Source organism: Pinus tabuliformis, chromosome 7 (genome assembly GCF_031772625.1).
Source record: "Pinus tabuliformis cultivar Carrire ecotype Pingquan chromosome 7, CPIR1, whole genome shotgun sequence".
Classification (NCBI taxonomy): domain Eukaryota; kingdom Viridiplantae; phylum Streptophyta; class Pinopsida; order Pinales; family Pinaceae; genus Pinus; species Pinus tabuliformis.
Window position 1 is genome coordinate 1,882,680,462 of NC_142293.1, and position 144,179 is coordinate 1,882,824,640.

Here is a 144,179-nt window from a genome sequence, read left to right on the forward strand (position 1 = left end):
TGTCTGGTCTCTTCTACAGTCCAGCTGCCCATAACCTGTTGAAGACCAGCCTTAGAAAGCTGATCAGCTTCCTCATTCTTGTCCCTGTAAATATGGCAGATAGAGAAACTATTAAAAGATGCCTTTAATAATGAAATTTCTTCAACAAGAATCATCAAAATCTGATTTTGACAGGTTGCCTTCCCAGTGACCCAATTTATGACATTTAGTGAATCCCCAAATATCTGAATTGTGTTGATATTTCTGTGAAGAAGCCAACATAAGAGGTAGCGCAGAGCAGATAATTCAGCATAATTATTGGTGCCTGTACCCAGTCCAACAGAAGCTTTTATAGAGTGATTCGGATTGATATGAATGCACAGGCCAGCTCCCGCCCTGTTGTTTTGGGAAGCCCCATCAAAGAAACCAACGGGAATGCCTTCCTGTATGTTGATTTGATTTTGGTTTGGTTTTGGGTTCTTAACCTCAGGGGGCGGTAAGGCAGAGTAGATAGCAACTATATTAATAGCAATGACTGAAGGAGGGGTGTCCTTATCTTGGAAGAGACTTTTGTTTCTTGCAAGCCATATACCCCAGCAGAAAATAAGAGGCAAATTTCTTAAGTTTCCCTCCGGATAGGCATGCCACCATCTCCTCCAGGCTGTCTCCAAGGGTTCAATCCCCCACTGAGCTTGTATCTTTAGCATACCAGTGGCCTCCTCCCATACCTTTCTTGAAACAGCACAGTTTATGAAAAGATGACTAATGGTTTCATCTTCAGACTTGCAAAGGGGGCATCTACCAGGCCCAACCAAGAACCTAGCTTGTAAGATTTCCCATGTTGGGATCTTCCTTTTTAAGATGCACCAAAGAAGAAGCCTGGCCTTAGCTGGACTTTTGAGTTTCCAGATGTTTTTGGCCCACCAATCCGGAACCCCCCAACCTTTCTTTCCCATTAAGAAAAGGTAACCATCTTTTGGGGAAAAATTCCCTGATTTGCTTTGTGCCCACATCAAACAATCAGGTTCATCTTTTATCCTGACATTTGAACGTTTTAATTCTTTGATGAAACCCTCCCACTCAAACTTCCATCTGACATTTAACCCCAATTCTACATCATCCTTCCAAGCCTGGCCCCATATAGTAGACTGCCCAACCTTCTCCACCTGATTTAATGCTGAAATACCTTTACTTTCCAAGTGTCTGAGAAGCCCTGGTGATAAGGCATAAGATTCGTTGCATCCGACCCATGGATCTCTGCCAATCCTTACCTTTCTTCCATCTCCAACTTTCCAAGCTAATCCTTGCTCGATCACTGAAAAGGCTTCCACCGTGGCTTTCCAAATGGCAGATATATTTTTTGTCTTCTTATTTCGACTCCGAATCCAGTCTTCCATAGGGATAGGATCGATGTATTTTCTTTTCACCACCCGTGTCCATAAATTTTCCATAGTTATCAGCCTCCATCCAGATTTCGCTGCTAATGAGAGGCAGAAATCAGGAAATCTTTTAATGCCCCACCCTCCCCATTCTTTTGGTCTGGCCACTTTGTCCCATGCTACCCAGGGTAGCACAGAGGACTCCTTTGATCCCGCCCATAAAAATCTGCAGCAAATTCTTCTGATTTTTTCCATTACGCCTTTGGGGATCCAAGTTAGTGCAGCCCAATAAACCGGAATGGCTATCAGAACTGATTTAATAAGGGTCAGCCTACCAGCTCTGGAAAGCCATCTGAAGCTCCAATGTGAGATTCTGGATTCAATCTTAGCGATAAGCCAATTCCAATCCTCTTTTTTGTAACCTGCTGGCTTTAACCAAAAGCCCAAATATTTGAAGGGAGAGTCCAGTGGCTGAATGGGGAAAGGGAATAGATTAGCCATTCTATCCCTTTCTCTTCTTTCTAAATCCGCCACACAAGCATGGGATTTTCTTGAATTTATCTGCATACCAGTTGCTTTAAGAAAAAGGTCAAAGATGCATTTTAGCTCCTTTAGTTCATTAGAGGAACCATTGGTGAAAATCAATATGTCATCTACAAAAAGAAGGTGTGTGATGAAAAGATTAATTGCTACCTCAATACCCTTTACCTTATCTTCTCTTCTGGCTTTGTGGATCAATCTACTTAGCCCTTCAGCCACAAGAAGAAACAGAAGAGGGGATAATGGGCAGCCTTGTCTGAGTCCTCTCTGGCTGTTGAAAAAAGAAGAAGCTGCACCATTAACCAGAACTGCAAAGCTAACATTTGTGATGCAACCCATGATCCAGCTAATAAAGGGATAGCTGAATCCCACTTGAGTTAGCAACATTCGCAGATAGAGCCAACTGATCCGATCATATGCTTTAGATAGATCAATTTTTAGAACAGCCCCCTTCTTTTTCTTCAATCTGACACTATGAATGACCTCCTGAGCTACCCCAATAGCTTCATGGATTTGTCTTCCTTCCAGGAAACCAAATTGCTCCATTGATATATTTTGTGCCAGGAATGGGGCTAGTCTGAGGGCAATTACCTTTGCTATAATCTTGTAGATGCAATTACACAATGATATTGGTCTGAAGTCTTCAAAACTTTCCGGGTCATCCTTTTTAGGAATAAGAGCTATAAAAGTTGAGTTGAAAGGTCTATAAACTTCTCCTTTCTGTCTAGACTCCTCAACTACTTCAGTAATTTCGGATCCTAGTTGGTCATAAAAATGGAGAAACAGTTCTATAGTCCAGCCATCTGGGCCTGGACTCTTATCCTTGCCCATGATTTTCATAGCAGCTTCAACCTCCTCCTTTGAAACCGGGATTGATAAATCTTCTGCTTCATCTTCCTCAATGAATCTAGGGAAGCTTTGCACAGTTCTAAAGACTTCTGCAATAGTAGCCTCCCCAGAGTCTGTAAAAATATTCTGGAAGTGTCTTTTCCCTAACCCGGAAAGCTCTGGAAAGGAACTGAATTCCCTCCCTTCTTCGTCTTTAAGGCGCCAAATAGTATTTGCAGCTTTCCTACCTTTTGCAAAGTTATGGAAAAACCTGGTGTTCTCATCCCCAGATTTTAACCAAATTGCCCTACTCTTGATTCTCCATTCTTCTTCCTTATCCAAGAGGATTTTATTTTGCTGCTTCTCCAAAAGAAGAATTCTGTCTTTTGAGGCCTGTGATGAGTATCCATCTATCTCCACACTTTCCATCTGTTTCAGCTCCTCCCTAATTTTAACCAGCTCCTCATTTTGTTTCAGTTTTCTTTCCTTTGCCCAGGAAATTGTGGCTTTCTTCAATCTTTTAAGGTTCTCCATAAACAAAAAACATTTATCCTCATCTGAATTGTGAGCAGGGTGAACCCATGTTTCATTAAACAGCTTGCAGAAAGAGAGATCCTGGAGCCAAGCTGGATTGAACTTAAAAGGGGCAGGAGGCTTGGGAGGAGGGAAAGAAAGATCCAGAAAAACAGGGAAATGATCCGAATTCCCTCTTTCCTCAACCCACTGTCTGAGCATGGGGGTTTTGGCGAACAAAGACTCAGCCACCAAAAAGCGGTCTAGTCTTTTAGCTATCCGATCTTCACCTGCCCTTCGGTTCCTCCAAGTAGGCTTTAGTTTGATCGGTGAAGGATCTGTAAAGTTATTATCCAGAATGAGGTTAAAGAAAAAATCTGTTAGAGGATCTTCTCTAGCTGATGGTCCCCATGTTTCTGCTCTACCTATGGAAAAATTTAAATCACCTCCCACCACCATCAAAGGGGATTTCATCACAGATTTTGACATCAAATCTTCCCAAAAAGATTCCCTGCTCTGACATGGCCCATATACATTTACTAAGGAGACAGGAAAAGAGAAATCTGGCGATAAAACCTCCATGCCCATGACTTGTTTCATCCCCCATTGGTTTAAAACCTTTACCCGTCCTTCTTTGAAACCAATAGCAATGCCCCCCGAGTGACCAGAAGAGTCTATGGCAGAAAAGATCCACCCAGGCAGAAGGGAATGAAGCATGGCTTCTATCTCACAAGCCCTCCCCAGGGTTTCTTGCAGAAAAATAACATCTAAATTTGAATTAATTATCCACTCTTTCAATGCCAGTTTTTTCGGTTTGCTGGCCAAACCTCTGCAATTCCAAGTTGTCAAGATCATTTTATAACACTCTCAGGGGGTTGGGCTGCTCTAAGAACCCCCGTAATAGAGTACTGTTTACCATCTGCAACATCCAGTTTAGCTTTAAGTTTTGCCTTGGATATATCCGATTTCCTACCTCTCTTATTTTTGGGGTAACTCTGAGAGGGGGTTAATCCCAATCCACCTAAAGTCCCCTGCTCACTGTGAATCCCTCCCATAGATCTCAGGTTATAAGGGCAATGGGAACGAGAAGCTGGATGTGAAAGAGGGGGCCACTGGTCTTCACAACTTATATCCAGTGACAGAATAGCATCAGCAGTAATGTCTACATTCAGAGGACTGGAAATATGTTTCATATTTTCAACAGTATTAATATGACTATTAGGATATGAGACATACGAAGGAGAAGTACCATGCTCAGGAGATTTTAAAGATATGATAGGGACATCAGCATTAATGTCTGCATTCAGGGGACTAGATATGTGTTTCATATTTTCAACAGTATTAGTTTCTTGCACATAGTTATTAGGATATGAAACATGCGAAGGAGAAGGAACATGCTCAGGAGATTTTAGAGTAGGGATCCCTGAGCGCATACCCGTTTCTTCGGCTTCTGACGGAATTTGACTTGCTACATCCTCCTTTACGAGCTCTTTCGCGGCTGCCTCTTCTTTATCATGTTCCTCCACAGCAACCGCCGGATGATTGTCGGTTTCCTGAGCATCCTCTTGACTTGGTACAGCTTCATCCACCGGATCCTTGACAGTCCCCTCTGTCTCCATATCCTCTGTTCCTAGCGGCTCAGTAAATTCATGCTCCACGGATATCTGAACATTATTATGATCATTTCCTCTGTTAGCTGAAGTCCTCCTAAAATGTCGCCTTCTCCTCAGCTGTGAGCAGTTTTTTGCCAAATGCCCGTACTCGTGGCAGAAATGGCATCTGAACGGTAAGTATTCATAGTCTAGAGTCTGTTCAAACACGAGTTCTTTGTACTGAAGATTTATTTTTTGCGCCAGGCCTCTACTCGGGTTAAGGAGAGTCAAAATACGCGCCATCGTTCTATCCTTCGTCTTCAAAAAAGACAAATCTGCCTCCAAAAAAACCCCCAGCCTATTCCCAATGGATTTTAAAACTTCTTCTGTCCACAAGAAAGATGGTAAGCCCGGAGCTCGCACCCACACAGGGAACTCCGCCGTTCGCTCCTTGAAAGCATCAAACATGGGGTTCCATTTCTTTAACAGTACAGGAATGTTTCCTATGTGCCAATTACGATGGAAGACCCATTCTGCCGCGTCTTTATCAACAAAACAGAGCTTGAACCACCCCTTCCCTAAAATTTGAGCTTCAAACTGTATAGGTCTGGCTGATACAAAACATGTCTCACCCCATTCTTGAAGAAATTCAGAGGAGAATTTCTTACCTCTAACTCTGCCGACCAATGTACAATCTGCCACCGCTAGAGTTTCTTCTATTGAAACCTCCATCCCCAGGACCAGGTTGCCCTCAATCTCCTGAGATCCAATGGGTCTTTGCTGTTTTCTTTTTGCACCTTTGATTCTTAATTCTTGCACCGAAGATCCGAGACCCCTTCGGTCATCATTTCTTTCTGGGATAGTCTTCGCTATGCCCCCAATAGTTCCTATCTCCGGCAATGGCGGGGATTGACCCGCAGCTCCTGCTTCAATATTCCCTGAAGGCAGGGGACCCATTACCAGTCCATCAGAGGCTGTCCGTTCCCCCACTGGATGTTCTCCGATACCATTTACATTAGACCCATTTAGGGAAAAGGATTCTCTTGGCAGAGAAACCCTTGAAAACGAAGGAAGGCCCCCTCGGATCCTTGACCTACTATATCCAGCCGAAATCCCTAAATTAGTAAAGTCTTCAAAACCCTTAGAGGGCGTGTCTCGAATCAATGTTGCTTTGCCCTTTGAATCTGATGGCAGCCCTTCCTCATCTGGCCCCCTGTATACTATTTCGCTTCCCACCTGTTTGGAAGCTGCCGGAGTGAATCTATTGTGAGCCGTTCTGCCCGCTTCCTTGTCTTTTTGCCTAAACAATGGCGGATCCACCGGGGTTAATTCCTCCAACCTAGACCGTTCAAAAGCCCCAAAGTAGTGTTCCATATTCTGAACGGTGATATCCTTCCCCCACATTGAGAGGATGTCCTCCACTGCTGGGTCCAGATCTACAAAGTCGGTGGGGCTACCCATGATTACAAACCGTTTCAATGTGTTTGCTACCGCCGATAATCAACAGTGGTTAAAACTTTACGGCTTCTTGTGTAGGAAGAACGGAATGAAGGCGGGTATCAACCTGTAATCGTCTGTATTATGGTAATAAACAAACCGACAAAAACCTGTCCCGATCCAGAACTTCCGTCTCCACATGCCAGGCGCCTTGAAAACCTGTGCCGGCAGCTGTTCACTGACTCCTAACCCGCTCTACCTACCCGTGGCCCGAGCGTGGTTTCAGTTTGAGTTCTGGCTTCAAAACCCTAAACAGCGCCATCGCAGCTCCGCCCCAGGATCTCCAGATATTTCACCGTCCTTTTCCAATCTTGTTGACCCCATTACTCCAAGTTATGTATTCAATAAATTTCAATTAGCTAACTTCCATTTCCCTTGTTTATGCTCAAATCAAAATTAAAAATAAATAAATAAAATGTACATCATTGTAATAAAAGGATTTTTTTTTTCAACTTATTATGAAATATCAATGAATTAGAACCAAAAAGAAAAGGGAAAGACATACAATGGGTGCAAGATAAATAGAGAATCATAAAGGCCTTGAAACAACCATATAATGGTACCCAACAAATTAACAAAATATGTGAAAGGCATATGTTGCATTTTTAATGGTTAACCATTGATTAAATTGAGAAGAATGATCCTATGACTAGATGGTATCATGCATTCATCCATAAAAGGAATGAATTCATATATATATTCTTTCCTTCTTTTAATGTGGACAATATGGACATTATTGTAGTCATACTTAGTGTTAATTTTTTTTACTATATATAGAATACTCATTGATCTCAAATAATTGTTGGAAACTCTTCATCCATAAACTATCATGGATATTCCACTTGGATAGCTTTTCACAATAGATTAAATTATATTTGAAAATTTGAAAATCTACACTATTAGAGTTTGTTCCTCTTTAGATTTATGGATATGTAGATTATTGTAGTCATACTCAATGTTAATTTTTTTTTACTATATATAGAATACTCATTGATCTCAAATAATCGTTGGAAACTTTTCATCCATAAACTATCATGGATATTCCACTTGGATAGTTTTTCACAATATATTAAATTATATTTGAAAATCTGAAAATCTACACTATTAGGGTTTATTCCTTTTTAGATTTATGGATATGTAGATTATTGTTTATTGTGTATACATGCAAATTAAAATTTATGTAGGAAATAAAGATGATCCAAATAAAATATTACAAACCACGATTGAGACAAGATTTATTCTGGGAAAATCTTTTGGGAGAAAAACCCAGTTGGAAGGTGACACAACTCAACTCTCTTTCTCTGAATAGAAAATGGATGTGAATACAAAGAAGTATGGCATGTGGCCTATGGGCTCTTACTGTGCACAAATCCTCTATGTTTCCCCTTTCCCTATCCCTCTTAGCTACTCCGCTAATATATGGAACAAATGGACTCGAAAAGAATGGAACCCCTTTTCCTCCTAGTGGCCCAATTATAACACATCTCAATAGCCCATTGGTGGTTAAATTTGACTCCATCAACTCTTAACCAAAGTTACAACATGGACTCTTCTAGAGTCTTATTCATCATGATTAGAGGGTTGACCCATTTTCCATTAATAATGGGGGTTGACATGGCATCCTCTTGAATTATGGGGGGCAAAATAGGAAGGTCAATTTCCGAATGGTATAAATTTACATATAGACACCGATTGAGGAGTTCCTTGTGTTGTTGGAAAGGTTTTTGTGTGTAGAATATGAAACAAAGGTGTAGTGCTAAAGCAACAAAATTTTACCATCAAAAAACTCTGTTTGATGCCTCTAGATTCTCTTGAAAGGTTTCACATCCCATTTTTCCAAATTGGGTCTCATTGATAAAAAATAGCCCTATGAGTTGATTCCTCCACTTTTTTCACTCTAAAAGCATCAAGATGGATGAAAAAATATAATGTTCCAATCCAGATCATGCCTCCCCTTTTTTGGAAGCTTTTGGAACCCAAAAATTGTATTGAATGTGGTGAAGAAAATTTTCCTCCACCTTTTCTCAAGTGTACCTTTTAGCCTTTCTTGGAAGTTGTCCTTTCAACTGAATTTGCTAAAGGTCATGCTGCATTTTTCTTGTAGTTTTGGACCTCTTCTGTAAACTACATCTTCAATCAACTCTTGAACATTTGGTGTGAAATCCTCCATAGAAGGTATGACTTGTTCCTCTTTCTAATATAGCATGGAAGACTCATACAGACTCAATTTTCTAAATCCACAATTGAGTAAATGCATATGTATGGGGTTAGACAAACTCTGTAGATGTTATCTTTCAACTTTTCCAGTATCTCAAAGGGACCATATTACAAAGCCTTTATTTTCTTACTAGGATATTATAGTCTCTCCTTGTTCAAATATAACCATACTTTGTCTCCCACCTTGAATGACTTCTCTGTTTTGTGCTAATCATGCCTAGCCTTGTATTTTTCCTGTGACTTATGCAGTGTTTCCTGTAGCTATATATACATTTTCCTAATATTTTCTACAATTTTTTTTCCCTCAAGGAATCCCTTGTAATATTGATCCGGATTTAAACAGGAACGCAACAAATCACAGAGATAACCATATACACAAAGATGCAGCGGAAATAATACTTCATTTCATTAATGGAAAATATTGAAATATGCTTACAACCAGAAATGGAAATAAACCAGCTAGGGCGATGGTAGCTTATCTCTGAGAAGAGATGTGATGGCTACATGCCTCTGAACTGTGTTACAATGAAGCTCGAAGGCCTATTTATTGTTGAGAAACAATGGAAAACCCTTAACATTCCAAAACCTAACCCTAGGAGATGAAACGCAAAAACTGTGGGCCCCGTTTGGGGTAAGTTGGTACATCAACTTCCCGGGATCGTAACTTTGGCATATGATCTCCGTTTGACGCGTACAATAGCTCATTAGAAAGATCTGTCCGAGAACTATCATTGTTGGAACAAGCAACATCGGTCCATTGCATGGACCCATGTTGCCCCTGGATTCCCCAAAAAACGTCGTTTAGGGCCTCAAAACGACTCCAGAAGTTCAGGACCCGAAAAAATGCTAAAATTAATAAGTTGTGCTACAATTAAGGAAACTGAAAATGCTGAGAAAGACAATGGTGGGGGTCCAGGTGGACTTGGCAGGTGGCCACCAATATCCACTTGGATCATTCCTCCCCCCTTAGGAAGCAATGGTCCCCATTGCGTTGAGCTCCTCCATGAGATGAGGAAACTTCTGCTGAACTTGTTCCCTGGTGAGCCACTTGCCCTGCTGAAGGAGTTGGCCTGCTTTGACAACTCGATACAGTTGGATATTCTGTTGGCGAGTGTTCTTGATCTGTGTGTCCATGATCTGATCAGTTGCAGCTTGTTCCATGCAATCTGGATTTAATTCTGTGGGTTTGAGTTGTTCTGCAATGTCGGATGTGTCTAGCAATGGTGGAAAGTATGGCCGAAGGCGGTCCACATTGAACACTGGGTGCAGGCCAAGGAATGGGGGAATGTTGAGCTCAAATGCATTGTCTCCCATAGCCTTAGTAATGGTGTAAGGACCATATCAGAGTGGTCTCAATTTCCGATAGGCTCCAGTAAGGCGTTCCTTTTGCAAATGCAACCAGACTTTGTCGCCTACCTGAAACTTGTGTGGCACCCGATGTTGATCATGTCGCTGCTTGTACTTGGCATTTTATTTCTCAAGAATGTCGTGGACCTGCTGGCGAATATGTTGGATGCGCTCAATGAAGCTGGTGGCCTTATCTGTTTCGGACTGGACATGAGTTGAATTCATGTGAGTAGCTGCAAGTGGCATGGCCACATCAATGGGGCACAGTGGCTGGAATCCCAAACCCACCTGAAAAGGGCTATGGCCAGTGGAGCTGTGAAGAGCTCGGTTGTAGCTGTGTTGAACATAGGGGAGGCTCTCGTCCCATGTGCGTGGATGCTTTGAGTTATACATGCGCAGAATGTGCACAATCATCTGATTGACGACCTCTGTCTGGCCATCAGTTTGAGGATGGAAGGCTGTGGACTTCGTGAGTTTGGTGTCCAGCATTGACCAGAGACTGGACCAAAATGTGCTGAGAAATCGACTGTCCCGATCTGAGATGATAGACTGTGGGATCCCAAAGTGCACCCACACTCGTTCAAAGAAGAGTTTAGCAGTGGCTTCTGCTATGATATTCTTCTTGCAGGCCATCATAATGGCCATCTTCGAGAACCTATCGATGACCATAAAAACACAGTCATTTCCATGCTTAGTGGAAGGAAGGCCTGACATGTAATCCATGGAGATGGATTCCCAAGGTCGACTAGGGGTAGGCAACGGGGTATAGAGGCCGTGCTTCTTAATGGTCGGTTTGGCAATGGCACAGGCAGTACATGATCTGATGTACTTCCCGACATCCTGTCGAAGATTCGGCCAATAGAAATAATTTTGCAGTACTGCCACGGTTTTCTCGACCCCGAAATGCCCAGCAACCCGACTGTAGTGTGCTTCCCAAATCATCTTGGCACGCTCGCTTGAAGGAACACAAAGGTGACCGAGGTGGCATAATAGGGCATCCTGGAGGTGAAAATCTGCAACATGTCGGCCCTCCAAGAGTGTCTGGTATGTGTGGCCGAATTCTGGGTCGCTTTTGTAGAGAAGTGGCCAATCAGAAGTCTTGTGCCCACAAGAGTTGAGCACGGTGGTTAACGCCATGATCGGTGGTCGACTGAGGCAATCTGCAACATTATTGGTGATGCCCTTCTTATACTTGATATTCAAATGGAACTTTTGCAGGTATGTATACCACTTCTGATGGCGATCATTCTGCAATTTCCCTTGGGTCTGTATGAACTGCAGGGGTCGGTGGTCTGTGTGGATGACTGTTTCCTTCCCCAAAATGTAATGCTTCCATTGTCGGCAGGCCTGTACAATGGAATACATCTCTTTATCATAAGTGGGGTACTTCCGGACTTTGTCTGAAAGTGTTTCACTGTGATATGGCACTGGATGTCCATGTTGAGTAAGGACTGCCCCAATAGCATAGTTAGAGGCATCTGTCTCGACCTCAAATGGTTGTTGTAAATCTGGTAACGCGAGCACTGGTGCCGTGCAGAGGCGATCCTTCAACTCCATGAATGCCTTCTGTTGAGATTCATACCAAAATAACTTTGCTTTAGCCCCTCCCTTGGTGACTTGACTCAAGGGCCAAGAAATATGAGAAAACCCCAACACAAACCTGCGGTAGAAGTTGGCAAGACCTAGAAAGTTGCGGAGCTCTGTTAGAGTCGTTGGAGAGGGCCAATCCCGAATGGCTTGGATCTTGGCTAGATCGACATGCACCCCCTGTTCATCAATGATGTATCCCAGATACTAAACCTGGGTCATGCCAAAAGTGCATTTCTCCAAATTGGCACATAGCTTGTGTTGCCACAGTGTTTGGAGAACCTGTCGGATGTGGTGGAGGTGCTCTTCCCAACTCTAGCTGAAGATCAGAATGTCATCCAAGTATACTACTACAAAGGAGTTGGTGAATGGCCGCAAGATGTCATCCATTAGCCTCATAAAGGTTGCAGGAGCATTCTTCAATCCGAAAGGCACGACCAACCATTCGAAGAGGCCCTCCTTGGATTTGAAGGCAGTCTTCCACACATCAGAGGGTTCGATTGGTACCTGGTGATATCCTGACTTCAGATTGATCTTGCTGAAATATTTTGCCCCCTTTAGTTGGTCTAGGAGGTCATCAATCCGCGGGATCAGGTACCTATTACGGACAATGATCTTGTTCAGCGCCCGATAGTCAATACAGAGTCTCCACGTCCCATCCTTCTTCTGTACCAACACGATCGGGCTCCCACAGGGCAATGAACTCGGAGGGATGTGACCTTTCTGCAGGCGCTCTTGATTCTGCCTCTTGATTTCATTGTTCTCCAGAACGGAGCGCCGATAAATTGGTCCATTAGGTAGCGGCGCACCTGGGGTCAGATCGATGGAGTGCTTGACTTGACAGTGCAGAGGAACCCCTGCCGGGGAGGTGAAGATGTTCTTGTACTCCTCCACAATCTTGTCCATCTGTAGTTGTCGTGCAGAGGGACCCCGTCTGGAGGCCGCGGCCACTGTCTTCTTCTTCCCTTGAGGGCGTATCATCAGGAAAACAAATTTCCTGGTTTTGGAAATGATCTTACTACATTGCTTTGCAGTAATCAAAGAGATGGCGGCCGGTGGTGCTACCTCTGGTATCCTGAACAACTTATTTCCCAATCTAATAATAACAGCACGGGGCCTTGATTCATACACAACATGTCGCTTCCACAAGTATGGTTGTCCTAGTAATACATCACAAACTTCAAGGGGAGCAATGTCACACAATACCTCATCCGTGAAGGGCTTGATGTTGTATGGAAGGCGACACTGCTGGCTCACGCGAAGATCTCGTCCTTGGTGAAGCCACCCAATGGTGTATGGTTGTGGATGTGTTGTGGTCGGTAAGCCCAACCACTTCACGACCTCTGCCGAAATGAGGTTCTTTTGACTCCCGCTATCAACAATGAACTGTATCGGGGAGCCCTTTACCCACATCTGGGAGTGGAAGAGACGCTCCTCCTCCTCTGGATCTTCGGGTTCATTTTTCTGGATCTTTGCGGTAGCAACAGTGGCGCTGGGATCCGCATCAATGATTTGCTTCCCTTTTTCATACCCCTTATCGGGTTCTGACTCAGAGTCAGAACATGCATCTGACTCTGAAACCTTTAGCTCAGCCACCAGTGACTGCTTGGCCCAACACTCACTTGTGTTGTGAGTGGATCTCTTATGGAACTCGCACCATTTTCCAGTGTCCTTTCTCGGCTTCGCGGCGCTGTTCTTTGCTTGCAGCTTCGGCTGGTTGTATTGGGATGTCCCGCCTTGGCTTTGTCCTTTTTTCTGTGGTTTAGGGGCACCTTTCCCCTGCTTTGGATTCGTAGATCCAAAGTCTCGCTTCTTTTTTTTAAACTTCTGCTCGACCTTGACGACATATCGGTATGCTGCGCCGAGCGAGGGGATGTTTAGGAATTGTATTTCTTCCTGGATGTACTTGTGCAGGTAGCCACGATATTTGAGTATCAAATGTTGCTCCGAATCCTTGATACCCAACTTTGTGCGAAGGGTATGGAAAAGATTGGTGAACTCCGGCACGTCTTGGTCGCTTCCCTGCCGCAGCGTGGTCCACTTTATGTATTCATCCTCATAGCTTCCAACAGGGTATTACTGCTCCTTGATGGCATCCCGGAACGAATCCTAGGTGGGTGCGGCTGAAAATAGTGAGCCAGTACTTTCATCCTTCTGCTCGCAGTAGGTTTCCCACCAGTCCTTGACGTGGGGGGCTGCTTTGAGAAGAGAAAAAACAATCTTTTCCCGACTCGAAAATTCATGAACAGAAAAATAACCCTCTAGCAGATTTAACCATTTATCTACGGCATCTGCGTCTATCTGACCCTCGAATATGGGGATTTCAAAATTAACTTGTACCTTAAAGGGTGTGGCGTTTCCAGAGTAGCTGCTGGAAGCCGATGCGCCGCTTCTGGGTAGCCGCTGAAGGATCTGGGCAAAGTTGTCCATCATCGCGTTCCGTTGTCGCTCGAGGGCTTCTTTGAGCAAGATTTTGATGGGATCTCCTGCCCCCTCATCTTTCTTCTCGTCCACCATGGGAGGCCGTCGGGATTTGCGAGGCTGGTCTTGCAAAGGTTCAACCAGTTCAAGCCCTAACTCCTTATATCTCGACCTTGTTGGGGACATGCAAAGAAAAACAGAGAAAAAGCAGACCGCTCTGATACCACTGATCCGTATTTAAACAGGAACGCAACAAATCACAGAGATAACCATATACACAAAGATGCAGCAGAAATAATACTTCATTTCATTAATGGAAAATACTGAAATATGCTTACAACCAGAAATGGAAATAAACCAGCTAGGGCGATGGTAGCTTATCTCTGAGAAGAGATGTGATGGCTACATGCCTCTGAACTGTGTTACAATGAGGCTCGAAGGCCTATTTATTGTTGATAAACAATGGAAAACCCTTAACATTCCAAAACCTAACCCTAGGAGATGAAACGCCAAAACTGTGGGCCCCGTTTGGGGTAAGTTGGTACATCAACTTCCCGGGGTTGTAACTTTGGCATATGATCTCCGTTTGATGTGTACAATAGCTCATTAGAAATATCTGTCTGAGCACTATCATTTTTGGAACGGGAAACATCAGTCCATTCCATGGACCCATGTTGCCCCAGGATTCCCCAAAAAAACGTCGTTTAGGGCCTCAAAACGGCTCCAGAAGTTCAGGACCCGAAAAACTGCTAAAAATAGTAAGTTGTCCTACAATTAAGGAAACTGAAAATGCTGAGAAAGACAATGGTGGGGGTCCAGGTGGACTTGGCAGGTGGCCACCAATATCCACCTGGATCAAAGATCCTCCCTTAGTCCTCCTTGCTACCCATATGTAATATCCAAAGGTGAATGTAGCAAATATCCGAAACAAGTTTCAAATGGGGACTTACCAGTAGAAGTTTGGACTACTCTATTATAAGAGTGTTGTATATATATAGGATTTTCATCCTAGGTCTTTGGATGCTTCTAATTGAAACCCCTCAAAAGTTGCACCAAAGTCCTATTGACTACTTTTGTTTACCCATCTATTTGAGGATGGAATGATGCAGAACTATTTAACTTCATTTCCACATTCTCTCACAATGTAGTCCAAAAATAACTGATAAATAGTGTGCCCTATTTGAAACAGTGCTACTTGGTATCCCAAAGTGCACCCAACTTGTCCAAAAAACAAGTTTTCTACTTCTTACCTACTTATGGTATTTTTATAGGGAATCAAAACATACAACTTGTTGAAACTGTCAACTACCATGAATAGATAATTATGTCCCTTCCTATTTGTTGGTAAACCTCCCAGAAAGTTCATGGAAATTCTTTCCCATGGATGAGTGGGTATAGGTAAAGGATGACATAGACCATGTTTCCCGTCACTAGGATTTTTGGTGCAACAAAGTACACATCCTCTTATGAACCTAGATACATGTTCTTGCACCTTGGGCTAATAAACATACCTATGTAAGTTTGCCTCTATCTTCCCCACAATAAATTTCCTTGCCACATTGAAGGAGTGAGCCTGTCTAATCAGTTGCAATTGCTAACCTTTGGGAAAAAATAACTTATCCAAATTGTAGAGTAACCCATCCTGGAGATGCTAGTGAATGATGTTTTTACCATCATGCACATGACCATGAATCTGTAATTGTTGAAGCACTTCCATGGATCCCTCATCCTCTGAATATTCCTCTTTGTATGTATCATGGGTGAATGGATCCATGTGCATTAGATTCACCAAATCTATGATATTTGATGTGGGTGGCCTTGAAACATGTTGGCTAACTTTTTTGTGGATCCCTTCTTATACTTGATCACTAAATGAAATTGTTGTAGAAACCCCATCCACTTGTAATGTTTGGTCTGTTGTAGCTTACATTTGGCCTATAGGTACTATAGTGAATAGTGATTTATGCGAATTACTCTCTCCTTCCCCATCAGATAGTGCTTCCACTTCTTCACAACTTGCACTAGTGCATAGAGTTCCTTATTGTAGATAGGGTAGTTAAGAATTTCCCCAGGAATACTTTAAAATGGTAGCATACAGACCTTACTCCCTGCATCAAGACCACTCCCATAGTATGCCCACTCACATTTTTCTCCACTTCAAAGGCTTGTTATAAGTTCGGTAATGCCATAATTGGTTCTTAACTGATCTTCTTCTTTATCTCTTCAAAGTCCCTCAGCTGACCCTTTCCCCACTAAAAAATCTTGTGACTTGCTGTTATGGCATGGAGTGGTGTTGCTACCACTAAAAGAAAGTCTATGAATTTCCTTAGATACTACGCTACCCCAAAGAAACTCCTAACCTCATAAACATTAGTACGCATCGAGCATTTCATGATGGCCTCCATCTTGGCAGGATCTATTTCCATCGCTTCTCCACCTATCACATACCCCAAATATAACAAAGACTTGAAGTAGAGAGTGTGTCTGGAATATGATCCATAGTTTCATTTTTAAGTTGATGTTTTAGGTCCAAAAAAAGACCCATCATAAGGACAAAATGTTTGGAGGAGGAGAGAGTAAGAGATATTAATATACAAAATAAAAGGAGAGAAGGTTAGAATCATATTAAGTCGGCGGTTGACAACCTAAACGAACAAGCTAAAAGCCTAAAAATATATAATAATTTAAAGTGAATTACTGATATTATAATGACCATAGTTTAATAATTTAATAATATTGAATAGTCCTAATAATGGTTAGACCTATAATAACAATAAGGATAATTAAATTATTTCTTATGTATACTATTAATATGAAACATATAAAATTATTAATATTAGAGCATATTAAATATACATAGTGAATAATATTATAGTATTAATTTATATTAATATTATACTAATATCTTACTTTCTTAAGATCTGATAGGCCATATTGGTCTTAGTGCACTTTAAACATCATCATCATAATACTATGATAATGAATATTAAAGCTAGACCTATAATAACCGAGTGATTAAAATGTGACTTATAATTAAAGAATTGATATTTAATATAAGGAATTATTAATATTAGAAGGGTAATAGCTAGTAGTATTAAGACTATAATGCTAATAGTGTGATCACTGTTATTCAAAATCACACTTCTTAAGATGTGCTAGCAGTTGGTGCTTCTTTAATGTCTCCAACACATATGTAAAATGTTAGATGTGCTCCTCCCAAGTAGCATTGTATATCAATATTCATCCAAAGAAACAATAATAAATAAATCTACAAAAGAGCGCAATATATCATTCATTAACCTCATAATTATAGCTAATGCATTGCATAGGTCAAATGGCATGAATAACCACTCATACAAACCTTTCCTAGTTTCCAAGGAAGTCTTCTATGTATCTTCTTCTCTAATGTGTACTTGGTGATATCATGAATTTAAGTCCAACTTCATGAAGTGTTTTTCTTAATGCAATTTATCCAACAAATCATCTATTTTGTGAAGGGGGTACTTATTTTTTAGTATAATTTTGCTTAAATCCCTATAATATATACACATTTTCCAAGTCCCATCCTTCTTTGGAACAATGAAAATGGTGATCTACTTGGTTGAATGAAACCCTATTCTAGCAACTATTGCAATTCTTTCTTCACCTCACTATCTTCTATAAAAAAACTACCCATACAACCCAATGTTTGGTAATGGGGAGTTTGAAAATAGTTGGATCTCATGATCCACTTCCCTCTTGGGTGATATCCCTTTAGGCTTCTAGAACAAATCCCTGTATGTTTGTAGCAGCTCTTCCCGTGGTTGTTTATGTTTCTTAGTACACCCCTCCAAGGATTCCTTTCCTCTCACTAACTCTTCTACAGACTGATTTTCTCTTTCAAAAATGAATACATACTTCTTGCTAGAACTAATCAGTTTCTTGGCTTGGTTGGCACTTACCAGCAAAATTTTGACTTGCCTTTGTGCACATTGTTGGTGAACGATTTTCCATGCTTGATAAGATATTACTGGTTGGATCTCTACATGAACATTACATCTCACATGTACATGTACATGTATCGAATTCCAAACACCGATCCACATACATCAAGGGGACCTACATCTAGTTTTACTTCATCAAAAAAATCAGCACTCATAACAAATCTATTTTTTCACTATTTTGTTACCTTTAACTTTGCATCCTTGTTTTCCCATCCCAATGGATATGGGTTTGGATGACCATGAATTTCCAATCCCATTTTTTTTACTAGCTTTGTTGTAATAATATTTGCTTGTGATGTTGAGTCAAATAGAGCATCAATCTTTGTATTTTTTACTTGTATCCTTATGTGGAATATTTTGGGCATTTCCTTCTCTTCTTATTGTTGAATACTCATATTCACCTCCTTCTACATTGATGTAAAGTTGGTCTTCTCATATACATTCGAGATTCTTTTAGCTTGGTTGGTCGAATTAGTGGCCATGATATTGTTCTTCTTATTGCATTTATGTTTGTTCATCGGGTTAAGCTTCGAACGCAACTTCCATCACTTCTCCTCTCTTTCAATGTCACACTAGTTGCTATTATCTTTGCATTGGTGTGATATGGATGCCGTATTTTTATCTTTCCCCCTTTCCACTTCTTCTTCCCCTCCTTAGAAGTGCCATGTTGTTCCTTTTGCTTTGATCCACTTGATTTCCTTTTTTTTAGGCATATGTTCTCCAAGTACTTTGCTTGTATAAAAGCCTCCTCCACTGATATGGGCTTGAATGCCATCACTTGTTCCCTAATATGGATTTGTAGACTCCCCAAATACTTTAGGAGTACATATCGGTTCTTTAGGGAGATACCCAACATTATGGCCATCTTTCTAAATTCTATAGTGTGATTTTGTGCACTTTTCCCCAACTTTTGCGGGAAGTAGTGTTGTCGTATCCATTGGTCATATACATACATGATAGGGTAAAATTATGATGAGATGATGATTTTAAAATCATCCCGCTTAGTCATTGAAGTATCTTGATCCAAACTTAAGGTCTCCATGTGCTTTTCCCACTAGTTCAGGGCATTGCCCTCTAATTTTGGTCATGAAAATGAAATATTCTAATGTTCTTGTATATGATGAACATTGAAATAAAATTATAATTTCTACAACCAATGATTTAAATTCAAAGCTTTGATCTCACCTTGATATGGCTTGATATCAACCTTCGCTTTCATTTTGAATAGAGAGTGTGAATGGTTCATGGCACTCAAACCGGGTTGATTTTTTTTGAGTCCTTTCTTTAGTTTATTCTTTGTTTCTTCTCGAGGTCCTAATCTCCTACTTGATTAGAACTCTATGTTTGAACCCCCATAGTTTCAAAAAATCCTAAGTTTATTGTTCATAGCCATCATGAGGAGATTCACATTATGACTTATATATGCAACTTGTGCTTCCAACCGTGAAAACCTCCCCTATGCATGATCCGAGGGTTATTCACATATTCTTCAGCCATGACTAGGGTTTTATGACTTTTTGCTTCACTGATCTAGATCCTCTGCAAATCTCCACAATATGCCAAAATAAACATGCTCTAATACCAATATGATTTGTAAATTATCATAGATATTCCATTGGATAGTTTGACACAACAAATCTGATAAAACTATACTTAAAATTTTGAAAATCTACACTATTAGGGTTTATTCCTCTTTAAATTTTTGGATATGTATATTGCTATTTATTATGTATGCATGCAATTCAAATTTTATATAGAAAATAGACAAAAACGGAATAAAATCTCACAAACTATGATTGACAGAAAATATATCATGGAAAGTACAAAGAAGTATAACATATCACCTACGGGCTATTACAATGCACAAATACTCTCTATGTGCTCTCTTCCTATTTCTCTAGGCTACTTTAATCATCTATGGAACAAATGAACTCGAAAAGAGCATAACCCATTTTCCTCCTAGTGGCCTAATTACAACACAACATAATATCCTATTAGTGGTTAAATTTGAGTCTATCAACTCTTAACCAAAGTTGCAATATGAAATCTTCTAAAATATTCTTCATCATGATCATGTGGGTAGCCCTTGTTCCATGATTAATGGGGGATGATGTGGTTATCCTCTTGAATTATTGTGGCTAAAATGGGAAGGTCAAATTGTAAGTGGTATAACTTTTGCATACAAACTCTAATTGAGGCGATTATTGCACTGTTGGAAAGATATATATGTGTACGATATGAGAGAAGGGCGTGTAAATAAACTAGTAGAGCTTTACCCACAAAAACTATCAGTTTATTCCTCAAAATTTTCCACGATGTTTTCAAACCCTAATTTTCCAAACTGGGTCTTATTGGTAAAAATAGTCCTGTGCAATGATTCCTCCACTTTTTCCACTTTGAAAGCATCAAGATATATGAAAAACGATATAATGGTCCAATCTAGATTAACTTCACAAGATAACTCGTTAGATTACATAACTTGATGGCTAAGCTATGACAAGTTTCTAGATGAATAATTGAATATTACTACTAATATCTCGAGAAGTCTTGTCACACCGGGTTAACTAGTGGTAAGTGCTTAAGGAATATAATTCGACCTATGTCATTATACAAATCTAAGTATTAGTCAATGATCAAATTGTGGTTTTTCTCGAAGGTTGTAATTAAATCTAATGACATGATTGTTGGCAAGTGTGGTGCTTGTGAAATTGCCTCACAGATCACTGTTGATAACTTAATATCACATAATTGGTTTCAAAAATTCAATAAAAAATTCCACTGAATCCCATGATATATCGATCAAGCTAAGGCCATTCAATTAAAGTCTCGTTTCATAGTTATATTGAAAATATTCCACGAGTGGTAAGATCACCAAATTAAAGATAATAAAGTTTTGAAACACAAGTTTTAAATGGTGAATTTGATCCAACCATAACGACTACAACATGAGAGATCTCGATGCTAGTATATTAAGTGTTACATACTAGCTTGTCCCTGTCGCTTCGTAAAAAAAAATAGTGAAACTATGTGATTACTATCCTTTGTAATTATAGTTCAAAAATGTATTTTGGGGGTAGTGATTGAAACTGTAAGTTTCAATCCATTTCAGAGTCTCGAAAATTATAATTTAAAATGTAAATTAATTTTTGCACAATTTTTGAAAGAAATGTGATTGGTTAACCACTTGTTTGATGGATCCGCTAGTTGTTTGAAAAAATTGCATCTTAACTTAAAAAATTAAGAAAATAAAACAATGTATTATTTATAAATAACCACTTGTAGTATATAGTTTGTTTTGGATGAGGAAAGAATATTAAATAAGCTTTGAAATGTTATATTTTTTGAGATAATTTTGTTTAAATTTTAGTTTAAAAATGAGATAGAATAATAATTTTGAATTGTTAAATTTGTATATTAAATATATTTTGTTGTTAATAATAATAATATCAGTTAAACATATATGTTAAAAGAATATGTAATAAGATATTGGAAATAGAAATACCTTATGAATACTTATAAATAAAATTAACTATATTTAAAAAAAATAGATAAGAATAGACTTTTAAAATGAGAGATAACTATATTATATTAGTTTGGTCAATGTGTCATGAATAACTGAAATATTCTCATTTTCATAGTTTCACTCATTTCTAACAAACCAACCAAGTTAGTATACTTCAATTAATTATTTTAATTATTTATTTTTTTAAATGTTATAATGTTTATGATGTCTATAAGATTTGCCTAAGCAAAAAATTATTTACATTATTTTATTTTTAAACATATATTTTAATAATTATATTATAAAATTTAGAAATAATTTAATATTATTTTATTTAAATATTATATCACATATGCTTTTATTTTTTAAATAAATACTTTTTTTTTTTTTTTAAATATTACAATAAATATTCAAAGTATTCTTCTAAAAAAATCTATAGTATTCCTCTCAAAAAATCATTATGGATATTGTTCATATTTAATAATTGAAAAACAATGGCCTGCCACACTCATGGATGTACATCCATGGCTACCTGATCTCATAGAGATCTTCCATGGAGGATCTGGCATGTTATATGTTGTTACCATCGCAATGACTGAGAGAGAACTCTTGCCACCATCGCAAAGACCGTATAATAAGAGAATGAGATTATAACCAATCAACTGTCAAAAAAATAAAATAAAATATTTTAAAAAATAAATATTTTTTTATTTTATAATGTCAACCTTAATTAATATGAATTAATTTTTAATCAAAAGGAAAACTAAGCGTTATAAGATCACATAGTTGTGTTAAGAGATATTATTTTTTTTAATCTTAACCCTACCATATATAACCTTAAAATATATATTAAAAAGATAGCAAAATAAAATCACTAATAAGAAATGTTATTAGTGTTAAAGTGTATAGAAAAACTACACTAGGAATCACTTGATGAACTCACGAAAAGTTTCTAATACCTTTGTTGTAGATAATTAAAATTTTAGAATAATCATAGGAACTCAAATTTTAATTCTGCAATATGAGCTATATTAAGAATAGGTATTGTCAATGAATGATGATTATTTAATATTTTAAGTGAGCGAATATCAATTGTAATATTTTCATTGTGGATAATTAAAATTTTAGAATAATCATAGGAACTCAAATTTTGATTCTGCAGTATGAACTATATTAAGAATAAGTATTCTCAATGAACGATGATTATTTAATATTTTAAGAGAGCGAATATCAGTTGTCTAACTACTAATTCATTCTTAACCTAAGGAATTATCCAAAATTTTGTATACATGTATCTATGTGATTATGACAATCGAATTATTTCTAGAGTTGTCATGTTGGTTTTAGGTAAATTATTAGTATGCGAAAGTCATAGGTATTTGATATATAGTAAGGTGAGGTTAAGGTTTACTTAAAATTAATTCTATGTAAGGAAGTACATTCAAAAAATATATATAAGTAATACACTTTTTATAAATAACTGAAATTATATAACCTAGTTGTACATCAAGTTAAGAAGATAGGAAGTTATATAGGTATTATAATGATATAAGAACTATTTCTTTTGTGCATGTATTAATTAGAAAAATACAGGGATGTTACAAACCTTACTATATCATGAAATTTTGAGTATAATTAATTCTAATTTAAGTTGGCATCATGACATTTCTTATTAGTGGGGGTGGGACTTTAGGTTTCTTCACTATATCCAAAGTTTAAAAAAAAAATTCTTTTTCTTTCCAAGGTATTACAATTAATCATGACATTTCTTATTAGTGGTGGTGGGACTTTAGGTTTCTTCACTATATCCAAAGTTAAAAAAAAATTAATTCTTTTTCTTTCCAAGGTACTACAATTAATTATTAGTTGTCGAAGGATATCAATTTTTTTTTGAGCCAATAAGATTTTATCTACTTTATTTTATTCTTGGAGTGGAGATTATGTCATTTTCTTTTGTACTCATCCATGTCTAATACTTTATCTACAAATGTACTAAATGCATTTTTATAGAAATATTCATCATTTTCCAAATATTTTTGAAGATACTTAATAAGAGGAAACTCTATTTGTCAATTACTTGAATTAACAATGATTTCCTAGGCTCCCAAAATTATGTTAAGCCATTTATTTATGTTCTTAGAAACAAATGTCATAATCCCAAATAACAACTCAACAATCTTTTAACATTAGAAGATAATCAAGATATTATTCGAGCAATATGGTCCAGGTTGATGATAGACAATGTCTCTATAAACAAAGTTCAAGGATTCAAAGTATCCTCAAGCTCATTTATCCTTTTCTTTAGTCTGACATCATCTAATTCTAGCTTTGTTATCAAGTGAGCCAATGCGTCACCAATAGCTTGGTGGCATTTGAGAATTCTAGAGGATGTCAAATATTTGACCTAAATCTATGGCTTCCATTTTCTTGTAACTTTCTTATTCTTGACATTGAATTTCTTAATTTGCAATTTTCTAGTCTCATTGTACATAGTATGTTGCAATGTAAGCGATTCTTCTTCAAAAGTTATGAGTCCTTCAACAGTTGCTCCTTTGTTATTTTTTGTATTTCCACAATTTCTATTTCTACCAAAGCAGGCACTTGATTGATAATATCAACTTCCATTTCTACCACATTAACTACTAGGCACTCAGATTCTTGAGCACTCTTTGCTCCTTTAGTTTTTATAAGGAGTGACAATATGTGTTTTATCCATATGATAACAAGGAGGGTCCCAACCATTTCCATATATGACACATTCTTCATTACTCTCTCTTCTTTACACCTATACTCATGATACTTGTGAGTAGACGATCCAAGTGGATATCAGTGGCCATCCACCTATTCCATTGTCTCACAACACAATTTTTATATTTTCACAGTTTTTAAGACCTAAACTTCCGAAACCATTTTGAGGCCACAAATGATGTTTTTTGGGGAAATAAGTCGTCAACAATTGTATACTCCCATTAGTGGTTAAAAAATGTACTTCTTGGATAGACATTTTCAACATGCTATCATGCACACCAAATGAAGATTGTATGCAAAAATTATGACCTCGATAATTTGACATTCCAACTTACCCCATCAGTGACCAAAAGCCTTTGGCACTTCATCTTGTAGGGTTAGGTTTTTGAATGTTTAGGGTTTCTCATTAATTATTTATGATAAAAGGCCTTTGAGCCTCATTGGAACATAGCTCAAGAAAGGCGTGTAGTTGTCACATCTCTTCTCATAGATAAGATACCACCATTTGAGCTGGCTTTTTTTTCATTATTCATGTATACAATTTCAACATTTTCCATTTATTAATAAAATTCAAGTTTCACTGTATCTCTCGCTTTTGGTAATAAATCTATATATCATTTTGCTCCTTTCATAAATTTGGATAAGTGGTATCAAAGTGGCTTGTTCTTTATCTGGTTTTTTGTGCATCCCCTTAATGAGGGTGAGGCATAAATATTTGGGACTCAAACTGCTTGAGCCCTTCTAGGACCGTCCTTGCCAACCCCAACATCCTCCAATGGTGGAAGAAAAGAAATATAAAGGAATAGGAGATCCTAGTAAAATGTTGCTTGCAGAATCCCTCAAGTACACAAGAATGGGATGATGAAAAAATTTTAATAGATCCTTCGAAGGATGTCAATAAGTGACACATATTAATTCAATGGCCACTTTGGAGGTGCCTCCCACTTTAAGGTACAAGTAATTTTGATATTCCTATATTTGAAGGCCAGATAGATGCAAATTCTCTAGATAAATGGTTAAATATGCTTGAAGGGTATTTTTTGGTCCACAATTTTTTTGATAGATTTTTTTTTATCTTTGCACTCCTTAAGGTTTCCCCCCATAGCAAGGATTGGTGTGAAACTTACTGTAAGGGGAGGTACATAGAGGAATCCACATTGTTTTTAGTTTCACCCACTTGGGATTCCTTTAGGGATGTTATTAAGGAACAATATTACCCTATTGGAAGTTACATAGACCAATACATGAGATGGACCACACTACAACAGGAAAGGCACCAAGCAATGCCAGAGTTCACAAATATATTTCATACATTACACACCAAGCCACATATCAAATAATCTGAGTGACATCTCGTGCTCAAGTACCGGGTTGTATGCATAGATACATCTAGGAAAAAATGGAGTTCCTGGACATCTCCTCACTTGGCGCAACATACTGGTATGTTATCCAAATAGAGCGAAAATTTAAACCAAGGAAGCGAGAATTTGGATTTGCAAATTCTTCATAACAGAAGAAAGGCGAGGGCATCCCCAAATTGTAAAACAAAGGGTATATATAGAGTGGGTCACCCCAAGGAAACCTACCTAAGCCGTAAATAAAGAATGGTAATGTGAAGACGAAGGAAGACATAGGAAAGTGGTGTGAGTTCCATAAGAGCCCCTCTCATAACACCAATGAATGTTGTGCAAGGAACTAAACCAAAACTAGAAAAGGGAAAACATATCATTAATGTAGAACCTAGTGCCACCATTTCCACCACCAAGGTCTAGCAAAGTGAGCCTGGAGATTCAAAAGAAGATGAGAACATATTTCACTCACAAATGTGGGTGAAGGGTGCTCCACTACATTTCATTGTCGACGGTGGGAGTATAAAAAACATGACCTCGTATGAGGTTGTTAAGCGGTTGGTCCTACTGAAAAAACCACACCTACAATTATACACCATCAAGTGGCTCCACCAAGGGAGATATCTTCGCGTCAACCAATAGTGTTGGATTCCCTACAACATAAAGCCTTTCAAGGATGAGGTATTGTGTGATGTTGCTTTCCTTGAAGTTTGTGATGTTCTATTAGGCCAACCATACTTGTGGAAGTATCATGTTGTATATGAGTCTATACCTCCTATATTACGTTGGGCAGAAAACTATGCAATGTACTAGAGGTAATCCCACCTACTGTCATTTCTTTGATCACTGCTAAGAAATGCAATACAGTCATCTCGTAGACTGGAAATTTTTTCTTCTTCTTGATTCTCTCTCAAAGTAAGGAGAATATTATGGACACATCCATGGCCTCCACATAGGGCTCCTCCATGTAGCAAAGTCAAGTGGATAAGGTCGTGGAATAATACATAGACATTTTATCCTCACCCACTAGGGTACCCCTATATTTTTAGGTCGAGCATTCAATCGATCTGACCATGGCACACCTCTACCCAATGGGCGATTCTATCACTTATTTGTTTTGGAAAATGAGAAAATTGAGCGATACATCCAAAATTTTCTACAAAAAGGGAATACCTAACCAAGTTCCCCACCTTGTGGAAGCATAATTGTACTCGTGCAAAAGAAATATGAGACTTAGAGACTCTACATTGATTATCATGCCATGAAAAAAAATCATAGTTAGGAACCAATACCTGATTCCCTAGATTGATGACCTTCTTGACCAGATCAAGGGGGATAAGTATTTACTAAGATTGATTTGAAGTTCAACTACTTCCAATTCCCAATAGAACCAATTGATGTGAGGAAGATTGATTTCAAGTCAAAAGAGGGTCTTCTTGAATGGTTGGTAACTCCCTTTGGTTTGATGAATGCCCCAAAAAAATTCATGAGGCTAATGGATGATATCTTGGAGCCTTTCACAACTCTTTTGTGCTTTTATAACTGGGATGATATCCTCATCTTTAGTAAGAGTTGGGTAGAACACTTGTAGCACATTCAACAAGTCCTTCAGACTCTGTGGTAGTGCAAGCTATGTGCTAACTTGGAAAAATACTCCTTTGACATGGACAAGGTCTAATATCTAAGCTACATTATTGATGAAAAAGGTTTGCATGTGAATCTAACCAAGATCCAAGTCATTTAGGATTGGCTAGGGACAACAACTCTAATAGAGCTTCATAGCCTTTTGGGCCTTTCTAACTTAAACCAAAGGTTTGTGTTGGGGTTCTCTTAAGTCGAGTGACCAAGGGCAGAGAAAAATAAAAAAAAAATTGGTCTGATTCACAACAAAAGGCATTCGATGAATTGAAACACCGCCTTTGTTCTACACCATTCCTCACCCTGCTAAACCCACAACAATTACTTAAGATTGAGATAGATGCCTCTGACCATGCTATTGGTGCAATCCTTATTTAGTGAGTACATCCAATGGTTTATCATAGTGAAACACTCTTTGACACTATCCGGAGGTATCCCACCTATGATAAGGAGATGTGTTTCATCACGCAGGCCTGCCAACAATGGAAACATTATGTAATGGATAAGGAGATGATTATCCACATGGATCACATGCCTCTTTGATTTATGAGAACATGTTAAACTCACATGGACAGCAAGAGAGATATGAAAGATAAAACATGCAATTCATTTTTTTATTAACATGAGATATATATTTATAGTACAATACGTGACTCTTGGGTTTCAGATCCTAAGGTCTCTTGGACTGCTTTGGTCCATTCGAATTCCACACTAACCCATTGAGGATTAGGTGTCCAACATTCCCCCCCTTAATCCGAAGGGTTATGTATGAGTCCAAGAAGAGAGCTGTAATACAAAATGTGCAAAAAAATGCATGGCAGCACTAGGCTGAATGTGCTCTATGAAATGTTGGTATAAAGGGCAGTGGTTTAAGGATGACCACCAACATTGGAACGCTTAGTGCAGTTCCCGGAAATCTTCCAAAGCTGGCAAGAAACTGAAGTTTTCTGCTAGAGGAAGTGATCCTATTGTTTTAAAGAGGGAAACCTTCAACCATAAAAGGGAGGTCTCACCCCGCATAAAAGGTAAAACTTCAACCTGAAAAGGGAAGTCTCAACCTGTGATGGTTTAAGGATAACCAACAACTGTGGAATGCTTAATGCAATTCCTGGAACTCTTCCAAAACTGGCAAGAAGCTGGTGTCTTCTGCTAGAGGAAGTGTTCTCAATTGTGTTCCTGGAATTCTTCCAAAGCTGGCAAGAAGCTGAAGTCTTCTGCTAGAGGAAGTGTCCCAGATTGCCAACTGAAGGCATGTTCAGGCATATTTGTCTCTGGCTACAACTCTGAAACTGGTGTGGCAGGTTGTGGGTCAGGCTTGCTTGATGTGGCTTTGAAGCTTGTAGATGACCATCATTTTCCCCCCTGTCAGATACAAGGTGAGAAGATGGAGAAAACTCAACTGCAAGACTGTTCAATACTCTGGAACAAGTTCTGACATGTGTTTGGAATATATTCTTGGTTGTTGATGCCCATTGCCAAGAAGCGATCCATCCAAGATGAATCTTTGTTCTTGCAGGATGTTTGTTTTTGAAGCATCTGTGTGAAGAATGGCTGGTTTTATGACAATGCTTACATGGATGAAGATCAAAACAGTGATCTTTCAGATGGCCAACTCGATCACAGTGTTGGCATTTCACGATCTGTTGTTGTTGTTGTTGTTGTTGTTGTTGTTGTTGTTGTTGTTGTTGTTGTTGTTGTGGAAGAGGGGCAGAATCTGGAACAGCTGGAGGTGAACTGTCATGATGAGCAAGTGAACTATCATGAATGAATCCAGCACTCTGAAGCTAAATGGGCTTGGCATAGTCTGGAATATGAAAGCACAAGTCCTTGTCATATCCAAGACCAGTTTTGTGCTTGTTGTGGACAAGTTGTTCCCAAGGTCTGATGATGGGCTTGGGAAGTGCAGACTGAGTTTCTGCATCTGCATATACAACTGTTGCTTTATTTGAATGAACTGTAACATTATTAACATGCTGCTGATGGGTGGTTGTCTCAATGTTCTGAACAGGTTCAGAATGGTGTCTATTTTGATGTAGCTCTTCTTGCTGTAGCTGTGATTCAAGCTGCAAAAAATCGATCTTTTCCTATGCATTTTGTAGACATGTCTGAATTTCTGAGAGAGATCCTTTGCTGATTTGTAATGTGTCATCAACAGTAGATAATATCAGAGTTTTAAGGAACTGTAATACTTCACTGGTTCTGGCCATTTTTTCTTCAATGTCTGATTTACACCTTAAAAAACTAATCACAACTACTACTCAATGCAGAAAAGTAATATCTACTCACAGTACACAGCAATATCCTTTATAAATGTCAGCAAATGATCAGTGTGAAATATAAAAGATTACAATCAGTTCACCAAAATCTTTATGCAGCAGTGGAATCAAGGAATCAATGCACTATAATGAGTTTTAAATACAATGCCACAATTGGGGCAGCAGCAACTGCAAACTTGTTTGGATCCTTCAAGTACTCCTTCAGAAATGATGGTTATCAAAACTTCAATAATTATAACACCATGTCATGGGCATTCTTTGAACTGTAATTTACAGCGGTCAACCTCAACAAAGCATTAAACATATGAATGGCACCAGCAATCAAATCGGATCCAACTATAGGAACAGAGGCACAAAATCTCGGTTGCAAATGGAATTCGAACTATTCAAAGTGTATTTGAAACCAATCACCATACCATTGGATTGTATACCATTCAGGCCTCATACAGACTTATTTAAAACAACAACTTCAACGTATTTCAGGCAGCATCATAACGTATTCAGGCAGCTTAAATCACAGTTTTCGTTGCATTCAATACAGCTCCAGGTCAGCACACAAATAAATCAATGAGCGATATACAAAACTGATTTCATTCTGGAGTTACCATGTCAGGCCAGGGTAACTCCAGAATGAGCAGAAGAAAACTGATCTCTTTCTCTGCAATAGAGACTTAATGTCCAGCACATACAGTGCACATATTAAGAGCAATAATCATCACAAAAAGAAACGACCTTTCCAACGAACGCTCGGGGCATTGAATAAATTTTCAGCAGACAAATATACACCAGCCTTTATATAAATATATAGCCGAGAATACCCATAAAAATGGTATTATTCGTTGTTGAGCAGATTACGGATGAAGCCACATTTCTGGTTGATTTCTTTCATGCATAAACAAAACTCCTTTGCAAGAAAAAATGAATGTCTTCCATAATCTGCAGTTGAAGTACAAATAGTTCGAGCACTCCTGAAGGTAGAACCAGCACGCTAGTGAATAATGAGTTCAGCTCACTTACATAATGCACAATTCATGTTGTTAACTTCACCATTTGATGCAGCCCAGGCCGCTCCTACCAGGATCCTCCGACCACCATGCATTACTCCCCTAATCAAACCTAATGCTTCTGGGGCTTGTTGAAGTTTATCCCGGATCATCAATCTTGATGAAAAACCCTGAACTTACTGATGCGCAAATCAAGCTACAGCGCAAGCTGGATGTCTTTGACACTTGGTTTCTCTCCCAGAAATTATGAATCCTGGATGATATTGTACAAATAGCAAATCCCCAAATTGATATATTGCCCAAAGATGACAATTTTGATACAAAAACAGCTACAGATGACAAGGCTGGCAGAAAATAACATAAACTTGAAAAAATCGCAGAACACTACAACACTTTTTCAATCAGAAACAAAGGCGAAATTGAGTGCAAGGCATTGCAGAGAGCCAGATGGAAATGAAAATGAAACTATTCATTGAAACCTAGGTGTTTTATGGTCCCAGGCAGGAAGAGGGATTGAGGGATCGAGGTTTTGCAAATCCAGGAAAAAGAACCCGAGCTTGTCTATCACACAGTGCTATAAAAACCATATTTGTTAACACACGGTGCTTTTCATGGAATTCTTTATAGAAACATATAATTGGTGGACTTACGCAAACAATATATATGTATATCCATATTATATACGCCACAGTATATATTTCCCTTCCTCTTTGCTATCGCGCTGGTTATAGGCTGGCCTTTATTCTAAACAAAGGCTCGTATGTATATATGGCACCGACTTATCATAGACAGGCTCGTATATATATATAAATCGCCCCGGCTATGGTTACAGGCAGAGATTTATCATGACAAAGACTATTATGGATAGATAGCTATACATCTCCGGTCCTTATACTGTTTGGTCAACATAAGTATAAGTCGCAATCGCCAACCAAAGATCCGCTGTCTTCCGAATTCACGGACCCTCGGACTCAGCAATATATATATATATATATATATATATATATATATATATATATATATATATATATATATATATATATATATATATATATACAGTAATTTATATCCTTTCGCCTCGCCTTGTTACGCTGTGGCTTCCTTCAAGACCGATAGATGTGAATGGTTATCACCCAACGAACCCACAATTTATATCGTTCGGCTTCTGAGTCCAGACCTCGGCCCTGTTACGCTATGACTCGCCTATCACACAATCTCTGACGTGTAAAATCAAGCCTGTATAAAGGAGGGCAGAGACAGAGGCTTGCTTCGTCTTTACTTTGATATGGCGATGGTTATGGAACGGCGTTACCATGCACAAAGGCGCAGCTCCCTCATGGACTGACCGCTACACATATCCACCTTCTACGCTGACCGATTGATATATATGTATACGCCTGTTATAGCACTGCTTTGCATGTGCTTCAAGCTTCAACCACAACGCCTCAAATTCTCAAAACCTCAACGCTTCCCGCAGAATTAGGGCGATTCCGTGCTCCTTTCTCGCTCGAATTCAGTAACCGTAACTTGACAGAACGGTGTAATGGCTATTCAAGCATGCATATCATATGTAATGGCTATTCAAGCATGCATATGCGTTGTTTCAGTAACCGTAACTTGACAGAACGGTGTAATGGCTATTACAAGTATGCGGTGTAATGGCTATTCAAGCACATTAGCAGAACGGTGTAATGGCTATTGTGGTATGCGTTGTGTTATTGTTTCAGTAACGCTAACTTGACAGAGGCAGCACAGGCTTGGCAGAGACGCAGGACAGAGGCAGTCAAGTTTAATGGCTATTCAAGCACATTCAGTATTGCAGGTGAGAATAATCAGGTGAATTGTCAGGCAGTAGAGGCGCTTTTCTTAGAAGAACAGTGCAGAATGGCAGAGACATAATGCGAATATGATGGACAAAGAGCGTTTTTCTGCGCTATTTCCCAATACCATTCGACCAACTTTCTCCATTGCCCGAAGCAAACATTCATGCACATCAATCAGTCAATAAAGTGGAGCATACATACCAGTTCACTTGTTCAAACGTTTTGTATATAATGCAAATTGCTCCACAATCTCTGCACCATCTGTATCGCAACACTTGTCATAACTGTCATACATAAAATATAACGATTCATGTGCTTATGCTACGGCCTCTTTAATCACACGGTTTCCACAATTCACAGGAGCACACATGCCATCCATCATATCATTTCCAAAGCCACGTTCTGAGACAGTTTTTAATGTGGGGCAGTGTTCACTGTCAGGCAAAAACACTCGACCAATTTCACAAGAAAAAACCAAATCATTCTACACAGGTTCAGTGCAGGGAAATGTATTAAAAGAGCAGCAGCGACAGATAAGTTAATTCCGGGAACATATCTCAGAAGTGCGGTGACAGAATTAATTCCTTCGGACAAAAATGGGATACACACAAGGAATAATTTGAGAAGCAAATTCAGACCAGCGTTCAAATGGAGAGTGCACAAGGATTCATTAATTGAAATAAAATGGCCAACACCCCAGAAGAAATATCAATTCCAATTCATATCAAAAACCACAAAAATTAGTGGCTCAAATATGAGCAGGACCAGCAATCGCCTGCTCTGATACCATGTTAAACTCACATGGACAGCAAGAGAGATATGAAAGATAAAACATGCAATTCATTTTTTTATTAACATGAGATATATATTTATAGTACAATACGTGACTCTTGGGTTTCAGATCCCAAGGTCTCTTGGACTGCTTTGGTCCATTCGACTTCCACACTAACCCATTGAGGATTAGGTGTCCAACAAAACATAAGGGAATTTATAGAATGCTTTCCATCATAAATAGTCCACATACTTACAACAATTCCATTTGAACATCAAATAGAAGAATGGTAGCACCAATCATGTTGCAAATTGCCTCAATCAGCCCTTGGTTATGGCACTAACCACAATTCTCAATCCTTGTGGGGAAAATACCTCTAGATGGCCACATCAATACAACAATGAATAAAAATTAATTTCCACATGCCAAAATGTTGATGGCAGACAAGTAGGTTCTAGACTTCCAACTCCATGAGGCACTATTGTTCTACTTGAGATACCTTTTTGTTCCTTCAAGTGAGCATGCAAAGATGATCTATTAGGAACATCACAGTTGGGTAGTATGGAACTTTTGTGTGTAGAAGACAATGGAAGTACTGCAAAAGTATTTTCATTGGCCAAAACTTCAACAAGATATTGGAAAGTATATTAGGTCTTGCATCACTTGCTTCATTACCAAACCAACCATTGAGAAGCAAGCCCTATACACCCCTTTTACTATTCCAAACTGGCCTAAGGAATCCATCTTGATGAACTATTTGTCTGGCCTTCCTTATACCAAGCATGGTAATGACCATTTGTTTGCGGCCATTGATAGATTTTCTAAAATGGACATTTTGGCTGTCAGTAAGAAGAGTATCAAAGGAAAAGGCACTACCAAGCTCTTCTTCGAAATTGTGTGGGTACATTTTAGGATCCCATAGAAAATCATATCATATCAATATAGTAAGTTCCTAAGTCCATTTTTCTCAAGCCTCTAGTCATTGTTGGACACTAAGCTCAGAAAATCAACTACTTTCCACCCCCAAACTGATGGCTAAATAGAGGTCGTCAACAGGATTATCATGCACATTTTTCATGTGTACAACTCTAAGAATCGACAAACATGGGATGAGAGTCTCCCCTATGTTCAACATAGCTACAACATATCTCTCCATAGCTCAACTAGCCATAACCTCTTTCAGGTGGGCCTTGGATTTCAACCATTGGCTCTCATTGATGTCGTGTTGCGCCTTGCAACTACATAAGAATAATATGCACATGTACAATCTAAAGCTAAAAAATGTGCCAAGTTTATTGAATGAATTCAACAAATCTATTAGTAGGTCCATGATATCTTGTAAAACTCCAATACTAAGTACAAATAATGTCATGATCAACACTGGGTGCCACAAAAGTTTCAAGTGGCAGACATGGTTTGGTTGCATTTGCAAAAGGAATTCCTTGCATGGGCTCATCAAAAGCTTCAAAAACTTCACTATGGAGCTTACACCATCACCAAGGTTATGGGTGAAAATTGTTTTGAGCTAAGTTTGTCTCCCTTCCTTGGCCTATATCTAATGTTCAATATGGACCGCCTTTCACCATACTTTGCACCATTATTAGACACATCATAAATTTGCAGAGTAGTTGACTATGAAAATTCCAAACTGGAGCCCTATTGCAACAACTGGAAATTATTCTCCTAATTGTTAATTTAATTTAACAATTTATTTGATGTTTTCTACAACAAATATTGAATAAATCACACTACAATCTACACAAATAAAACTGCAAAAGAATAAATGCTAGAAGAAATGCTAGCACACACACATAAAAGTAACACAATTATTTTTGGACAAATGTCCCTGGAAAAACCCAACTTAGGAAAATTGGTGCAGCAAGTGAGGGTTTTATTATTAAGCAACAATGAAAAATTTGATTATAATATGGACGCCAAATAGTGGCAATCCTACATAGACAAATACTAGCAAAAATCTCGTGGGAAATTTTCCTTACCCCACCGGAAAATCCGGGCTTTGACTGTAGCTCCAAGTGATCCATCCAAGCTACCTCTGTGTTGGCTCTGCTTCACCCTAACGCAGTCCCTTCTGCACTCAGTATGAATGGGTCTCTCCGCAAGCTATCTAGTTTGGTAATGTCTAGGAAAATATTTCTTCTGAACCCCAGAGCCTATGTCTAGCCTCTGGCACTGAATCTTGGCTTTTCCCCAGCAGAATCAAAATTGGCTCTAGAGGCTACTGCGTTTCCCCAACGTCACCCTACTTGTGTCTCTTCTACCTCTTTACAAATGCGCTCACCAGATCTGGAAATATTCCTTTGGATTCACTGTCTCTTCCCCTCACTCATTGCTTTGATCTCTAGCTCTCTCTTCGGAAACTGATAGCCGCTACTTTGGAAATCGATTTACTCATAAATCAAGCTTCACAAGTGTCTTCTCCATCACCACATTGACCTCCCTTTATAATCCTCTGTTGGAGCACCAACGACGAAGATTAAAACATAATCGATGGATAGGATCATCTCTGGATTGATCCATGTGAGTTTCTAGATGATTCTCGCCTTGACTTAATTAATACTAATTAATTAACCATATTCCCTAACTTTAGACTTAGGAAATATTTTAAAATTGGTTAATAATCTAATTAAGTCATTTCTAGGAGGAATTTCCAGAAACGATTTCTAGGTTTTGGAGATCTCATGTATTCTAGCCTCTCCATGAAATTTCGTGGCTAGAACACATCTGAGGCTATAAAAACTAACACTCACTCTTAATGAGGAAAGTGTTCTAGTGCTACTGCACACCCTATAGAAGCTCGATGTCTTTGCATCATCTCCTTTCACACTACTAATGTCTAGCCACATTGCCCACCAACCACTACGCAACTTTGATATACGTTGCAATTGTGTTGCTGCTGACCTTGCTGAAGTGTTGTCAACGCTGCATCTGCACTGTAACTCCCTCTCATTTTTTGTTGCTACAACTACAACACCTGCAACTGAAAATCATCCAAAATACTAAATCAATTGTGATCATTATGATGCATTTGTCTCCTGAGTCTCTGATTGCCACTAGCATTTGCACTGCCATTGAAGAGTCTACGTTGTTGCTGACTCTACACTATACGAACTATATTGCTACCAACTTTGCACTATACTCCCCAACATCTGACTGCTACTAATCTCTGCAACTGCTACTATGGCATCTGACTGCATCAACTACCACTGATCCATCTTGCTACTGAAAAATTGTGGGACTCCTCAAGGATCCTGCCCAAATGTAGCACTTTGGGGCTACAACACCAAGTCACCCCACCTCACTCCTGTAGGTATATTAGAAAACATGGTGAAGTCTTCCTCCAACCTAGAGGAAATCATATCTATCTCCATTGAAGTTGCCTGTAGGTCTTGCTTCTCCTCATTATCCTTCTTCCTAAGAGGACACTAGGAACTATAGTAACCAACCTCACCACATATGAAGCATTTGACCTTCGATAGGTCCTTCTTCTTCCTCCACTGCTTCCCCTATCCCTAACTAGGACCCTTAGATGCGAGGGCCACATTCTCCTCCTCCTTCACCTTCTTCGATCCGCTATTACTGCCACTGATGGAGCTCTTCAATAGAGCTTGTATCAACTCCTCCTGCTGCAAATCGGCCCACATCCATCCCACCTTGGCAAGGTATCTCTACCGAAGATACTTTGGACGAATACCTGCCACTCCTTTGAGACACTATTGAGTGCCAATTGCACTAGCTCCATGGGTTGAGGCATTGCCCCAACAGCTGACAACTAGTCCCGGACATCCTAAATGTTGGTGAGGAAGGGGTATATGCCTTCCCTCTTCTGCATCCTCATGCATCTCAACTTCTCCTCTAAGTACATCTTCCGCTGCTTGGAAGTACCCTCGTATAACATGGAGAGAGTCTCCCACATTTCTTTGGCAGTATCTTTGTCAATTATATGTGAGACAATATGATCCCGAACACCATCTAGGATCAACCTCTTTTCCCATGCCATCTCCTTCTTGTACTCTTTCAGCTGATCTGCATCCATGGGAACTACTACCACTGCATTAATATATGTCTTCTAGCCAAATTCATCTAGAAGGAAGGATATCCTTACCTTCCAGATGACGTAGTTGGAAGCTCTGTCCAACCTATCCTAATCACGAAGCCTAGTAGTGGCCATCCCAATGAATTATCGAAAACTTCCTCTTTCTTTCTGCTTAGCTACTTCTCTATTATTCACACTCCCTTCTAGAGTGAGAAGATCTTCTCACAACAACCATTGATCTACAAAGAAAAATTGAACTTCTTGAGACTAGAAGTTCCTTGAGGAAAATTTTCCCTATTTGTGTGCTCTTCTCTCTTCCACATGACGTTGGATCTACTCTAGCAAAATTCTGCAAAAACCACTCTTTCCATATAGAGATCTACCCAATCAAAAAAATATGAGTTGCTCCCTCTGCCTGTAGAATCACTCGATCTGGTAGGATCAAATTTTTCTACCCCTCACTTAGAAAAATTGAACCTCCACAAGTAACTCATCCTCCTGGCAGAATTATTGCGCTGCCCTTCGGCATTTTGGCCTGTTGCCCACAATGAGCAGCGAAATTCCTTCTTTTTTCATCTCTAAGCTCTCCGGCTGATCAACTACGCTCTAATACCATGTGAAAATTCCAAATTGGAACCCTATTACAGCAACTAGAAATCATTCTCCTAATCGTTAATTTAATTTAACAATTTATTTGGTGTTTTCTACAGAAAAATACTGAATAAATCACACTGCAATATAAACAAATAAAACTGCAGAATAATAAACACTGGAAGAAATGCTAGCACACACACATAAAAATAACACAATTATTTTTGGATAAATGTCCCTAGAAAATTCCAGCTTGGGAAACCGGTGCAACAACTGAGGGTTTTATTATTAAGTAGCAATGGAAAATATGAGTACAATCTGGATGCTAAATACTGACAATCCTTCAGAGAAAATTACAAGAAAAAATATAGTGAGAAATTTTCCTCACTCCAAGGGAAAATACGAGCTCTAACTGCAGCTCCAAGTGAACCATCCAAATTGCCTCTGCACTGGCTCTGCGTCACCCTAGTGCAGTTCCTTTTGCACTCAGTCTGAATCAACCTCTCCTCAAGCCATCTAGTCTACTGTTGTATGGGAAAAAAATTCTCCTGGCCCGCCAGAACATTTTTCCAACCTCTAGCACTGAAACTCAACTTTTCCCCATCAGAATTGAAATTACCTCTAGAGGCTACTTCATTGCCCCAATCTCAACCTCTCTGTGGATCTTCTTCCTCTGTAAAGGCACTCACCGAATCTGGAAATATTCCTCCAACTTCATTGTATCTTCCCCTCACTCACTACTTCAATCTCTAGCTCTCTCTTTGGTAACTGACTATTGATACTCTGGAAATTGATCAGCTTCAAAATCAAACCTCATAAGCATCTTCTCCATCACCACATAGACCTCCTCTTATAATCCTCTGTTGGAGCACCAATGACAAAGATTTAAACATAATCAATGGCTAGGATCATCTCTGGATCAATCTATGTGAGTTTCTAGATTATTCTTGCCTTGACTTAATCAATATTGATTAATTAGCCATATTCCCCGAGGTTAGACTTAGGAAATATTTAAAAACTAGTTATAATCTAATTAAGTCATTTCTAGGTGGAATTTTCAGAAATGATTTATGGGTTTTCTATATCTCATGTATTATAGCCTCTCTGAAAAATTTCGCGGCTAGAACACATCAAATGCTACAAAAACTAACATTGAAACCAACGTATCTCAACCCATATTGCATTTAATATGCCATAAGTGATCAGATCTTGGACACACAAATTTAGAGCACTCACCAACAAAGGATCCAACTATGTCAAGTTGTCAAAGCAGACTAGCTCTTGCACCAAGGCAAGTGGTTAACAAGGAGCCAAATTTAGCAGAAGTTTCCCCATCTCATGGAGGAACTCGATGCAATGGAGAACATTTCTTCCTATGGGAGGAGGACTGATCTAGGTGGATATAGGGGGCACCCACCTATTCCACCAACTCATAGCACAATTTTTCTATTTTTTGGAAATTTTTAGGTCCTAAAAATTTGAAGTTGTTTTGAGGCCTTAAATGATACTTTTTGGGAAATTGTTCGACAACACTCATGTTTTCTCGTCAAAAATAATAATAAAAAAGTAGTTCGCAGATAAATATTTCCAACAAGCTATCCTACATGTCGAATGGAGGTTGTATGCCAACATTATGACTCTAGGAAGTTGACTTTCCAACTTACCCCAATAAGTCCCAAAACCATTTGGTGCTTCATCTCCTAGGGCTAGGTTTTTGGATGTTTAGGGTTTCCCATTAATTATTAATAATAAAAAGGCCTTTGAGCTTCATTGTAACATAATTCGATGAAGGAGTGTAGACATCACGTCTCTTCTCAGAGATACACCATCACCATTTGAGCTATTTTGTTTTCATTATGCATGTATATAGTCTCATCATTTTCCATTTATTAATAGAATCCAAGTTCCAATTTAACTCTATCTTTTGGTTGTAAATTTGTATATAATTTTGTTTCCTTCATAAATTCAGGTCAGTGGTATCAAATGGATCTACTCTTTACCTTTTTTTGGTTTATGTCCTCGATGAGGTTGGGGTATAAGGAGTTGGGACTCGAACTACTAGAGCCATTGTAGGACCATCCTTGCCAACCCTCATGGCCCCCCATGATGGAAGAAAGAAAGAAAAGGAAGTAGGAGATCTTATTAAATTATTGCTCGAAGAAGCCCTTGAGTGAAAAATGAACACGATGATGGACAATTTTTCCCAAATCTTTTGACTGATGCCAATAAGTGACACATCTTCATCCAATGGCCACTTTGAAGGCATCACCATCTTTAAGGTACAAGTTAATTTTTATATTCTTATATTTGTAGTTGAGATAGATGTGAATGCTTTAGATAAATGGTTAAATTTTCTTGAACGATATTTTTCAATTGGTAAATATTCCAATAAATAAAACATTACCTTAGTACTCCTGAAGGCTACCCCCATGTCAAGGATTGGTGGGAAACTTACTGCGAGCACAAGGTCATAAATGAATATGCATTGTTTTCAGTTGCACCCACTTGGGACTCTTTTAGGGATGCTTCTAAGGAACAATATTACCATGTTGGAAGCTATGAAGACCAATAAATGAGATGGACCACACTATAATTGGAAGAGGGCCAAGAAGTGCCATTTTTCACAAATATCTTTCATACCTTGTACACCAAGTTAGGTATCAAATACTTTGAGTGCCTTTTGGGGCTCAAGTACTGTGGTTATTTGTACAAATGCATCTAGATAGAAATTGAGTTCCTCGACATATCCTCACTTGGCAAAGTATACTGATATGATTCCAAAATAGAGGAAATATTTAAACAAAAGAAGCTAGACTTTGGATCTACGACTTCACAGCTAAAGTAGGGCAAGAGAATCCCCAAATTGTAGAAAAAGGGTGGAGCTAGGGTGGACCACCCTAGGACAACCTATCTAAGCTACAGAAAAATAATGGTACTGTGATTATGAAGAAATACATAGCAAAGTGGTGCAAGTTCCATAAGAGCCCCTCTCATAAAACTAATGAATATTGCGTAAGGAAATAATTGGTGGTTGAGTTAAAAGCCTTAGAGTTAGATGTAGGTTCCAACTTTGAACCAAACCTAGACAAGGAGAAACAAATCATTACCGCATAACCTAGTGCCACCATTGCCACCAACAAGGTACAACAAAGTGAACTTAAAGATTCAGAAGAAGTCTAACCCCTCTTTCACCCACAAATGTGGGTGAAGAGTGCTCCACTATGTTTCATTGACAATAGCGGGAGTTAAAAGAACCTCATATCAACAAAGGTCGTTAAGTGGTTGGGCCTGCTTAAAATTCCACAATCACAACCATACACCATTTGGTTGATTCACCAAGGGTGATATCTTCTCATAATCCAAGTATGCATCCTTCCCTACAACATCAATCCTTTAAAGGAAAAGGTATTGTGTGATGTTGTTCACCTTGAATTTTGTGATGTTTTGTTAGGCCAACCATACTTGTGGAAGTGTCATGTTGTATATGAGTCTAGACCTTGTAGTGTTATTATTATTTTGGATAGACAACTATACATGATACGGAGGTATTCATGCCTACTAACATTTCTTTAATATTTGCTAAGCAATGTAGTAAGGTCATCTTCTAGGCTAAGAAAAATTTCTTCTTCCAAATTCTCTCTCAAAGTAAGAAGAACATTGTGGCCACATCCATGGTCTTCACAGAGGCCTCCTCCATGCAAAAAATACAAGTGGATGAGGTCATGGAATCATACAAAGACATATTCTCTTCACCCATTGGGGTACCACTGCACTGTGTAATCTTCCTAATTAGGATTAACAATGAATAAAAAATACATGGAATAGCTAGAATACAATTAAAATTATGATAACACAACCACAATCATCACATGCATAAAATAGAGCCAAAGATATGAGCCATAGTATTAATATGAAAATAGGAGTACATCAGTGATATAAAATGGAACCCAGGCTTGCACATATAAGCATGCAAACACCCAGGTGAATAATGTGAAAACCCCAACTGAAAATGGCTCGATCTGGTAATTCACTCTACCTCAAAAATTTTATTGTTGCTGCTAGAGGTGAACTATAGTTTTAGCCCTAAAACCTGCTCCAGAAATTTTGAAAAAGTAATTGTAGGCTCCTCAAACCCAATCCAACAAAACCCAGAAATATTTCAATCTAATTCTAGTAGAATTAGAATGCTCTAAAAGTGAAAATTTCCCAACCAACCAGTTTTGCGCCCATCAAGAGAAATATTATTGAAAGAATGGTTTAATCAACCTACAAATAACAGAGAAATTATTTGCTAAATATCCTCTGAAATTGGCACTTCCCAGCTGAAACTCCTAGCAAACACCAATTCCAAATCCCTATGAAATTTATACATATCAAACCTTGTGTAGGCCCTAGAGAGAAAAGTATGGCCCAACAATAAGACATTATCTCAGCTCTAAAATTTGGTGCCAAACTACTCCTCTTACTAAGAAAAAATCATCTGCAAAATCCTGAAACCTACAATGGAAGGAAGTTTCTCCAAATATACTTCGTAGTTCTTCTTCTACACCCAGGATGTGCGAATTTTTTAGTGGAATCTTTGTGATAAACCCCAATGGAAGTCCTTAAATAGACTCCCCAAAGCATCACTAGGGAGACACTCAAAGTTCTCCAAAATGAGGTTGAGTTTCACTTGAAATTCCTGAGCTAAACAACTATTTTCCTTTTGTGTTGAACAATCTCCAAGAGAGAGTTCAATCTCAAGAAATTAGATGGAAAAAAGATGCAAAAATGGAGCCCCCATGTGCTATTTATAGATGTTTCTCCCTTTCTCCTTGGCAGCCCCCCTTATCCACAAGTTTGAACTCCCTTTTCTCTTTCTCTTTTTCTTAGTGTGATTTTTCTCAAGGGGGGGTCGAATTCCTTTTTATGAGTGGTCCCCACAATACACTTACAAAATAATTTTATTTTCTCTAATGTTTATTTCTCCCTTTTCTCCAAAAATAAAGTAAGTGGATCCTTAACCCACTTTTCCTAAGTTTTATATGCCAAAATATTTCATAATGCCAAAATTGAAAAAATGTGGATTTCACTTAACAAAATTATTTATTGGGGACATGACAGTCCTCCCCACCCAAAGGTTGATTGTCCTCAAGAAAAATGCAATTCTAGATGCTATAGAACTTGTTGTCCCTCCCATGTGCCATCTTCCTCTAGTATATTCTTCCACCTGACAAGATATTATTTTATGTTCTTTTTCCCGAGCTTCCTCTCTCTCTCCTCCACGATAACCTATGGTACCAAAATCAAGTATCCCTCATCATCCAAGAGTGGAAACTTTGTAGCAGTTGTAACCTATTTTCCCAAGGCCTTTTTCACAAAAGACACATGGACTACATTGTCCACTTTTCTCCTTGGTGGAAGCTCTAGCTCATAGGCCACCTCGCCAACTCATTGGGTCACTCTGTATGACCCATAAAAATGTGGTTTGAGCTTTTTGACTCCCTTTTCCTTTGGTGTAGACTACTTGTAAGGCTAGAGACATATGAATACTAAATCCCCAACCTAAAAATGTCTCTCCACTTGGTGCTTATCTTCATACATCTTATGTTGGTTATGTATTATCTGCAAATTATATTTGAGAGCCCTCAAGGTCTCTTGGCTCTCCTGTATCCATCCCTTCACCCCAGGGGCGCAGTTTTCTCAAAAACTCATGTCTACAACAGATAATGTATACAACCATAGAGGGCACGGAAAGGAGGCATACCAATATACATATGGTGAGTGGTGTTGTAATAGTACTCTCCAAGGTGTAGATGCTTCACCCATGCATGTTTCTTCCCTATCACATAGTTATGAAAGTATCTCTCCAGCCATTTATTCATAATATCTGTCTTCCCATCTATCTGGGGGTGGTATCTAGTGCTAAGAGTGAGCCCGGTGCCCACCAATCTAAATAACTCCTATGAAAATTCCGCCATAAATCTATTGTCCTAGTCAGTTATGATGGTCTTGGGAAGACCATGCAGCTTGAATACCTCCCTAAAGAAGATATCAACTACCTACATAGACGAGGACTTGGATGGAATAATGAAGAAATTAGAAAAATTGTTAAACCTGTCCAACCCAACATAGATAAAGTCAAACTTCTTTACTACTGGAAGCTCAGTGATGAAATCCATGGAGATACTCTCCCACTTCCTCTCTGGAATCACGAGGGGTTGAATTATGCTAGTTGAATGTGTCTAATCCCCTTTGTTCCTCTAGTAAACATCACACTCTTGTACATGCATTATAACATCCTTCTTGAGGCATCTCCAAGTAAAATGCTCCCTAATAGTTTGGCATGTTTTAAAAACCCCCTGATGGCCTACCATGGGCGAGTCGTGAACTACATGCAATATTTTCTCCCTCAACCATTATCCTGGAACTAGGTATATTATGTCCTTATAGTGTATGCCTTCATCCATCACCCAATATCTATGATCCCTAAAAGTACCATCCAAGAACTATAATGCTTGTTGGTTCTTGGATTACTCTACCTACAACTGAGACTTCTAATCCTGAGTAATATCCATGAATGAGAGTGTGGTGAGCCTCCTAGGGAGTGAATATTCCACTATGTTCTATTTTCCCATGACATACTCTATCTTGAAATCGTAAGCCTGGATTTTATTGACCCATTTTTTTTGTCTCTCCTATAGCTCCTTTTGCTCCAAAAATAATTGAAGATTGTTGTGATCAGTGTTCACCTTGAACCTGTTTCCCACCAGGTACTGCTAGAACTTGGCCAAAGCATGCATAATGGCCAACATCTCCTTATCATATATGGAATACAGTATCTCATGGATCTATGTATTTTGGCTCTCAAATGCAATAGGGTGACCTCCTTTCATGAAAACCTCCCCAAATCCCTCTCTAGATGCATTGCACTCTAACACAAAGGGATGTGAAAAGTCTGGTAAGGCCAAGACTGGGAAACTGCTCATCAGCCACTTGAGGTGATCAAAAGCCTCCTATGCCACATATGTACACTCAAATTCCCCTTTATTTATCAATTATATGAGAGGTGCTTCCAACTGAGAAAAACCCTTCATGAACTTCCTGCAGTAAGTGCATATACTTAGGAAACCCCGCAACTCTATCACATTCCTGAGCGTAGGCCAATCCAAAATGGCTCGAATATTCTCTTGATGAACTCTAACTCCATCCTCCCCAATCACATTCCATAGACACACATATTTTTCAACCCAAACTCACCCTTGGACATATTGGCATAGAACTGTTGCTCCTCCAAGATGCACATGACCTCCTCCAAGTATTACAGGTGCTCCTCCCAAGTCTTGTTGTATATTGGGAAGTCATATAAGAATACAAACACAATTTTTTGCAAATTCTTGTGGAACACATGGTTCATGCAAGACTATAAAGTTGTGGGTGCATTGCTTAGCCCAAATGGAATCACTAAGAACTCAAAGTGCCCATATTGGCACCAAAATGTAATCTTCGGGATATCCTACTCTCTCACCCCGAATCTGATGTTATCTTGAGTGCAATTATATCTTGGAGAAGCATTTATCTCCTCTAATATTGTCCATTACCTCATCAATGTGTGGGATCAAGTATTGATTCTTTAACGTCTTCTTGTTTAATGCCCTGTAGTCAATGCACATGCATAGTGTCCCATCCTTCTTCACCAACACAATTGAAGAAGAAAATGGACTAGAACTGGGCCTAATGTGCCCTAATGTCAACAACGTTTTAATGGCCATCTCAATCTCATATGGTATGCCTTGAGATGCCTATAGGGAGTGGTAATGACTACATGCACCCCCTCCCCCAACTCTATAATGTGCTCAAATCACTTATTTGTGTTCTTTTTCCATGATTTTGGACTCTAAGATAGAATATTACAATCAGTAACGCTACCAATCCAAGTATAATAATAAACTACTTTTCACAATGGAATATAAACAAAAGTAATTTAACCATGTGCACATTATAGATATATTTTTACAATTTTCAATAAACAAACTTCGTTAATTGATAATACAACAGTCTTGGGCTCCAATACTAGGGATAATGGCCCTCATACAACCATTGATACAAGAAAACAACAACTAAGGCTTGGCGTCTGTCATGATGACCACCAATCTACCCTAAAAAAGACAACCTTGACCTAGTTATTGATGTGGCACCCTTCAGTCATTTCAGTCCACGTGTCCTGAACACATATGCCTGGTCCTTTGGCTCCCAATCTGCAACAACTCTAAACTGCCCCTATCAATGAACCAACTCCATTAGGCCATTGAACCTCGACTCCAATCTTCTCTCTAGTTGATCATTAGCCATTCAAGGCATAAACACCTTGATTCTTCGATCTGTGCACTGTTTCTCCTCAACTCGTTTGGGACTTCTTGCCCAAATAAATGCTCCTTAATCCTTCAAGGACACAAATTCTTAGGGAATTTCTTCCCACTAGTGCCTTCATGTGCTTCCCGATGAAGACACACTTAGGGCATAGAGGGATGAAACCTATTTTTTACTTGAGGGGGCTTGGACCCAGGTTTAGAGTTAGCTACACTAACCAACAAAACCCTACACTATCGGCCCTTTCGACAAAAACCCGCCTAGCACAGGATGCAGTCTCACCTGAGGCAAATATTGGGGGATGCTAGAACTAGGCTTCTACATCTAGAAGGTTGTGTGATGAGGATTAGGGTGCTTTCTGCAGTTTTAGTTCAGATCTGACCTTCGTGAACCCTTATTCATGAGACTTAGATGATTTCTAGTTAAAGAAAGGTATAAACTTCATGTAACTATCTAATCATGCATAAAATAACATCTAACAGTTGATCCAGATCTTCGCAGAGTAATTAAGATAAAATATAGACAAATATCATTCAGTTGCGTGTAAATATAGAAAATACACAGTGCATAAAAATAGACACGAATTTTCTTCAAATATCTTTCTATTATTTCAGATCTTCTTTTACAACCTTTCCAAACCCTACGCACACAACTATAGGGGCCTGCACACTCAACTGCGGACTTACCAAGGTCTCCACGCACTTAGTTGCAGGAGCCTTCCCCTTCGCCCAAAAACATAGAAAGATCTACAATTACAGGCCCAAAATCATACCATAACAAGTGATTGATTGATTTAGACTTGCTAAGACATCTCTTTATATATCCTTCACTATTACAATACCATGGTCTACAAACCATGGGTGGATCTAAAAAAAATACCAAAATATAAGGGGTTTTGACCTTCCTAAAACCCCTTGAATCCTATTTTACCTGCGCTACTCGCACTTCGCTCCTCAAAATGCGGAGACCTGCAATATTTTAACAAAATTTGACCCAGGGGACCCCGTCCCAACACTATCACTGTTAGAATTCCTTCTCTAACAATTATCTTGGGCTATGTTATGTGGGATTTATGACTACAGATAGAAATATCTCCCCTAGGTTTGGTGGCTAACCTAGAACAACATAATGAAAAAGGAACCAATGTTTTCCTTAAAGTAAGTAGATGAGGGGAAGAAACCTACTTGGAATATGTCGTATGTTTCACTCATTTGGCTTGAATGCTCCAATCCTAGCTCCAATTGCAAAAACTAGAACTTTCACAACCAGGAAACACAAGCCAAGAAACTATGAGATCTATGTAGCATCATATATCTACTTTATTCCACAGATTGACATGCTATTGAAATATATGAAATAACGACATCACATATAGGAAAACAAAAGAACTCTTTGTATTGATATAAATGGAGTGAGTTACAACCATAAATAGTTGTCAACCTTGTAGAAGAACTCCTCCAAGTTGTTGAATTGTCCTTCCTTTGTCACAAAGTGTACCTCCAATCACCCCAAATGCATGAAATAATCACTCTCCAAAATCCAACCTCTTTCATATGGAAGGTTGTAAATATATAGAGAAGTGGGGTAAGTTGGGAGTTTGTATCCTTTTACTAATCTTGGGATTGAGATACACTCTTGATGGGAGGATGAGATCTAAGGATAAGGGATGGAAAATCCAAGGTAGGATAGGATAGCATCCGATTTTTTTTATCAAAGGTAAATGGTTACAAAAGATCCTAAAAGCTTCTGGAAATGGAGGCTTTAGGATTCTCCCTCTTTTTCCCGAATTTCTAGAACCAATACATGTTCAAAGGGGAGAAACCTGTAGGTGATCAACATAGGCCATAGTGGATAAACTTGTATATGAACGTTGTCCAACAAGAGGCCAGGGTGTGTTGGTTCTAAAACTAGCTCAAATGATGTAGTTTAGGGCAAAAATTGTGGGGAATGAGAGAGTCATGCATAGGGCTTTGTGCAATGATGATGTAAAGGGGGAATAGGATGTGAATGATCCCATTAGGAGGTTGATTGATCAGATGAGACAAAATAGCCTATAACATAGTTCCCCCTAAAGCACAAAGTCAGAGATGATGACTAATGACTGAAGTGCTTTACCTTGTGACAAGTCAGGATCAAGAACAACTGGCGAGACTGTCTCTTGTTACAATACATTTACATCATGATATCTATTTTTTGCTGAGGGAGGCATACCCATACTCAACACATAAGCTAAAATTACATGTATAGTGATCAAAAGACATGTCCATTGATGACTAATGTTGGACCCATGACTAGATGACTGTTAGTACGATCATAGCCATCAAACATAGTGATCTTTGTATAATCCTAAAATTGCAGCCCGGATGGCGGAAACTAGATTTGGGGTCTTCTATCTCGTTCACATGACCAACCACTGTACGAGTTTAACCATGTTAATGAATGAGCTGAGGTCGAACATGGTAGAAACTATCTGATTACTGACCAATTATATAAGTCGTTAATAGATGCAAGAGAAACCACTGATTATGTTAATGGTTCTTAAGGTACTCAAGTACAATCTGTATGGTGTGAATAAATGATTTGATGTTAAAAATCACACAAAATCTTACAGTCGAAGGATATGGATGTAAACTTGTTGTCGAGAGCGAGGACACTTGCCATTGATGTATGCAAGCACCAAGGTACCACTGTGTGTTTCTAAATTAACTTCCTGGATAATGTGTTGATGTCAATATGAAGTGACCCATCACAAAAGGGCCTTGATGTATCCCCCATCAACGACACAAAACAAGTATCATGATTGAGATAAAATGATTAGAATGATGTTGATATGGAACTAGATCAGGAAAGGTAAACATGGAATGAAGGCATACGAGTAATTTAATAGATATAAGTTGAATGACTTCTCTTGAACACAACGATGACACTGAACGGAGTTGGCAGCATTGACCCAAAACCAGAATGGAGGTTCTGTGAAGGTATGATGAACTAAAAGACAAGAAGATTACCCAACCCAACATCCACGAAGATGAACTGGAAGAGTGTTGTGTTCAAGAGCAACTCGCTGCCATTAACAAATGGAGTACCATTTTTTCCAATTTTCCCAACTATATTGGTCAACACCTCTTTATTTTCTAACAGATTGAGGAGGATAACATATTCTTGATCTGTAAGTTCATCCTTCATATGAATCCCTCCGAGTGTATTTAACGAACCCTGAGAAGGGATGGCTCGACCTTGTTAGTTCAAAAAGTCCATCATTGTTTGATGTTTTAAAGAGTCTAGCCAAGGTATAACTTGAATTCTTTTTCATGTTTAGAGAGTTTGAAAAAGAGGTGAAAAAGAAAACTCCAAATGTCCCTTTTCGTAGGTAGTCCCTTAGCTCCGAAAAGGTAGAAAAAAATACCCAAGAGAACCTCTTAACGAATTTCGACTAAGGTATTCATTTTTTGTAGTTATTCTATCTCACTCTGAAAAAGGGTAAACTTATTCTGATTAGACGTCTTTTAATTTACTTTTATGAGTTCGAAAAGATAAGTGCTCGGTGATCTTTTCATATTTTGGGAGTTTGAAAAGAGTTGAAATAGGACTCCTCCTGGAGAAACGAGTGGTATAAAGGGTAGCAACTAGTTCTGGTCATGATGGAACTGCTCAAATCATGTAGAGCTCAAGAGGTTGGCTAATGATCCCACTCATCACAACAGTTCCTCAAGAAAGAGAAAAAAAACCAAGTGAAAGCGTATAATTGACCAAGTAGATGGTGATGATGGAATGAGAAAACAAAGGGCTCATTTGGAAGAAATGGGCTGATAAAAATGGCAATCATGAGGGATAAAATGGGATTGGTTTCATTTTTACAGAAGCTTGAAACATGGGAAACTATGCTTGAAATTGGTTTCATTTTTACGCAAAATTGAAAATAGAGAAAAAGTATGCCTGAAATAATTTTGCATGCCCCTAGCATAATGAATCAATTCGAGGTACATGTCCCCCAAGCTTCATTTCATGCACCTAATTATACTACTGGATACTAAGAGGTGGATGGGATGAAGGTTCATTTACAAGATCAAGTGAAAGAATCAACTAGGAATTTATGATATATAATCAAAGACTCTAATTGAAAGGGAATTTGCTTCATTTTTTAACGAGCTTGACACAAGAAAAGGACTATGCTCATAGGAACCTATTTATTTTTTAACGAGGTTGACATGATAAAATAACTATCCTCATAGGGCCTTAGACAACCATCACAATGACATAGACAATATTTCCTCCAAAAGTAATAGGAAACTTAGGAAGGATCCCTAATGGTTGATTGGTTCCTTTGTTAAAAGTCAACAAATTCTGAGCAATGGGCACAAGCTACGGAGAACCTAAATCTTGCCAAGTGGTTGAGGTCATAATACTAATAGATGCACCTTCATCTATGATTGTGCTAGGTATGAACACATTATAAGCATATACTATGACCTGTAAGGGAACGTAAGGAGGAAGATGATATCTTGTTAGTAAACTCCAATCAAAGGAAGTGATCATACTACTTGGAAAGGGTGTCGTGGGAACGGGAGAACTGCCCCCTTGTGCTATGGGAACAAGAGAACTGCTCCCCTGTATTGTGGGAATAATAGGATTTCTCCCTTGTGCAATTGGAACAGGAGGATTTCCCCCTAGTTCATTAGAATTTGAAGAAATGAGAAGAACCTGATCAATATGAAGTTCACTCTCTACAGGAAAGGTATGATCAAATGAATGTAGAATCGAGTCAACCATTTTCTCAACCAATGGTTGGTCAGGAACAAAATGATGGGATTCATTTTTAGAGAGAGCAAGATTTATTGGATTCAGATTCTGATCAATCAATTCATTAACTAGCTGAAGATTGGGAGAAAGCTTCTGGTAACCAGCCATAAATCTTGGCAAAGAAGTTGTAAGGTTTTCCAATACTTTTGAGGCTTCATCCATATAAGGAAAAAGGTGAATAGGATGATTCCCTTCACATAACTTACAGGAAAATTTAACTTTACCCTTTTTCCCATGGACCTTACTATCTTTGGTTGAGGGTTTGTGACCAGCATGATCTCCAGAAGCTAAGGACAAAGGCCGATGTGATCCTGTGGACCACACTTCTAATACCTTGGGAATACTAGGACAATCTCTAAGAAGGTGGTCACCCTTACATAACATGCAAGGGAATTTAATTTTAGGAGGTTGAATGGAAGATTTTTCCATACTATTTGCGTCTGTATTAATGGTTTCTTGGTTGCCCCCTTGCTTATTTTGCTTCTTCTTCCTCTTCTTCCCTTTCTTCTTCTTCTCAGCTTCCTAGTTACTCGAATCAAGACTTTCACCAGGTGAAGAGGAAGAAAGGGATGAATAAATAATAGGTGAAGAAGGAAAAGGGTAAACTTTAGGATCAACATGAGGTTGATGTTGTTCAAGTGGAGGAGAACTCAGTTGAGAAGCAGTTTGGACATTTGGAACCATAGGGGTTGAAAAAAACCAAACTGGAAAACTAATGGTAAATCCAGGAACTGCCAACATTTCCATATAAGGAGCACTAATATTTTCAAAAGAAGGAAAAGGAATAGGATTCGCATCAGAGGGGTTCCCTTGATTCATAGACACCAGATTTGTTGCCTGTTAGGATATTCCGACACATAGGAAATAGTTAAGTACAACTTGCTCTAGTATAGAGTTAGGTATAGAGTTAGGTAAAGTGTGTTTCTTTACCTTGTACATTTTGTAACTTACAATCTGATGGTTCATTCTCTCCTCGATATTACCGACACTTGATCCGTGGCTTGACACCCGATTGGTCCATGATTTCTATTTAAAGCGCATGGAGGGTCATTTGTAGGGTAATCCGTCTATGAGAGAAGCATATGTAAATTTTCATTCTTTTATTAATAAATTGCCTAAAGTGGCCGCGTTGGCTCAAGCCGTGGACTGTTTCCCTCTTTGAGGGTTTTAACCACGTCAAAAATACTAGTGTATTGATCTGCGATCTGGTTGTGAGCGGTGTCCTTTGGTGTTCTGTCTGAGGAACTTACCCTGTAAATTCCTACATGGTATCAGAGCTATTTGAGGGCCGCGTCTGTTGGTGATCCAAATCTGAACCGGTAGAACTGCATCTGACTGTCGTTTCCTAGATCTACTGTTTTTTACTACTTTTGGGCCGAGAGGACTGCTCTGTTGTGTTAGGAGCATCTATTCTAGTGAGGAACCCCTTTCGTTTCACGCGAAAAGGTTTCTGGTAGCCCTAGCTGCGTCATTTTTAAGATCTGGAGGTATACAGTGTTTATTTGCAGTTTACAATTATTTTCTCTCTGTTTATTTCGGTTTCGGTTTATTTAGCTTTTTTTATTACTGGATCTATACCTTTCATTTCTGTGTATGCTCTTTTCCCTGCGACTCTGTGCGATCTGGGCAAATTAGAAACAGAAAGAAAGGATTTTTCTCATGCATATGCTCTTTTCCCTGCGCCTTAGTGTGATCTCGGAAAATTAGAAACATTGAGGAAAATATTTAGTTTCCGGCTGGAAAATATTTAGTTTTTCGGCTAAAGCTAACTTCAAGCCGTAAGGTTCGTTTTCTTTGCATGTCCGTGTTGGGTTTTGTGTTTTTTGTTTTGTAGGGAAAAAGAGCTTTCTCAAAGCAAGCACGCAACCCAAAGCATCAACCCCCCCCCCCCCCTCTCTCTCTCTCTCAAATTTTTTGTATAGCTCAATTGGTTCAAAGCTATTTTAAGAGAGTAGAGGTCTTGGGTTCAAATATCCTTTTTGTGAGGGCAGATTTTTCATTTCCGCACATTCCCGCACTTCGTCGGCATCTTCAACAACTTTTTTTCAAAAAGCCATAACTTCTTCATCCGAAAGTCGTCTTTAGAGCCGTTTTTTTTTAAACCAGCATAATTTTTTGAGATCTATCCATTGGAACACTTAGTTTCAGCATCTTTAGCTTCAGTTTCCGTTGAAATGGAAATTCAATACCAAGTTACCCTTGACAGCACCAACTACTTCCAATGGTTGTCCTACATTGAGGATTTACTTAGAAGTAAAGGTCTCTACAGAATAGCCTCAGGCCAAGAAAAGAAACCAAAGGATGAAGATAAGGCTGCTAAATGGGAAAATAGGCAAGATCAAGCACGTGGATTGATAGGGATGTCTATTTCTCCAGATCTTAGATTCCATATTGCAGAACTTGATACTCCTGATGAAGCAATGAAACAAATCAATAAAGTTTTTGGGCTTAAAAATGAACTTAGAGCCCATCAACTTGAAAATGAGTTGCTTACATTGGACCCTAATAATTTTTCTTGCATTGAAGATTTCTTGTCCAACTTCAAGACCCTTAGATATCTCTTGGAAGGTGTTAAGGTTAAGAAATAAGATAGTAACCTTATCTATTCCATTCTTACTAAGTTGGGACCAGCCTACTCTGTGTTTGTTTCCACCTTCCATTCTACAAGAGAAGCCTTAATTTCTCAAGGAAGAGACTACAAGTCCCCTTCCTTTGACTCTTTTTGTGATTATTTAATAAGAGAACAAGAAAAACTCTTACACCTTGGTCTTCTTAATCTTGGAAACTCTTCCAAGAAAGCATTAGCTGCCCAGCAGCAACCAAATTCAAAGAATCCTAAGAAGTCATATCCTAAAAAGAATGGTCCTAAACCAAACAAGGGTCCTAAGCAATCTCAACCTCAAAATGAAAAATCATTTCAACAAAATGATAAGACAAATAAAAACAAAGGGAAGAAGACTGATAGACATTGCAACTTTTGTAATCGAGATGGCCACTTAAAATCCAAATGCTTTAAGAAGATGGAAGCCTTGGAAGCAACAATGAAGAAGCATAACATCCATTTGGAGCAATCTTCAACTTCAACTTCATCTTCAGGAATGGCACTTTCTACATGTGGTTGTCAAGCATCTCAGTTTGGCTATGCACTAAATGTATCTTCTTCTTCTCATTCTCATGAGTGGCTCATTGATTCTGGAGCTTCTTATCACATGGCCAAAAACAAAGCCATGTTTTCTTCTTTAAATGATTGTAACACCAAAAATATATATGTTGGTGATGATAGATCTCTTCGTGTTGTAGGGACTGGAACTGTTCATCTAGACAATGGTCATTTTAATGATGTATTATGTGTTCCAACCTTATCCTGCAACCTTCTATCTATATATCAGATAACCCATTTAGGTGAAGGTAAAATCGTTGAATTTTCACCTCATGATGTTGTAATTAAGGACCTAAGAGATCCTAGACATATTTTAGCTACTGGCATTGCTGATGATTCTACAAGGTTGTATAAGTTTCACAACTTTGGGTCATCAAATCTTCCCTCAGTATTTGTTGCTCATAATGATGAAGTGAGCAAACTTTGGCATGAGCAATTTGGTCACTTAAACTATCGCTCCCTGCAGCATCTATGTAAAGAAAATATGGTGACAGGTCTTCCTATGGTATCTTGCAGAGATGGTGTTTGTTCCGGATGTGTACTCGGAAAACATCATCGGGACAGTTTTGAAAAACGTGCCTCTTGGCACGCCTCAGCCCCTTTACAGCTTGTGCATAGTGATTTATGTGGTCCACTTCCAGTTGTTTCATTCTCTGGCTGCAAGTATTTCTTAGCTTTCATTGATGATTTCTCTAGACACACTTGGGTATACTTCTTAAAACTCAAGAGTGAAGTATTTAACACATTTTTGGCCTTCAAGGCCTTTGTTGAAAAACAATCTGGACATCAAATTCTTAAGCTAAGATCTGATAATGGCGAAGAATATGTTAAAAACACATTCATCAACTTTTGCACTGAGAATGGAATTCAAATGCAACATACTGTTCCATATACTCCACAACAAAATGGTGTAGCTGAAAGGAAGAATCGCAACTTAAAGGAAATGGCTAATTGTATGCTACAATCTAAAGGACTTGGTCTTAGTTTTTGGGCAGAAGCAATTAACTGTGCAAATTACATAATAAATCGCACTCCTACTAAGGCTTTAAAGAATATCACTCCAGAAGAAGCATGGAGCTCAATCAAACCAGATGTAAGTCACTTTCGTGTTTTTGGAAGTGAAGCGTGGGCCCATATTCCAGATGAAAAACATAAAGCTTTAGAACCTAAGAGTGAAAAATGTACTTTTGTTGGATATTCTGAAGATGTCAAAGGCTATAGACTTATTCCATTTAAGTCCAAAAATGTTATCATTAGAAGAGATGTAAAATTTGATGAAAATATATCGGCATGCAAGCCTAGTCCGGCGGATGTGCCACCTCTCCCTATCTCTTCTACTTTTAAAAATATTTCTTCTTCAGATGATGAAAGCGAGGATGAAACTCCTCCCCCATCTTCTCAAGATCCTCCTTCAGCTCCTCAGCTTCCAAAATGGGTTCGTGCTACTCGAGATGCAGCAGGTGATCTTGCCGGTGATCCTATAGATCAGCGATGCATGCATTCTCAGTTTGACATAGCCTCTTCTTTACTGGCTCAAGCTCCAGTAAATTATGATCCTGACACCTTTGCAGAAGCTTCAGGCCATCCAGATTGGGAAGCAGCTATGAATGAAGAATATCATTCATTATTGGCAAATGATACATGGGATCTTGTTCCTCTACCAAAGGGACGAAAACTTGTTAGATGCAAATGGGTTTACAGAACCAAGTATGGACCATACGGGAAAGTTGATAAACATAAAGCTCATCTTGTTGCTAAAGGTTTTTCACAAGTTGAAGGCACTGACTACACTGAAACCTTCTCCCCTGTTGCCAAAATGAATTCTATCCGTCTTGTTCTTTCCCTTGTTGCTTCTTTCAAATGGGAAGTCCATCAGATGGATGTTAAATCCGCCTTCTTGCATGGGGACTTGCATGAAGAAATCTATATGGGACAACATATTGGCTTTATACAAACAGACTCCAGCCTTGTATGTTGGCTTAAGAAATCCCTTTATGGTCTCAAGCAAGCTCCTCGAGCCTGGTATGCCAAAATGGATAACTTTCTTTTAGAATCTAGCTTCTCTAGGTGTCATTCTGACAATACTGTCTACACCAAGAAAGTGGGCAAGTCTCTTATCATTCTTGTTATTTATGTTGATGATCTTATCCTGACTGGTAGTGATCCCAACCTTATAAACCATGTGAAGTCTAGCCTTAAAAGGAAGTTTGAAATGATAGACTTAGGACACTTACATTATTTTCTCGGTCTTCAAGTCTTGCAATCCAAGGAGGGTATTTCCCTTTCTCAGTCCAAGTATGCCTGTGATATTCTACGCCACTTTCACATGGAAGACTGTAAGCTAGCCCCTTCTCCCTCTCAGTCTGGAGTCAAACTTTCAGTCACTTGTACTTCTCCTGAAGTTGATGCTACCTTATACCGTCAACTTGTAGGAAAACTTTTGTATCTAACCCATACTCGTCCTGACCTTTCCTTTATCGTTGGCCTTGTTCCTTGGTTTATGCAAAACCCACGTGAAAGTCATTGGAAAGCAGCTAAAAGAATACTTCATTATGTTCGAGGTACAGTTCAGTTTGGGATTCATTACAGTGCCGAAGCAGCTCCTCTATTGGTTGGTTTCACTGATTCCGATTGGGCTGGTGACCCTGATGATCGGAAGTCTACTGCAGGTTATGTGTTCACTCTTGGTTCAGGACCTATTACATGGGCTTGCAAGAAACAAGGTGCCATTTCTCTTTCTTCAGCAGAAGCAGAATATCGTGGTGTTGTAGAAGCTAGTAAGGAAGCCTTGTGGCTTCGTCAGATCCTGTCAGAGTTTGGCTTTCAGCAGCAGCATCCGACTACACTTTGGTGTGATAATCAAAGTGCCATTCAGCTATGCAAAGATACAGTCCAACATCAGCGCAGCAAACACATTGAACTGCACATGCACTTCATCAGAAAACTCATTCATGACCATGTTCTTGAAGTGCAATATTGTTCAACAGATGATCAAGTTGCCGACATCTTTACAAAGGCTCTCACAGAGGCGAAGTTCACTAAACTTCGATTTATGGTTGGAGTTTAGGAAGTTGTCACTAAGGGGGGATAGGCTCTAGTGCCTCCTTCCTTCTCCTATTGTGTCATATTTGTAAATCCTTCAATCCTATCCCAAGTTGTTCTTAAGGGGGGATGCTAGGATATTCCGACACATAGGAAATATTTAAGTGCAACTTGGTCTAGTATAGAGTTAGGTAAAGTGTGTTTCTTTACCTTGTACATTTTGTAACTTACAATCCGACGGTCACGATATGTAGTGATCTGACGGTTCATTCTCTCCTCGGTATTACTGACACTTGATCCGTGGCTTGACACCCGATTGGTCCATGATTTCTATTTAAAGCGCATGGAGGGTCATTTGTAGGGTAATCCATCTATGAGAGAAGCATATGTAAATTTTCATTCTTTTATTAATAAATTGCCTGAAGTGGCCGCATTGGCTCAGGCCGTGGACTGTTTCCCTCTTTGAGGGTTTTAACCACGTCAAAAATACTGGTGTATTGATCTGCGATCTGGTTGTGAGCGGTGTCCTTTGGTGTTTTGTCTAAGGAACTTACCCTGTAAATTCCTACATTGCCATTAGTCTCAACCTAAGATCCACTAAGGAGTTTTTCCATGGGGAGGATGTTTTTTTGTGGTCAATTAATTGATTTTAGAAATTAAATACACAAACAAAACAAAGGGGCAACTAGGCATACAGGTTTACCAAGTCATCATGAACTGCAATATACACGTTGGTGAACCAAGGACTTAATGTACATGTAGGCAATCTCCCCAAATGTTGTGTTCAGTTTATCACGATATACAAGGCAACCGACTCGGTTACCTATGGATGGATAACAACCTATAGGGGACTCCCAAAATATAATCGATGGTACATGGGAGTGCAGTCTGTAGTAGTGTTGTCTAATGTGTAACCATTTGATGAGAGTGTGACCATATACTTTATGTGCATGGAGTGCCATCTAATATACCCAAGGGTACATGGAGAACGATCCTATACACTCACATGTGTGGAACAATATTTCACCATTGGGATGCAACACTGCAAACAACGATAACTCCTACATTTAACAACGCTGACACACATCTATAGCCTATACCTCTAAATGTTTGTGTTAATGTTTCAAATTCTCCTTAGGTTAATTGAGACGAATTTTAATGTTGATATTGAATTATGTTTCAATTTCACGGCTCAAAGCTCAATGTCACCTGAACACACCTATGATGCAACTAATATGAGAAAAATAACTCTTTTCATTTTTTATGAAAGTTATCTAGTGTAGGGAAGAGGTGCAAACAATGATGCAACAATCAAATATGCAGCAAACAAGAACTTCCTAACTAGATATTTCAATTTCATTATTCCAATTCAATTCAAAGCATCAAAATATGTCAAACCATGCAATGTAATCTATGCATGATTCCCCTAAAAACTATGCAAACATAAACTAATTATGAAAATGTGATCTATTTAAGAGAATTCTTCAAAACAAACACAAGAGGATTCCAATGAAATCAAATGTAATCTGATATTTCATGAACAGAGGACTCAAACTGAAATTGGGTGAAAATTTCAAAAATCAAAAGAGATGACACTCAAAGGTGATTAACACTCTTACGCAATTTAGCACCCCCCGGTGAAAATGAAAGAAAAAACATGCAATTTCACACTAGGGAATTCCAATTTCACACACAAAACCCTAGATGCAAATGCAAAGATTTTTCTTTTCAACACACTTAATTTTCGAAATGAGGAAAACTAAGATGAAAAAGTTTAATCATTGTTTCAAATGCACTTTCCAGAATGAGGACTAGAACAAAAATTCATCCAAGTGATTAATGATCAAACGAAATGAGTTTGCAAGTGACCTAATGATAAGAACAAAGAAAAATCGAAACCAATTATTACCAAAGGAAATCACACACAAATTCAAATCGAATGGAGGCTTCAGAGAGACCACAAGACACTCAAGACTCAGGGAAGGTCAACTGGAAGTAGGCTTATCAAAGCAACATTGAGAAAACAAGGAAAATTTTATGCAAAAACAGGTATCAAGGTAGGTGTAGAAGAGGCACTAGTGCTTTTAAATGCAGGCATAGATAAGGCACAGGTGTGGTGCAATGATATGTCAATAGACTAGAGGGTTCATTGGTCCAGGTTGAGAGGATTCTGACACAAAAATTATGAATAAGACTCAATGAAGTCACTTCCTAGGTCTGTTCTTGGCTAATTAAAGTAGCAAAGGTATATGAAAGAGGTAAAGCAAACACAATGGAGAAAGAAACCACCAAGGGAATACACCATTCCCCAGTGGAGTCACTGAATTTTATGTGTGATTTATGACTATAGACAAAAATATCTCCCCTAGATTTGTTGTCCAATCTAGAACAAGAGAATGAAAAATGACCGAATGTTTTCCTTAAAGTAAGTAGATGAGGGAAGAAACCTACTTGGAAAATCTGGCATATGTTTCACTCCTTATTTGGCTTGAATTCTCCAATCCTAGCTCCAGTTTCCAAACTTATAGCATGCACAACCAGACAACACAAGCCAAGAAACTACAAGATCTATGTAGCATCATCTATCTACTTTATTCAACAGATTGACATGGTATTGAAATATATGAAATAACGACATCACGTATGGGAAAAGAAAATAACTCTTTGTATTGATATAAATGGAGTGAGTTACAACCATAAATAGGTGTTAATCTTGTAGAAGAGATTCTATGAGTTGTTCACTTGTCCTTCCTTTGTCACAAAGTGTACCTCCAATAACCCCAAATGCATGAAAGAATCACTCTCACAACAACAACATAAGGGTAGAATCACTCTCCAAAATCCAACCTCTTGCATATGGAAGGTTGTAAATATATAGAGAATTGGGGTAAGTTTAGAGTTCTTATCCTTGTACTAATCTTAGGATTGAGATCCACTCTTTATGGGAGGATAAGATCTAAAGATAAGGGATGGAAACTCCAAGGCAGGATAGGATAGGATATGAATGTTTTATCTGAGGTAAATGGTTACAACAGATACTGGAAGCTTCTAGAAATGGAGGCTTCGGGATTCCCTCTCTTTTTCCCGAATTTATAGAACCAATTCAGGTGCAAAGGGGAGAAACCTATAGGTTATCATCGCAATCCAAGTGGATGAACTTGTAGGTGAATGTTGTCTAGCAAGAGGTCAGGGTACTTTGGTACTAAAACTGGCTCAAATGGTGTAGTTTAGGGTAGAAACTGTGGGGAATGAGAGAGTCATGCATAAGGATTTGTGCAATGATGATGTAAAGGGGGAATATGGTGTGAATGATCACATTAGGAGGTAGATTTATCAGATGAGACAAAATATCCTATAACAGGTTGCAACAAACTACTCCTCTCGCTGGCCAAACCTTGAGCTCCAATCTACCTCCTCTAGTAGTCACCTTAGTCCATAAAGGTGCCACTTAAGCTTTCAAACTTCACCCTTCTATAGCTATCAAATTCCTTCTAGGAAATATGATCTAGGTCTACTCTTGAGCACCTACTTGTTTCCCTCCACCAACCTTAAGATGCATAATACCATTGTCCAACTAGACTCCCATCCACCTAGCAATAAAAATCAATTTAAAATCATCAACGCATACCTTATTCTAGGATTGTCCACACTGATGTAAGTTTTGTCCTGGTTAGGGTTGAATACAAGTTGATTCAACACTCAATATTTCCTCCAAAAAACATTCTACAGTTGTGACCTTCTCCTCCCCTAATGTTTCTCTCATTTTTTGGATGCTAGAGCTAATTCTAGCCCTTTAGAAGGCCTTCCATCCCTCACAAACACCTCCGTATAGCTCAATAATGGTCGTGACTCCTAAACAAAAGGTTATTCTTTTACTTCTAGGCCTTTCATCCCTCACTACAAGCCTTTTTTCAGATTTGGAATATAACAGGGACTTGAGGCTAAGGAAAGTCCACCCAAACATTAAACAAACCATCCCAGAAATGATCCTAAGTCATGAGGCCTGCCTCTACTGCTCCACAAACCTATCAAACCCAACAATAGATGACCAAAACAATCCCTTTCCACCTCAACCATCTCCTTCTTAAGCTACAACTACCACAAAAGATGATTTCCTATGATTTGTTACACTTGGGAAGTGAAATGAACTCACACAATCACCTTCTATTTATTCCAAACATAAGAGCTCCATCAAATTACCCTTGTCGGATTGACAACTATCATAATTCCTCTTTAACAACTAGCCAATGTAAACTCTTCTTGTACAAACCCAACAATGACAAAGAAAAATTAATATACCATGTTAGACAACTCAAATTTCAATGATTTCCACTGACCCTTTCTCCTCTAAGGGTCTGATAACACCTCCACATGTCAAATCATCAAAATTCCTTGAGGTTCCACACCCACTAGCTTGGGTGCAAAGCCCACACCTTGGGTTCCAAGCCCACAAAGTGCTTTTGTGTCACTCCAATCTCCAAACCCTAACCCCAGGGCTTGGAGTACCTCCCAAGCTACCAAATATAAAAACTCCCTCTTAGTGAGGGAGGTACTTCCAACACTAGGAATTCTCCATTAACATCATCACTGACAACACTAGCCCATCTGGTGTCCATCACTACAACATACTCTATAGAATGAACCCTGCAATCTTGGTAATGACACTGCCTAACCTCACCTGAACCTGAATACCTCAACACTTCCATAGGGCTGCTCCCTCTGAAGCTAAACTCCTTTTGAGTCTACATGATCTCCATTGGCTCAACCTATCACTAATATTGTGTCCCATAAAGTTAATCTGATTTGCGGTTGAACACAAACCATCAGCACCGCAACCCAGTCCTGCAAGCACTCATCCTCCTAAATCAAACACAACTCATGAAAATCCCTCCAATATCGGATATGCAACATCACAGTCCAATGAATAAGCTAGCCTAGCAATATCTAGTCCATCACATGAAGCAATCTCAATCAAACCAATCTCATCCAAGCCAAATCAATCCTCGAGTTGTCCCAACCATCCATCAAAAGACTTAGGAAGTCCACGATCTGCAAACTACCACACAACATACTAGAGTGCACCAAGTTCACCACCGATCCATAAAAATTTTAAGCTCATCTCACTATGTGTCCTATCAAGACCACATCTCCATATCTGAATTTGAACCCTCTGAGCTACTTCAGTGTGCACACTCTGATTCGCTGGCCATTCAAAGTAGCTCTGGTACCATGTTTTTTTCCATGATACTGGAGTCTGGGATAGAATCTTGCAAATCATTGATGTTACTAATCCAAGTATCGCAAAAAATTACTTTGCACAATGGAATATAAACAACATTAAATCAATCATGTGCACAATATAAACAAATTTTTACAATTTTCAATAACCCAACTTTGTTATATTAACAAACTGATAATACAACAGTTTAGGGATCATGTACTAGGGGTAATGGCCGTCATACATCCATTGATACAAGACAACAACAGCTAGGGCTTGGTGTCTATCGTGATGACCACTAATCTACCTTGAACAAGATAACCTTGACCTACTTGTTGATGTGGCGCCACTCAGCCCTTTCAGTCCACGTGTCTTGAACACATCTACCCAGTCCTTCGACTCTTGATTTGTAGCAACTCCAACCTTCTTATATCAATTAACTAACTCCATTAGGCCACTAAACCTCAACTCCAATCTACTATTTAGGTGATCGTTAGTCATTCAATGCATTAATGCCTTGAGTCTCCAATCTGACCACTATTGTTCCTAAGCTCCTTTGGGACTTCTTACCCAACTAGTTAATCCTTATCCCTTCAAGGACACAACTTCTTATGGATTTTCTTCCCATTAATGCCTTCTTGTGCTGCTCGATGAAGACACACTCAGAGCAGAGAGGGATGTCGCCTATCACTGCTAAAACTCCTTCTCCAACAATGAACTTTGGCTACAACAAAATGCTCCTCTATATGGCTAAACCTTGAGCTCTAATATACCTCCTCTTGTAGTCACCTTAGTCCATAAAGGTGCCACTTAGGCTTTCAAACTTCACCCTTATTTTTGCTATTAAATTCCTTCTTGGCAAGCTGAGCTAGGGCTAATCTTGAGCACCTACTTATTACTCTCCACCAACCTAAATATGCCCAATACCACCATCCAATTGGACTCCCATCAATTTAGCAACAAAAATCAACTTGAAAACATCAAGACATATCTTATTCTAGGACTTTCCACACTACTGTAAGTTTTTTCCTAGTTAGGGCTAAATACAAGTTACTTCAACGCTCAATCTTTCCTCCAAAACTCATGCTATAGTTGTGAGCTTCTCCTCCCATTGTCTTTCTCTCCTTCACTGGTTGCTAAGGTTGATTCCATCCCTTTGTAAGGCCTCCTAGACCTCACAAACATCTTCTTCCTTCTCAGGAATGGTTGTAGCTCCTAAACAGAAGGTTGTCCCTTGACTTCTAGGCCTTTCAGCCCTCACAACAAGCCTATGTTTAGATCTGTAATGTCATAGGGACCTGTGGCTAAGGAAAGACCACCCAAAAATAAAAATAAAAAACCTAGCCCAAAAATGCTTCTAAGTCAAGCGACCTACCTCTATTGCTCCAAGGACCTATCAAACCCAAAAAAATATTACCAAAATAGTCCCTTTCCACCTCGACCCTCTCTTTCTTGAGCCGCAGCTTCTACGAAAGATTATTTCCTATGATTTGTTGTACTTGGGATGTGAAATGACCTCACACAATCACCTTATGTTTATACCAAACATAAGGGCTCCATCAAATTACGTTTGTGGGCTTGATAACTCTCGTAAGGCCTCTTTAACAATTAGTTGACCTTAAATCTTCTTGCGAAAACCCAACTACGGAAAATAAAAAATAATATATGATGTTAGATAACTTGTATTTCAATGATTTTCACTACCCCTTTCTGCTTTAAGGGTCCTCTAACACCTCCATGTGTCAAACCATTTAAATGCCTTGAGGTTCTACACCTACCAACTTGAGTGCAAAGTCCACACCTTCTGTTCCAAGCCCACAAAGTGATTTTGTGGCACTCCAACCTTCAATACCTGAACCCTAGGGCTTGGAGTACCTCCTAAGCTACCAAATCTCACATTTTGGTGGATAGCCTGGTGGAATATCTCCAAACACCACCTGATGCTTCTTCAATAACACCAAAATATCTCGGTGGGGTTATTTCCCCCGTTTCCCGACTCTGAGATGTGTAACCCTACTTCTCATGCTATGTCTCCATGTCTCAAATTAGCTTCCATCCTGTGAGCTGACATGGTTTGTGGTGGGTGTGAATGCATGCCTCTCAATACTACTAGCTTCCCATCTAGCCCCATGAACTCCATCTCCAGTTTTTTCCAATCTATAGTGACATGCCCCAGAGAATATAGCCACTAGACACCCATCACCACATTGGTTTTTGGTACATCCACAATGAAGAAATAGTATGTCACAAAGTAGTTCCCCATGGTTAGGTTTATACTGAGAACATATCTCATGCACTGCATGGTCCTATCTCTCGACATTACCACTCAGAATCCCTCAAAAGCCTTTGTGTGTACACCTCTAAATTCCACCGTCTTTGCATCAATGAAATTGTGAGCATCCTCATTGTCCACCATCATTGACACTCGTTGTCCCTACACTGTGCCCTTAATACTAAGTGTCAACTACTTCGAAACTCCCCGAAGCGAAGAAATAACTCCTCATGTGGGTAGTTGTAGTCCTCCTCCTCTAGGAGGTCGTGGTGGCCATCCTCCCATATTCTGTGGGCTGCAATCACCTCCATCTGTCTCTGACTCATCTACATCCTACAACTCACTATAAGAAAATACCTCTATATAATGGGCCATGCCCTTGGTGTACTAGTGCCCTGGTGCCCATGGCTCCTGACAAGTAAAGCTTAACTTCCTCCTCCGAAGGTCTCTCCTATTCTCATCATCCAATTGTCCCCTCCCTGTACACTCCTTCTGAGAAGGTCTAATTTCCTTACCTTTCTAGGGAAAGGTAGGCCTGGGAGGTACTGGTGTCCTAGTCTTCAGAACCATATTAATCATGTCCTTGGTCTAATTAATAACGTCCTACAATGACATCGACTTATAATCTTTCACCCAACCACGTAGTGGCTCTATTAACCCATCAGTGAACAACATGATCAACCTCATCTCTAAGATGTAAGATGCCATAAAAACTAGTCTCTAACTTTGTCATATATGCCTCAACTCTTCCCATCTTCTTTAGGTTTTCCACCCCCCTGAAGTGTAACTCGAAGTCCTTCCTGTCAAATCACTCCACCAACCTCCTTGTGACCAATGTGACCAAACCATGATACCACTACTCTTGTGCATCTCCCTCCAAGTGAAGTGTGGAAAATATTATCACATTTTTCCCCCTCATGGGATTTAGGTGGAAGTATCTATCTAACTTCTAAAGCCACACACGGGCTAAGCTCCTAGCAGATCCATAAAAATAGGGTAGTGTTACCTTTCTTGCCATCTTCTAAGTATCTTGGTTTTGTTGATGATGTCCTCCTTTGAAATGTATTCCTATCTCAGATTTATACTTCTCCTTTAGGAGGAAATAGTCCCAAAAGGATAAAACTCTTTAAACCCTCAAACTCAATGCCTTGTACTCATAAAATCCATCACTGAAAGATCTCATCATCTAAGCAAATGCATCTAGCTCCCTCTCTCTCTCTAGATGCTCATTTCCTTCTTGGATCTCCGTGCTTTCTCTAGCATTATCAAGCTCTGTCTCTAAAAAATGGTCAGACTTTTCTCCTTTGCAATGACCTCTTCCTCTACCTCTTCCTCTGTCTCTTTGGAACACTACTCCTTGGTACTTAGGTGGCATCACTTTCTAATTTTTCTACAGCTGGCCAATAACATGCTCTAATACCACTATAATGTTCCTAATTAGGAATTAACAATGAATATCAAATACATGCAATAACTACAACAAAATTAAAATTTTGATAATACAACCACAATCAGTACATGCATAAAATAGAGCCAAATATTTAAGCCATTGTATTAATATGAAAATAGGAGTACATCAGTGATAGAAAATGGAACTTGGGCTTGCGAATTCAAGCATGAAAACACCCAAGTGAATAATGTGAAAACCCCAATTGAAAATGGCTCGATCTAGAAATTTTCTCTACCCAAAAAAAATTGCTACTACTGTTGGAGGTGAACTGTAGTTTTAGCCCAAAATCCTACTCCAAAAATTCTAAAAAATTAATTGTAGGATCCTCACACCCAATCCAAAAAAAACCCAAAAATATTTTGATCTAATTCCAGTAGAAATGGAATGCCCTAAAAGTGTGAATTTCATATCCAACTAGTTTTGCATCCAGCAAGATAAATACTGCTAAAAGATTGGTTCAATCCACCTGCAAATGGCTAAGAAATTATATGCTAAATTTCCTTCAGAATTGGCAATATTTCCTAGCTAAAACTGCCAGTCAACACCAACTCCAAATCCCTGCGGAATTTATGCGTATCAACCCATGTGTAGGTCCTGAAGAGAAAATTACAGCCCAACAATAAGACACCATCTCACCTATGAAATTTGGTGTCAAACTCCTCCTACCAAGAGAAAAACATCTGTGAAATCCTGGAACCTGCAATGAAGGGAATTTGATCCAAATATACTTCGTAGGTCTTATTTTGTGCCTAGGAAGTGTGAATTTCTAAGTGGAATCTCTGCAATAAACCCCAATGGAAGTCCTGGAATAGACTCCCCAAAGCCTCACTAGGGAGACACTTGAAGTTCTCTGAAATGAGGTTGAGTTTTGCTTGAAACTCTTGAGATAAACAAATTTGCTTCTCTTGTGTTGAACAACCTCCAAGAGAGAGTTCAATCTCAAGAAATTAGATGGAAAAAAGATGAAAAAATGGAGCCCCCATGTGTTATTTTTAGATGTTGGTCCCTCTCTCCTTGGTGGGTCCCCTTCTCCACAAGTTCAAACTCCCTTTTCTCTTTCTATTTTTCCTAGCTGGAATTTTCTCTACGGGGGGTTCAGATTCATTTTTTTGAGTGGCCCCCACAATCCACTTGTAAAATAACTTTATTTTTTCTAATGTTTATTTCTCCTTTTTCTCCAAAAATATAGTAAGTGGATCCTTAACCAACTTTTTCTAATTTTTATATGCCAAAAATTTCGTAATGAAAAAATTGAAAAAATGAGGATTTCTCTTCGAAAAATTATTTATTAGGGACATGACACACTATCAAGTCAAGCATTCAATCGATCTGACCCCCATCACACCTCCATCCAATGGGCCAACCTACCACTTCTTTGTTTTATAAAATGAAGAAATCAAGTAGTCGATCCAAGAGTTGATTCAAAAAGGGCACATCTGACCAAGTTCCACACCCTAGTGATAAGGCTCATCAATGGATAAATTATATGGACCTTAATTCACCTCCAGCTTACTAAAATCAACTTTTCTCATAATTGTTTACATGTTTTAATTATATTTTTCTTAATGAGAAGAATAAATATGAGATGTCATTCTAATGGTCTAATGTGCCTTGATTGCAGTTTTGGAGTAAATTTTGGCTAATTAAATGTAGGTTTTAACCCGGTACAGAAATTACCTACATACGAATTCTAAAAACAGAAAATAAACAAAGGAGAGAGAATAACACATAAAACAAATATACATAGAGATTTTCCCTTGGATCCCAAAATCGAGACTACAAGATTGATTTTTCATTATATTCCTTTCAATGTTACAATACATATATATACATGCCGAAGCATCCATTAACCATGGATTAGAACATAATTGTAGTTCCCTTGACTGGCTCTACATAACACCATGGACCGAAAACCATCACGCCCAAAACCATGTGTGAAATCCATGCACAAAACCATAGGTAATATAGGGTCCAAAAAAAAAATCCCAGGGTGCTGCCCCCTGGACCCCGTGCAGGGGAGACCCTCGCATACCCCCTAACAGGGGGGTTTCCGGCCCCGCTATGACCCCTACGCTAGTCGTGGAAAGAATATAAAACAACCCAATAGTGCAGGAACTCTAATGAGACAAGCAAGAGGGATTCTAGGAGATATGATCTCCCTCCTTAACTCCTCACTCACTCAAAGATTCCTCAATCAAATCTCATCAGCTCAGAGTTGCAAGTAGCTGAGTCATGAGAATCATTGGCACCCAAGCTAGTAACATTTGAAGACCAGTTGATCTCAACATTGGAAGCCAAGCCTCCCTAAATCTAAGGAAGTTGTTGGTAACCTCAGGTGTATAAATAAAGAGGCCTAGAGCCTCATTAGGATTTGGATCTTTTGTTCAAGATAGCTAAGAAACATTTTCAAGTTGAAGCATTGTAATTGAGCACTCTTGTGTATTTTTTATATTTTAATGAAAATGAGAAGCATTCCCTTGATCCAGCACTGAGTTGACTCAAAGGGCTGAAGCTCTTGGGTTAGGGCCCAACCCTAGCAGCAGAGGTTCCTCTTTTTGTAGATGTATGCTTAGATTATACTCATAGTTAGTTGTTGAACTGATTTTGGTGTTGTTAATTTGCAAGTATTGGTAGGGTTAATTAGTTTGCTTCCATTTGTGAATAGTTCTAACAGTAGCATCGTAGTGACAAGAAGATATTCCAGAAAGGTTATCAGCAAGTGGTTTCCACCTCATTTCTCCCTTTCAGGGATCATGATTTGAGGAACACTTCCCATACAACAAAAAAAACAGAATTCTTGCTTTTCTGCATAATCTAGGGTTTCTTGATAATTAGGTCATTATCTTTCAGTTTTGTAGGATAAGTTGCAATTGGCATTTCTGATCTCTTAGGTTTTGTACTGATTTCACAACACTTTTGTATTGATTTCAAGCACTTCCATTCATGAACTTAGCAAATAAATGGTAACAACTTTGTTTTCTTCTATTGAATAAACCCTTCTTACTTATAGAGGAATTTATGTATAAATGAAAACAATGATGTGTGTTGTTGCAGGACCTTCTACATTGCAGGGAGACCTCATCTCATTAGCCTCATCCAAGACATATCCACCCATGATTGCCAAAATTCACTAAGGTCTCAATTCGAATTCTTGTTTTATAAGGAAAAATTGCCATTTCCATTGAGCAAATCCAACCATCTTAAAGCCTTTTCTTGAGTTCTGAGTAGTTTATGCCACTCCCATGCATTATTCCCTCCTTATTCACCTTTCCCAAGCTCCATCCCACCTTCTAGACCACTCCCTAAGCTTTTGACCTATTCCTGTAGTAAAATAGGGGATCTTGTAGGAGAACTAGTACATCTTGTAGGAAATCCTATAGCAACCTGCTTTGAGCCCGAATTGAGAAAAATCATCACTAAAGCCAGGATTAGTCCCCTACTTGACCTCCAAGCCATCAAATCCATTGTACCCCTATTCCTCCACATTTTTCTCACCTGCCAAGGAACAAGGAAAGATTAGCATTTACATTTATAAAGAAAAAAGATTAAAAAATGAGTTCTTTTATATTTACTCATGCACACAACAGTTAGTACTCTCTAGATCATATTTGATTCTTAGATTAGTTAGAACCTCACATGTGAAAAGTAGGGTTAAATTAGGGTTCTTTTGCAAGCAAAGTTTGTTAACAAGTAGATAGAGGATTTCATGTTACTTTGCAAGCATTTTTTTAGTCTTTCATTCTTGCAATTAGGAATCATTTCTCTTCTCTATTTAGGGAAAAAATTTCCCTCTCCAGTTGGTAATCATACTTCTTCTAGTCAATAGAAGGTTGGTTTGAGAAACCCTAGTGGTCTATCACTCCAGCTAAGCAGTGATAAGAGTACACCAATTACATCTATTTGTGTATACAACATTGTCACCTCCAAGTTTGTACGAACCCTAAGTTGATGAAGTAAAGTCGGTAGCCCCAGAATTTGTGGCATCTTTGTGGCAATACTGGTGCTCATCACTTTTTGGCATTGTGCAGAAAATTACTAGTCTAAAATCTAGAAATTCGAGAACTAGTGAGCTAGTAAATCTATAAAATGCCTAACATAATCAAGTGCAAATGAAATGGGGTAATTTTTGTTATTAAATAGAATGCTTTTGTGATCTAATGCAAGTGGAACCAACTCGATTGAATTTCGTTAGCATGCTCTAAAAAATAGCAGAAATTTACTATTCTTTGCCACAAAGGAGTTCCAGAAATCTAGATTTGGGAATAAGAAAACTAATCCAAGTAGCTCAATGATTACTATGAACTTCCAAATATTTTTCAAGGATGACATGATTATTGTGATCTTGCAAAATATATTACATCAACCATTTAACCCAATCCCACATAAAGAAATCATCAATACTAAATGTAGAAATAGAAAGAAACAAGAACAAGAGATGCAGGTGAATAAGAAGTGACAAGAAGAAAAGAAAATGATACAAAAGGGCTCTGAGGCTCCTGGGATGGCCAAGCCAAGGAAATTTAGAGACCTATGGAGGAAAACAAGATTTAGAAGTTGAACATGACACGAATCTTCATTATTTTCATCAATACAATTACATCCCTGCAAGAAAATACAATGGGGCTGCAAAAATATGAGTTCTCTCCACAAGAAGACTAATAAAAATCTACACCTAGAGGAAAATTCGACTTGGTACTTATACAAAATGATTATGAATCATTCCCCATGAAAGGAGGAATATTTTCCCACGAAGATAGCTAAGCAACATTTTCAAGTTGAAGCATTGTAACTGAGCACTCTTGTGTATTTTTTTTATTTTAATGAAAATGAGAAGCATTCCCTTGATCCAGCACTGAGTTGACTCAGAGGGTAGAAGCTCTTCGGTTAGGGCCCAACCCTAGAAGCAAATGTTCCTCTTTTTGTAGATGTATGCTTAGATTATACTCATATTTAGTTAGTTGTTAATTTGCAAGTATTGGTAGGATTAATTAGTTTGCTTCCATTTGTGAATAGTTCTAACAGTAGCATCATAGTGACAATAATATATTCCAGAAAGGTTTTCAGCAAGTGGTTTCCACCTCATTTCTCCCTTTCAGGGATCATGATTTGAGGAACACTTCCCATACAACCCAAAAAACAGAATTCTTGATTTTCTGCATAATCTAGGGTTTCTTGATAATTAGGTCATTATCTTTCAGTTTCGTAGGATAAGTTGCAATTGGAATTTCTAATCTCTTAGGTTTTGTACTGATTTCACAATGCTTTTGTATTGATTTCAAGCACTTCCATTCATGAACTTAGCAAATAAATGGTAACAACTCTGTTTTCTTCTATTGAATAAACCCTTCTTGTTTATAGATGAATTTATGTATAAATGCAAACAATGATGTGTGTTGTTGCAAGAGATTCTACATTGCAGGGGGGCCTCATATCATTAGCCTCATCCAAGCCATATCCACCCATGATTGCCAAAAGTCACTAAGGTCTCAATTTGAATTCTTGTTTTATAAGGAAAAATTGCCATTTCCATTGAGCAAATCCAACCATCTTAAAGCCTTTGCTTAAGGTGTTTGAGTAGATGTGATTTCTGCTTTCTTTCTTCCTTTTCTTATCTCTTTCATTCTGCAATTAGTTCCATTCAGCAAATAGTTGCAATTTAGTTATGTTTTCTTTCAATTCTGCAAGCAGTTTAAAACTTGAAAAAAAAAACACTCCTTTCATGCCTCATAGGAATAGAGACAACTTAGGAAAATTTCTGCCAAAAACCCCCACCACTTCAAACAACCAACCTTCCCTCTTCTTTGGTGGTTGTGAGTGAGAGGACCCCTTAGGTGAAAAACCTTAGATTTTTGAAGAGCCTATAGGGGAAGAAGAAGAAATCATTCCACCAACTGACACAATGGTTGAAAATAGAAATGAAAGGGGAGACAGAGAAAGAGTTGAGGGTGCTTTTCCCATCAGAGAAACTAATAGGGATGCTAAGATGAAAAAAATAAGTCCCTTTTCTCTTCCTCATTTCCATGGCCTAACCTCAGAAGATACAGATACCTTTTTTTTAGTTTGTTGTCATATGCAGAACTTATGATTACACCATTGATGATCAGAAGTTGAAATTATTCCCATCCATTCTCAAGGATGCAACGTTGGTTCATGGGTTTACCTAGGGATAGTATCACCACTTGGGCTCAGATGCAACAAGCCTTCAACAATAAGTATAGGGACTACTGCAGTTCCAAAGATACCAAAGAGGGAATCTTTAGAATGACTTTGGGACATGATGAAGCTTTAAAGGATTATGAGGAAAGATTCCAAATCAGCTACAAAAGGGCTAGGTGCACCCTTGATCCTGAATCACTTAAGTTAGTCCTTCTCAGGGGGATCAGGGAAGATCTCCTAGAAACCATAAAATTGTTGTCAAGAGGGGACATCTACCAGTTTCCCTATGATGATATCAAGACAATGTTCAAGAATCATTCTATGGCATCTAGAAAGAAGGGTAGGGCTAGTCAAGTGGTGGCCAGTTCTGCATATGAGAGAACATTAGCCATCTTCTGCCCTATATGCACAAGGAGGCACCCCAAGAATGAATATCCATTGAACCTTACAGAAATCTACTCGATCTGTGAGGAAAACCACTCCACATACAAGTGCCTTTCTCTGCTTGGATTAAAAATTGTGTATCAGGGAACCGAAGGGGTGACTGAACAACTTTGCTAAATAAATCAAAGGATGCCTCATGGACCTTGACCATACCAGTAGGGCATTCAAGGGTCACCCTATTCATATTAAAACCCTAATCAAAACACATCCATTCCCCCTTGGTGGCCCCTTTCTCATCCTTCCTGGTCTACACCTTCTCCTTGGCCTTTTGCACCTCAATACCATTCCCAATCGGCCAACCAACCATTTCATCCATATACTCCTCCACAACCTCAGTGGAATGCACCACCCTAGGGGTGGAGGCCCCATACAACCAAGCTCCAACTCTATTACCTTCACCTCCATCTCAACCACAACTCCTACACCCTGCTCCACCTAAAAAACCTCAAATGCCTACCCAACCAAACCTGAACCCAAACAATAGATAGGCACAATAGGTCTATAGTGGAGAAATATCCTACCTTGCCTATGTTGTGGAAATTCATGAAATTAACCTTAGGTCTGGGAGAGTGCTTCTGATAACTAACCTTCATCTCCACCTAGGGAGCGTGAGGAGGAAAGAGAGGAAAGTGTACCTAGAGTGAATCCACCCCCTTTTCCTGAAATGTTAACCCATCCTATTTAGCACACCCGAGAAGAAATTGGACTTCTGGATGAGTTGAAAAATCTTTGTGTCAAAATACCACTTCTCCAAGCTATCAAGGATGTCCCCATCTACAACAAGTCTATCAAAGAGAAGTGTTTCAAACATCTAGGAAGGCGAAAGAAAGACACCCCTACCATTAATGTCATTAGACAGTTTTCCGACTTAATGTTGGGGCGGGTAATTTTCCAAAAGTATCTAGATCCTGGGAGTCCTGCAGTAGATGTGCACATCGATGGCACCATCGTTCCCCATGCCTTGATTGATCTTGAGGTTGCCATCAATGTGATGACTAAGGACACTAGGTCAAGCTGAATCTCTAGGGATCATTAAGGAAGAACATGACAGTCTTGCAGCTTGCAGACCGATCCACAGTAGCCCCTGAGGGAATTGTTGAGGATGTGATGGTCTTCATTGATTCCTGGGAATACCCTGCTGACTTCTTAGTTCTCTAGCCTAAGAACAAATTCAATGGTTATCCTCTCATCCTTGGGAGGCCTTCGTTAGCCACTGTCGATGCCTATATAAGCTGCAGGGCTAGATATATGGCCAAAAAAATGGGAATATGTCCAAAGAATTGGTCTTGTACGCTCCTTCTACCCCATCTGTAGAGCATGACTTGCCTTTATTGCTAGAAGAGGAGGAAGAAGATTAAGTCTACTCTTCCCCAATCTATACCCTAGAAACTACCATAGGAGGGGGATAGCCTGATGAAGATGACCTGATTGAACACATCCTCCAAAATCAATCTCCCAACACCATGTCTCTAGAGGAAGTAGTAAAGGAAGCCAAAGATGACCCTCAAATTGATCTATGCTCAGTTGAATCAAACCATACTCGTGTCAAGACAATAGAATTCAACCCTGAAAGAGCATTGAAAATCAACCCCTCTCTCTGTAAACCAAGAAGAGGAGTTATGTAACATGCTAAGAGAGCATTTGGATGCCTTTGCTTGGAATTACAAAGAAATGAAGGGAGTGCACCCTTCGGTGTGTACTCACCACATTTACATCAAGGAAGGTTGTAAGCCAGTCCGCCAACCCCAGAGGAGAATGAATCCATCCCTCAAGGATATAGTCAAAGAGGAACTGCAGAAGTTGTTGGATGCAAGATTCATTTACCCCATCTCAGACTTTGAGTGTGTGTCTCCTCTAGTTCTAGTTCCAAAGAAAAATGGAAAGTGGGGGATCTGTGTGGATTACCGAGAGCTAAACAAATCCACAAAGAAGGACCATTTCCCTCTACGTTTCATTAACCAAGTATTATATGGTATGGCAGGAAAGAAGTTCTTCTCTTTCTTGGATAGATTCAGTGGTTACAATCAAATCCAAATCTGTCCAGAGGACCAGGATAAAACCACCTCCACCTGTCCTTGGGGTACTTTTGCTTATAAGGTCTTCCTTTTGGTTTATGCAGTGCCCCTGCCACTTTCTAGAGAGCATTTTTGTAGATCTAGTCCATGATTCATTAGAAATTTATATGGATGATTTCACCCCCTATGGGTGTGATTTCCTAGAGGCTCTCTCTAACCTAGGAAAGGTGTTAAACAAATGCATTGAAATGAACTTATCCCTTAGTCCTGAAAAATGTGAATTCTTAATGACTACAGGGACTGTTCTAGGTCACTCAATATCCCAGGAAGGACTGCAAGTAGACCCAAATAAAATAGCCATCATAAAAAGGGTCCCTACTCCGCAGAAGAAGAGGGATGTCAGAAGTTTCTTAGGTTTAGCCAGATATTATAGGATATTTATAAAATATTTCAGCAAGGTATCCTCTCCCTTATTTGGATTATTGGCCAAAGACTCTGAATTTTTATGGTTAGAAAGCTACCAAGAGGCCCTAGAAACCCTAAAGGACAAGTTGACTACTGCACCTATTCTCTGAGGCCCAAATTGGGCTCTTCCTTTTCACATTCATGTTGATGCCTCTCACAAAGCTATAGGAGCAGCTCTAGGCCAGATAGATGACAAGCTACCTTATGCCATTTACTTCATTAACAAGAATTTGTCCAAAGCCGAGTTAAACTACATAGTAACTGAAAAAGAGCTCCTAGCTGTTGTCCATTCATTGAATAAATTTAGGCATTACATTACTGGTTACCAGAAATTTGTACATACCAACCATGCTGCCATTAAATATTTGATGAAAAAACCTGATGTAAATGCTCAGATTATTAGATGGTTACTTTTATTACAACAATTTGATCTAACTATTATTGATAAGCCTGGCAGAGAGAATGTAGTTACATATTTTTATCTAGATTGATTTTGCCTGTAGGTGAGGAAGGAATGGTTGATGACTAGCTACCAGATGAGCATTTATTCACCATTTCAGTTCTCTCTCCATGGTTTTCTAACATAGAAAACTACTTAGTATCTGCACAGTTCCCTCCAAATTTTTCCTCCAAGGAAAAGAGAAAAATCATAAGAAAAAGCACCCCATTCACTTGAATTGGGGCAATCTCTTCAAGATGGGTCTAGATCAAATTCTGAGAAGATGTGTCAGGGAGGAGGAATTTTTTGACATCCTTCTGGCCTATCATGATGGGCCTTGTGGAGGTCACTTTGCAGCCAAAAGGACAACATTCAAGGTATGACAAGTTGGCTATTGTTGAATTTAAGCTTCTGTGATCCATATCAGGTTTTTTGAGAAGAATTTTCAGCATAAATCACATTCGAATGCATTTGTCGACGCGTTTCGAACCAACGAGTGTGGTTCATTGTCAGGACAAGTTGAAGAATCAGATCCAGGCTGCATGTTAAATAGTCAGAGCAAAACATCCAACGGCTATATTTGACCAGGCAACAACTATATTGAACTAGTAAGCTAGACTGGCTAACGGCTATATTTGACTGGGAAACGGCTAGTCGAACTGGACCAAGGGACAGGGACAGGAGAACATAACTATATTTAAATAAAAATTAATCAATAGGAATTAATTATTTACTTGAAATGACATATATATAAGTAAGATAAATAAATATTTAGTTAGTTAATTGAAAGTTAGTTTAGTACCAAATATAAACTAGGTAATATATTAAATATATAAATAAGTTAAAGTTACATAATTAAATAATTAGTAAATTAATAGTAAGTTAGTTTTACTATTATTAAATTAAAAGGGGTTAATATTAAATTTACATATAATTAAATAGTTAATGGAAAGTTAGTTTAAAACATATATAAATAAGGTAACATATTTAATTAACATGAATCAAAAGGGTTTACATTAAATATACATAAGAGCTATATAATTAAATATTTCATATTCTATTAAAATTATATAATTAAATATTTAGTTAATTAATTGTAAGTTAGTTTTTAATTTATATTTAATCAAAGGGGTTAATAAAAATTAAAAATCTAATTGTAAGTTAGTATTGTTATATTTATTAATAAAGCTATTAAAATAAAATAAACTTAAGCCTTATCTAAAATATAATAAGAATAATTCTTTAAAGGATAACTTATTAAGGTAGTTGAATAAGGGATCAAGGATAAAAATTAACTAAACCAATGGGGAGAAAGAAGTTTGTTTTAAAGAAGGTTAGTTCATCATAAAAATCCTTCATCACTAATTAGGAAAAGAAAGTTTTTATAAAAGGATTTTTATTTCTTAAGCAAACAATAAAGTTTTCAATATTAATCGAGAGGAAGGGAAAGAGAACAGGCGAACAAAAATAAAAATCAAAGGGACGATAAAAAAGAAAAACCGACAATCCAGAAAACGAGGGGGAAGAACAACAAAAGGAGCGGGGCAGGGGGAATGGCTAGGAAGAGAGGGCAGGGATCCAACAACTGCTAATTTTCCAACCGTCATCTCTATTGATATTGTTTGTCCTTCTTTCAATCTCAATGGCTTCCCTAAATTTCCAGTGATGAAATTGAGCAACCCTAGCAATAACACGAGCCTCCTCAATACATACATGATACTTCGTCTTTTCAGCATGCTCTACTAAGGCGGACGACCGGGTCCTTCCATGTTTTAAGTCAGCTGAGTGCTCATTGATCCTTTGATTAATAGAACGACCCATCTCACCAATGTAGGGGGTCCCACAGGAACAGGGAATAACATAGACACCTTTCATGTCCTTGGGGTCAACCAGGTCTTTTACGAACCGAGGGAGCTACAGATTGTGTTAAGGGGTCTAAAGATAGAGGGAACATTATGCTTCCTAAGAATCCTTGCAATCTTATTAGTAGTCCCTTGGATGAAAGGGAGATGAACCCCTGAGACTTGATCTTTAGGGTTTTTCTTTACCATTGAATTCTTGTTGGATTTAAGGAAAGTTTTCTGACCAAGGTGCCTACTGTAACCGTTCTTAACAAAGGCATTAAGGAGGTGGGCCTTCTCTTTATCGAGGCTCTTATTGCACGAGTGGCAAGCATGCTGAGAACGCTCAACTTTTGAGCAGGGAAATGATGGGAATTGGCATGAAGATACTGCTCAATATGTGTTTTCTTCTGAAACATTTGGTGGGAGAAGGAACCATCATTATTCTTTGAAAAAAGGACATTGAGGAAAGGAATGAATCCATCGACTTCTTGTTCCATCGTGAACTTAATGGTGGGGTATTGATTGTTGAGATGCTTGAAGAAAAGATCCAATTCTTCTTGGCCATGAGAGAAAATGACATTAGTGTCATCCACAAATCTCTTCCAAAGCTTGGGTAAGAGACAGGCTAAGGCAAAAACCTTGGATTCAAAATCTTTCATAAAAAGATTAGAAACAACAGGAGATAGGGGGGAACCCATGGCAACACCACATGTCTGCTCATAGAACTCGCCTTCAAAGCTAAAAAAAGTGGAAGTGAGACAAATCTCCACTAACCGAGCGGTATCAGGGTCCGTGAGCTGGTTAATAACATTAATGGCCTCATTTATAGGAATGCACATGTAAAGGGAGACCACATCAAAACTCACAAGAATGTCCCTGGGTCAAGCTTTATGCCCTTAAGTTCTTCAACAAAGGATGCAGAGTCTTTGACGAAAGACCCTGTGAGGCCAACTAAGGGCCTCAGTTTCAAGGCAAGGTATTTAGCAAGAAGGTAAGTAGGACCACCAATGGTGTTGACGATGGGCCTAAGGGGAGCCCCCTCCTTATGAATCTTTGGAAGCCCATAGATCCTAGGAGTAATGGGGCTACTCTCAATGAGTTTATGGCAAAGAGAACCCACAGAGTTACTGGACTTGATAGCACTAGCCATAGTTCTTGAGACCTTTTTCAAGGGATTCTTGGACAGCTTTTTATAGCTTCCACTATTACAAAGATGATCCAACATCTTCTTGTGATAGTCTTCTTTGTCAAGGATGACGGCAGCCCCTCCTTTGTCAGCTTTTAGAACCACGATATCTTTATTCTAGTTTAAGGATCTGAGGGCATCAAATTCATCCTTGCTAATGTTGTTGCATGGGGGCTTTGCCTTCCTAAGGACAACGACACAATCTTGCCTAATAGTGTCCTTAATATTATCAGGTAAGTCCTTAATCCCAAACTCTACATCACAAATAATGTCTTCTATAGGGATCTTCTTAGGGGCCAGGGCAAAATTTAAACCTTTACCCAGAAGATTAAAAACGGAAGGGGGAAAGGAAAAACTAGAAAGATTGACAACCTTATTATTACGAGAAGGAGGAGAAAGATTGTTATTATTATTATTATCATTATATTTCTTATAAGTAATACCATTATTATTAACTGCATCCCATTCATAGTTAATTTTATAATTATTATTATTCTCATTTTTGTTAGTCTTATCATTATATTCATTAATATGTTTCAAAACATTATTATTATTATTATCTAAATTTATATTAATGTTAAGGTTTATCCCTATATTTATGTTTTCCATATATGAATTATCACATTGACTCTTATTAAATTTATACTTATCTCGTAAACCTAAGCCCAACTTACCTGCGCAAACATCCTCACCTGAATTATTTAACAATAATTCTCTCGCTATAACTGGCCCACTCTCCACCAAGATGTAGAAAGGTATACCAGCCAATTTGATCAGTGGAAAAGTATGGGGAAACCTACCCCTAGGGATGAAATGCCTCTGCAACCTCAAGTGACTTTCGAGCCATTTGACAAGTGGGGCATGGATTTCATCGGGCCCATTGACCCTCCATCTAGACAGAATAAGTACATCATTTTGTGCACCGACTACTTAAAATAGTGGGCCGAAGCCAAATCTGTCAAGGTAGCCACAGAAGAAAAAGTGGTTGAATTCTTGAGGGAGAATGTGTTTTACAAGTTTGGATACCCTAGAGATATGGTCACTGATCAAGGTAGTCAATTTACATCCCACATGATTGAGATCTATTAAGTCAGCATAAGGTCAAGCACAAAAAGTCCACTCCTTACCACCCACAGGCTAATGCGAAAGTAGAAGTCACCAACCAAGCATTGGAAATCATTCTAACCCAAGAGATTAGTAGCGGCAGAAATGATTGGGAAGAAAGATAGGTGGAGGCCACCTGGGACTACAATACTACTTGGAAGACCACCACTGGCTTCACTCCTTATGAGATGGTCTATGGGAAGAAAGCCCTGATGTCCATTGAATTTGAATAAAACACCTTAAGGATGTGTTATAGACATTTTTGGGCCCTACAAACCCAAGCATGAAATGTCCATAAACCAAGGGCTCCTAAGTCCCTAAAAGTGTTGTTCTAACCCCTAAAGGAACAAGGTCAACAAATTACAGCTTCTCCCAAAAGTTCTCCATGAGAATCTGCTCAAAATTGGTCAAAACAGGATCATTGCAGCTGCTCCACTGGCTAGGTGCGTTGCATCTCACCCAAATACACTGTGAGGGTGCGTTGCATTTCAAAAGTCCCTTATATGGGGTGCGATGGGCGAGAAATGAAAAATGGCAGTGTCATTCCGCGAGGTGGAGAGGCAATGGAAGCTTCCAGAATCTTCCCCTGTGACACTTGCCTCAATGAATTCGACCAAGGATGAGTAAGAGGCCATTAGTTTCCAAGTGGAAGCAAGAACTATCAGAGATAAGACACTAATCAAATCACAAGCTGACTCATCCCCCTTACAGATATCTATATATGGATCCCTCATCCCAGAGATCCAGGGGCTGGAATTTTGCATATTGTAAGGAATTCTTGTTGGTTTCTTGAGACAAACATCAGATTGTTGGGTGATCTAAGCTTTGTTTGAGGTGAAGAGGGGCTTCTTTTCCGGGAGGTTGATGCTGGGTCAGAACAACTGGTTGTAACTCCTCTTGGCTCTTTTCTTGTTTATCAATAAAAGCTATCTGATTTTTCCTCCATGCTTTTGTGTCATTGATGCTTGTTACATTTGTATGGTCAATTTACATCTGATCCTAGATTGTTTATGATTATAGATCCATGTCTTTGTATAGTGCTATGCTTCTGTGATCTTACAGGTACTTTGTGAAGCTGGGCGTGCAAGGGAGTAGGTAGCTGAGGACTATCAAAGAAGAGAGGGATCAAATCGGGAGATTAGCGCAAGACATAGGTTGCTCTTTCTGCTCCTCTCTATCTATAATTCACAAAGGAAAACCGAAAGTAGCTTTTCTCTGTTTGTTTCTAAGGCAGTTGTCACACCTTAGTGGGATAGAGCAGTTCTATATAGACACTTTTCCCTGTAACAAAATGGTGACTCTGCTGGGGAAGTAATTAGTTTGTTTGTTTATCATTCTTTGTTGTCTATTTCATAAACTTACAAGTAGCATTCGAACTGCATTTGCCATAACAAATGCAAAGTAGACAACTGCTACTTCAATCCATCTACTGGATCTGTTTATGATTTAAACAACTGATTCACAAACTATCTGATTGCCCTTGTGATAGCTCTTAGATCCTCCTTAGATCTACCCCTGATTTTTGCATTACTGATTGCTTTTTGCTCGGCCAAAACCCAAGAACTGAACTGCAAACTGTGACCCGGAACCCGAACAGAGTCTCATTTCTGGCCCAGCGCAGGTACTGTTCAGAGATTCTGAATTTCAACGCACTTCTCGAGTGGACAACCTGCGCTGCATTTCAGATTCTCTGTGTTACAGGTGCGCTGATCAGACTAGCTTTGTGCAGTTGTGGCTTCTGTGGTTCATTCTTTCCAGTTCTATTCTTGAATTTTGCTGCCTGTGATCAGTATATGTCTGTTTGAAACCCCTTTTCCTTACTGTTATTCTGCCTCCTTTGTACAAAAGAACTGTAGATGTTTTTGTGTGTTTGTTGAGTCATTTACAGTTCTCCTTTGCAAAAGTAGTGTAATCGTACTGTCGCCCTTTGATTTGAAACTGTTGCAAGTGTCAATTTCAATCGTAGGAAAGAGTTTGATTGCTATTGATGGTCGATTATCCTGTTACTATTGCTTTTGGTCTGAATTTGTAATTTTCTAGTGTCAAGAACAAGTATTCATTTCAAAATCGTAGGGTGTTGTAATCGTCTCCATTTTTTGATTTCGAAAAGAAACTTGTTGATATTTGTCGCTTGAAAAGAAATTCAGATTTGTGCATCAACTTTTTTTTTATCATTCATATACTAAGAAAGTCGAAAACAAATACATGCATGTGCATTTGCATATAGACAGTCTGATTGGTTTGATTTAAGAAAGTGCATTTAGAGTGTGCTCTTTGCTCTTTGTGAAAAGATTTTGTCTTTCTTTCCTTAGTAGCTAGGATTTTCATTGCACAAAGAAGATAAAAAGATTGTTTATCATCTTAGATTGCATTTTAGGAATTACATCTACATCTCGTGGTGAACCTAAAAGGCAAACTTCATAAACAAGATCAACTATAAAATAAATTCAATGAATCTAACAACGCTTTGGAACTTAACACACAACATTTAGAAGTCTAAGCTAGAGACGTATTCCGGCGTCGTAAAGCCTGGTAACTGTTGTTCTCACTGATGGTTGGGTGATTCCTCCACTTTGAGACGATAAGTGCCAGTACGAACTTGTGCTCCCACGTACCGTCGAGTATATTTTGGGAGACCCCAATAGGCTTAATCCTTTATCCATAGGAAGCCGTGTCTGCCGCCCTATCGATCGCAATGCACTGAACACAGCATTCGGGAAGATTGATTGTCGTACCGTAAAAAGTATTCTGCAGTTTTGCGATTGGTTTGGTAATCCCTCTACCTAGATTTCCAGAGCAGTCCCTTTCGTTCCTTTTCAGACTCTTTAACATAAAAGGTCCATCTGAGCACTTGTCACTTTAGGCTCATTAAAAATGGAAGGCGACTAGATTCATCTTTTGTTTTTTCTTGACTCTTAAAAATTGAAAAAACAGGTTGTGTCAAAGCGTCTAAAATTTATTTTAAACAGAATAATCATCACTTTTCCCTCGTTGGTCTTCGAAGTTAGTTTCCCTTCATCGCAAGTTCTTGTAGAATTGCTAGGAAATATTTTGGATAAACTAGATATGTCTGAACAACCGTCGACATCCAGTATTGTTTCATCTGACGTAGCAGCAGCAGAGCCTCCCGTTGCTACTCCAACGATGTTCGCCGGTATGCCATCTGTCCCGGCAAGTTATCAACAACAAGCCAGAGTCCAATCAGGGACTATTTCGACGACATGGTCAGTTCCTATTTCTTCATCCGGATTATCATCTTGTATTTCTTATGTTGAAACTCAACAAATTGATCCAATGTGTCTTCAAAGGCCAATATACCCTTTAAGTACTGGATTTCCACCATATGGAGGGCAGTATGCCTTCACATTGTTCCCTCCCGGAGAACAACCATATGGGAGTTTACAACAAAGTTTAGGTCAAACTGGAATTACGTCCAGCGGTTGGGTGCCAATACTTCCTCAGCAACCAAGGGTTGTATATTCAATGCAACCAGTCCACCCTGTGTCGAATATTCCCACTATACCTACTATGGTGACTGCGTCGCAAGTACAAGCACTACCTGTTGTATGTCAACCCCAAGTTTCTCAGGTTGCAATACAACAGCCTCTTGTCTCGACGACTCAATCACAACCTCGGGTTAGTGCCTCCTTGTCTGGAGCGACTCAGGCTCAAACAAGTACTATGACTTCTCATCTTGGTCAATCATCCAGTACTGGGCAATAGCCAGTGGTCCAACAACCATGGCTGATTCAATCTCAACAACCACCATTCCAGCAATCATATCAAGGACCTGAGCAACAAGTCTTTGTAAGTAATGGGCAACCGCATTTCCAAAGCGGTTATCAACAACCATATTATAATGGTTATTCCCATCAACCTTGTCAAAGTTGCCAGCATCAAATACATTATGCTGGTATGCAAAGACCCACTGCTCTGGTGATTCCATCTTATCCTGGGTATGCTTCGCCTAACCTGAATCAACAGTTGCCCTTTGTAGCAACTCTAGAATTACCAAATCTAAACCGGCTGACGAATGATCCAATTGCTTATGCCCCTTGGTGGCCAGCGATTCCGCATAAACTTCCGTCAGATATTCCTAAATTTAATGGAAATCCGGGTGAAGACCCGTCGAATCATGTGATGACATTTCATCTGTGGTGTTCATCAAACACCCTAAACGATGATTCAATTAGGCTTCTCCTTTTCTATAGGACGTTAACTAGTCCGGCAGCAAAATGGTATATCGAGTTACCCAGAGCTTCGTTTGACAACTTCAGTACCCTAGCCATAACCTTTTTAACCCATTTTCAGTTACCGATAAGGTACGAAACGGGAACAGAACTTCTTACCAATTTCAAACAGACGACGGCCACTCACATATCTGATCATATACATGAGTGGCGACGTCATCATAGAATGGTAAAAACGTATGTTCCTGATCAGCTCTTAGCTGAATGGTTTATCAAGTCATTACTACCTTCCATCACGGAAGATGTGGCAAAAGGGGGAGTCGTCACGGAAGAGCAAGTTATCGCTCGTGCGCAATATTTGGACTTGATTTACACTCAGTCCGGCACGCTCTACGATAAAATACCTGACGCCCCTAGACCGGAATTCTCAGTTCCTCCTCCTCCTAAATCAAACAATGACTCTCATACCGGCGATGGCGTGATTGGCGTAGTAGACACGAAATCGACAAAGGCTACGTCTAAAAAAGGCCGTAATATTTCTAGTCAAAATGCAAATGAGGAACTTCTTGCCTCGGAAGTAAATGTCGTGTCGACCGATAAGGGCAAACAACTGAAGCAACCAGGGGGCAAGAAGAAAAAGAAAGGGAGAAAAAATAAGCAGGATGAGTCATCTCCTGAAAGAGCTTCTACAAACCCTTCTGGGCAAAGGAAACCCCCTGCGGGGTGTCATATATGCGATGAGGATCATCGGACGAGAGATTGTCCACATAAAGCTGAAGTTAAGAAACTCTTTAAGAGTTCAAAAACCTCAGCAGTATTGACTGATCCGTTTCCAAACCCGGGAACCAAACTGGATGCAAATCAAAATGCTTCCCGATCCCAAGTGCTTATGTTGTCGGTTTCGAAACAACAAAATGATGCTTTGATAACGACAAGGAATAAAGATTACGGGAATCCACAGCTGTCGAATAACAAGGCTGATGAAAAACCTAGTAGTTCGACAACAACTTTGACCGAAGTTGTGCCATCCATCATTCCTAAGCAAATGATAAAGTCGCCAAAGGGAGTAGTACACAAATCGACATTTAATCCTCGTGCAAAAATAGCACAGAATTATAATATAATAGAGGATCTGGCCCAGTCGCCATCCGCTATGTCGACACTTGAGGTACCGCAAAATTTCCTCTCCCAAGAGCAAGCTTTATTATCAGCAATAGGTGGGATTGACCCAATGGATTCCAATCTTGTGGCCTTTGATCATAAAGGATATGACCCTCAGTTACCAGCTCAACTAGCTTTCCTTATTCAAGTGAAAGCCCTCAACAAAACTGTTCATCGAACAATTATTGATGAGGGGGCATCCACATGTATTATGTCGATGAGTTGCTGGAAAAATTTAGGCTCACCACCCTTGTCGCGATCGTCAACAATGTTAAAAGCATTTGATGGACGATCATACACTCCATATGGGATTTTAAGTAACTTGCAAGTTGAACTGGGGGGTAAAACAGTAGAAATTGATGTTGAAGTAATCGACGGAAACCTCGATTACAACATCCTACTGGGAAGGCCCTGGATATATGCCATGGTCGCAGTTGTGTCGACCTACTTCAGGAAGATTGCATTTTCCTTCCAAGGAGGAATTACAATCGTCGACCAACAAACATTTCTCCCCAACAGTTCACAAGTTACGGGAAGCATTCCAATGATCCATGGAAGCAATCATTCGCTCCAAAATATCAGAGTAGGTCTCCTAAAAGACCCTGCCTTAATGGGTACATTTTCCCTACAGCCTCCGAGTAATCTGGCGGAAGTGGCCACAGTGGAATATGAAATCTTCTATATCTAATGGATTCAGAAGATTCCTAAACATTTTGTCAGCATGGATCATCGCCATTTTAGAAATATTGTAGCAATCAATTTTCTTGGCCTGGGGGGCAAACCCAAATCAGCGCTCATCGAGTGTTTGGATAGATAGGTCTAAGGAATATGGCACCTCTTCAAATCCTTCGTCGCATGTACATTCAACAGACGAAGGAATCATTCATTCAATGATAGGAGAGGCACCATGGGAAGATTACCACCATCGCTCCCGTCTTCCAAATTACCACGAAGATTATTCCAGCAACCTTAATCATCCTTCAGTTTTTGATTCTCTATCAAATACTGTAAATATGGTGGATTCCGAGGACGGTTCTTATCTCGTGTCGACCTCGTTAAAAAATGAAACAAGGAGTCATGAGGATAGTTCTTTTACTGTATCAACCTCATTAAAAAATGAAACAAATCCCCTTTCCAAATCTCAAAGGTAAACCTTCATTCCAACCACCGAGTTGAATGCAATGAAGCTTGGGGGCATGCACCTCGATTTGCATTATTATGCTGGGGGCATGCAAACTTATCACGAGCAGTGTTACTGTAGGGTTCAAGCTCGTTAAAAAATAAACCCGCATCGAGCAATTTTAGCGCATAGTTCAAGCTCGTTAAAAAATAAACATAAGCCATGAGCAAATGTTTCCCCCCGCGTTTAAGCTCATTAAAAAATGAATTATTTCCCGGTAAACAACCATCATGAATGTAGTACTTCAGCCTTTAAAAGCCTTGGTCGTGTTCTCATCATCACCTCCACTCTGTATTGACCGATCATTCACCTCCATTTGATTGTTTACCCCATTTTGAGGAACAACTGCGAAGAGTGATCTCACTAGCCATCCTTGTAACATTGCCGTGATTGGAAAATTCCAAACCTTACCTGGAATCAGTTGCTACCCATTTTATCACTCGTTCCTCAAAAGACGAGTCTCCTTTAAGCTTTTTTCAACTGACTCGTAAAATATGAAAAGATTGTCGAGCCATTGGCCTCTCCAGCTCGTTAAAGGGACAGGAAGTGCTATCCCTCCTCTAGATTTTAATCTTTTTGGACCTGAGGGATTATTACACAAAAAGATCGAGCGCTTGTTTTGTTCGGCTCGTTAAAAGTATCGAAAATTCATCCCTTCTGTATTGTTTTATACTTTTTCGGACTTAAGGGATTAGATGACAAAAAAGGAATTTCGGAGTTACCTTTACGTTCCTTTTCAGACTCTCTAAAATTGAAAAGGACCGAGTTATCTTTGTCGTTAAACTCGTTAAAAAGATTAGTAGCGACAAACTTGTCTATAGACAAGAACGAGTTTCACTATCACTAGGCTCGTTAAAACATAGCGATGGGCTTACCCGAAGGGAAAATTATAGAACAAGCATATGTTATCCTCCTCAAGCTTGACAAAAATAAAGAGGTACTGGTCAGCAATGACTGGGGAAAAATTGGGAAGAAAACTTAAAGAAACTTTGTTGGTAGCAAGTCGCTCTTGAACATGACACTTCCACTCCGTGTCCGAGTCGGGTTGGGTTGTTTCATTCACCGGTCACATCACCATGGTCATGCCATACCATCCACATTTGGGGTTAATGCTACCAATCCATCACATTAGTGTCGTCGATATGTTCAAGAGAAGTCATTCAGAGAATTCACCCGTGTCTCACCCACTACCATACATTATATTCCATTCTTTCATGACCGCCACCCTGAACCTTATATCACCAAATCGTTTTCACCTCCATTAAAATCATTTGCTCCGTTCTGTGTCATTGATGTGGGATTCATTAAGGCCCTCCTGTGACGGATCACTTCTTTTCGACATCAGCTCATTATCCAAGAATTTGATCTAGGAACACCCCATTCAGTACTTTGATGCCTCAATGGCAAGTTTCTCACTTCTGGTGACAGGTTTACATCGATGGCCTTCGACCGAAAGATTTTGCGTGGTGTTCGACACCAAGTCCTTTATTCACACCATGTGAATTGTACTGCAATACCTTGAGGGTCATTATCATTATTGGTGATTCCTCTCGTGCTTGTTAATAGTTTACATCATTGACTGGTAATCAAGCGATGCCTTTCCATGTTCGACTTCAGAACATTTCTCACATGGATCGACTTGTACTTCGAGTGAAGATCAGACGAGATTGAAGACCTCGGATCTAGTTTCATCCATCCGGGCTGCGATATATATTCAGGGAAATAAAGACATTAAATGTACATCATTGTTGCACAGATAATCATCCACTCAAAAGGATGATGGCTCTATCAGAATCATCAGTCTACACTCAGACGATTGTCTATCCTATGTACATGAAAATGAATTTATAAAGCTGAGCATGGGAATGCCCGCCTTAGCTAGATCATGAAAATAGTATGAAGATAATGTATTGTATTTTATCTTATTACAGGTCTCCTCCCAGCATTGAAAGGACTTCGGATCCTCATAATAAAGCATTTCACCCGACACCAAAAGATTAATGGCCTCATACTTTAGGGGACAACTGTTATAGACATTTTTGGGCCCTACAACCCCAAGCATGAAATGTCCATAAACCAAGGGCTCCTAAGTCCCTAAAAGTGTTGTTCTAACCCCTAAAGGAACAAGGTCAACAAATTACAGCTTCTCCCAGAAGTTCTCCATGAGAACCTGCTCAGAATTGGTCAAAACAGGATCATTGCAGCTGCTCCATTGGCTAGGTGCGTTGCATCTCACCCAAATACACTGTGAGGGTGCATTGCATTTCAAAATTCCCTTCTGTGGGGTGCGATGGGCGAGAAATGACAAATGGCAGTGTCATTCCGCGAGGTGGAGAGGCAGTGGAAGCTTCCAAAATCTTCCCTTGTGACACTTGCCTCACTGAATTCGACCAAGGATGAGTAAGAGGCCATCAGTCTCCAAGTGGAAGCAAGAACTATCAGAGAGAAGACACTAATCAAATCACAAGCTGACTCATCCCCCTTACAGATATCTATATATGGATCCCTCATCCCAGAGATCCAGGGGCTAGAATTTTGCATATTGTAAGGAATTGTTGTTGGTTTCTTGAGACAAACATCAGATTGTTGGGTGATCTAAGCTTTGTTTGAGGTGAAGAGGGGCTTCTTTGCCAGGAGGTTGATGTTGGGTCAGAACAACTGGTTGTAACTCCTCTTGGCTCTTTTCTTGTTTATCAATAAAATCTATTTGAGTTTTCCTCCATGCTTTTGTGTCATTGATGCTTGTTACATTTGTATGGTCAATTTACATCTGATCCTAGATTGTTTATTATTATAGATCCATGTCTTTGTATAGTGCTATGCTTCTGTGATCTTACAGGTACTTTGTGAAGCTGGGCGTGCAAGGGAGTAGGTAGCTGAGGACTATCAAAGAAGAGAGGGATCAAATCGAGAGATTAGCGCAAGACAGAGGTTGGTCTTTCTGTTCCTCTCTATCTATAATTCATAAAGGAAAAACGAAAGTAGCTTTTCTCTGTTTGTTTCTAAGGTAGCTGTCACACCTTAGTGGGATAGAGCAGTTCTATATAGACACTTTTCCCTGTAACAGGATGGCATCACAATTAGATCTAGATGTCACAAGGGTACAACACGAAATATTTCTCCATCTTAATGGGTTAGATGATTAGGATGCAAGCCCTTTTGCACACAGAAGTGACTCAAGTACAAAGGAAAATATGGCATGACAGAAATATCAAGGACAAATTGTTCCAAGAAGGCGATTGGGCCTTGTTGTATGACTCCCAGTACAAAGATTTCAAAGGCAAGTTAATGACCAAATGGTTGGGATCGTATGTGATAGAAAAGTGCCATGATAATGGCACTGTTCAAATAAGAACCATCGATGCAGAAGGTATCCCTTTGCTTGTCAATGGGTACAGGTTAAAAGTATACAAAAAGCCCTTATCAAAGCAGGAATTAATCAATAGCATCAACAAGGAAGTGATGGTGATTGAAGGAGTCTTGGCTTCCACCTCACCAAGTTCTTAGAAAAGAAAAAGAAAAAATAAAGAGACCCAGGTGAAAACCTCCATGAGGCACCTGAGTCCAACTTTTGGGTTGAAAACCTCTTGAAGGCAGCCCAAGAGTATTAAAAAAATAAATAAAAAAAGAAAAAATAAAATAAAAGATCTCTAGGTGAAAACCTCTTTTGAGGCACCTAGGGCAGGCAACAAGGATGAAAACCTCCTTCGAGGCAGCCTAGTTGTCTTTAAAAAAAAGGGAAATTAAAATAAAAAAAAATCATACAAAAATAATGGCAAGGACCTCACACCTACCACTCATAACAATTCTGTTTTTGCAGGTTTGAAAGAATATGATGAGCACAGGATACAGAGGGCAGAAAACCCTACAGCACACTATGTTTCCCTTCATCCATTTCTTCTCCTCCATAATCCACATGTTCTTCCATCCATACTCAACTCTAGATTCCAATTCCAAGAAATTTTGTGTTTTCTACAGGATTTCCTGTAATTACTATAGGAGTTTCCTATAGGTATTACATGAGTTCTTGAAAAAGTACAGGAAGGGCAGTCCAATGGAAAAATGGTGATACATGCCTATTTTGGAATATGAAAAGAGCCATTGACTTCACTACACCTCAGACAATACCCTTCATGACCATGTCACCACTGTGTCCATTAGAAAAAATCAAGTTAGAAAATATGAAGAAAAAAAAGGAAAATAACATCAAAAAGGGGCATACCAACAACAACCTACCTCACCTGCAACTCCATAACCACACCTTCCACTCATTCCAATACCCATTCAACTTCAGAGAAAAGAAAAGATGTGGAAATTCAAGAAACAGGCAGCTACATGACATCCTGTAAACATTCTGTAGGAAATATTGTAGCAACCTATTCCACAAAAAATACCACATCAACTCCAACCCACTTTCATCACAATGACTACAGGGATAAGGAAGCTCCTCCAGAGCTTAGCAACAACAAAATACAACACATGTACATCATCAAAGAAACAAACCATCAACAAAATAAGAAAAAAATAGTTGAGAATATGCAACTAGGTCAAGAACAACAAATTGACACCACTCTGCAACATGCATCAGCAAGGAAAAGGACCAATAGGTATGCCATCTCACCAATACTCCCTCATAGGTACAAATATGATTAAACTGTATGAATATGTAGGAATTTGATTTTATAAGCGAAGGTGGCAAGTGAACTTGGCCACCCTCAGTTCGATAACAAAAAGTAAAGGGTTAGTCAACTGCACACATGGCAAGGTCACATAAAAAAAAGGAATGAATCAAAAAAGTGGTTAAGTTACGGTGAATAGAAGTGGGAGATGATTATGAGGAAAGGTGATATGATGAACTTGTAGTAGGACCAACAATCCAAAAGGAGGTATTCGTACTTGGCCATTTAGCACATCACCCAACGAAATCATCCACAAACAGAAATAATCACTGACTCCCATGTCAGGTATTGGTTATTTCGATAAATCTAAAGACGGAGGTAACCTCGAGAAGTCATCAAAGGAAAAAGTTACTCTTGGCCTCCCTACAGTGAGCACCTACAAGAAATAGTTAGCAACCACAGAAAAAAAGAGCACCTACAGTAAACTATAGGAAAGCTACAGGATATAGGGATAATTATCACACAGTGTTGTAGGTGGACACCGAGGACCATCAATTCAAGAGTTCTCATCATTAGAGAATAGCAAAGGAAGGTAGGTGCCATATCTTCTGTGTTTTTCATTTGTAGAAAAAAAAGGGAAGAAATCCTCATTTATTTTAAGTATTTGCAGTATGCATAGAGATAGACAGATTTCTATGAAAGTTAATGAAGGATAAACTCCGAACCCTCATCACCTACAAAATTTCTTAAACTATAGCCACCCAAACCACATTTAGAGAAAAAATTGCAGAAAAATATGACAGGGGGTTTCAACAAAAGAGAGCCCACAAGCACAACCATAATACACCAGCATCCTCCTATGATAGAAATCTTTACAAGGCATCAATGGATGGGGTTCTTTGAGCTACTGAGGGGATATGATGATGATTTGGCTAGGGAATTCACAATGTCACTCATACCTCTAGCGGGAGTTAGTGCAACTGTTGTAGTGAGGGTTTGTTAGTAACAATTACCCCTAAGAGTATTATCAGGATAACTACACTCCCCCTAGGATTTCAGTGGAGAAAAGAGGACAAATCTAACAACACTCTTGCCAAGAAGGGCTCTTTCTTGGAAGGAGAAGAACCAATTGAAGACAAAAATGGGGTTAGAAGGGTAAGCATTCCATATCCTTCGAAATAAGTAATTTATCACATCATCAAGTATATTTCCTGTGAAGGTAGATGCAGTGTATGGGTACCATTTTAGACTCCTCCATGAGCTAAGATTTGGAGGGGAGACACCTCCTCATAACAAACTTAGTGTAACTTACTTTTTGTTACAATCAATAATAAACATGAGCATCAAGGTACAAGAAGGGAAACATCAGCAACTATCACATCATGGGTTGATCAAACTCATCCTGGAAGATGCTCTAAACAATTTGAGAATCCCTATTACATGGTCAACATTTGCAGACATGAAGGAAGAAGATGAAATTCAAGCCATTGAGTATGACAGAAGCCCTACTTCTAGTGAGGGAGAAGAAGAAAAAGAGCATGAAAAAGAGGAGGCAGAAATAGATGAGACAAAGGATGAACAAAATTCTGAAAAACAGAGCAAGGAAGAAGAAGAATCACCAAGGGTGCCTCCGGATCCTACAGAGAAGGAGGCAACAACTGCTTTAACTGCCATAAGTACACCTATCAAATCAAAGATAAAGAGACATAGGAAAAATCCGCTTTATATTCAGAACAAGGAAGAGCACCCAGATAAAACAAGGGAGACCTCAAACCCCTACCAAGATTCTGATTATCATAGAGGACTCACTAAAAGAACAAGAGGAAGTAGTCCCTCTAGAGAAGAAGGAAGAAGAAGAAACATCAAAACAAGCTTCTCCTAGGTCACCAATCACCTATGTTAGGAGACCTGTCACCAAGTCAACCTCAACAAAACAAGTTAAACAACCTTTGACCCCTTCACAAAAAGGGAAAGGTCTCCTATAGGAAACACAGACAGAACTACAGGAAGCAAAAAAAATCCAACAAGAAGCAAAAACAGACCTCTAGGAAACCCTATCAAAGCTGCAGGAAACACAGAAAAAAGATTAGGAAAGGCTACAAGGGCAAAGGGAAGGAAAAGAGGCAGAAATTACTCAAGAAACAATAGAGGGAGAGTCCCAGGAGCTGAAGGAGCCTAGCCCACAGCCAAACCTCAACTCCTACTACAGATTCATTGAAGGGGGTAGGGTGATCCCACAAAAATTTTCCATTCCTCTATTCTTTGAACTTGAAAAAGAGAGAGCAAGGACACATCGGTGGATGAAAATTGCTAAATCAAAAGGGGTGGAGGATGTAGGCCACATGGAAGAGAAGTTGAAAGAAATGGGCGAAAAATTAAGTAGCATAAGGGACGAGGAAAAAATAGTGAAATCTAAATTAGAGGCTAAGAACACATGGCTAAGAAACTAGCTATAGGAAAAGGAAGGCCAATTGGAAACTATGGCAAGTCTATCCATGGAGGCAATTCAATGCAGGATGCCAACAAAATCATATGCCTTATACCTCAAAGAACAATGGTTGCAGTTTTAGATAAAAACCCTAGCACAAAGAGGAACTATGCCTTTCCAAGACTACAAGCAGTTCATTGACCTCTGTGACCAAAGCACCCTGGAGGATAGAGCAAAGATATCTAAATTCTACCTACACAATTTGGCTCTGACAAATTTAAATGTGTGGGACCCCAATCCAAAGCTAGGGGACTTACAACTAATGGCCTTGGCATCTTGGATGAATCATGAGGAAGCCAGAGCTACAAAAATAAAAAGGGTATTGGCAAGAGAAGAAGCAAAACCCCTTTTCATCAAAGTAGAACAACCTAACTCAATGGATGTCATCAACACCCACAACCTCATTGCCAATGATCCCAAGCTTGCACCAAGATACCTTTTTGTACAAGAACAAGTAATCACTCATTTTGAAGACATGCTGAGATTTCTAGGGATGAGAGCCAGCAAGCCTGCCAAAGGAGATGGAACACCTTACCCTACAGCCTAAAGATCAGAGAATATCATTCTCCTGATAGAATGAGGGATGCACTAGAAATAACCCCAATGTATAAGCAAGCATTACATAGACTGAATTTCAACTAGATTAGATTGAAGCTCAATCCACCATGTTTTTAGGTATGTTAGAGGGGAGAAAGGAAGAAGAAGAAATAAAGCAGTGGGAGGAGATAGAGAATAATGCAAGCTTTTATCCATAAGAGGAGGAGACTACAACAGAAGTCTGGAATGTCAGGGAGGCCACCAAAGCAATGAAAGACATGGACATAGATTGAGTTGCTCAGAGGATGAGAAACATTTTCAGTAGGGGGGTGATGATGAGGCTCATCAATGGGTAAATTATATGGACCTTAATGCACCTCCAACTTACTAAAATCAACTTTTCTCATAATTCTTTACATGTTTTAATTATATTTTGCTTAATGAGAAGAGTAAAGATGAGATGTCATGTCTAGTGGTCTAATGTGCATTGATTGCAGGTTTTGGAGCAAATTTTGGCTAATTAAAGTGAAAGAAATCGAATGAGAAAAGCAAGATGGATTCTAGGAGATAGGATCTCCCTCCTTAACTCCTCACTAACTCAAAGATTCCTCAATCAAATCTCATAAGCTCAGAGTTGCAAGCAACCGAGTCATGAGGATCATTGGCAGCCAATCTAGTGACCGTTGAAGACCCGTTGATCTCGAGATTGTAAGCCAAGCCTCCATAAATTGAAGGAAGTTGTTGGTAACTTCAGTTATATAAGTAAAGAGGCCTAGAGCCTCATTATGATTCATATATTTTGTTCAAGATAGCTAAACAACTTTTTCAAGTTGAAGCATTGTAACTGAGCAATCTTGTGTATTTTTTATATTTTAATGAAAATGAGAAGCGTTCCCTTGATCCAACACTGAATTTACTTAGAGGGCTGGAGCTCTTGGCTTAGCGCCCAACCCTAGCAAAAAAGGTTCCTCTTTTTGTATATGTATTCTTAGATTATACTCATAGTTAGTTGTTGAACTAATTTGGTGTTGTTAATTTGAAAGTATTGGTAAGGTTAATTAGTTTGCTTCCATTTGTGAATAGTTCTAACAATAGCATCATAGTGACAAGAAGAAATTATATAAAGGATGTCAGCAACTGGTTTCCACCTCATTTCCCCTTTCAGGGATCATGATTTGAGGAACACTTCCCATACAGCCCAAAAAATAGAATTATTGATTTTTTGCATAATCTAGGGTTTCTTGATAATTAGGTCATTATCTTTCAGTTTCGTAGGATAAGTTGCAATTGGAATTTATGATCTCTTAGGTTTTGTACTGATTTCACAGCGCTTTTGTATTGATTTCAAGCACTTCCATTCATGAACTTAGCAAATAAATGGTAACAACTCTGTTTTCTTCTATTGAATAAACCCTTCTTGTTTATAGATGAATTTATGTATAAATGAAAACAATGATGTGTGTTGTTGCAGGAGCTTCTACATTGCAAGGAGACCTCATCTCATTAGCCTCATCCAAGCCATATCCACCCATGATTTCCAAAAGTCACTAAGGTCTCAATTCGAATTCTTGTTTTATAAGGAAAATTTTCCATTTCCATTGAGCAAATCCAACCATCTTAAAGCCTTTTCTTGAGTTATGAGTAGTGTTTGCCACTCCCATGCCTTATTCCCTCCTTATTCACCTTTCCCAAGCTCCATTCCACCTTCTAGACCACTCCCTAAGCTTCTGTCTCTTTCCTGTAGTAAAACAAGGGATCCTGTAGGAGAACTAGTACATCTTATAGACATCCTGTAGGAAATCTTGTAGCAGCCTGTTTTGAGCCCGAATTGAGAAAAATCATCACTGAAGCCAGGATTAGGCCCCTACTTGACCTCCAAGCCATAAAAACCATTGTACCCCTCTTCCTCCACACCTGTCTCCCCTGCCAAAGAAAAAGGAAAGATTAGAATTTACATTTATAAAGGAAAAAGATTAATAAAGGAGTTCTTTTATATAGTAGTTAGTACTCTCTAGATCCGATTTCATGCATAGATTAGTGAGAACCTCACATGTGAAAAGTAGGGTTAAAGTAGGGTTCTTTTGCGAGCACAGTGTGTTAACAAGTAGATAGAGGATTTCATGTTACTTTGCAAGAATTTTTTCAGTCTTTCATTCTTGCAATTAGGCAACATTTCATTTCTCTCATTTAGGGTAGATTTCCCCTCTCCATTTGGTAATCAGACTTCTTCTAGTCAATGTAAGGCTGGTTTGAGAAACCCTAGTGGTTTATCGCTCCATCTAAGTAGTGACAAGAGTAGACCATTTACATATATTTATGTATACGACACTGTGAGTCACCTCCAAGTTTGTGCGAACCCTGAGTTGATGAAGTATGGTAGCCCCAGGAGTTGTGGCATCCTTGCTGCAATACTGGTGCGCATCACTATGGAAGCCCAATTGTACTTGTACAAAAAAAAGATGGGACATGGAAACCTTGGATTGATTATTGATCCCTAAGCAAAATTACAGTTAGGACCCAATTCTCCAAATTGATGACATTCTTAACCAGTTCAAGGGGGCCAAGTACTTCAGTAATATTTCTCTGAAGTTCAACTACCACCAATTTCAAATAAAACCAATTGATGTGTGGAATACCACTTTCAAGTCCAACGAGGGTCTTTTTTAATGGTTGTTCATGTCCTTTGGTTTGATGAATGCCCCGATAACTTTCATGAGGTTGATGGATGATATCTTTCATCCTTTCACCAAATTTTTCATGGTTGTATATTTGGATCATATCCTCTTCTTCAACAAGAGTTTGGAAGAACACTTGCAACATATTCAACAAGTCCTTAACACCCGTGACAACACAAGCTATGTGCTAACTTGGAAAAATTCTACTTCAACATGGAAAAGGTCCAATACTTAGGGTACATTATCGATGAGAAAGGTGTGCATGTGAATCTATCCAATATCTAAGTCATTCAGTATTGGCTAGCCCCTATAAATCTAATAGAGCTATGGAGCTTATTTGGCCTTGCTAACTTCTACCGAACATTCATGTTGGGGTTCTCTTATATCGCTTGGCCCTTAAGTCAAGTGACCAAGGGTGAAGCAAAAACAAAGATTTTTTGGTATGAGTGACAATAAAAACACTATATGATACACTCCAAATATACCCCACCTATGATAAGGAGATGTATTCCATTGTGCAACCCTGCTAGAAATGGAAACAATATATTATGGGGAAGGAGATGATCATCCACACAAATCACAACCCTTTTCAATTTATGTAATCACAAGGGAAGTTACAAAACAACCACCATGATAAATGGTCCACATAGCCGCAACAGCTCCATTTAAGCATCAAATATAAGAAAGGTAGCACCAATCATATAGTAAACTGCCTCCATTGGCCCCCAATTGTGGTATTGACCACAATTCTCAAATCTTGTGGGAACATGACCTATTGATGGCCAAAAATACACGAGAGTGACTCATAATTTGCTACCACATACCAGATGTTGATGGCAGGCAAGTAGGTTCCAAACTTCCACATCGAGGATGCATTGTTGTGCTACTTGAGACACCTTTTTGTTCCTTCAAGCAAGCATTCCAAGATGATTTGGGAGCAACATTGTAGTCAGGTAGTAGGGATCTTTAGTGTGGAGAAGACAATGGAAGTACTGAAAATTTATTTTTATTGGTTGAAACTTCAACATGATGTTAGAAAGTATATTAGGTCTTGCATCGCTTGTGCCATTTCCAAACCAACCATTAAGAAGTAATCCTTGTACACCCATATTCCTACTTCTAACCATCTTTGGGATCCATCTCGATGGACTATATGTCTAGCTTTTCTTCTACCAAGCATGGTAATGACTGTGTTTTTTTGGTCATTGATAGATTTTCTAAGATGGCTATTCTGGGTACCTATAACAAGAGTATCATAACAAAAGCCACTGCCAATATATCTTTCTAATTGGTGTGGGTATATTTTGGGATCTTGTAGATCATCGTATTATATTGGGATATCAGGTTCCTAAGCGCATTTTGGTCAATGCTCTGGTCATTTTTGGACACCAAGATCACCAAATCAACTACCTTCCATGCCTAGACTGATGGTCAAACATATGTCATCAACAGAATGATTATGCACATTTTGTGCATGTATAACTCCAAGCATCCATGAACACGAAATGAGAGTCTCCCCTATGTTCAACACAACTACAATAGAGCTCACCATATCTCAACATGACACAACCCCTTTTAGGTGGGTCTGAGATTTCAACCATTGGGTCCCATTGATGTTGTGTTGCCCCTTGCAACTACATATGCATAATTTGCACATGGTCAAGATGAAGCTAAAATAACTACCAAGTTTATTGAACAAATTCAGCACATCCACAAGTAGGCCCATGAAATCTTCCAAAAATCCAATACTAAGTCCAAACAATGTCGCGATCAACATTGGGTGCCAAACAAGTTTCAAGTGCGACACAAGGTTTGGTTGCATTTGCAGAAGGAGCACCTTGTAGGGGCCTATCAAAGGCTTCAATCAATCCACTATGGATCTTACACCATTACCAAGGCTATGGATCTTACACCACTCCACTATGGACACACAAATTAAGAGAACTCGCCAACAGAGGATCCAACTATATCAAGTTGTCAAAGAAGGCTAGCTCTTGCACCAAGGCAAGTGGCTCACCAGGGACCAAGTTTAACAAAAGTCTCTCCATCTGATGGAGACACTAAACACATTGGATACCATTGATTCCTAAGGGGGAGGAGTGATCCAGGTGGATATTGGTATCCACCAACTTATTCCATTGGTTTACAACATAACTTTTTTATTTTGGCAATTTTTAGTTCTTGAACTTCCAAACCCATTTTGAGGCCCTAGACGATGTTTTTAAGGGATCAATAATGAAATTAGTCACTAATTCCCGTCGACAACTAAAAAATTCACTTCTCGAATAGGCCTTTCCAATGAGCTATCATGTGTGTGAAACAAATATCATATACCAAAGTTACGACCTCACGAGTTGATATTCCAACTCACTCCATTGGGGCCCAAAAGACATTGGTGCTTCATCTCCTAGGGTTAGGTTTTTGGATGTTTTGGGTTTCACATTACTTCTTTATGATAAAAAGGCCTCTTAGCCTGATTTTAATACAGTTTGGCGAAGACACATAACTGTCACATCTCTTCTCAGAGATAAGTTACCTCCATTAGAGCTAGTTTATTTTCATTATGCATTTATATAGTTTCAACATTTTTCATTTATTAAAAGAAATCAACTTTCACTATATCTCTGTGTTTTGGTTAGAAATATGTATATCATTTCTTTCCCTTCATAAATTTAGATCAATAGTATTAGAGCAATTTTCTCTTTATTTGTTTTTTTGTGCATGTCCCCAACGAAGCAGTTGGAACTCAAAATGCTTGCACCCTTGCAGGATCGTCCTCATCGACCCCGATAACCTCCCATGGTGGAACAAAATAAATACGAGGGAGGAATGAGATGATATACACTTTTATTTATTGTAGGTGATTTATTGTGGCACACTATTTTATTCCATGCTATCCTATTTAAATGGCTTGTTGTCTCAATTGGAAAGTGCCTTATTTTTCCTGTTTGGCTAGAATGGCCAAGGGTAATGATGATATTGTTGTCATTTGTTTTCCTGTTAAAGATTTAATATGTATATTGTGTACAAATTTGCAATCATTTCCTATTTTTTAATATTATGGTTTTTTCAATAAGTTTATTAATTTCTTGTAAGCTTGGATTTTCTAGCTAGAGTGGTATAATGTTTAGTGCTATGAAGTATAAATCTAATACGTAAGTTTGCTGGTGAAGGAAGGAGTGCAAGAGAGATGCTTGGTGACAACTTTGAAAAGGTAAGAAAAAGAGATAGATCCCTGAAGGAGTTTGATGGATTCACTAAACCTCTAGTGTAACACATACATAGATTTTTTATCTATAATGTGGAAGTCTTTGTGGAAAAAAAAATCATGTTTACAGTGCCGATGTAGAGGTTAATGTGTAGTATCATGAAAGAATATAGGAAGAGATAGTAATATAATAAAGGCTAATCTTATTTGTTTTGTGAAACTCCATCATCTAGGATCATCAGGGAAAAGAAACACGGGGTTGTGTTCCTAGAGTAGTCGGAATTCTGTAGAGGACATTGGATTCCTTTGAGAAATTTCTATTATTATTTTAGTATTGTGGCCATTCTTATCTCTATTGCATATTCTAGAATATTCTAGTAATATGATGAAAAGAAAACAAAGTTAGTAGCTTGACTTTTCTCCTGTTTGACAAATTTTTGGAAGGTTATGTAATTTTTAGTATGGTGCAAGGAAGACAATGCCACAAAAATTAGGAAGAGATCAATCTAGTGACAAGAATGAGTAACAGGTTGAGACCTGATGGCTGAACAGGTTATGTTAATGGGTTCTGTTAGCATCGCGAAACACTGAGAGAAGTGGTGGTGTCTAAAGACACCATTGCTAGGATCCCACTATGTAACAACCCTGGTGAAAATTCCATGTAATAAAAGTTAATAAAGACAAAAATAATAACCACAGTTGATGGGACACTTATTCCAAGCTGAATATTGGGCAAAACATCCTAGTGTGGGTGTTCATTTGGTTTATTATGGCTAAGGAAAGTGGAAAAGGCAATAACTAAGGCTTTGGAAAGACAAAATGGCATTTTTGGCACATTTATTTATGAAAATAATGGAAATTAGGAGAAAAGGAATGTGAAAGGTCATAGGTTGCATGTGCGGAGGAAAATGAAGGAAAATAATGGAAAATGAAGAAATTAGAGGCCTAATTGATAAAAATGTTTTTAAGGATCAGTTTGTAACCTTTTTCCAGTTCAATTTTGGGAGCTCTCTTATTATTCTCTCTCTCTGTCTCTCACTGTTGGACTCTTAGAGTTTTCAATGAGCATTTTGGCATTGGATCAAGAAAGGAAAAGAAGGAAAGAGGAAGGAAGGAGCAAGCAAGGAAGAGCAAGATCAAACACCTACAACAATATTCTTTGCAGGTATCGATTTGCATGTGTATTTTCCTTGCAATATTTGGCATGCATGGTATTGCATGTGGTTCTTTTTTCTATTATGGAATGGGTCTTTCCAAGTATGATAGTGTTTTTAGCATAGCCTTTCCATTTCTCGATAGCCATGGTGTTATGGGGTTCTCATGTTTTGGTCGAGCTGGATTGCTGGATGGATTTGAAACTGAATGAGGCCGATCTCTGAATGATAGAGAACATGGTCTAGTGCTCCCTAAACTAGACAGTGGATCGTGATAAGGCCACTAGCCTAGTAACCCCTAAGCCAGATTGTGGGTTGTGGTAAAGCCACTGGCCTAGTAACCCTGAGCCAGATTGTGGGTTGTGGTAAATCCACGATTGTGTTACCTCGTTGGGCCTAGGAATCATTGCCGGTGAATGGCAGGATATATGATAAATCCAAGAGGTGGATTTATCTTTGTTGGGCCTAGTAATCCCAGGTTGGGATATGTAGAAAAGTCTGAAGAGTGGGTCTTGATTTAGGGCCTAGTGATCTGATGTGGATTGCATTAAAGCTAGAGAAACTAGGAGATAAGAAAATTACTCATGGTGTAGGTAGAGAGATCTTGTAGCATCCATGCTTGTTTGGCCTAGTGATCAGGTGGAGATCATTTTAAATATTGATATTACATGTTTATTGGGTTGGCCTGCTGATCCGAGATGGATTACAGTAAATATTGGTTTCTATTGATGAGGGTGAGGTGGTTTAACCTTGGGATGCCCTGGTTGGTCCTTTTGGTTTGAGTCCCACATTCATGCTTAGAATAGGGCACAGGAGTGAATGGATGAAGAAAGATTTTTCTCAACCATTCTATGGTCGGGAAGAATGTGGCAGTCCCATCTTGGGTTTGGATTTTGAATCATCAATATGAGGTTATTTCTCCTTGTATTTCTATGAGTATTATATTCGTTTATATGTGGATGATATGGTTGTGATTTCCTTGGTATTTTTGTTGCTATTATGTTGGTTATGTGTGTGTTTTATGACAATGGATATATATGGTTCTCATCATGTTTTTACTTGTAAATGAATGAACAATGTATCTATGACCTAATGGATGATGATGCAACAAATAACATAAGGGAACAATGCTCGTAGCAATTCTCAGATAAGTATGAGACCCCTATGCTTAAATCTATTTTTTACACATGTAGATTACATATTTGTGATATGTTTGAAAAAATGTCTATCATGGCTAGTAGGGGTCTGGTTAAGGGCTTGTCCAAGTATTTACATTTGCATCATCATTTCCCTGTTATCTTTCTGTTTTGAACATGTCATTCAATTTTTGGCAGTGACCTGGGCCTTGAGCCTGAAAAAGTGGCTCAAATCCCTAGGATGTTGCCACAACATTGGGAAAAATAATCCCTGGACGTTGGCATGTCTTGGCATGAGAGCATCCAGATCCTCATGGATGTTGTCAGGTCCATATCATGGGAGAGTTTGGGGGTCAAGTAGTCTAAAGCCTCAATGGGACCTAGGAGTTAGCTACCTGAGTGGTTGGGATGGTTCCTGGGAGTCCTGTAGCTGATGTGGAAGGTTTTTATGTTGTGTTTCTGTCAGTTCCACTTCCTTAAGGTCACATAGGAGGTTGAACCCAATCATAGTAGCCTCTCGTCACTCTTCTAATTTGACAGATACATTGAGAAGCTTGAAGGAAGAAATAAAGAGTTGTAAGGTGGACATTAACAACATCATATAGGCACAAGAGAAACAAGTAGAGGTTAATGAAATACTTCTTCAGAGTTTGTTAGAATTTCAACGACAAGGGCCACTTCAGATCAGCCATGGATAGGAGGAAATAACTAATGAGGCATATGGAAGTTGGTCTCATGGTGGTTAGAGGTAAAATATAGATCACATGGTTAGAGATGGCAGATTATTGAATACTTCGGATAGGAGAGGTGATGGATACTGGTATTATTCTAGTTCTGGTTCTGACAGGCATCATGATCGTCATCGTTATCCTTATAGGAGGAGTGATAGGGGATACTTTCCAGATGAGTTTAAGAAATCAAAGCCACCTACTTTTGACAGAGATGTCAAGAATCTGTAAGATGTAGAGGCTTGGATACTTGGGATGAAGAAGTTCTTTGAGTTGTATGAGTACACAGATAATATGAAGGCCAAAATAGCTATCTTCAACCTTAGAGGTAATTCAGACATTTGGTGGGAAGATGTGAAGTGGGTTAGAGACATCAGGAGAGATGACTTGACTTGGCCTGAGTTCAAGAGGATTTTTAGGAAGAAATGCTTGTCAGAAAGGTACTACGATAGTAAGGCCAAATAATTCTATGAGTTAAAGATGGGATCAGTGATAGATGAAGAGTACACAACTAAGTTCTTGGAGCTATTGAGGTATGCACTTTATATTAAAGATGATAAAGCTAATGTTCAATGATTTGTCAATGGATTTCCAATAGAATTTAAAGATCGGATTGAGTATGATGAACCTCCGTCACTTGAGGAAGTTATTGGGAAATTGAATTATTTCTATGAACAGTCAAAGCATAAGAATGGATCTCAACAAGGATGGAAAGGGAAAGACAAAGGTAAGGAGCACCTTAAGAGAGATTTTCCACAGATATATAGTGCATAGGAGGCATAGACTGTTCAGGATGTTGGTCAGAACGTTCCTTGTATTTATGCAACATTAGATAACAAACAGGAAAACCATCAGGCATCTATCATTAAGATGGACGGTAAGCTTTGTGATCAAGTTATTTCTATTTTGATTGACCTTGGATATAATTATAGCTATGTTAGTCCTGACTTGGTGGATAAGTGTGGTTTGAGTAAGGAATTGCACGTAGAATCTTGGTTAGTGCAGTTGGCTGCAGGTACAAACAAGAGAGTTCATCATTGGGTAAGAGCTTGTGCATTTGATTTGAATGGTATGCCTACATAGCACATTGGAATGTATTACCTTTGGGATCATATAATATGTTATTGGGCATGGATTGGTTGTACCTTCATAGGACCAAGTTGGATTGTTATGACAAAGTCAATGAGTGTGTGGATGATAATGGGGAACCGAGAGTCTTACAAGAAAAGACGAAATCCACATCAGTTAATATGGTGAGAACTATGCAGGAAAAGTGCAGTCGCAGGAAAGGGTGTGTGCTATTTTTTGTACATATTTCTAGAAACAAAGATAAGGAAGTTGAGGATGAAGATGTTTTGAGAAGGTACCCAATTCTACAATAGTTTTAGGATGTGTTTTCTAAAGAGATTGCAAAGTTGCGACCTCACAGGGAAGTAGATTTTCCTGTTGAGTTAGTGTCTGTTGAAGCTCCAACATCAAAAGCACCTTACACTATGACCACGCCTTAGTTGGTAGAGTTGAAGTTACAGTTGAAGGAAATGTTGGAAAAGGGATACATTGGGCCAAGTGTATCACCTTAGGGCGCACTGGTATTATTTTTGAAGGAGGAAGATGGTACTCCCAAATTATGCATTGACTATAGGCAGTTGAAAAAAGTGACTATCAATAACAGGTATTTGTTACCGAAGCTTGATGACTTGTTTGATCATGTGAAGGGAGCAACAATATTCTCTAAGATTGACTTGATGTCAAGATATCACTAGGCACGCATCAAGAGGAGGACATTTACAAGACAACTTTCCGGACCAGGTATGGGCATTATGAGTTTGTTGTAGTTCCATTCGATTTGACTAATGCTCCAAATACATTTATGTGCTTGATGAATAACATGTTGTGTCCATATTTGGATAAGTTTTTTATTATGTTAATTGATGAAATATTGGTATATTCTAAAACTGAGGAAAAGCATGTTAATCATTTAGCAGCAGTGTTGAGGTTGTTGAGAGAACATCAGTTGTATGCTAAGCTCAACAATTGCAGTTTCTTTCAGACTAAGGTACACTACTTGGGACATGTTGTCTGCAAGGAGGGCATTGCAGCAAATGCAGAAATGATAAGGGCCATCATGGAGCTGGTAGCTCCCAGGAATGTGGATGTGGTGAGATCTTTCATGGGGCTGGCAGGCTATTATAGGAGGTTTATCAGGAACTTCTCACAGATTTCTTATCCTATTACATCATTGCAGAGGAAGGGTAAGATGTTTGAAGGCCAATTTTGAGCAGATTAAGAAGTTGTTGACACATGAACCAATGCTATAGATTGTAGATATGGATAAGGAGTTTGTAGTATGTACAAATGCTTGCAAGAGAGAACTTGGTGGATTCCTTATGTAGGATGGACATGTGGTATGCTATGAGTCACGAAAACTAAATGAGCATGAGCAAAACTACCCAACACATGATCTTGAGTTAGCAATGATCATACATGCATTGAAGACGTGGAGATACTATCTTGGTAGGAGGCTTGTGCTGATGAGTGATCACATTGGGTTGAGGTACTTGTTTTACCAACCGAATCTGAACACCTGATAGGCTAGATGGTTGGCCATGATCAGTGAGTTTGACTTCGAGATCAAGTACATGAAAGGAAAGGAGAACACGGTGGCAGATGCTCTTAGCCAGCGGGTACAGTTAAATCACTTAGCAGCTATGAGCTCTTATGGGATAGACTTATAGGATAGGATATTCCAAGCAAGTCAACAGGATGTCAGGTATATGGATATTGTGCACAAGTTGCAGTAGAGTACAGGTATAGGTAGAGGTAGTGGTATAGGTACAAGTATAGGTGCAGGTAGTAGTACACTTACAGGTACAGGTAGTGGTGTAGATACACAGGATGTGGATTATTGTCTTACAACATATGGATTGGTTAGATTTAGAGATACGATATATGTTCCAGACAGTAGCCAGCTTAAGAAGGTGATCTTGAGGGAGTTTCATGTGAAACCATATTCGAATCACCCTGGCTATCAGAAAACATTGACCACAGTGAATAAATTTTATTATTAGTTGAATCTAAATAAGGATGTAATAGAGTTTGTAGCTAGGTGTTTTGATTTTCAACATGTGAAGGCAGAGTGTAAACATCTAGGTGGACTGCTATAGCCGATTGTGATTCCAAAATGGAAATGGGAGGTCATTTCCATGGACTTTATCACAGGTTTTCTGAGGACAGTGAGACAACATGATTCCATCATGGTTGTTGTGGACATGTTGACAAAGGTTGTGCACTTCATTCCAGTGAAGTCTACATTCTCAACTAGCGATGTAGCACAGGTATTCATCAGAGATGTGGTCAGATTGCATGGATTTCCAAAGAATATTGTGTCAAACATGGATGCAAAGTTCACTTCCAAGTTTTGGAAGGAGTTGTTTGTAGGTTTGGGTACAGAGTTGGCCTTTAGTACAGATTATCATCCGCAGATAGATGGACAGACTGAGAGGGTCAACAAGATATTGGAGGACATGTTGAGGATTTACGTGATGCATTAGCAGCGAAAGTGGTAAGAGTATCTTCCAATAGTAGAGTTCACATATAGCAATGGGTATCATGAATCTTTGAGGATGATTTTGTTTGAGGCATCATATGGACGGAGATGCAATACTCCCATCAGTTGGAGCGATTCAGTTAATAGTGTGTTGATTGGACTGGGCATGTTGGCGGACATGGACCAGGAAATACAGGTTATAAAGAAGAATCTAGAGGAAACATAGGATAGGTAGAAGAGGTATGCAAATTGAAACAGGTTGTTTAAGGAGTTCTAGGTTAGTGAACATGAGTACTTGCACATCAAACCAAAGAAGAGCTCCTTACGGATTGGATCATGTGCCAAGATAGCACCATGGTTTTTTGTAACCTTCAGTATTATTAAGAGGATTGGGCCAGTAGTCTATCGACTTGCACTACCTCTGACAGTGAAATTTCATGATTTTTTCCATATGTCATTGCTTAATAAGTATATTAAAGATCTTGATCATGTGATTGACTAGTCTGTATTGCAGGTGAAACCAGATGGAGAATTCCAGCCAGAGCCTTAGTGTATATTGCAGAAAAAGGTGTGCATACTCCGAAACCGAGTGATTGAGAAAGTTAAAGTGCAATGAAAATACTTTGGGCCCGATGAAGCTACATGGGAGATGGAGGATCAGATGTGGTCTATGTATCCTTCTTTGTTTTCTGATTGAGGCAAAGCAGTTTTGGTATGGTGTTTTGGTATATGTCTTTGCTACATGTTTTGGTACATCTTTGATGATGTTTTGGTATATGTACATATGTATATGGATGTAAATACCACCATGAGCTATGTTATAAACCTCTAATAAGTGGTATGGGTGTCATGTCATTATGATGTTATGTTGTTATGTTGTCATGTTGATTTGCTTCTTATCAGGATGATCATTGTAAACACTGCATCGAGCTATGTTATAAAGCTCAGTGGGAAGTATGTCTTATTTTTAGTCGTTTTGCTGAGGTATAGGTGTGGTTGAACACCGAGGACGGTTTCCCCAAATGGGGAGGGTTCTGTAACAATCCTAGTGAAAATTCCATGTAATAGAAGTTAATAAAGGCTAAAATAATAACCACGGTTGATGAGACTCTTATTCCAAGCTAAATGTTGGGAAAAACATCCTAGTGTGGGCGTTCATTTGGTTTATTATGGCTAAGGAAATTGGAAAAGGCAATGGCTAAGGCTTTAGAAATGAAAAATGGCATTTTTGACACATTTATTTATGAAAATAATGGAAATTAGAAGAAAAGAAAGGAGAAAGGTCATAGGCTGCATGTGACGAAAATGAAGGAAAATAATAGAAAATGAAAAAATTAGAGGCCTAATTAATAACAAGGCTTATGAGGATCAGATTGTAACATTTTTATTAGTTTAGTTTTGGGAGCTCTCTCATTATTCTTTCTCTTTCTCTCACTCACTCTTGGACACTTAGAGTTTTCTTGAAGAATTTTGTCATTGGATCAAGAAAGGCAAAGAAGGTAAGAGGTGTTGAAAATAGCAACAAGAAATGCTAAATATAGAGGTGCTAAAAATAGAATGGCTATAAATAGAATTTCGAGATACATTCCAATTTTAGTTAGTCCCTGAACTAAAATTGAGAATTAAAATTCGAATTTTATCTTAGCAGCTGTTTGAAAAATAATTAATTAATTCATCTTGAGTTAATTAGTTGGAGAAAATCAAACATGAAGTCTGTGTGAAGACATGCGACAGTTATCCCATTGACTGAGGAAGTTATCCCTTAATTAAGGAGATCAGGATGAGTTGTAATTAGTTAGCTCAGTTAACTGAGTTAAGTCCGGTTAGATTAGTTCCAACAGTTTGTGGAACTAATTGTGAGTTCAGTTAGTTAATGCATGCATGCATGTAACTAGTGTACTTTAGATAACTGAATATTCTCTCATAAATAACTCATGCATGTTAGTTTAGTCAGAGACCCAGTTGAGATCAGAGGATGGGGCAGTGTACTATCAGTTGCAGGAATATTCCATTGAGGATATCTCTTGCATTCAGAAGGAATTCATTCCTTGAGGATTGCACAGTTATTTCTGAGTTTGGCGAGTTGTGTGAGAGGTGAATTCACACAGGTGGCAGCCAGAGGACTCAGGAGAAACTGTGCAAGGAAATAGGAGGCTTGGAGGACTGAAGGAAGGCATATGTTGTGTCTATTCAGTCTATGAGTAGTATTGAGGGATTGTACTTAGAGCTAGATAGCTGGTGAGCGAAAGCTTTGTGTAATCAGAGATATTTCCACTTGTATGATAATACAAATAGCGAGGTTTTTAGCTGAGGCTTTCCCCAAAGTATTCTTTTGTGTTCATGTGTGATTGATTTCTCATTCTCTATTATATCTGTTCTATTTGATCTTTCTCAAAATTGATTAAGCTTCCGCAAGTTTGTTTGTAGAAGTAGATCAAGTATTTTTCTTTAGTATATTGCATTATCAGGTGATCTACAGTGAGAATTTCTACATGGTATTGGAGCAAATGTGATCAAAGCGAAGAACAGTATATAAAGAAGGGAGAAGTTTGAAGGTTGAAGTTCTTGATTATAGAAATCGAATTCTTATCACATCTCAAATTTCACCAATGGCATTCAACGGTTTGAGACTCGAGTATGCCCTAGATGGCAACTCGAATGATATAACCTAGAAGGATCGCATGGAAGTGGTATTAGAGGACAACAGTTTGAAGGACTCATTAATCAAGAAGTCCCCAAGCTAGCAGCTGCTAATGCCCAAGCATTGGCAAAATGGAAGAAATGTGTGGCTAGAGCGACGAGAATTCTTCTGGAGGGAGTTCGAGACACATTGTCTCGAGTCTCCATGGGAAGGAGACATTGTTTTCAATGTGGAAAACATTGAAGGATCTATATCAGAACAGTAGCGATCAGAGGAAGCTAGCACTGAAAGACAAGTTTTGGAAAATCAAGTGTGAAAAGGGTGACACGATCTCTACATATCTAAACAAGCTCACCACCTACAAGGATGAGCTTGGAAGTGTAGGAATCACAATAGCCGATGATGACATGGTGAGTCTTGCTCTCCTTGGTCTTCCTAAGAGCTGGCATAGCTACCAAGACTCAGTAAATGGAAGAGAGAAACTGTCAAATTGGGAACGACTGTGGTCGGATCTGATGCAGGAGGAGATAAGGAGAAGCACCAGAGATGGATCTTCATCAAAGCATAATGATGAAGAAAATCTAGCCTTAGCGAGTAAGGCAAGGAAAGGGAAAGGGAAGGCTTCCCATTCCAAATCGATTTCTTCCCATGGTGGGAAGAAGATTGACAAATCTAAAGTGTGATGCTTTCATTGTCATGAGGTGGGCCATTATGCTACGAATTGTCCACAGAAGAAACCTGAGAAGGGATCCTCGAAAGGATCAGATGGTGAGGCACTAGCCTCATAGCTCGAATTGGATTTCACCCTCATCGCATGCATGGTTTCATTGATGGTGGGTTGTGTTTGGTACCTGGATAGTGGAGCTTCATTCCACATGACCGACGGCAAGAGTTTATTCAGTACCTTGGAGGAGAAATACCTCCAGATGCGCATATAGATGGGCAATGATGGAAAGTAACATGTTTCAGGTGAATGTACGGTTTTGTTTCAGAGGGAGCATGCAACTCCTCTCACCCTGACCGATGTAAAGTATGTGCCTGGACTGAAGAAGAACCTGGTGTCTGTCACTATGTTGGAAGATAAAGGCTATGATGCAGTCTTTAGTAAAGGAAAGGCATTCCTAAGGCACATCGGCATGGGACATACCAAGAGGATTGGGATTCGAGTAAAGAATCTCTACAAGCTAGAGATAGATGACTGTGTTGCATTGAGTTCCAAAGTAGAGTTGGTGCAAAGCCAAGATATTGGCGAGCTATGGCATAGAAGATTGGGTCACTTGCACCCTGGGGCCTTGAAGATCATGCAGCAGATTTCTACCAGACTTCCCAAGAGTAAACTGGAGCAAATGGATACATGCAAAGGTTGCACCTTGGGTAAGTATGCAAAATCTTCCTTTCAGGATCGAGACAGTCAAGTTGGAGCAATCCTGGAGTGAGTTCATATAGATGTGTGTGGACCATTCTTGACAGCCTCCACTGCTAAGAAAAGGTACTATGTTATATTTATTGATGATTTTTCTCGTAGATGTTGGATCTACTTCATGCAGAAAAAGGATCAAACCTTCTCAAGGTTTTGTGAGTTCAAATCCTTGGTTGAGAAAGAATCTGGAAATAAAATAAGGGCCTTGCGAAGCAACAATGGTGGAGAGTATGTCTCTCAATAGTTTAAGAACTTCTATGCAGCAGAAGGAATTAAATGGGAGTTGACGAAACCCCATAACCCACAGTAGAATGGGGTGGCCGAAAGGAAGAACAAAATGATTGTGGGAGCAGCTCGGGTGATGTTGCATGACCAAGGCCTACCACTTCATTTGTGCGCTAAGGCATGCAATACAACAGTATACTTGTAGAATAGAAGCCCACATCGTATACTGGGGATGAAGACACCAGTGGAGGCCTTCTCCGGGAAGAGACTAGATGTGAGTCACTTCAGGATCTTTGGATCATCGATTTATTGCCATGTGACCAAAGATGCCCAGAAGAAGCTAGAGCCAACAGCTAAGTTGGGGATACTTTTGGGGTACACTGATACACCCCACAACTATCAGGTGTTCTTGCCTACCAGTCAGAGGACAGTGGTACGTAGAGATATGAAGTTCGACGAGCAGAAGGCCATGCGAGTTTCCCTTGAGAGGGAGCTCAAGTTGCATGCAGAGGAGGAACTTTTGGTTCCTAAGGAGGAGGAGCCTCAGACTGATGCGAAGCAGCCACATGCAGAGGATCCAAGAGTGGAGACATCCACTCATGCAGATTCTTCCAAAGATGGGTAGAAACGCTCAAGGGAAGTTGACAGATTGATGATGGATGTGAGAGAGAATGTGGGACAACCATCTTTTCATCACAGATAGAGGAGGTCACCCAAGCGGTACACTGGTTACCTGGCCCTCATTGGGGAATGTATAGAGACCGAACCATCTTCCTTCGAGGAAGCAGTGCAGCAACCAGTCATGGTTGATGCTATGGTGGAGGAGTACGACTTCATAGTTCGGAACAGTGTTTGGGATGTTGTCCCAAGACTAAAGGACAAGTCAGTGGTGAGTTCTCGATGGCTTTACCAGGTAAAGCAAGCAGTTGATGGCAATGTGGAGAAACATAAGGCAAGGTTTGTTTCTCGTGGTTCCTCACAGGTCGAGGGGATCGACTATGATGAGACTTTTGCTCCTGTAGCAAGGTACTCATCTATCAGATCGATGTTGGCACTATCAGCACAGATGGGTTGGAAGATCCATCAGATGGATGTGAAGACTGCGTTCCTCAATGACAAGATTGAGGAAGAGGTGTACATAGAGCAGCCGGAAGGATTTGAGACCTTTAATCGTGAGTTGCATGTGTGTCGACTCAAGAGAGCTTTGTACGGGCTGAAGCAAGCACCTCGTGCTTGGTACACCAGGATCGACAGCTATTTCACTGGGTTGGGCTTCACAAAGAGTGAAGTAGATGCGAACCTTTACCACAACATGGTAGAAGGTAAGACATTAATCATTGTTATTTATGTTGATGAGCTGATATTGACAGGTGATGATCAGTTGATCAAGTCCTGCAAGGAGGACCTTGCAAGAGAGTTTAAGATGAAAGACATGGGTCTCATGCACTACTTTCTAGGCATGGAAGTGTGGCAAAAGGATGGGGAAGTGTTTGTGTCTCAAGGCAAGTATGCAAATGAGATACTCAGGAAGTTCCACATGGAGAAGTGCAAGCCCATGCAGACTCCTCTAGCAGGTAACTGGAGGAAGGAGGATGCTACTTCAGGTGAGGTAGTAGTTGTTATTGTTTATTGACATCTTGTGGGTTCATTGATGTATTTAGTGAACACACGATCGGATTTGTGCTTTGCGGTGAACCAGCTGATTCAAGCTACAGTTCAACCTACCAAGCTATTTTGGAAGGCAGCGAAGCATGTGCTGAGATACCTCAGAGGCACATCTCAGTATGGATTATGGTACAGACGGATAGAGGGAGTGAAGCTTCAGGGCTTCACATATGCAGATTGGGCAGTGAGTCCATCAGATTGGAAGAGCAATTCAGGAGGAATTCTCAACCTTGGTTCAACTACAATTTCTTGGTACAGTAGGAAACAGAGGTCAGTTGCACTTAGCTCAGTAGAGGCTAAATACATGGCTTCCAGTCAGGCAGCATGTGAGGCCATTTGGATGTGGAAAATTCTAGTTGGATTATTTGATTAGAGGATGGATCCAACTGTGATCTATTGTGATAATCAGAGTTGTATCAAACTCTCTGAGAATCCAATATTTCATGACAGGTCCAAGCACATCGATATCTGGTATCATCATCTTCGAGACTGTGTGGTGAAGAGGATCATGTTGTTGTTGTATGTTTCGACCGAGGAGCAAGATGCAAATATTTTGACTAAGGCATTGTCAAAATGCAAATTCGAGTTCCACAGAGACAGGATTGGGGTGACAGATAATCCCTTTCTTGTTGAGAGGGAGTGTTGAAAATAGCAACAAGAAATGCTAAATATAAAAGTGCTAAAAATAGCATTGCTATAAATAGAATTTAGGGATATATTCCAATTTTAGTTAGTCCTTGAACTAAAATTGAGAATTAAAATTCGAATTTGATCTTAGTAGCTGTTTGAAAAATAATTAATTAATTCATCCTGAGTTAATTAGTTGGAGAAAATCAAACATGAAGTCTATGTGAAGACATGCAATAGTTATCCCTTTGATTGAGGAAGTTATCCCTTAATTAAGGAGATCAAGATGAGTTGTACTTTGAGTTGTAATTAGTTAGCTCAGTTACCTGAGTTAAGTCCAGTTAGATTAGTTCGAATAGTTTGTGGAACTGATTGTGAGTTCAGTTAGTTAATGCATGCATGCATGTAACTAGTGTACTTCAGGTAACTGAATATTCTCTCATAAATAACTCATGCATGTTAGTTCAGTCAGAGACCCAGTTGAGATCAGAGAATGCGACAGTGTACTATCAGTTGCAGGAATATTCCATTGAAGATATCTCTTGCATGCAGAAGGAATTCATTCCTTGAGGATTGCGCAGTTATTTCTGAGTTTGGTGAGTTGTGTGAGAGGAGAATTCACACAGGTGGCAGCCAGAGGACCCAAGAGAAATTGTGCAAGGAAATAGGATGTTTGGAGGACTGAGGGAAGGCATATGTTGTGTCTATTCAGTCTATGAGCAATATTGAGGGATTGTACTGAGAATTGGATATCTGGTGAGCTAAAGCTTTGTGTAATCTAGAGATATTTCCACTTGTATGATAATACAAGTACCGGGGTTTTTAGTGGAGGCTTTCCCCAGAGTATTCTTCTGTGTTCATGTGTGATTGATTTCTCATTCTCTATTATATGTTTTCTATTTGATCTTTCTCAAAATAAATTAAGCTTCCGCAAGTTTTTTTGTAGAAATAGATCAAGTATTTTTCTTTAGTATATTGCATTATCAGGTGATCTACTGTGAGAATTTCTATAAGAGGAAGGAAGGAGCAAGAAAGGAAGAGCAAGATCAAGAAGCTACATCAGTATTCTTTGTAGGTATAGATTTGCATGTGTATTTTCCTTGCAAGATTTGAAATTCATGGTATTGCATGTGGTTCTTTGCTTTTATGGTATGGGTTTTGCCAGGTGTGACAATGTTTTCAGCCTAGCCTTGCCATTTCTGGATAGCCATGGTGTGATGGGGTTCTCATGTTTTGGTTGAGATGGATTGCCAAACGGATTTGAAGTTGAGTGAGGTGGATATCTAAATTATAGAAGACATGGCATAGTGGTCCATGAACCAGGCTATGGATCATGGTAAAGCCACTAACCTAGTAACCCGTGAGCCAGACTGTGGGTTGCGGGAAATCCAGGATTGTGATGCTTCAGTGGGCCTAGGAATCCCTACCAGTAAATGACAAGATATACAGTAAAGCCAAGAAGTGGATTTCTTTCCGTTGGGCTTGGTAATCTCGGGTTGGGATATGCGATAAATCTTGGAGAGTGGGTTTTGGTTTAGGGCCTAGTGATCCAGTGTGGATTGCGATAAAGCCTAAGAGACTAGAAGATAGGAAAATTCCTCACGGTGTAGGTGGAGAGATCTGGTGGCATCCATGCTTGTTTCGCCTAGTGATCGGGTGGATATCATGTTAAAGCTTGTTATTACATGTTTATTGTGTTGGCCTAGTGATAGGGGATGGATTACATTAAAGTATGGTTTCTATTGATGAGGGTGAGGTGGTTTGGCCTCAGGATTCCCTCATTGGTTCTTTTGGTTTGCATGCCACATTCATGCTTGGAATATGGCACGGGGGTGAATGGATGAAGAGAGATTTGGCTCAACCATTCTATGGTCGGGTGGAACGTGTTAGTCCCATCTTGGATTTGGATTTTCCATCATCAATATGAGGTAATTTCTCCTTCTATTCCTATTAGTATTATATTGGTTTATGTGTGGATCATATGGTTGTGATTTCCTTGGTATTTTTGTTTCTATTATGCTACTTATGTATGTGTTTTATGACAGTGGCTATGTATGTTTCTCATCATGTTTTTACTTGTAAATGAATGAACAATGTATCTATGACCTAATAAATTATAATGCAGCAAATGACATAAGGGAATAATGCTTCATAGCGATTCTCAGATAAGTATGAGACCCATATGTTTAAATATGTTGTTTACACCTATAGATTACATATTTGTGATGTGTTTGATGAAATTCCTGTCATGGCTATTTGGGGTCTATTTAAGGGCTTTTCCAAGTATTTACATTTGAATCATTGTTTCCATGTTATCTTTCTGTTCTGAAGGTGTCATTCGATTATGGGCAGTGACCTGGGCTATGGGCTTGAAAAAGTGGCTCAAATCCTAGGTACGTTGGCACAACACTGGGAAAAATATTCCCTGGCCGCTGGCATGCCTTGGCATGATAGCGTCCAAAGCCTCCTGGACACTATTAGGTCCATATCATGGGAGCATCCGGGGGTTAAGAAGTCTAAAACCTCAGTGGGACTCAGGGGCTAGCTACATGAGTGGTTGGGATGGTTCCTTAAAGTCTTGTAGCTTATGTGAAAGGTCTGTATGTTGTGTTTCCATTGGTTCCACTTCCTTAAGGTCACATAGGAGGTTGAACACAATCATAGTAGCCTCTCATCACATGTTTACCCCAGTTGGTTGGTTACTTCGGTAGATGTGGGAGGAGGATGTTACACACTAATCACCATAACCAATTTATATAGAGTCTTTCCACCTTTAAATAAACTATTTTCTATGTGAATACATTGGGAAAATCATGGGTTCTCACAAGCGTAGAGCCTGAAAACCATTGATAACTTGCCCAATTCAATTTTACCCAAACCACCCTAACAATCCAACCCTTAAACTTGACCTGGGGAGATTAACTTGGTCTCAATCATTCATCAATTGTCTCCCCTTAGATATCACATTCCCGCCCTCAAGCTAGGATATTAGTACACCTGCCACCCTGATACCTATCCAAGTGACCCATTCCACAACTTGATGACTCCATGCACCACTGCACTACATGTATGGTTGATCAATGTCTTAAAGCCTTACAATTTTCCATGCTCCTGCTCAGCATGTATGCATGAACAAAAAGTCTTACTAGTTACTCGAGCTACTCCTTATTAATTATGCCTCCACTCAGCGATTATCGATTATGTTCACCTCACTTTTCTTTCGCCCCAGTTGTTAGGATCACAAAACACCTAGAGAAGTGGTGGTGTCTAAAGACACTGTTGTTGAGATCCCACTGGTCACCAGGACCACTTTACATGGAGCCTTTTCACCTTTAAATAGACTATTTTCCACATGAATACCATAGGTTGTCACAAACTCGGAGCCTGAAAACCGTTGGTAACTTGACCAAGTCAAGTTTACCCTAACGATCATAACAGATCCAATGTGTGGTCACTTTCAATATTTGGACAGAGGATCTAGAAAGTGGATGAGAGGAAATCTTTAGCCTAATACAAGCTCAAAGGAGTAAAAAATTATATTCAATACTTGGAATAAAAAAAGATAAACAAAATCTCAGGGGATGTGCACATCTGGTTAGATCATTGATGTCCAGATTTGGATGTCTAGATCTAGGGTAGAGTACGGTTGCTTGCCTTACCATTCAGGGTGCATAAGAAGTAAGGCATTGAACAACATGAAGAATAGATATGTTGCTTGCTTCACCACACTAGCCGGTGTGAGTCTACTCAATGCATCAATTTGCCAGATTCAGCATGAAATTGATTCTTTGAGATTGTGCGTGATTTGAAAGAGAAGGCCTTAAGAACCCATGTGGTCCGTGGACAAACACTATGTTCATTTTGTAGTCTCAATATGTTTGAGAGGCTCCAACTTTTTGCTCAAATAGTGGCAGAGTGATCTGTTATCTGAGTTACGTGAATAAAATCATTATCGTTGTGGTTTCTTAGGGTTGACCCTACAATGGAAATGGGTTGTTAGGTGTTTTGTTGTATCCCAACCATATTCACATTGGTCATTAGAAATCTAGAGATGCTAAATCAAGTTGGTGCATTTCCATGGAGGGCAGAACCACGAAGACAAGATTCTTTTATGACAGTGCAGAGTTTGCGACCGAGCATGTTGAGTAGAAAATTTATTTGTGCATTATGAAATACTCGTTGCAACGATGTGATAAACTCCTTTTGTTGCTACTCATCGACTGACATGAGCTCTAGCACCGAGAGAAGGCTTCAAGAGGTTTGAAAATGGCATGTCACGAAGATGCATCGTGGGACTGATGGCCAAAGGAAGGTTATAAAGCTTTCTTTCTGCCTCTGTTGTGGTGTTTAGAATCCAATTGCAAGTAGTCTTATTTGTGTTTAGTATTTCTAGTATTTCCTATGTAAATTTACGCCATTTTAAATTTTGTACACTTCAGGGTAGTTTGAATGTAGATGTGAGTACAATTTAATCTTTGTTCTGAAGGGATTTGAGGGGTTGATATTTTCTTTTAATGGTTTAGAAAATAAAGAACTTTTTTATTTTTTTAAATGATATACTCAAATTTTATAATATAAAATTATTTTATTTTAAGAATTGCTCAAATTTATAGAAAAAATTGAGTATTTTTATAAAAATATCTCTAAACATTTTAGAGTTTTCATATTAAGGATTAGTAAGATTTGCCCAGGTCTTTAAATTTTAAAGTGAATTTCCATTTTTAAAATTTTCCATGTACTTGGGTTCAATTTCAAGGCACATGTTTGACCCATTATGACAAAACTCCAAATTTTTAGCATAAATTACAATTTGCATATTAAGGATTAGTAAGATTTGCTTAGATTTTTAAATTTTAAAGTAATTTTTTGTTCTTAAAAATTTCTATGTACTTGGGTTCAATTTCAAGGAACAAATTTGAACCATTATGACAAAACTCCAAAGATTTAGCATAAATATTTATGTGATGGAATCATATTTAAATAGTTTCTTATTTAAATGATTTAGTTCATGTGTACTCTATGTGAATTTGCCATTGGTCCCTTTATTTTAAGATTATGTTAGTAGTGCTTATATATTTATCAATCTTTTCATACTTTGAGCATGCATGCACTAACTTTTAGTTATTATAGAATTATTTTGTTTAAAATTATTAATTTTCAGATTAAGATTTTTTGTTAGTTAAATTCGGTAATGTTTGAGTTCCTTGTGCATCAATTGCATGTAGGTTACCTTAGTGCCTAAAATAGGTTGAATGAATCACATGTAAACCTAGGACATTCCTATATATACAAGAATGCATGATCCCCTTGTTTTATTATTCAAGGTATTAATAAGTGTATACATTTTTCTCTTTCAAGTTAATAATGGAAGAGAGACAAAGATGATTTCCTAAGTGTTGCAAATTCTTTTTTCTCGCGGTCCTTACTTTTTTGTTAGCATATGTATTTTCTATATAGTAATAGAAGAACTTTTGAGAGCTCTTTAAGTTTTCAGTTCTCTAATATTAATAATTACACATTTGTTTACCATGTAGTAAAGTTTTAACATGTTTAGAGTATGGATATTAGAGATTCTACTTGCGATAGAGAGTAGTTGGAATATTTTATGGATGAGTTTCCAAAGAGACATGCTTGAAAATAGCATTGTGGTTTATTATAGGTTGGTTGAGGTTGTCAATTTGTTTGGTTTACGTGTGTCCCTTGAATTGGAATGATGACTAGTTTCAATTTTTTATAATGTTGGAAGGCACTTCCAATTTTGTATCATGGAAGTGTATGCTACAAAATTTATTGGAGAGGTTTTATATTTAGGGTCTTGATCTAAAATGACTCTGAACAAGCAATGGTCGTAAAACCTAGTACTTGCAAGTGTAATTCAACAATTAACAAAAGTCAGATAAAACATAAAAAACCAATGCAAGATATAAAAGACAATTAAATGAGAGAAGAGAGAGAGAGAGAGAGAAATAATAAAAATAATGATATGCGAGGAAAAGAGAGAGGAATGAGAAATGGAATCTCAAGCTCTTCGCCTTCCCATTATCCTTGGCTCTCCAATACCTTCTAGTAATTTAACTCTCAAAAGGATTTTTCTTTCATTGGCCAAGAGAGGAGAATGCACAAAGAGAGGTATGATCTACATTGTCCCAGGGATCCTCATAATAGAGAACTAAGAAACCACTAAGTGTTGGTTTTACCATTTGGTTTCCTAGGGTAAATATTTTGTTTATGCGTGATGGATTTTCTCTTTATGTTAATTGTTGTGTTAGTTTTGCATTTGGGTTTTAATGGAAGCTACTCTGGATTTTGATGCTCACATGCTTATTTTAATGGTGTGAGAATGCATCATTTACTACATCTCTATGATTTAATTCTTAGCTCATTCTCTTTAGCATTTGAAGCAATCAAAAACTCTCTACTCCCCCTCATTCAATGTATTCAAAGATTAGAAATAAAAGGTTACCATTATAGAGTTGCTACAAACTTTTAGGGGGCTGTTAATTTCATTCTTTCAAATTTATTAAATGTTGGATTCAATTTCCCATCAAAATTGAGTTTCTTCGTTCGCCATGTGCTCTCCATGGTCGTTTGTTGAACTTCTACACAAAAGTTATGTCCTTGAGAGGCAATATGCAACCTCCATTAGAGGAAATTTTAGCCTAAAAGTGACCTCTTAAGGAAAAATAATACAATAATAGTTAAAATAATAAAACAAGAGATGAATTTTGGATGGAAAAGAAGAAAACTATTTTTTTAATTGTATTTGTTGGCTTAGGGGGTCCTGACTGAGGTTCAAAATTAGTTGTGCCAACCAACAAAACCCTACACTACTGGCCCTTTCGGTAACAACCCACATAGCGCAGACTGCAGTCTCACCCGAAGAAGTATGGGGGGATGTAAGAACCAAGTTTCTGCATCTAGAGACTAATGTGATGTCTTTCAGCGCCTCAGATTTGTCTTCGCGTAGATCGATAAACTCTTAGGGCACGTTACTACAACTCTGTTAAAACAGCCTTCAGACCTTCGTGAAGGTCTATGATTAGTCCTTGCAGACCTTTAACAGTCAATTTGCCTACTTACGCACATCAGAGAGCAGTGCTAAATTAGTGTTCACATAGATTTACTTAAGTCATTAGTAAACATAAGAGAAATCACCAGAGTCTTCACGACAGTATTTAAATATGCATTGCGTACATTATTAAGACTTATTCAAGAGAGTCGCGTAACATTCAATTAATATCTCATAAACACAAATCATTCATCAGCAGTATATAACATTAACATAGATAAACATAATACTTAGGAATTCTTCGAAAAAACTGTCTTTATTAGATAAACATAATACTCAGGACTCTACCTAGGCCTCCGTGCACTTAGCTGTAGAGCCTTTCTTTCCTATCTAAGCATAGGAAGCAGAGTCTTCATGCCCTAGCTCTTGTCTTAGGCCCTTCAATCAACCCAAATCTCTATATTTTCTCCGTCTTCTTCTTCTTAGTCTTTCCCCTCGCTATGACTTACTATTTACAGACTTTTCATACAATGGCATGTGTTGTTGGGAAAAGTATCCAATTCGGAATGCCCCTATCCCACTCTAATGTGTGATAGTGCCTTAGCAACAAACAAGGTAAACTAATTGAGTATTCTTCTTTATGAAATGTAAATGAGGAAGAAGGATGTAACTAACCTGTGTCTTCCGCTAGTTTTTCGATCCAAATCACTCCTCTCTTTAGTAGCTCCCAGCTTCTTGCTCCTTCACTGGCCCAGCTTCACCGAATTCCTGCAAGATCACAAGAGAGAGAAACTACACAAAGATACAAATATACATTCATAAAAAGCTCAAGATCAGATTAAGCTAAACATGTAAGCATAACAAAACATCATTGGTACACAGCATGTAGGAGAAACTCAAATAGTTTATTGATAGAATAAGAAAAGTCCAAGAGGAGATACAACCAAGTGAGTTCCGATCCAGCATCTACCTCCCAGCAAAGGAATCCCTTCCTCTCCTCCAACAAATTATAAATCACCCGATGTACTAATCTCAATCTCAAACCAACAGCAATTCTCAGCAAAGTACAAAATTCCAGCCTCCTGAACCTCTGGGTGAGAGATCCATATATAGATGTAAGCAGAGAGGATGAGTCAGCTTATGTTTTGACTTGTGGCTTCTCTCTGTCAGTTCTTGCTTCCACTTGGAGGTTGAGAGCCTCTTACTCATCACTAGTCGAATTCATTGAGGCAAGTGTCATTGGAGAAGATTCTGGAAGCTTCCATGGTCTTTCCACCTCGTTGAATGAGCTTGCCATTTGTCATTTCCCGCTCAGCGCACCCTGGTAGTGCTTCCACCTGCGTTGCAATGCACCTAGCCAGTGTAGTCTCTACATTTCAACGCAGGCAGCTAGTGGAGCCTCTGAATTGATCCTAAATTGACTATTTCTGAGTGGTTTTTGGTGGAAAACTTTTGGGAGAAGCTGTCATCGGTTGACCTTGTTCCTTTAGGAGCTGTAACAACATCTTTAGGGACTTTGGATCCCTTGAATTATGGACATTTCATGCTTATATCTGTAAGGCACAAAAATGTCTATAACAGTTGCCCCCTAAATTACGAGGCCGTTTATCGGGTGAAATGCTTTATTAGGAGGATCCGAAGTTCATTCAATGCTGGGAGGAGACCTGTAATAAGATACAATACAATACATTATTTTTCATACTGTTTTCATGATCTAGCTGAGGCGGGCATTCCCATGCTCAGCTTTATAAATTCATTTTTATGTACATAGGACAGACAATTGTCTGATGATAGACTGATGATCCTGCTGAAATCATCATCCTTTGGTAGGATGATTGTCTGTGCTGCAATGCTGTACATGTCAATGTCTTTATTTTTCCTGAATATATATCGCAGCCCGGATGGATGAAACTAGATCCGGGGTCTTCAAACTCGTTCGATCTTCACTCTAAGTACAAGTCGATCCATGTGAGAAATGTTCTGAAGTCGAACATGGAAAGACATCGCTTGATTACCGGTCAATGATGTAAACCGTTAACAAGCGCGAGAGGAATCACCGATAATGATAATGACCCTCAAGGTACTGCAGTACAATTCACGTGGTGTGAATAAGGGACTTGGCGTCGAACACCATGCAAAATCTTTCGGTCGAAGGTCATTGATGTATACCTGTCGCCGGAAGTGAGAAACTTGCCATTGAGGCATGCAAGCTTCAAAGTACTGAAGGGGGTGTCCCTAGATCAACTTCTTGGATAATGAGTTGATGTCGACAAGAAGCGATCCGTCAAAGGAGGGCCTTAATGTATCCCACATCAATGACACGGAACGGAGCAAATGATTTTGATGGAGGTGAAAACGATCTGATGATATATGGTTTTGGTTGGCGGTCATGAAAGAATGAAGGATAATGTATGGTAGTGGATGGGACACGGTTGACTTCTCTGGATGACTTCTCTTGAACATATCGGAGACACTTATGTGATGGATTGGTAGCATTTACCCCAAAGGTGGATGGTATGGCGAGACCATGCGATGTGACCGGTGAATGAAACAACCCAACCCGACTCTGGCACGGAGTGGAAGTGTCATGTTCAAGAGCGACTTGCTACCAATAAAGTTCTTTGAGTTTCTTCCCAATTTTTCCCCAGTCATTGCTGACCAGTACCTCTTTATTTTTGTCAAGCTTGAGGAGGATAACATATGCTTGTTCTATAATTTTCCCTTCGGGCAAACCCATCGCTATGTTTTAACGAGCCTAGCGATAGTGAAACTCGTTCTCGTCTAAAGACAAGTTTGTCACTATTAATGTTTTTTAACGAGTTTAACGACAAAGATAACTCGGTCCCTTTTCATTTTTAGAGAGTCTAAAAAGGTACGTAAAGATAAATCCAAAGGTCCTTTTTCGTCATCTAATCCCTTAAGTCCGAAAAAGTATAAAACAATACAGAAGGAATGAATTTTCGATAGTTTTAACGAGCCGAACAAAGCAAGTGCTCGATCTTTTTGTGCAATAATCCCTCAGGTCCAAAAATATTAAAATCTAGAGGATGGATAGCACTTCCGGTTGCTTTAACGAGCTGGAAGGCCAAAACTCGGCAATCTTTTCATATTTTACGAGTCAGATGAAAAGAGCTTAAAGAAGACTCGTCTTTTGAGGAACGAGTGATAAAACGAGTTAGCAGCTGATTCCAGGTAAGGGTTTGGAATTTTCTAATCACGGCAGTGTCACAAGGATGGCTAGTGAAATCACTCTTCGCAGTTGTTCCTCAAAATGGGTAAACAATCAAATGGAGGTGAATGATCGGCCAATGGAAAAGTGGAGGTGACGGTGCAAACACGACCAAGGCTTTAATGGCTGATAATGTTACATTCACGGTGGTTATTTACCGGAGGATAGTTCATTTTTTAACGAGCTTAAACGCGGGTTGAAACACTTGCTCGATCTTATGTTTATTTTTTAACGAGCATGAACTATGTGCTAAAACTGCTTGATCTTATGTTTATTTTTTAACGAGCATGAACTATGTGCTAAAACTGCTCGATTATCCAGTCATATGATAAGAATGTCTCATGTAAGATTCCATTTTTTATGGAGCTTGCGCCTTACAAAGCTATGCCCCGCATCCTTTCTTTATGCAAGTTAGGAAACGACTAACCCAAAAAAAAGATAAATAACCGCTCTTTGCTTGCACTCCAAAAGGTTTGCATGCCCCCAGGTATAAAGTATGGTTTCAAGGTTACCCCTTCTTAGTCCAATAAAACATTTGTTTTACCGGGAGAGGCCTACCTCTTTCAGGTTACCAAAGATTGTCTCACTTGCGCAGCAAACAAAACATTTCTTCGGCGATGTCTACCGAGATAGACAAAGGTGAGTGACAACGAGTGCCAAACACATAACTTTGACAAAAGAATCTTATTCTAGAATAACCCCTCTTCCAAGACGGACGGGGTACAGACTAGTCATATTCTCCCGCGGAAACCTACCCTATACCCAAAGTTTTCCTGCCGAAGCAAACCAGGATGCATGCCCCCTGGGTTCCAGTCATATCCTTCCGAATTACTCGCGCTCATCGGGAGGACGGACTGTGGGTTGAGACATTTCTTGCGTGAAGAGACCATTTACAGAAGGTATATGACTATTTGCGATGCGTGATCCGGGAAATGAAAGTTGGTCCACGAGCTTGACCACTCTTCCTTCGTGCGGAAAACACATTACTCTAAAGAGTGAGGAGACGACGGCTCCCATGCAATATATATAGTCTCGTCCAAGGAGTAGGTTATAATCCAAGGGTCCTTGAACGACCATCACGTTCATTTGAACGGTCTTCCCTTTCAATGTGATAGGCACATTGGGGAGGATCCCTAAAGGTCGACTGGTTCCTTTATCAAAGCCTGTCAGATTTCTCATTTCAGGCAAAAGCGCTGGTGAACCAAGCGCTTTCCAAGCAATAGAGGAAAGGATACTCACAGATGCCCCCTCATCAATGATGGTGCCAGCCATGACCATTCTGTATATTTGGACGATAATTCTGAATGGTATGCTTGCTGGCAAACGGGGTCTGCCTAGTTGATTCCAGTCGAAGGAGACAACTAGGTTGCTTGGTGGTGGGACCGAGTAGACGGCTGGATATCGCTCTGACGAACTTCCTTCCTGCGATAAAGGAATGGGGGAATTGCCCCCGTGTTCGTCGGAGTCTATGTTGATGAAGAGAATTTGGATGGTGTCATCTTTATCCTCTTCACTGACTGTATCATTCGAAGATAAATCCTCTGAAGGCAAGACCGGGTCAACTGTCGCCTCAACCTTTTGACTTTCGTCGGGTATGGATTCAGCTGGTTCATCTTCAATGACCGGCACTTCAGCTGACCACTTGAGCGGGCCAGCTGGATTTTCAACTAACGAAGGACTCGGCAAGAGTTTTTTATATCCAGGAGGAAGTCGTAACGGTGAAACCGGACGATCATCCAAAACTCTTTTCGCTTCGTCTAAGAAGGGACAACGGTGGATGGCATGGTCGCCTTCGCACAGTCTATAGGGAGATCTAGCTCTCCCTTTTTGTCCAAGGACTTCACTTTCGGTAGTTGACGGTATGCATTCAACATGGCTATCAGAGGTTGATGCCACCGGATTGTGCAAACGGGGAGACCAGTCCCTTAGTATCCAAGGGATGCAGGGACAATCTCTGTGGAAGTGGTCTCCCTTGCATATGACACATGGCGATTTAGGCCTAGTCAGTGCTGTGTGTGGATTTTTTTTAGACGACACTTGTTTGCCCCCAGTCGCTTTTGGCTCCTTCTTCTTCTTCTCTTTCTTCTTATTTTCCTTCTTCTCCTTAGGAACTTGGTTTTTTGTTTTACCAGTTCCGTCAAGCGAAGAGGAAGGAGGAGAGGAAGAATTAGAGGAAGTAGAAGGCTGGTGAGCAACTCTGGACTGGTCTAACTGTTGATTCGACTGTTCAGGAATAGTGGTGTTCTGAACGACATTGGTTGAGAAGAGCCAGACCGGCAAGCCAATTGTCAGTCCTGGAAGCGACAATGTGGCCATATGGGGCGCACCAACATCTCCCCAAGAGGAGAAGGGACTAGGATTTCCACCAAGGGGAATTCCTTGGTTGGTGGGCTCCATTTTCTCAACCTAAAGATCAACGCAGGAAAAAAGGGGTGATTGTTCCGTTTAAAATAAATTTTAACGACGCTTTAGACACAACTTGCTTTTTCAATTTTAAAGAGTCGAGAAAAAGCTAAAGATGACTCTAGTCTCCTTCGATGTTTTAACGAGCCCGAAGTGACAAATGCTCGGATGGACTTTTTCCATTATAGAGTCTGAAAAAGGCCAAAAGGAACTGCTCTGGAGTTCTAGGTAGAGGGTGTGCCAAACGTTTCGCAAAACCGCAGAATACTTTTTAAGGTACGAGCGATCAGTCTTCCCGAATGCTGTGTTCAGTGCATTGCGATCAGTAGGGCGGCCGACACGGCTTCCTAAGGATAAAGGTTTTATGCCTATAGGGGTCTCCCAATATATACTCGACGATACGTGGGAGCACAATCCGTACTGGCGCTATCGTCTCTCAGGAGGAATCACCCAACCATCAGCGAGATCGACAGTCACCAGGTTTTACGACGCCGGAACACGTCTCTAGCCTAGACCTCTATGTTGTGCGTTAAGTTACAAAGCATTGTTAAGTTCATTCAATTTATTTTAGGTTGATCTTTCTTAGAAGTTTGCCTTTTTGGATCACCACGAGATGTATGATACAATTCCTAAATGCGGTCTAAAGATGATAAGCAAGCTTTCATATCTTTTCAACAATGAAAATCCTAGCTACAAGGGGAAAAGAAAGACACAATCTTTTCTCAAAGAGCATAGAGCACACTGTAATGCACTTTTCCTAAATCAAAGCATGCAAACTATCAAAATGAAAATGCACATATGCATGTATTTGTTTTCGCTTTCTTAATATTGATGCCTAAAAAGAAAGCTGTTGTACAAATTTGAATTCGATTTCAAGTGAAAACATAAACAAGTTCCTTTTTTGAAATCAAAAAGACGATTACGACACTTTATGATTTACTTGTTTCGACACTAGAAATGCATAAATTCAAACCAAACGACAAAAGTAAAAGCTCAATCAACTGTGAACAGCAAACAAACTCACTCCTAAGATCAAAACGACACTTACGACAGGTCTAGATCTAAGGGCGACAGTATGACTAGTTTACTTTTGTAATGGGAAACTGCAAATGATGTAACAAATACACAAAGAACAAATACAGTTTCTTTATACAACTTAGGCGGAATTGAGGCAAAGAAAAGGGGTTTCAGATAGGTACACTGACTGATAACAGGCTGCAAAAAACAGAGATAAAACTTAGCAAAAGGAAGCAGGGAACCACAGCTGCACAAGGCAAGGGCTGATCAACACACCCTCAGCACAGAGAAACTGAACTTCAGCACAGGTAACCTTCATGGGACCTGCGTTGAAATGCAGAACCTCTTCACAAAGTCTGCGCTGAAACAGAAACGAGAGTTGTCTCTGGGTTCTGGATCATGGTTTGCAGTTTAATCTACAGTTTTTGGCCGGATAAAAGCTATCAATTAGGTACAATTAGGAGGATAATTTAAAGGGGGACTAAGATCTATCACAAAGGGCTGTTAGAGCACTTGTGGATCAGTTTGTTCAGATCATAAAAATAGGCCCAGTGAGTGGACTAGAGTGGCAAATCTCTACTTTGCACTTGAAAATGGCAAATGCATCTCGATTTGGCACTCCTGCGTTTATGAGAAGAACAACAATAGAAACACAAATAAACTAACAAGATACGATCCCCAGCGGAGTCGCCAATTTGTTGTTGGGAAAAGTATCCAACTCGGAATGCCCCTATCCCACTCTAAGGTGTGATAGTGCCTTAGAAACAAACAAGGTAAACTAATTGAGTATTCTTCTTTATGAAATGTAAATGAGGAAGAAGGATGTAACTAACCTGTGCCTTCCGCTAGTTTGTCGATCCAAATCACTCCTCTCTTCAGTAGCTCCCAGCTTCTTTCTCCTTAACCGGCCCAGCTTCACCGAATTCCTGCAAGATCACAAGAGAGAGAAACTACACAAAGATACAGATATACATTCATAAAAATCTCAAGATCAGATTAAGCTAAACATGTAAGCATAACAAAACATCATTGGTACACAGCATGTAGGAGAAACTCAAATAGTTTATTGATAGAATAAGAAAAGTCCAAGAGGAGATACAACCAAGTGAGTTCCGATCCAGCATCTACCTCCCAGCAAAGGAATCCCTTCCTCTCCTCCAACAAAGCATAAATCACCCAATGTACTAATCTCAATCTCAAACCAACAACAATTCTCAGCAAAGTACAAAATTCCAGCCTCCTGAACCTCTGGGTGAGAGATCCATATATAGATGTAAGAAGAGAGGATGAGTCAGCTTATGTTTTGACTTGTGGCTTCTCTCTGTCAGTTCTTGCTTCCACTTGGAGGTTGAGAGCCTCTTACTCATCACTAGTTGAATTCATTGAGGCAAGTGTCATTGGAGAAGATTCTGGAAGCTTCCATGGTCTTTCCACCTCGTTGAATGAGCTTGCCATTTGTCATTTCCCGCTCAGCGCACCCTGGTAGTGCTTCCACCTGCGTTGTAGTGCACCTAGCCAGTGTAGTCTCTGCATTTCAACGCAGGCAGCTAGTGGAGCCTCTGAATTGATCCTGAATTGACTATTTCTGAGTGGTTTTTGGTGGAAAACTTCTGGGAGAAGCTGTCATCGGTTGACCTTGTTCCTTTAGGAGCTGTAACAACATCTTTAGGGACTTTGGATCCCTTGAATTATGGACATTTCATGCTTATAGTTGTAAGGCACAAAAATGTCTATAACAGCATGGTCCATGGATCATGGGTGAATATCAAAACTAACTCAAAACTTTACATAAAACAAGGGGCTAAGCCCCTTTGACTCCTATTCATCTACGCGCTCCACATCCACAAATCATGGAGACTTTACATTATTTACAAAATTGTACCAAAACTTGGGTTATCTTAACCCCAAACTAACCCAGGGGACCCCATCCCAATAGGCCCCCAACACAAATATTGTGACTCGCCCTCGAGTCACTCTGTGGCGCTGCGATCTTACTGCGAAGATCCCCCAGCTCCACCTGGATTACTACAACTTAACAAGCGCTCTGTGCCACTGCCTGTTGAACCTCCTCGATCAATTTTTCAGTGGCTGGTCCTTCTACTGCCAACCTCATCATTTGTTGTGTCTGTTGTAGTCCTTTAAGCTTATCCTGAATGGAAGTTGTGACCTGATAAGCCTCCTCCAACCAAGGTTGCAACCTGGCCTTTAGCAAGGCCTCCTTCTTTTGCGCTTCCTCTACCTGTGCCAGTAGCTGTTTTCCTTCCTGTAACTTGGCAAGGTGTTGTGTTGGTGCTAAGGAGCATGCAGTCACCCTGACCTCATCATATTGGTGCTACAGCTCCCTTACCTCTATGTTCAATGTCTACAGGTTCGGATCCTCCTACAGATTGGTCACTAGCTCCATAGCTTGCTCGAACAGTGTCGCATAGTCAGTGACTGTGGCATCCAAGGTAGCCATGCCTTCCTTTATTGCAATTTTGTGCTGCTCTCAGACCTCAAGCGGGGTCGTTCTTCATGTTGAACTCAAAATTTACTCGCCCAGCTTCTTCTTTAGCCTCACGCACACCAGCGACTAGTTTTCTGATTTTGGCTTCTAGCTATGCATCCTCCAGGATGTGAAGCTCAGGCACTATCTTGCATGCCTCCACTACTGCTGAATCCAGACGTGAACTATGGACCTGAACAACCTCCTTTCCTTTAGAGCCTACATCTTTTCAATGAACATTTGTTCATTGTTGACTTTTTACTCACTTATGAGGTTGAGGGTGCGCTGCTCCCTGGTTCTCAATTCATCTGCCACCCCTGTATGTAGCGCATGGAGGGTTTCGTTGGAGAGAGCCACTATATTCAGTCCTATGTTCTTGATTGTACTAAGTATAATAAGATCATTGGCGAACTCTGAGCGAATGGACTCGTCAGGAAACTGTACAATTATGAGATCCAAGGTCCTTACTAGCTCTGCTGCTTGGCTTGTCCCGGGTGCCAGGCTCTCTTGCTCCACGCTCCCTTGTCTGATGCCCACTTGTATTCTGCTTGTTTGGATCTGTAGCTCACACAGAACCTTTTGGATGCTTTGCAACATCTGCATGTATTACTTATCAAATTGTTGCAACACTTCTATCGTTGTATCCCTGACTTTATCGTCGATCTCATCAAGATCGCTTTCTGTCAACACCATGGGATCAGTCGATGCTTTGTCAGATTTTTGTTTTTCCGTGTGCCACCCTTCTACTCCTTACCACGTCTTTTCAAAATAAATGGGGTGCGCTGCCCCTCATCTCCTCTACCACCTTATCCTGAAATCTCTTCTTCCTCTGTCTCTGGCGAAGGTGACTTATCACCTTTCTGGGACACATGCTGTTCTTTTTCTGCTTGCTTTGTAGCAGCACGTTCCTGCTCAATGCGAGCCTTTTCCGCAACTTCCTTCTTTTGCTGTTCTGCGAGGGTACAAACAGCTTCCTTAGCTACCTCCTTTATTTTTTGCGCAACAGAACTTCCCATGTCCATGCTTGTTCCAACATCTACTTCTAACGGTGTGTGCCACTCTGTAGGAAATGACGCTACAACCTCCCACACATCTGTTTCTGACACCAAATAGGGCAACTGGTGTCGTTTCTTCTTTGGATCCTCCCGTGCTTGGATATAGACTCTGTGGAAGTTAGCCTTGAATGTTGCGTAGGCTGACAGCTGCGTGAACAAGGTTGGGGACAACCTGGGACGTTGATTGATTTTCATACGGATATCCATTTCCACAAGAACCCAAAATATCTTCATCTCTGCAATCCGTGCGACATCCTTTGTGGACCATAAGGAAGTGAATTACGCTACCTCGGGCAATCCTTCCTCAAGCAGATGAAATTGGATATCCTCCTGCAATCTCCATGCAATAAGCACAATTGACAATAACAACCAAGCATAGTGGAACATCTTGGTTTCCTCCTGGGCTTTTCGGCAGTTTTCTAGGAACTCCTGACAGAGGTATCTTGCCAAATTAAATTGTACACCTTTCACGCACTATGTAGCAAGGGAAACTACTGGTGCCATAACTTCATCCATGCAACATTTTCTCATAACCTTCCCTGCTAAAATCTGGACAATGAATTGAACTGCATGGCCTGTGATGGAGAGAATGGAATACCCTCATGACTTCTTGAGGAGGTTGTAATCGCTCTTCATCTTCTCTGCAAGATTGTTCTCCCCAGTCTTTCTGCCAAACTCCTTAGCCAAGTTTGTGCCTTTGTAAGGAAGATGCGTTATTCTGTGAATTTACATGTCCGTAATGGGGATAGGTTGTCCTAGCCATAAACATCCATCATGCACTAGTGTGAGGAGTTGGCGCACATATCGTATTAATGGGGGTGCAATGATAATGTGGCACCCATAGAAGATTGAGAAACCCTGATTGCTCGACACCGCAGACCCACTCCTTCACCAATGTTGTAACACATGTTTCTTCGTAATAAACCCTTCGCATATACTTCTACATAGCCAAATGTGGAAACTTAGCGTGGTCTGCGAAGTCCCAATCCTCCATTTTTAACAACGAGATCCTTGCGAGCTGAGGGCCTTCAAAAGGGACTTGCTCAAGTAGTAGGGGCGTGGATATTGTAAACTTCTCAGAATCCGGGTCCTTCGTGACCTTTGATTTTCCCTTCCGTAGAGGGATATACTGAGGTAGCCTTGTCATGGGTTCTGCTCCTTCAGCATCAATATCCTCTGTTCCCTGGAATTATTCCACCTCCAGATCCACTACTTTCGATGGTTTCTTATCTTTCTTTTGCTTTTCCTATGTGCCGATATGCTTTCTTGGGGAAGCGTGCACCGGCACCGACTTCTTATGTTTGTCCTTTGTAGATTGTTTTGACTTGGCTGGTTGGGTTTCTCTGGTAGGGGTATGCTTCGGCCTAGGTGACCTTGGTGTCGTAGGCATAGGAGTTGGAGCTTCCATACTTACAAGTCCCAGGGCAGCTGTGTAGGAAACAACATCACCAGTACTCGCAGCTTCAGTAGGACTTGGTGCAGACATTTGTTCAAGAATAAGCTTTTGTTTTATCTCAGGCAATTCGACAAAATGCGGGGCTTGTAACTAAATCTTCCCAAAACGCTCAGCTCATAGGTAGTAGACAATGAAATTCACTAACAACTCTGAGAGCACAAAGTGTTCTCTGTTGGACTGGCATGCGTAATTTATAGGGGGTTTTGAATTCAAATCCGACCATTTCCCCCAATTTCTGATAATAAATGTTGTTTTGGCAGTAGATCTTCAAATATTTTTTCCTTAAATGTCGCCACCCCGCTCCACTTAACCATCTTCTGGCTGTCAATTCATGAACAGAAACTCCAACGGTCATTTCCCTATTGCGTTGCACAGTACCTTCCCCCATGGTGTAGCTTCCTGAGTGCAACTTCCTAGGTTGCATCTTTGTCATTCTCCACGCAGCCTGCTCGCTGCGTTGTCCTTCAAGCTGGGTAGTGTAGTTTATAGTCCTGTGCTCCCTTGCAACTGCCTAGAGCACTAAGACTATCCTACTGCCATATAGTCATTGTGCAGGATCCCCTATATACAACTTCAACCTACTCCCATTCACTTTTCCTGGGAAGGGTTCCCCATTCAGCTTTGCGAGCTAAACTATGCCTCCATCTGTAATTTCTTTGAAAATATATGGCCCTAACCAATGCATCTGGAATTTACCCAAAAATTTAGTGAATTTACTATCGTATAATAGGACAAGATCATTTACCTTGAACGTGCAAAGCTTGATGTGGTGATCATGCCATGATTTTTCATGTTCCTTCTACACTTGTTGATGGAATCTTGCCAAAAATCGATCTTCTTTGAGCTCCATTAGTTGTGCGAGCCATTCCTCCAAGGCCTCGCAATCCGCCATATCCGTCAGAGCTGCTATGTGCAGACTCGGCACAATGTATTCCATTGGCATTACAATTTTGACCCCATATACTAATCTGAACGACGTTTGCCCTATCAGCTTCTTACAAGTAGCCCAGTAAGCCCATAGTACTGCAAGTACGTGCACATCCCGATCATTCCATTGCACATTACAAATATTTTTCATTCCGTTCTCCGAAATCTTGTTAAAGGCTTCAACAGTTCCCTTTGCCTGCGGGTGATAGGGCGTACTCTTATGATGGTAGACCTAGAATTCTTCAGTCAATGTGTTGATTCTTTCGTTCAGAAATTGCATACCCCTATCACTCATCAATACTTTCGGGTAGCCAAATCTTGTTAAGATATACTCAAACAATAATTTTGTTGTCGTCGCCCCTATACAATCCCTAATTGGCTATGCTTCCGCCCATTTGGTGAGATATTCCGTTGCAGTGACAATATAGCATGCACCCATTTTCTTTCGTGGGGGCTAAATTGGCCCAACAAAATCAATCACCCACTTCTCAAAGCACTGCAAAGATACTTAAGGATGTAGTGGTAACTCATCTCTTCGCGATGGTCTACCAGTTCTTTGACATGCATCACATGCCTTACAATACGCCTCGGAATCTTTGTGTAATGTTGGCCATCATAGACTTGCATGCAAAATCTTATGCACAGTTCCCTTTCCTGCATAATGGCCTCCCTCAGCTCCCCCATAAGCTTCAGCGAAAATGCTATCTCACTCAAAGTCCGGCACATACCTTCGCAATATTTCATCTGCAACCATATTATATAAATGTCACACAATGACGGAAAAATCGATCACGTGCACTACTATATCCTTCTTCTGCTGGCTTGTATATCCTTTTGGTGCCATCCCTGTAGTCAAGAAGTGAATAATGTCTGCAAAATTATCATCTTCTACACGCACCGCAAAGAGCTGCACATCTGGCAACCCTTCCTCCAGATTATTAGGCTCCTCTCATATTTCGATCCGCGACAGGTGGTCAGGTCCCGCATTTAACCTTCCTAGATTCACAATGACTTCAAACTCATACTCTTGAAATAATGGCAACCATATGCAAATCTTTGCCCCCAACACAGCCTTGTTGACCAAGTATTTCAAGGAAGAGTGGTCTGTGTACATCTTGAAATGTCCAACTAACAGATAATGCTTGAATTTCTACAGAACATACACCATGGCCAATCCTTCGCACGCAATCGTTGAATAATTTTTCTCGGCCTTCGATAACTTCCTACTTGCAAAGGTGATAGGATGGTCCATTTCTCCTTCACCGGCCTACGTTAAGTTTTAACATTGCTCCTAACGCAATGCAAGAGGCATCAACATGCACATGAAACTCCTTTTTCCAATCAGGGAATATCAGGATTGACGCAGTGACCATCATTTCTTTCAACACATCTAAGCTACACTGGCATTCTTCATCCCAACAAAATGTTGCATCCTTCTTTAGCAGTTTCTCCATGGGCGCAGTAATTTGAGCATAATCTTTGATAAATTTTCTATAGTATCCCGTATGTCCCAGCGTCATGCGCAACTGCTTAACGTTCCTAGGGGCCTCCAAATTCACAATTACCATAATCTTTGTAGGGTCCACCATCAATCCTTGCTTGCACACAACATGACCCAACAAGATCCCAAAAGGAACACAGAATATGCATTTTTTCAAATTCAGCATGATCTGGTATCTGCGACATGTATCCAACATCAGGCGTAGACTTGCTACATGGCACTTCACTAATCCAAACATCGTCCAGTCATCAAAGTATACTTCCAGAAACTTATGAATGAACTCTTTGAATGCCACTATGACTACACGGGAAAATATCACAGGCGCATTCTTGAGTCCTAATGGCATCACAGTGTACTGAAAGCAACCCCACTGCGTCGCAAACATTTTTTTGTTCCTATCCTCAAGCGCGATCTTAATCTGATGATACCCAGAGAATCCATCAGTAAAGGAATAGGCCTCCTTCCCTCCAACATTGTCTAACACTTCATCTGTAAACAGCGTTGGGAATGGGTCGTGAACACACGCATCATTAAGCTTTCGCAGATCTACGCAAATCCTTATTTCACCTTTTTGTTTCTTCTCCTAAACCACCATCAGGCTCACCCAGTCAGATTCTTCAACAGGTTCTATGATGCCTGCCTCCAGCATCTTATCCAGCTCTTGGCAAACCTTTTCCTTGTATTTAGGATTAAGGCAATATGACCTTTGTTTAATAGGTTTCACGTCTGGCTTTAGAGTGATCTTCATAACGCCCAAATATGCCCTTCAAATTCGAAAACTTAGTGGGGAAGAGATCCTAGTATTCGTGGAGTAACTCAACAACTTTATCCATTGTACCTTCATCCCAATAATCTACAATTTTCGCAAACTTCGATTCTTCATCAATGCCAATTTTTACTTTCTTTGTCTTCAAAGGTGTGGAGATGTTTGTGTTTTCTATTTGTGGGCCTTCGACTTCGTGGTGCCCTTATGCCTCTGGAATATTAATGTTTCTCGGATCTTCATCTTCCTCTTCAACGGTTACATTATAGCATTCCAAGGCATGGTGCAGCTAGGTGCTCTAGTCTGGTGGGATCCATTCCATAGGTTTCATCGGCATTCTGAATATAACCTCCTTAATCTCTTGTAGCACTTCATTAATGCTTGTGAAGCTGTCTTCAAAGCTGAAGGTCAATAAGAACCCTTCCTTTAATACATCCCATTCCACGATGCCATGGCGGAGCTCCATTTCCAGATACTAGTTCATGGGAATTGTATCCAAAGTATGGAAAAATATGTGTACCCACTCTGGCTGCGGTTCTATTCCCCATGCTTTAGTCCATTTCACTAGGTGATCGCATGGATTGTCCCTTCCATTATATTTCTTAGTCATTTTGGTGTTAGCACACCCAAACCGTAACCTCATCATTCTTCGGTAATCCCACCATCCAGCAAAACTATCCTTATGTGTACCCCACCATTGTGCAAGTGTAGCATGTAGTGCAAACTCTAATGCTTGGAAGCGATGATCCTTAGGGACTTCACGCTCAAATTCATCCAAAAATAGATCTACATCAGTTAAACCATCATAATAGGGTAATTTCCTTACCTTTGACGAAACACAACGCAACGACTTTGTCATCATATTGCATCGCAATGTAGATACTTCATGCAAGCGATTATGCCAATGCTCCAACTCTTCATCTGAATCAGAGGTGTAGGAACTCTCTCGGTCCCATGCACTCCATCCATCTACCGTCGAATTGATCCCATCCTAATCCCACGTTGTTATCTTATAAATCTGATCCAGTTCATATTCACTTTCGTCATAATTACAGACTGGTTCAGTATAACGCGCCCCTTTTGTAGGATCAAGTGGCACTATAACTCGCAAAGACTTGCTTTCAAAGGAGATTGTCCTTTTCTGCAAATTAATGACCCCATTCATGTCAATAGCCCAGTCAATTCCCAAGAGCTTGGGGTAAGGGTTACTGTCATCAATGATTTTTATAATCTCAAAGTCAGCCATCATGCTCACAACTTCTATATCAACTGTTACTCCATATAACCATCCCACGGGGATCATTTTCTGATATTTTTCCATCCTAAGCTGAATCAGAGACCACTACAGCACAGGTCTCCCCATCCTTTCTCATGTCACTTTTGGAAATACGTTCGCATCAGACCCTAGATCCAAAATGACTTGGTCCATCTCATAATCACCTATCTGCACGGTGAGCCTCATCTCGCGCCCTGTTCGTGCCTTATGTTTGCCAATTTTTCTGACCACCCGGTGTCCATTAGGGACCTTCTCTTTGTTGGCACATTTATTTATTAATTCCTGCAGGCCTTCCACAGCTTTGCTATCGCGCAACAATTTTATGCAGGTCTCCAAAAATGTAGTGAGTACAGAGGGATCAACCTCTGTAGGCACGTTGGTATCTTGCATTTTGTCCTGGCTCCCTGAGGTGGAGGTCTCAACGAAGCTCTTCTTGGATTCCATAAACATTTCCTTAGTGCGATCTAGATCAAAGTTGACTTCTTTCTTTGGCACTTTGTGGATCCATCCTTCTTCTTAAGCTTGTTTACACTTATCAATGCCAGTCGTCATTCCACTTCTTAACACAATGTTAACACTTTGATCTTCTTCGCGGGGCTCAGCTCTCATCATCTGTAGATTCTGCGTAGATAGCTGAGGCTATGTTTTCTTCTCTTGCATTTTAGCGATTAACACTAAGCATTCCTCTATAGTATGGTCAAACTGTTTGCAATATTGACATGACGGGTGTGTAGGATTCTGGCACTCTCGCGCATAGTTCCCTGGCTATCTGTAGTTGTAGCAGATAATTTGACCGAAGCCTCTACTAGGTCCTCCTCCTCCTCAGTCCCATCCTTGAACCTGATAACCTCCGTGTGCTCCTCTGGCGCCCTGCTCTGGAGGCCGAGTTTATGCTTTCATCCGATATGGAGGTTTCCTTTCCATCATCAGATCATAGCTTTGACAGTGGCGATCATCATGGCCCACAGATTTGCAGAAGTTACAGAACAACTGCTCAGGTGTCTCGATGAACTTTTTAAGTCAATGGAAATTATCCGTCGCATGTTATCCAATGTTGGGTCCCTATAATACTAGTGATTACCCCATTACTATTGTAGTTATACCCCTTATTTATATTTTTGTGCCCCTATTACCCCCATATTGTTATTTCTGTGCCCCATAGAATCCCTCTATTGTTATTTTTTTGGCTTTATATTATTATTGTTAGGTCGGCTGGATTATATTGTGACTCCTTAGACTCCTATATATAGAAAGGAGGTTTTGTCATTTGTATCATCGAAGATTGTTCATTTATGTAATGTAAAGGAGGTTGCCCCCTCGAAGAGGCTGAATTCTAAGGCGTTGATCTATCTTTTCTATCTTTTCTTGAGCTGGTTTCATAACATTTGGTATCAGAGCTTTGGATTCTAGGGTTTCGCTGCTCCAAACAAGTCATCGTGGAATTTTCGCTATAACTTTTTTTCTGTGATGTTTCAAAAGTCACAAAAAAAAACCATTTGAGAAGAAATCGCGTTGAACCTTGGGTCCGAATTTCATAGCTTTTCACGTGATATTTGCAGAGATATGATCTGAGGAAGTTGGTCTTTTTGCAGACTCCTGAATTACATTCAAAACAGGTGACCTGGGGAAAATCGTCATAAATTTCTCTCTAGGGATCGGATTGAAATTTCGTAAGAAGGTACAGAAATAGGACGGACTGTAGTTTCTTGTGTGTGTGTTTCAGATTCAAAGGTTGAAACAGTGACTCGTGGCACGTCATACAAGTTCGCTCTACTGAACCAGTCTAAAAGAAAGTCACTGTGGGAGATTTCACATAACTCTTCCTTGGAGAATCCAATTTGGCTCAGACTTGTGGCATTGGAAAGAGGACGTAGAAGGCTACTACAAGTAGTAGTTTCAGAATTGGATGATCCGAAATTACAGAGATACATCAGATTCAATATCAGGCTTCTATAAAGTGAAAAAAGGTGTGTAGTTTTTTTTCTAATTTTTGTGTAAGCTTGATTTAACGGAATTCAAAGGGCATAGTAAAGCATTATTATCGGTAACTGATGCCCCGAGGAAAGAAAATGCAAACACCTAGTAAGGAACCTGAAAGCTCTAGCATGACTCATGAAGAAGAGGAAGAAATGCTACATGATATATCAAAATTACAAGAACAAGTGCAACAAATGTCACGCTCACAAAAGCTAACAGAAGCTAAGATAAGTGGCGTGGAATCTAAGATAAAGGGAATGGAAGCTAAGATGGATGATTCGAAGACAGATTTGAAGAGAGACATGGCAGATTTGAAGATAGATTTGAAGAAAGACATGGAAGAATTGAAGAAGTTGCTACAAGAAAGGGTCACTAATGGTGAAAAGGTAGTAAAGGAAACTCATGATGAGAACAAAAGAAATGTTAATCATGATTCCATAGACGCTAATGTTGGATCGAAGAATCACCATATTCCAAAAATCGATATGAGGAAGTTTGATGGCAAGGATCCCGCCACATGGATATTACAGATGGAGCAATTCTTCGATCTCAATAATGTGCAAAACGCACAAAAGGTACGTATGGCAACTGTATATTTGGAACCAAATCAGTTTGTATGGTATCAATGGCTTTGCTCTCGTAAACAATTTATCACTTGGGCAATTTTTACGGAAGAATTGATAGCACATTATGAAGATACAAAAAGCAACACTTTTTTTAGCCAATTGATAAGTCTCAAACAAAAGGGTTCAGTAATGGAGCACATTGAGGAGTTCCAAAAATTGAACATAAGGGTAAAAGATATTCCAGAGGAGCATAGGATTGATGTGTTCATAGGGTCTTTAAAGGATAATATCCAACATGATGTTCGCCTTTGGGAACCTGATTCATTAGAGAAGGCATTCAGGTTAGCAAGAAAAATGGAAAGCAAAATTATGGCAACCAGGAAGCATACCACTCACAACTATAAAGACGAAAGTGTTGTTGCTCCTAGTCTTCCACAACCTATAAGGTTGACACCACAACAATTGGAAGAAAAAAGAGCAAAAGGGCTTTGTTACAGTTGTGATAGCAAATACACTAAAGGTCATAAGTGTGCTGAGAAGAAATTATTCTACATAGATTGTGAAGAGGAAGAAGAAAAGGAGCAAGAAAGGTCAAAAGAAGAAGATATACTCCAGGAACAAAGCCTAGATGAAGAACAAATAAATCCGACCATATCTTGTAATGCATTGGTGGGAATTACCACTCCTCAAACCATCAAGATAGAAGGACAAATCAAGAAGAAAAAGGTAATAGTGTTGATTGATTCAGGAAGCACCCACAATTTTATTCATTGTAGGGTAGCAAAAGAATTGAATTGCTTCCTATATCCAGCACCAGAGTGTCAAGTGATGATTGCAAATGGAGGAACAATAAATTTCTCTGGAAAGTGCCATAATATCAAGCTATCCATGGGAGAATATGTATTGACTAGCCCAATGCTTTCCATTCCAATGGGAGGTGCGGATGTTGTACTAGGAGTCCAATGGCTACAATCCTTGGGTACAATAGCTTTTAATTTTCAAGAACTTTTCATCAAATTTTCTACGGAAGGAAAAGAAGTTGAATTAAGGGGTATTGCAGGGAAACCAGGAAAGATAATCAGCTCTCATGGTATGACAAAGCTTCTAAAAAAGGAGCAAAGAGGTGTAATTGCACAATTATGCTCGCTAGATGTTTCCACATTGGAATCATCTATTTCTCCAGATCTCCAAAAAGTCCTGGACAATCATTCCAAGGTATTTGAGACTCCCAAGGGTCTCCCACCTATGCATGATCATGATCATGCTATTCATCTGATTCCAGGAAGTGTTCCTCCAAACATCAGGCCGTACGATATCCCCATGTCAAAAAAAGTGAAATTGAACGTATGGTTGCAGAAATGCTAGAGGCTGGTATAATTCAACCGAGTCAAAGTTATTTCTCAGCTCCAGTAGTATTGGTGCACAAGAAGGATGGATCATGGCGCATGTGTCCGGATTATAGGGAGCTCAACAAGCTCAAATAAGTTACCCATTCCTGTTATTGATGAATTACTGGATTAATTGCATGGATCAATTTACTTCACCAAGTTGGATCTTCATCGGGATATCATCAAATCAGAATGAAGATTGAAGACATTCTGAAAATGACATTTAGAACTCATGAGGGTCATTATGAATTTTTGGTCATGCCTTTTGGCCTTACCAATGCACCTTCAACATTTCAAGGTTTGATGAATTCAATTTTCAAACCATTCCTTAGAAAATTTGTGTTAGTATTTTTTGATGATATACTAATCTACAGCAAGTCTTGGAAGGATCATGTTGAACATGTTGACAGGGTGCTACAACTATTGGAGGAGAAACAATTATATGCAAAAAGATCCAAATGTTTCTTTGGAGTCCAAGAGGTGGAATATTTGGGTCATATTGTATCTCATGAAGGAGTTAAGGTAGACCCTAGCAAAATTAAAGCCATTAAGGAATGGAAAATCCCCACATCCATAAATCATCTGGGAGGATTTCTTGGGTTGACAGGGTATTATCGCAAGTTTGTTAAGAATTATGGGAGAATAGCAGCACCTCTAACAACATTATTGAAGAAAGATTCATTTTCATGGACTCCAGAAGCAACAAAGGCCTTTGAACATCTTAAAGAGGCAATGTGCCAAGCACCGGTCTTAGCTACACCAGACTTCACAAAAACCTTTATTGTGGAATGTGATGCTTCAGGAAATGGAATTGGTGCTATTCTAATGCAAGATGAAAGACCCATTGCTTTTGAAAGTCGTCCAATCAAGGGAAAGTTTTTAAGCAAAGCTATTTATGAGAAGGAAATGTTGGCAATACTCCATGCACTTAAGAAATGGCGACCCTACCTAATGGGAAGACACTTCAAGGTAAAAACGGATCATGATAGCCTTAAATACTTTTTAGAACAAAGATTATCCTCTGAAGAGCAACAAAAGTGGGTCACAAAGATGTTGGGTTATGACTTTGAAATCATCTACAAAAAAGGGAAGCAAAATGTGGTGGCAGATGCACTCTCAAGAAAGGATGAGGATGTGGAAGCATTGTTGTGTGCCATTTCTATTATCCAACCAGATTGGATAAACAAAGCAAGGGAGGAATGGAAGAATGACGAAGAAATGTGAGCACTTATTCGAAAGCTACAACAAGATTCCAGTACTTCTGATACATTTAGCTGGCAAAATGATTCGTTATGGTACAAAGATCGCTTATACCTCTGTAAGAATTCCCAACTAAAACAAAATATTCTTATGGAATTGCACACTTCTCCCTTAGGAGGGCACTCAGGATTTTTAAAAACTTACCACAGGGTTAAGAAGGAATTTTTTTGGGATGGCCTTAAATCAGATATTCAAAAGTTTGTGGTGGAATGTTTGGTTTGCCAGCAAAATAAAGTGGAAACAATTAAGACACTGGGTCTATTACAACCTTTATCCATTCCAAGCCAACGTTGGGAGGAGGTTTCAATGGATTTTATCACAGGTTTACCCAAGTCTGAGGGAAAGAGTGTCATCATGGTGGTAGTTGACAGACTTACCAAGTATGCACACTTTTGTGCATTATCACATCCATTTAAATCCAGTACAATTTCTACTGCATTTATGGAAACAGTTCAAAAGCTACATGGAAACCCAAAGATTATTGTAAGTGACAGAGATCCCATTTTCACTGGAAATTTTTGGACAAAATTATTTTCTTGTCTTGGTACTCAGTTAGCTCATAGCTCATCTTATCATCCTCAATCTGATGGGAAAACTGAGATAGTAAACAAATGTTTGGAAGGATATCTTCATTGCTTTGTATCTGATAAACAGACACAATGGGTCAAATGGTTGCCTCTGGCTGAATGGTGGTATAACACTTCCTTCCATACAACAACAAAAATGACCCCATTTATGGCACTTTATGGGTATCAACCACCATCCATCACATCATATTTAAGAGAAAATTCTAAGGTTCAGGCAGTGGAACATCACATCGAACATCAACAACAAGTCCTCCAACTCTTAAAGGATAACCTCGTGTTGGCACAAAATAGAATGAAACAACAGGTAGATCAACATCGCAGTGAAAGAAGTTTTGATGTAGGTGATTGGGTATTCCTACGGCTACAACCATATAAGCAAATGTCCCTAAAGCAAGCTAAGAAGGATAATAAATTATCACCAAAGAATTATGGTCCGTACAAGGTGTTGTAAAAGATTGGTACTATGGCATACTATCTTTTCTTGAGTTGGTCTCATAACATCCAACAACTTGAAAAATAGCACACCATAGCGCAGCCCCCACGCTCAGCCTTGCTAGAGATTCTGGCTTCAGGGGAATTGGCCCCCCTCCTATAATATAATTCGCATACACTGGACAGTGGTCTTTATCGTGCCCATGGCCCTTGCACTTCAAACACCAGACTTCCATGCACACTTTTGGTTTAGTCTCCTTGTCTTTTTTCAAACTCTGTAATTCTAGGTGTAAGCTAGCTAATTGTGAGTGGATCTGTTGTACTCCCAGGTTCGTATCCTGAATAGGTGATGCCTGTAGCCTCATTGCGATCTCTAAGGCTTCTACCTGTGTTTCTATCTTCTGTTGTGATAGAGAAATTCTCAAGTGGGGCAAAAGCGACGCGATAAACCATTCATGATGCTGGCTATCTATGATCTACATGTTAGCCTCTTTGATCTGACACTTCAACCTCTGATCAAATTCCCAAGCCGTCTCATCGACCCTCATCATGATCTCTTTAAATCCAATTACTGATTGTGAGTCAGACTTAGGCTTACTAAACTCTTTGTTTAAATCTGCCTTAGTCTCTGCTAGCATTGCAAGAGGATTATCAGAACAATACTTAATGTACCAGGTTAGCGCGTGATCCTGCAAAGCAATAACCAATTGTTCCTTCTTTATATTGTCATCAGTAATCTGTTGCGTTGTCCATACAGCATTTGCAATAAACCATAACTTCTCTGCATCTTCACTTCTTATACCCTTGAAGATCGACATCTTCATTGCGTTCGCCATGTTGAATGGTGGTGGTGGAGGTGGAGGTGTGGGCGAAGGTGTATGCGGTGGAGGTGGGGGTGGAGGTGGAGTGGAAGGATGATTTGCTCGAGGAATCCCCTGAGTGATTAGTTGAACAACACTTCACGGCATAGTATGTCCCGCCCCTTCATCGTCACTTGGAGGAGGTCCAATCAATGGACTATACTTTGGTCCTGATCCTTTGCAATTTCTAAAGAACCATCTGTTTCGCATAGCTCCGAACATCAAGGTAATGGCATCACCTGTTTTTCACATAACAACATTTTAATCCAAGTATTCAATGATCTTAAATACTCCACTTCGTTATAGTTGACTGAGTTATCAACTGCAAATTTTGTAACAAATCCTCCTGGAATTCGATTGATCCAATGATCGACAACCAGCGCGAGCTTGTTTTAAGATGTTTCTAATCGTCACACTAATTTTGGAGTCCACACTATAGGACTATCAAACTTCCACCTTCCTTGACTATCTGTCAATTTAGCTAACCACTCATACAGTTCAATGGGGAAATTGCAGAAGAAGATCTTATGTATCTCTGTATACAGATACATGTTCAACAACTCCTCCTTCGATGGGGGCAGATTCTTGTTTTCTTGCGCTACAAACTCGTGAATCTTTCGATCCAACCACTTTTCAATTTCTTTCTTGGTCAGAATCCAATGATTCGACATCGCAGATCTCAGTTCCGGAAACGAAAACATTTGTTGGCTTAGGGGGCCCTGAACTAGGTTCAAAGTTAGTTACGCCAACCAACAAAACCCTACACTACTGGCCCTTTCGGAAACAAACTGCATAGCATAGGCCACAGTCTCACCCGAAGCAGTATGGGGGGATGCAAGAACTAAGTTTTTGTATCTAGAGATTAGTGTGATGTCTTCCAGCACCTCATATTTGTCTTCGCGCAAATCGATAAACTCTTAGGGCACATTGCTGCAACTCTATTAAAACAACCTTCAGACCTTCGCGAAGGTCTATGATTAGTCCTTGCGGACCTCTAACAGTCAACTCGCCTACTTACGTGCATCAGAGAGTAGTGCTAAATTAGTGTTCGCGCAAATTTACTTAAGTCATTGGTAAACATAAGAGAAATCACCAGAGTCTTCGTGACAATATTTAAATATACATTGCGTACATTATTAAGACTTATTCAAGAGCGTCACATAACATTCAATTAATATCTCATAAACATAAATCATCATCAGC